General features: G+C 48.6%; 1 protein-coding gene across 1 annotated transcript; it reads left to right on the forward strand.

Annotated features, from left to right (window-relative positions):
• Positions 1-32109: 32109 nt before the first annotated feature.
• Positions 32110-112224, forward strand: LOC138246643 (cornifelin homolog A-like). Its single transcript, XM_069201372.1, has 4 exons — positions 32110-32260; positions 92507-92631; positions 98489-98625; positions 111566-112224. The coding sequence occupies exons 2-4, from the start codon at positions 92514-92516 to the stop codon at positions 111653-111655; spliced, it is 345 nt and encodes a 114-aa protein (XP_069057473.1). The 5' UTR covers positions 32110-32260; positions 92507-92513; the 3' UTR covers positions 111656-112224.
• Positions 112225-144179: the final 31955 nt, after the last annotated feature.

Below are 144179 nucleotides of genomic sequence, written 5' to 3' on the forward strand. Positions count from 1 at the left end.
GTGTGTGACCTATGTGTTTTGTCAGTATGCTTGACTGTGTCACTGAAGTTCTGCTACACAAACCTCTGGTGCCTATGCTCTCTCTACTTACCAAATTTGTCACTATAGTTTAGTGACTCCATATTCCAATTCCAATTGGCACATTGGACCCCCCCTTATAAGTCCCTAGTACATGGTACCTAGATAACCAGGGCATTGGGGTTCCAGGAGATCCGTATTGGCTGCAGCATTTACTTTGCCACCCATAAGGAGCTTATACAAACCTTTCATCAGGACTGCCACTGCAGCCTGAGTGAAATAGTGCCCACACTGTTTCACAGCCATTTTCCACTGCACTAAGTAACTTATAAATCACCTATATGTCTAACCTTCATTTACTGAAGGCTAGGTGCAAAGTTACTGTGTGTGAGGGCACCCTTCCACTAGCAAGGGTGCCTCCACGTTGTCCAGGGCCAAATCCCCGGACTTAGTGAGTGTAGGGACACCATTATAAGTGTGCACTACACATATGTCAATACATATATGTAGCTTCACAATGGTAACCCCGAATTTGGCCATGTGAGGTGTCTAAAATCATGGAATTGACCACCCATCCAAATCTGGTGTTGGGGGCACTCCCATGCACCCTGGGGGCTCCACCATGGACCCCTAGTGCTGCCAAACAAGCTCTCTGAGGTTTCCACTGCAGCCCCAGCTGCTGCCACCTCACAGACAGGTTTCTCCTGTGGATTACGCAGCTCAACACCAGGAAGGCAGAACAATGCATTTCCTTTAGGACAGGGGTGTTACACCCTCTCCCATTGGAAATAGGTGTTACAAGCAAGGGAGAGTTAGCCTCCCAGAGCCTCTGGAAATGCTTTGAAGGGCACAAACGGTGCCCTCCTTGCATAACCCAGTCTACACCGGTTCACGGACCCCCAGTCCCTGCTCTGGCACAAAACTGGGCAAAGGAAAGGGGAGTGACCACTCCCCTGTCCATCACCACCACAGCGGTGGTGCCCAGAGCTCCCCCATAGTGTCCCAGACGCAAGCCATCTTGGATTCCAAGGTGTGGTGACCCTCTGGAGACTTCTGAGTGGCCAGTGCCAGCAGGTGAGGTCAGAGACCCCTCCTGATAGGTACATACCTGGGTGGGTAGCCAAGCCCCCTCTCAGTGCTATTTAGGGTCTCTCCTCTGGCTGTTTCCTCAGATTCGGTTTGTAAGATGCAGGTCCCCTGCATCCTCTGCTTCAGCTTCTGACTGTCGGATGAACTGCAGACTGCTCCAGGGACTTTTGTAACTGCAACAAAGTATCCAGGACGACTCCTGTGACCTGCAACTTCAGCTCCAGCCAGCATTTGCAACAGTTTCCAAGGGGTGCATGCTCTGAGGACTACCTGTCTTCATCCTGCACCAGAAGAACCAAAGGAATCTCCTGTGGAGTGACAGAGTCACTTCCCTCTTTCCACAGGCACACTTCTGCAATGACAACCGGTACACTGGGACTCCTCTCCTGACGACGAGTGTGCTCTCTGGAACACAGGTGGTGGACCAAGGTGAACCCGACTGTCCAAGGTCCAGATGCCCAAATTTGGTGGCAGTGAGAGCTTGCCTCCTGTGCTGCAACAGTACCCCTGTGCACGGCGTCTTCTGCAGCTCCTTGGGCTTCTGTGCATTTCTTCCAAAAGTTCTTCATGCACAGCGTAGCCCAGGTCCCCAGCACTCCATCCTGCGATGCACATCTCTCTGAGTTCTCCGGTGGCGAGGGACCCTCCAGTATAGTGCTGCGATGACCGCACTTTGCATCTTCTTTGTCCCCGTGTTCTGGGACTCCTGTGGGTGCTGCCTGGTCTTCCGAGGGCTCTCTGAAGCGCTGAGAAGCTTCTCTGCCTCCTCAGTCTAAGTTGAGACCCCCAGGTCCCTCCTGGGTCCAGGCAGCTCTTCTTTGACCCAAACTGCGTATTTGCTTGAACCTAGGCTTGCTGGCGGAATCCAGCGATGCAAACAGCCTGCATCCAACAACTCGACGTGGGACATCCCTTGCAACAAGCAGGAACCCACAGCTATCTTCTTTGCTGCATTTCTGTACTCTTCTTCTAACCAGAGAATCCACTTTTGCACCTTCTTCCAGGTTGGCAGGGGCTTCTGTTCTTCCTGGACTCTTCTTCGCCTTCTGGACTTGGTCTCCTCTATTCACAGGTCTTCAGGTCCAGGAATCCATTGTTTGTTGCTTGCAGTCTTGTTGGTTCTTGCATAATTCTTCATAACGACTTGTAGTGTGTTCTGAGGAAGCGTGCTGTATTTTATACCTGCTTTCCTGGGCTCTGGGGTGGGGCACTTTACTTACCTTTGGTGTTTTCCTACACTTTCAGCCCCACACTACACTTGCCTAGGGGGTAATTCAACATTTGCATTCCACTATTTTATTTTAGTATATGGTTTGTGTTGCCCCTAGGCCCATTGCAATCTATTGTATTTTCTACTGTTTGCACCATTCTATGACAATTTACTTATCTGATTTTGGTTACTAGTGTATATATTGTGTATAATACTTACCTCCAGAAAGGGTATTGCCTTTAAGATATTTTTGGCCTTGTGTCACTAAAATAAAGTACCTTTATTTTTGGTAACACTGAGTATTGTCTTTACTTGTGTATAAGTACTGTGTAACTATAAGTGGCATTGCAGGAGCTTTGCTTGTCTCCTAGTTCAGCCTAAGCTGCTCTGCTACAGCTACCCCTAGACAGCCTAAGCTCCTAGAACACTGCCTACATTTGACTAATAAGGGATAACTGGACCTGGTATAAGGTGTAAGTACCTTGGGTACCCACTACAAACCAGGCCAGCCTCCTACATTGGTAGCAGCAGTGGGATAAGTACTTGCAATTGCTTTACCACTTTGTTACTGGTGCTTTTCACAAGAAAAGTGTACTCCAATACTTAAAGCTCTATTCAACTATACCTGACAGTAATGTTTTCACTTTTAAAAAGTTCTTTCAAACTTTCTAAAAGTTTTCAAAAGTTCTTAAAAGGTTTTCTTTTCATCTAAAAAGTTAGGTTATATAGTTTACTAACTTTTTACTGTTCTCTCTAACCATTTTTTTTCACTATGTATAAGACCACCTATGAAAGTCTCAATTTCAAAAGTCTGAGGGGTCTTTGCTTGGAAAGAAGCTTAGGGATTGGGAAGAAACTTAACAAGGAATTTCTCTTGAATCTCCTCTAGCAAGATTACTAGGAGCATCCTACTAGTCAGGTACAATCAGAAGGGGGGGTACAAGGAGATTTGTGGGAAAGTAGCCTCTTTGTAGCATGGTGGCCCCCCCTGTTTGTGAGTGTGTGTCAGTGTGTTTTTACTGTGCCACTGGGATACTGCTAGCCAGGGCCCCAGTGCTCATAGATAAAAACCTATATGTCAGGGATAGGGATCTCCTAAAAACCCCTGGGTACCTAGGTATCATATACTAGGGAATTATAAGGGTGTTCCAGAGTGCCAATTAGAATTGGCGAAAATGGTCACTAGCCTGCAGTAACAATTTTAAAAGCAGAGAGAGCATAAGCACTGAGGTTCTGGTTAGCAGAGCCTCAGTGATATAGTTAGGCACCCGACAGGGAACAAGGGACTCCTCTGAGTCTTGCTGGACCCCCACTTCCTCTACTTCCTGATCCTGGGATGGGCCAGACTGGTTCTGGTCACTTTCTAGAAGACGGATAAGGAGAAGATATTTTGTAGGATTCTTAACAATACTTAAACCTCTTTCAATGCAGAGACCCCTCAAACTTTTAAAGTTTAAACTACCATATGTTGCCTGGACAACTATGGGAGTGAGTTCTACTGCAGACATGATTGTTAGAAAGGGTTTAGGACAGAGAAAAAATAGTTTAGAAACTTTTAGAGAAAAGAGAAAACTTTTTTTAAAAATTGAAAACTTTTGAAAACTTTTCTAAAACGTTTTAGAAAGTTTAGAGAAAGAAAGTTAAACTGTTTAGGTTAACTGTGTATATTCTGAAGTATTTGGTATATGTTTTTCTTATGAAAAGCAAAAATGACAAAGTGGTAAAGCAGTTACAAGTACTTATCCCACCGCTGCACCACCAATGTAGGAGGCTGGCCTGGCTTATAGTGGGTACCTAGTGGTACTTACACCTTGTGCCAGGTCCAGTTATCCCTTATTAGTAGATTAGTATTGTTCTAGCAGCTTAGGCTGATAGAGGTAGCTATAGCAGAGCAGCTTAGGCTGAACTAGGAGACATGCAAAGCTCCTACTATACCACATATATCATATAGCACAATATCATAAGAAACACAATACTCAGACTTACTAAAAATAAAGGTACTTTATTTTAGTGACAATATGCCAAAAGTATTTCAGAGGATATACTCCTCTATATGCCAGAGGGTTCCTGCATGATGCAAAAGATGTCCAACAGCGTGAAGATCGTTCCAGACAAGATTTCGTGTTGGAAGGCACCAACAAGCCTTGGCTACGGCAAAAGTGTGTTTTTCATCAAAATGGTGCTGGATGGACCCAGGAGGGTCCTGGGGGCCGTCAACTCTCTGTGAGGAGGAAGAGGGGGCTCTCAGCACTTTAGAGAGCCCTCAGGATGCCAGCCAGCACCCCCAGAAGCCGCAGTATCCGGGTTCAAAGGAGGTGCAAAATGCGGTTGATGCAGCACAACACAAGAAGGTCCCACGCCGCCGGAGAACAACTCAGCAAGTTGAGCATCACAGAGTGGAGTGCTGGGGACCTGGGCCAGGCAGTGCATGAAGGAATTTTGCAAAGAGTGCACAGAGGCTTCAGGAGGCAAAGAAGACACAAAACACAGGGGTACCATCGTTCTCGGGGAAGGCAAGGTCTTACCTCCTCTAAATTGCATCAGCAGGAACTCAGGATAGTCCATGTCGATGATGTCCACCCTCTGTGTCCTTAGGAGCACACTCTTCGCTGTGAGAGGAGTCTCAGGGTACCGGTTGTAGCCTTGGAAGGTGCCTGCGTGGAGCAGGGAAGTGACTCTATCACTCCACAGGAGATTTCTTCTGTCGTCCTGGTGCAGGATGAAGACAGGGAGTCACCAGAGCATGCACACTTTGGAAACTGTTGCAGTTGCTGATTTGGAGCTGAGGATGCTGAATAAAAGTGTCTCTTGTAGACACTTTGTTGCAGTTACAGTGTTTCTTGGTGCAGACTGTGGTTGATCTGAGGACAGAGGATGCTGAAGTTGTTGCAGAGCATTCCCGAAGGAAACTTGCAAGCAGAATCTGAAGAGAACCCCCAGAAGAGACCCTAAATAGCCCATAGAAGGGGATTGGCTCCTTTATCAGGTATGGACCTATCAGGAGCAGTCTCTGACGTCACCTGCTGCCACTGGCCACTCAGAGCCCTCCATAGTGCCCCCACACCTTGCAAAGCAAGATGGCTGAAGTCTGTGACACACTAGAGGAGCTCTGGGCACCAACCTGGGGGTGGTGATGGACAGGGGAGTGGTCACTCCCCTTTCATTTGTCCAGTTTCCCAACAGAGCAGGGGAGAAGGAGTCCCTGAACAGGTGTAGACTGGTTTATGCAAGGAGGGCATCATCTGTGCCCTTCAAAGCATTTCCAGAGGCTGGGGGAGTCTACCCCTCCCCAGCCTGTAACACCTATTTCCAAAGGGAGAGGGTGTAACACCCTGCTCTTAGAGGAAATGCTTTGTTCTGTATTCCTGGGACTGGGTTACCCAGACCTCAGGAGGGCAGAACCCTGCCTGTGAGGTGGCAGAAGCAGTAGCTGCAGTGCAAACCTCAGAGAGCTGGTTTGGCAGTACTGGGGGTCCATGGTGGAACCCCCAGGATGCATGGAATTGGCTCCCCAATACCAGATTTGGAATGGGGGAACAATTCCATTATCTTTGACACCTTACATGACCATATTCGGAGTTACCATTGTGAAGCTACATATAGTTATTGACCTATATGTAGTGCACGTGTGCAATGGCGTCCTTGCACTCACAAAGTCCGGGGAAATGGCCCTGAACTATGTGGGGGCACCTTTGCTAGTGCAAGGGTGCCCTCACACTTAGTAACTTTGCACATAACCTTCAGCAAGTGAAGGTTGACATATGGGTGACTTATAAGTTACTTAAGTTATGAGAAAATGGCTGTGAAATAGTGCGTGCACTATTGTAGGAAGGTAGCGTCTTTCTACCCTTGTTACCCCCACCTTTGGCCTGTTTGTGAGTATATGTCAGTGTGTTTTTAATGTCTCAGTAGGATCCTGGTAGCCAGGAACCCAGTGCTCATAGTGAAAACCCTATTTGTCAGTGTGTTTGATATGTGTCACTGGGACCCTGCTAGCCAGGACCCCAGTGCTCTTAGGTTGTGGCCTATATGTGTTCCCTGTGTGGTGCCTAACTGTATCACTGAGGCTCTGCTAACCAGAACCTCAGTGTTTATGCTCTCTCTGCTTTTAAAATTGTCACTGCAGGCTAGTGACCGTTTTCACCAACTCTAATTGGCAATCTGGAACACCCTTATTATTCCCTAGTATATGGTACCTAGGTACCCAGGGTATTGGGGTTCCAGGAGATCCCTATGGGCTGCAGCATTTCTTTTCCCACCCATAGGGAGCTCAGACAATTCTTACACAGGCCTGCCACTGCAGCCTGAGTGAAATAACGTCCACGTTATTTCACAGGCATTTTACACTGCACTTAAGTAACTTATACGTCACCTATATGTCTAACCCTCACTTGGTGAAGGTTAGGTGCAAAGTTACTAATTGTGAAGGCACCCTGGCACTAGCCATGGTGCCCCCACATTGTTCAGGGCAATTTCCCCAGACTTTGTGAGTGCGGGACACCATTACACGTGTACCTATATGTAGCTTCACAATGGTAACTCCAAATATGGCCATGTAACATGTCTAAGATCATGCAATTGGCCCCCCATGCCAAATCTGGTATTGGGGTGCCAATCCCATGCATCCCCGGGGCTCCAGCATGGACCCCGGGTACTGCCAAACTAGCTCTCTGGGGTTTTCACGCAGCTACTGCTGCTGCCAACCCTCAGACAGGTTTCTGCCCTCCTGGGGTCTGGGCAACCCAGTCCCAGGAAGGCAGAACAAAGGATTTCCTCTGAGAGAGGGTGTTACACCCTCTCGCTTTGGAAATAGGTGTTAAGGGCCTGAGAGGCGTAGCCTCTCCTGGCCTCTAGGAATGCTTTGAAGGGCACAGATGGTGCCCTCCTTGCATAAAACGGTCTACACCGGTTCAGGGATCCCCCAGCCTCTGCTCCGGCCATCCTCACCCCAGGGGTGGTGCCCAGAGCTTCTCCAGTGTGTCCCAGAGCTCTGCCATCTTGAATGCAGAGGTGTGAGGGCACAATGGAGGCCCATCTGAGAGGCCAATGCCAGCAGGTGACGTCAGAGACCCCTCCTTAAATGATTAGGTAGCCAATCCTCCTCTGAGGGCTCTTTAGGATCTCTCCTGTGGGTTTTTCTTCAGATAACAAATGCAAGAGCTCACCAGAGTTCCTCTGCATCTCCTTCTTCGACTTCTGCCAAGGATCGACCGCTGACTGCTCCAGGACGCCTGCAAAACCGCAACAAAGTAGCAAGAAGACTACCAGCAACATTGTAGTGCCTAACCCTGCCGGCTTTCTCGACTGTTTCCTGGTGGTGCCTGCTCTGAGGGCTGTCTGCCTTCACACTGCACTGGAAGCCAAGAAGAAATCTCCTGTGGGTCGATGGAATCTTCCCCCTGCTAACGCAGGCACCAAGCTTCTGCATCACTGGTCCTCTGGTTCCCCTCTCATCTTGACGAGCGTGGTCCCTGGAACACAGGAGCTGGATCCAAGTGACCATGACAGTCCAGTGGTCCTTCTGTCCTAATTTGGTGGCGGTAAGTCCTTGCCTCCCCACGCCAGACAGTAATCCTGTGTACTACATGATCTGCAGCTGCTAGGGTTTCTGTGTACTTTTGCAAGGAATCCTTTGTGCACAGCACAGCCCAGGTCCCCAGCACTCCGTCCTGCATCGCTCAACTCGCTGAGTTGACCACCGACTTCGTGGGACCCTCTTTTGTTGTGTTGAGACGACTGCCATGCTCAGATTTCTTGAACGCGCATTTAAGTGCTTTTGCGGGTGCTGCCTGCTTCTGTGTGGGCTCTCTCTTTTGCTGAGCACCCCCTCTGTCTCCTCCTCCAAGGGGCGACCTCCTGGTCCTTCCTGGGCCCGGGCAGCACCTATTATCTTCAACCACAAATCTTGCAGCTAGCAAGGCTTGTTTGTGGTCTTTCTGCATGGAAACAACTCCGCATCCTCCAGCACGCCAAGTGAAATATTCTGACCAAAGAAGAAGTTCTTGGCACCTTCCGTTGTTGCAGAATCTTTGGCTTCTTCCACCCGGAGGCCGCCCTTTTGCACCTTCATCCGGGGTTTAGTGGGCTCCTGCCCGCCTGGACACTTGCGTGACTCTTGGACTTGGTCCCCTTTCTTTACAGGTCCTCAGGTCCAGGAATCCCTCTTCTGTGCTTTGCAGTCAGTTGTTGCCTTTGCAGAATCCCCTATCTCGACTTTACTGTGTTTCTGGGGTAGTAGGATAACTTTACTCTTACTTTTCAGGGTCTTGCGGTGGGGTATCTTGGACACCCTTAGTGTTTTCTTACACTCCCAGCGACCCTCTACACACTACACTAGGTCTGGAGTCCATTCGTGGTATATGGTTTGTGTTGCCCCTAGGCCTATTGTCTCCTGTTGCATCCTATTGTATTCTACAGTGTTTGCACAACTTTTCTAACTGTTTACTTACCTGATTTTGGTTTGTGTGTATATTTTGTGTATTTTACTTACCTCCTAAGGGAGTATATCTTCTGAGATATTTTTGGCACATTGTCACTAAAATAAAGTACCTTTATTTTCAGTAACTCTGAGTATTGTGACTCTTATGATATAGTGCTATATGATATAAGTGGTATAGTAGGAGCTCTGCATGTCTCCTAGTTCAGCCTAAGCTGCTCTGCTATAGCTACCTCTGTCAGCCTAAGCTGCTAGAACACTAATAATCTACTAATAAGGGATAACTGGACCTGGCACAAGGTGTAAGTACTATCAGGTACCCACTATAAGCCAGGCCAGCCTCCTACAGTCACCCAAATAAATACCTTTATTTTTGGTAACACTGAGTATTGTATTTACTTGTGTATAAGTGCTGTGTAACTATAAGTGGTATTGCAGGAGCTTTGCATGTCTCCTAGTTCAGTCTAAGCTTGTCTGCTATAGCCTTTATCAGCCTAAGCTGCTAGGACACTACTACAGTTCACTAATAAGAAATAATTGGACTTAGTATAAGGTGTAGGTACCCAAGGTACCCACTACAAACCAGGCCAGCCTCCAACATTGGTGGTGCAGCGGTGGGATAAGTACTTGCAATTGCTTTACCACTTAGTTACCTGTGCTTTTCACAAGAAAAGCTTGCTCCAATACTTAGAGCATATATAATATATACCTAGAAACAATATTCTAACTTTCTTAAAAGTTCTGTTTCACTTTGCAAAAGTTTTTCAAAGTTCTGAAAAGTTGTCTTCTTTTCTCTAAAAAGTTAGCTCTGTTATTCTACTAACTTTTTACTCACTTTCCCAAAACTTTTTTCTTTCAACATGTCTTCTGTAGATGCTACCCCTAGAGTTGTGCAAACAACATATGAGAATCTAAACTTTAAAAGTTTGAGGGGACTCTTTATTGAAAGAAGTTTAGGGATTGAGAAGAACCCCAATAAGGAGTTCCTCTTAAATCTTCTCCTCCAAGATAACCAGGGCCTCAGCACTGGTCCAGATCAAACAGGGGAAGAGGTAGAGGACAACTCCAACCAGGAAGGTTCAGAGAAGGCATGATGACAATCCTGGGGATGGTCCTTCCACAGACCTATCTGTCAACAAGACCCCTAGTATAACTGGTAGTGGGAAGGGATCACACACAAGTATGGCTCCCTTCACCCCTAGAGGCCAGGTCACTAGAGTGGCCCCTGTTAGAGATAGGTCTGCCTCTGCACACTCTCATCTTACCTCTGTTTCAGAGACTTCACATAATTCTAACCCCAAGGACCAGTCCTTAGATAGGGAACTCAGAAAGCTGAGGTTAGAGGAGTCCAGACTGAAGCTAATGCAGCAACAGTTGGCCTTAGACAGGGAATCCCTGACTGTGGAGAAAGAGAGGCAGGGTTCGGGGTTATTACCCCATGGTGGCAGCAGCAGTTTTAGAAATGCAAATGTTAGGGAACCTTCATTTGATTCTAGAAATCAGTACAAGTTGTCCCTCCTTATAAGGATGGTGATGACATCAACAAGTGGTTTGCTGCACTTGAGAGGGCCTGTAATGTTCAGAGGGTTCCTCAGGTACAGTGGGCTGCTATAAGACTCCTTACTGTTAGAAAAGATGACTCAGACAACTACAGTGTTCTGACAACTGGATGGATTTGGTTTAACCACTGAACAATAAAGAATCAAGGGCCAGATGTATCAAAGGGTTTTACCCATTCTGTGTCTATGGAAACATGTGTTCGTACATATGGCCCCAAGCTCAGAGAAACCAGAAAGGAGTCTTCACAGGATTGGATAGGTTTTGTAGACTGTTCAGTGAAGGCCTTAGAAGGTTGGTTGCATGGCAGCAAGGTGTCTGACTATGAAAGCTTATTCAATCTGATTTTGAGACAGCATATTCTTAACAATTGTGTGTCTGATTTGTTGCCCCAATACCTTGTGGACTCAGATCTGAACTCTCCCCAAGAACTGGGAAAGAAGGCAGACAAATGGGTCAGAACGAGGGTGAGCAGAAAAGCTCATACAGGAGGTGACATGGACAGCAAGAAGAAGGATGATAAGTTACATGACAAGGGGTGGGACAAAGATAAAAAGTCATCGGAGTCTTCATCAAGCCAACAAAAATCCTCTGGGGGTGGTGGGTCCAAATCCTCTTCTAATCATCTGAAAATGCCTTGGTGTTATTTGTGTAAGAACAAAGGCCATTGGGCAAGTGACCCCACTTGTTCCAAGAGAAACACCAAGCCTCCCACCACCACAACCCCTACTGCTTCTAATAGTGTCCCTAGTAATAGCAGTGGTGGTGGGGAAACTCTACAAATAGCCAAACAAAGGGTGTAGCTGGGCATGCTTTTGGTAATGTAGTGGGGGCTGGTCTAGTTAGGTAGACCACTGAGGCTGTTTTAGTCTCTGATGGTGGCATAGACATTGCCACCTTAGTTGCTTGTCCCCTTAATATGGATAAGTACAAGCAACTGCCCCTAATAAATGGTGTTCAGGTTGAGACCTACAGGGACACAGGTACCAGTGTCACTATGGTGATGGAGAAATTGTTTGTCCCTGAGCAACACCTACTTGCTCATCAGTACCAAGTTACAGACACCCATAAGGACATTGTTAGCCACCCTATGGCTGTTGTGAATCTCAACTGGGGGAGGAGGAGACTACTGGTCCTAAAAAGGTTGTGGTATCCACTGACTTACCTGTAGAGTGACTATTGGGAAATGATTTGGAAACTTTAGCTTGGGCTGAGGTGGAGTTGTAGGCCCATGCGGCCATGCTGGGAGTTCCAGAGCATATCTTTGCTTTTACCAGGGCTCAGGCCAAGAAGCAAAAAGGACAGTGGAACTTGGATCCTGGAACAATAGAGCAAGTGCTCCTAAAAACTAGGGGTAGACAGGGCAAACCCTCGTCCACTATCCCTCCCTCTCCAGAAGATTCCCTTTTTGAGGAAGAGGAGTCAACTCCCTGTGCAGAACCTACACCAGAGGAGCTTCAAGCTAACACATCTGAGCTCTTGGGTGCAGGGGGGCCTGCTAGGGAAGAGCTGAGTGTGGCACAGCAGACCTGTCCCACACTAGAGGGTTTGAGACAGCAAGCTGTCAAACAGCAAAATGGGAATATCAGTGACTCACACAGAGTTTACTGGGAGAACAATCTCCTTTATACTGAGGCAAGGAACCCTAAACCTGGTGCTACCAGGAGCCTGGTCATTCCCTTGCAGTATAGGGAATTACTGCTAACTCTGGCACATGATATTCCCTTGGCTGGACATCTGTGGCAAAGAAAAACATGGGACAGACGAACGAGTTTAGTCGCCCTTGTGTGACTTGCCAAGCCAGTGGCAAGACTGGTGGCACCCCAAAGGCCCCCTTAATCCCACTGCCAGTCGTTGGGGTGCCCTTTGAAAGGGTAGGGGTTGACATTGTTGGCACCCTTGACCCTCCAACTGCTTCTGGTAATAGGTTTATCTTGGTGGTAGTGGACCATGCCACAAGATATCCAGAAGCCATCCCCTTAAGGACCACTACAGCTCCTGCAGTTGCAAAGGCCCTCCTGAGAATATTTTCCAATGTGGGCTTTCCTAAGGAAGTAGTATCAGACAGAGGCAGTAACTTCATGGCTGCCTACTTAAAGGCTATGTGGAAGGAGTGTGGTGTAACCTACAAATTCACCAAACCCCATCATCCACAAATGGACTGGTTGACAGATTTAACAAAACTCTCAAAGGCATGATCATGGGACTCTCTGAAAACCTCAGAAGGAGATGGGATGTCCTCCTGCCATGCCTCCTTTTTGCCTACAGGGAGGTACCCCAAAAGGAGTGGGCTATAGCCCCTTTGAGCTCCTCTTTGGTCACCCTCTTAGGGGTCCCCTTGCTCTTGTGAAAGAGGGGTGGGAGCAACCATTGAAGCCCCCTAAACAAGACATTGTAGACTATGTACTTGGCCTAAGATCAAGGATGGCTGAGTAAATGAAAAAGGTCACCAAGAACCTTCAGGCCAGCCAAGAGCTTCAAAAGCAATGGCATGACCAGAAGGTTGTCCTGACTGAGTACCACCCAGGACAGAAGGTGTGGGTTTTGGAGCCTGTGTCACCAAGAGCACTCCAGGACAAATGGAGTGGACCCCATCTTATTGTGGAGAAAAAGGGTGAGGTCACCTAGTTGGTAGACCTTGGCACTGCCAGAAGTCCCCTTAGGGTACTTCCTGTCAACTGCCTTAAACCCTACTATGATAGGGCAGATTTTACCCTACTCATGGCCACAGATGAGAGGCAGGAGGAAGAGAGTGACCCTCTCCCTGGCCTCTTCTCCAACAATGAAGCTGATGGCTTAGTGGATGGAGTTGTATTTGCAGACAGCCTCGCAGCAGAGCAGAGGGAAGACTGTAAGAATTTACTAGGCCAGTTTCCTGAACTCTTTTCACTGACACCTGGTACCACTACTTGGTGTGAACATACCAAAGTGTTTTTTTACTAAAGCAACATACACATTTTATTTGTTTATTTATTTTAATATACCTTAACACAGCTTGTTTGTAGTGAGTCTGGAGCCAGGGCATGAAGGGTAGGACCTATGTGTACTTCAAAGGTCTGTCTTTGAAGTTTCCCCAGACTTCATGGGCCCAACTGGGTTTCTGACACCACCAACTCAGCACACTTCTGGACCTGTGAATACTCTGCCAGGAAGAAGGCACGCTGTGCTGCTGAAGCACTGCCAATCTGCTGGCCTGCTGCTCTACTGGACTCCTGCCTTGATGTGCTACCCTGCAACCTGCTGTTCCCCTTCCTGTGTGAAAAGGGCTGGACCTGCATCACACAACCCCAGAGTAAATCCAGGGGCTAGCTGGCCGACCTCCTGATCTGTAGTCTCAGGGACATATAAGACTTCCAACCACCCTGCTTCTACACCTAAAATGTGCCATCTGTGAGTCTGCCCTGTCAAGTGGTGCCATCCCAGTCCTGAACCCTTGGAAGTGAGTCTAAGGTGTTTGCTCCAGTAGAGCCGAAGCACCCTCTGCTGTAGGAGCAATATCACTGCACCGCCGCTGTTGCATGGACCAGAACCAGTGCATCACTGTAGGAGGCTGGACTGGCTTGTAGTGAGTACCAAGGGGTACTTGCACCTTGCACCAGGCCCAGTTATCCCTTATTAGTGTATAGGGTGTCTAGCAGCTTAGGCTGATAGATAATGGTAGCTTAGCAAAGCAGCTCAGGCTGAACTAGGAGACGTGTGAAGCTACTACAGTACCACCTAGTGTCATATGCACAATATCATAAGAAAACACAATACACAGTTATACTAAAAATAAAGGTACTTTATTTTTATGACAATATGCCAAAGTATCTTAGAGTGTACCCTCAGTGAGAGGATAGGAAATATACACAAGATATATATACACAATAGCAAAAATATGCAGTATAGTCTTAGAAAACAGTGCAAACAATGTATAGTTACAATAGGATGCAATGGGGAAACATAGGGATAGGGGCAACACAAACCATATACTCCAAAAGTGGAATGTGAACCACGAATGGACCCCAAACCTATGTGACCTTGTAGAGGGTCGCTGGGACTATCAGAAAATAGTGAGAGTTAGAAAAATAACCCTCCCCAAGACCCTGAAAAGTGAGTGCAAAGTGCACCAAAGTTCCCCTAAGGACAAAATAGTCGTGTTAGAGGGAAAATGCAAGGAAAACACAAATCAGCAATGCAACAACGATGGATTCCTGACTGAGGGTACCTGTGGAACAAGGGGACCAAGTCCAAAAGTCACAAGCAGCTCGGAGATGGGCAGATGCCCAAGAAATGCCAGCGGTTGGTGCAAAGAAGCTCTTACTAGGCTGAAGAACTGTGAATACTGCAGGAACGACAAGGGCTAGAGACTTCCCCTTTGGAGGATGGATCCCCCACGCCTTGGAGAGTCGTGCAGAAGTCTTTTCCCGCCGGATGGACGCCAACAAGCCTTGCTACACGCAAATCGTGCGTTTGGCGTTTTTGGACGCTGCTGGGGCCCAGGAGGGACCAGGAGGTCGCAAATTGGACCTGCAGAGAGAGGGGACGTCGAGCAAGACAAAGAGCCCTCACTGAAGCAGGTAGCACCCGGAGAAGTGCCAGAAATAGGCACTACGAGGATGCGTGAAACGGTGCTCGCCGAAGTTGCACAAAGGAGTCCCACGTCGCCGGAGACCAACTTAGAAAGTCGTGCAATGCAGGTTAGAGTGCCGTGGACCCAGGCTTGGCTGTGCACGAAGGATTTCCGCCGGAAGTGCACAGGGGCCGGAGTAGCTTGCAAAGTCGCGGTTCCCAGCAATGCAGCCCAGCGAGGTGAGGCAAGGACTTACCTCCACCAAACTCGGGCTGAAGAGTCACTGGACTGTGGGAGTCACTTGGACGGTGTCGCTGGATTCGAGGGACCTCGCTCGTCGTGCTGAGAGGAGACCCAAGGGACCGGAGATGCAGCTTTTTGGTGCCTGCGGTTGCAGGGGGAAGATTCCGTCGACCCACGGGAGATTTCTTCGGAGCTTCTGGTGCAGAGAGGAGGCAGACTACCCCCACAGCATGCACAAGCAGGAAAACAGTCGAGAAGGCGGCAGGATCAGCGTTACAGAGTTGCAGTAGTCGTCTTTGCTACTATGTTGCAGGTTTGCAGGCTTCCAGCGCGGTCAGCGGTCGATTCCTTATCAGAAGGTGAAGAGGGAGATGCAGAGGAACTCGGCTGAGCTCATGCATTCGTTATCTGAAGTTTCCCCAGAGACAGAGACCCTAAATAGCCAGAAAAGAGGGTTTGGCTACTTAGGAGAGAGGATAGGCTACTAACACCTGAAGGAGCCTATCAGCAGGAGTCTCTGACGTCACCTGGTGGCACTGGCCACTCAGAGCAGTCCAGTGTGCCAGCAGCACCTCTGTTTCCAAGATGGCAGAGGTCTGGAGCAAACTGGAGGAGCTCTGGACACCTCCCAGGGGAGGTGCAGGTCAGGGGAGTGGTCACTCCCCTTTCCTTTGTCCAGTTTCGCGCCAGAGCAGGGGCTAAGGGGTCCCTGAACCGGTGTAGACTGGCTTATGCAGAATTGGGCACCTCTGTGCCCAACAAAGCATTTCCAGAGGCTGGGGGAGGCTACTCCTCCCCTGCCTTCACACCATTTTCCAAAGGGAGAGGGTGTCACACCCTCTCTCAGAGGAAGTTCTTTGTTCTGCCATCCTGGGCCAGGCCTGGCTGGACCCCAGGAGGGCAGATGCCTGTCTGAGGGGTTGGCAGCAGCAGCAGCTGCAGTGAAACCCCAGGAAGGGCAGTTTGGCAGTACCAGGGTCTGTGCTACAGACCACTGGGATCATGGGATTGTGCCAACTATGCTAGGATGGCATAGAGGGGGCAATTCCATGATCATAGACATGTTACATGGCCATATTCGGAGTTACCATTGTGAAGCTACATATAGGTAGTGACCTATATGTAGTGCACGCGTGTAATGGTGTCCCCGCACTCACAAAGTTCAGTGAATTGGCTCTGAACAAGGTGAGGGCACCTTGGCTAGTGCCAGGGTGCCCACACACTAAGTAACTTTGCACCTAACCTTTACCAGGTAAAGGTTAGACATATAGGTGACTTATAAGTTACTTAAGTGCAGTGTAAAATGGCTGTGAAATAACGTGGACGTTATTTCACTCAGGCTGCAGTGGCAGGCCTGTGTAAGAATTGTCAGAGCTCCCTATGGGTGGCAAAAGAAATGCTGCAGCCCATAGGGATCTCCTGGAACCCCAATACCCTGGGTACCTCAGTACCATATACTAGGGAATTATAAGGGTGTTCCAGTAAGCCAATGTAAATTGGTAAAAATGGTCACTAGCCTGTTAGTGACAATTTGAAAGTAATGAGAGAGCATAACCACTGAGGTTCTGGTTAGCAGAGCCTCAGTGAGACAGTTAGGCACCACACAGGGAACACATACATGCACACCTATGAGCACTGGGGTCCTGTGTGACAGGGTCCCAGTGACACATACATATAGGCCACAACCTTATGAGCACTGGGGTCCTGACTAGCAGGATCCCAGTGACACATAACAAACATACTGAAAACATAGTGTTTTCACTATGAGCACTGAGGCCTGGCTATCAGGATCCCAGTGAGACAGTGAAAACAGTGACAAACACCCTGACATACACTCACAAACAGGCCAAAAGTGGGGGTAACAAGGCTAGAAAGAGGCTACCTTCTCACACAACCCCCCCCCCCAAACAAAGGACAATAAGGCTAACCTTGGCCAGTTGAGACTTTATTGTCTAAGTGGTGATAAGTAGAGAGGAGCTCTGCAATAGACTGGTTACTCCCTTTATCATCCACTATATGGTTACTTCCCTGTAGGGATGTAAACCACCCTGTTTGAAGTTTTTTAGCTAAGCAACAATGTGAAGATGTATTTTCAGAGTTTCTATCAGTAAGTTTTAGTTTAGAGCAGTGGGAATTGTCCACTGAACCTATTTGTAGTGATGGAAATGCCAGACAGGGATGCTGTCTCAGAAAAGCCATAGCTGGGCAAAAACTTTGTCCATCTGGCTGGAAGAGAGAACAGGGATGCTGTTTCTCTTGAGTTGGAGCAGGGCAGGGATGCTGTCCTATGAGCTCCATACTAGGGCAGGGATGCTGTCCTAAGTGTTGTGAGGTAGTGCAGGGTTTCTGCACTAAAGTTTCTCTGGGAGGGTTGGAGGGATGCTCCATGTTAACTAAAATGGTGCTGTTTTTCTCACCAATGTTAGTTATCCCACAGAGAGGTACTTCCACCTCAGGGAGTCCAGCTTTGCCAGCTGATGATTCCCTTGGAACAGGTGCCACCCCAGGAGAGGTTTCTCCCACCACAGGAATAGTATCCTGAATGGTAGGGTGGTTAGGGGATACTGTGATACCCTTTTTACCTGTTGATGGAGAGGGATCCTGAGTTTTCAGGCCTTCTCTCCTTTGCTTTTTCATTTCACTTGAAATGAGAGGGAACAATTCCTCAGGGATGCCCAGCATGGCTGCATGGGCATAAAACTCTACATCAGCCCAACCTGAGGCCTCTAGGTCATTACCTAAGAGACAGTCTACAGGTAAGCTAGGTGATACCACCACCTGCTTAGGGCCAGTAACTCCACCCCAACTAAACTGAATTATACCTAAGGGAAGAAACTTAGTGGAGTTATGGACATCAATAATCTTATACTGTTGTCCAATGATGTGTTGTTCAGGAGGCACTAGGTTTTCAGTCACCAAAGTGAAACTGGCACCTGTGTCCCTGTAGGCCAAGGCCTCAACACCATTTATTGAAACTGTCTGCCTGTACTTATCCATTGTAAGGGGACAAGCAGCCAGTGTGGCAAGGCCAATGCCACTAGGTGTGACAGAAACTGTCTTGGGACTGATTACATCAGTTTCCACTATGGACCCATAAGTGAACCCAACTACACCCTTTGCTTGACTGTTGCCAGCAGTCCCACCACTAGTACCACTACTGCTAGGGGCACTAGAGCTTGATGTATTAGTGGTGGTAGGCTCAGGGGGTTTACCTGGACAGGACTTATCCCCTGGCCTATGGCCTCTATTTTTACACACAAAGCACCAAGGCTTTTTAATGTGTGCAGGTTGGGAAGAAGAGGAAGAATTTGTTTTATCCCCACCCTCTGAAGAGTGTTTAAGATTTGAAGTGGGATCTTTGGTTTTACCCTTATCCCCATGCTTATCTTGAGATTTTTCACCATCTTTCTTCTTATTGCCATCTTTGTCACCCCCTGTATGAACTTTTCTGTTCACCCTTGTTCTGACCCATTTGTCTGCCTTCTTTCCCAATTCTTGGGGAGAGGTCAGATCAGAGTCTACCAGGTACTGGTGCAACAAATCAGACACACAATTATTAAGTATATGCTCTCTCAGGATTGTGTTATACAGGCTTTCATAATCAGTAACTTTACTGCCATGTAACCACCCCTCCAAGGCCTTCACTGAATGGTCAATGAAATCAACCCAGTCTTGTGAAGACTCCTTTTTGGTCTCTCTGAACTTTATCCTGTACTGTTCAGTGGTTAAGCCATAACCATCCAGGAGTGCATTCTTAAGAACTTGGAAATTATTAGCATCATTTTCTTTTACAGTAAGGAGCCTATCCCTACCTTTTCCACTAAATGATAGCCATAGGATAGCAGCCCACTGCTTTTGAGGGACATCCTGTACAGCACAGGCCCACTCAAGTGCAGCAAACCACTTGTTAATGTCATCCCCCTCCTTATAAGGGGGAACTATCTTGTGCAGATTCCTGGAATCATGCTCTTTTGCAGGATGACTATGGGGAATACTGCTGCTGCCACCATGGGTTTCTAAACCCAACTTCTGTCTTTCCCTCTCTACTTCTAAAGACTGTCTATCCAAATCCAGCTGTTGCTTCTTGAGCTTCAGTCTGGTTTGTTCCACTCTCAATCTATTGAGCTCCCTTTCTAACAATCTGTCATCAGGGTGGGCGGGAGGGACATTTCTAGATACAGAGGTATGATGGGAATGAACAGAAGGAGACCTGTCCCTTACAGAGGGCACCCTAACAGCTTGGCTACCAGTATAATGTGAGAGCACACCATTAGTATGGTGTGATTCAACCTCTGTACCAACTATGCTAGACTGTCTAGTAATGGGCAGGCTGAGAAGTTTCTTTCCTGAACCTTTTCCTGGGGGAGTCCCTGGATCAGATTGAGAACCATTAGCTACTTTTTCTACAGATTGGGCACTTATGGCCTTATCCTGTACTCTAAGCATATTAATTAACAGTTCTAAGGAAGGATTCTTCCCTACACTCAAACCTCTCTCTATGCAGAGACTCCTTGCTCCTTTCCAGCTAAGGTGATCATATGCAAGTTTGGACAGTTCAACATTTTTTCCTGTGCCAGACATTTTTTAGAGAGAGTTAAAGTGATAGAAAAAGAGAAAAAAAAAATTTTCAGAACTTTTTGGAAAGACAGAAAAAACTTTTTAACCTTTTAAGAACTTTTTGAAAGTTTTAGAAGTACTTTTCAGCACTTAGAAAAGAGTGAAAAGAGGAAATGCAAAACTTTTTGGCTATGTGTATATACACTGACCTTGTTTTGTATATTTTTCTCTTATGAAAAGTACAATGACAAGAGTGGTAAGTAGTCTCAAGCACTTATCCCACCACTGCACAACCAATGTAGGAGGCTGGACTGGCTTGTAGTGAGTACCAAGGGGTACTTGCACCTTGCACCAGGCCCAGTTATCCCTTATTAGTGTATAGGGTGTCTAGCAGCTTAGGCTGATAGATAATGGTAGCTTAGCAAAGCAGCTCAGGCTGAACTAGGAGACGTGTGAAGCTACTACAGTACCACCTAGTGTCATATGCACAATATCATAAGAAAACACAATACACAGTTATACTAAAAATAAAGGTACTTTATTTTTATGACAATATGCCAAAGTATCTTAGAGTGTACCCTCAGTGAGAGGATAGGAAATATACACAAGATATATATACACAATAGCAAAAATATGCAGTATAGTCTTAGAAAACAGTGCAAACAATGTATAGTTACAATAGGATGCAATGGGGAAACATAGGGATAGGGGCAACACAAACCATATACTCCAAAAGTGGAATGTGAACCACGAATGGACCCCAAACCTATGTGACCTTGTAGAGGGTCGCTGGGACTATCAGAAAATAGTGAGAGTTAGAAAAATAACCCTCCCCAAGACCCTGAAAAGTGAGTGCAAAGTGCACCAAAGTTCCCCTAAGGACAAAATAGTCGTGTTAGAGGGAAAATGCAAGGAAAACACAAATCAGCAATGCAACAACGATGGATTCCTGACTGAGGGTACCTGTGGAACAAGGGGACCAAGTCCAAAAGTCACAAGCAGCTCGGAGATGGGCAGATGCCCAAGAAATGCCAGCGGTTGGTGCAAAGAAGCTCTTACTAGGCTGAAGAACTGTGAATACTGCAGGAACGACAAGGGCTAGAGACTTCCCCTTTGGAGGATGGATCCCCCACGCCTTGGAGAGTCGTGCAGAAGTCTTTTCCCGCCGGATGGACGCCAACAAGCCTTGCTACACGCAAATCGTGCGTTTGGCGTTTTTGGACGCTGCTGGGGCCCAGGAGGGACCAGGAGGTCGCAAATTGGACCTGCAGAGAGAGGGGACGTCGAGCAAGACAAAGAGCCCTCACTGAAGCAGGTAGCACCCGGAGAAGTGCCAGAAACAGGCACTACGAGGATGCGTGAAATGGTGCTCGCCGAAGTTGCACAAAGGAGTCCCACGTCGCCGGAGACCAACTTAGAAAGTCGTGCAATGCAGGTTAGAGTGCCGTGGATCCAGGCTTGGCTGTGCACGAAGGATTTCCGCCGGAAGTGCACAGGGGCCGGAGTAGCTTGCAAAGTCGCGGTTCCCAGCAATGCAGCCCAGCGAGGTGAGGCAAGGACTTACCTCCACCAAACTCGGGCTGAAGAGTCACTGGACTGTGGGAGTCACTTGGACGGTGTCGCTGGATTCGAGGGACCTCGCTCGTCGTGCTGAGAGGAGACCCAAGGGACCGGAGATGCAGCTTTTTGGTGCCTGCGGTTGCAGGGGGAAGATTCCGTCGACCCACGGGAGATTTCTTCGGAGCTTCTGGTGCAGAGAGGAGGCAGACTACCCCCACAGCATGCACAAGCAGGAAAACAGTCGAGAAGGCGGCAGGATCAGCGTTACAGAGTTGCAGTAGTCGTCTTTGCTACTATGTTGCAGGTTTGCAGGCTTCCAGCGCGGTCAGCGGTCGATTCCTTATCAGAAGGTGAAGAGGGAGATGCAGAGGAACTCGGCTGAGCTCATGCATTCGTTATCTGAAGTTTCCCCAGAGACAGAGACCCTAAATAGCCAGAAAAGAGGGTTTGGCTACTTAGGAGAGAGGATAGGCTACTAACACCTGAAGGAGCCTATCAGCAGGAGTCTCTGACGTCACCTGGTGGCACTGGCCACTCAGAGCAGTCCAGTGTGCCAGCAGCACCTCTGTTTCCAAGATGGCAGAGGTCTGGAGCACACTGGAGGAGCTCTGGACACCTCCCAGGGGAGGTGCAGGTCAGGGGAGTGGTCACGCCCCTTTCCTTTGTCCAGTTTCGCGCCAGAGCAGGGGCTAAGGGGTCCCTGAACCGGTGTAGACTGGCTTATGCAGAATTGGGCACCTCTGTGCCCAACAAAGCATTTCCAGAGGCTGGGGGAGGCTACTCCTCCCCTGCCTTCACACCATTTTCCAAAGGGAGAGGAAGTTCTCTCTCAGAGGAAGTTCTTTGTTCTGCCATCCTGGGCCAGGCCTGGCTGGACCCCAGGAGGGCAGATGCCTGTCTGAGGGGTTGGCAGCAGCAGCAGCTGCAGTGAAACCCCAGGAAGGGCAGTTTGGCAGTACCAGGGTCTGTGCTACAGACCACTGGGATCATGGGATTGTGCCAACTATGCTAGGATGGCATAGAGGGGGCAATTCCATGATCATAGACATGTTACATGGCCATATTCGGAGTTACCATTGTGAAGCTACATATAGGTAGTGACCTATATGTAGTGCACGCGTGTAATGGTGTCCCCGCACTCACAAAGTTCAGTGAATTGGCTCTGAACAAGGTGGGGGCACCTTGGCTAGTGCCAGGGTGCCCACACACTAAGTAACTTTGCACCTAACCTTTACCAGGTAAAGGTTAGACATATAGGTGACTTATAAGTTACTTAAGTGCAGTGTAAAATGGCTGTGAAATAACGTGGACGTTATTTCACTCAGGCTGCAGTGGCAGGCCTGTGTAAGAATTGTCAGAGCTCCCTATGGGTGGCAAAAGAAATGCTGCAGCCCATAGGGATCTCCTGGAACCCCAATACCCTGGGTACCTCAGTACCATATACTAGGGAATTATAAGGGTGTTCCAGTAAGCCAATGTAAATTGGTAAAAATGGTCACTAGCCTGTTAGTGACAATTTGAAAGTAATGAGAGAGCATAACCACTGAGGTTCTGGTTAGCAGAGCCTCAGTGAGACAGTTAGGCACCACACAGGGAACACATACATGCACACCTATGAGCACTGGGGTCCTGTGTGACAGGGTCCCAGTGACACATACATATAGGCCACAACCTTATGAGCACTGGGGTCCTGACTAGCAGGATCCCAGTGACACATAACAAACATACTGAAAACATAGTGTTTTCACTATGAGCACTGAGGCCTGGCTATCAGGATCCCAGTGAGACAGTGAAAACAGTGACAAACACCCTGACATACACTCACAAACAGGCCAAAAGTGGGGGTAACAAGGCTAGAAAGAGGCTACCTTCTCACAATCACCTTTGGAACCGCCACTGAAACACATTTCCTGATGCAAGGTCCTTGTATTCCCGACGGCAGCCTTGATGCTGAAACTCTGAATTGCAGACTGTGCGCTCATCGGAACTGACGCTTTGCCCCAACTGCACAATGGATCTGATCTTCACATCACAGGCCCATACATTTGGAGTGTGAATGTCGAAGCAGCAGGAACCTGCACCCTAACTCCTTCGCATCTCGAAATCAATGCAACCTCTAATGCATGGTTCGAAACTGATGCAGCGCTCTGCACCTACGATTATGGTACTTTTATTTAACAGGCCTTACTGGGTCCCTGTAGCCGGTCTGCGCTCCACCGCGGTCAGTCTGACACACACACCAATCCGTCACTATGCAGCCACAGACACAAGTCTGCCACACCAAAGGTCAGTGATAAACTGGCGGTATCAAAACCCACACAGTTAGGCCAACAGAACTACGTCCATCACATTATGACCGAATGGTGGTAAACCATTGGCGGTACATACTGCTGCGATCAAAATACAAACACACATACAAAACAACACAACATTGGTCAATTTAAATAACACACATCTGACACCCATACACACACCACACCCACACACCCATACCACTATAAAACACAAACCCACATTACCTACAATCCCTTACGAATACAAACCATTGGCACAAGACTGACACCACAACTACAGACAAAACCAGAGCCACACACCCCCTACACCTCAACACCACCCACGCACCCATCACACACCCCAACACATCACCCTACCCACCCTCACCTACACAACTCACACAACGCCCATGGCACCACAAAGACACCCCAGATTCTCAGAGGAAGAGCTAAGGGCCATGGTGGAGGAAATCATCAGGGTAGAGCCTCAGCTATTTGGAGCACAGGTGCAGCAGATATTCATTGCTAGGAAGATGGAGCTATGGTGGAGGATTGTGGACAGGGTTAACACCATGGGACAGCACCCAAGAACAAGGGACAACATCAGGAAGAGGTGGAACGACCTACAGGGGAAGGTGCGTTCCATTGCAGCAAGACACCAACTTGCTGTACAGAGGACTGGTGGTGGACCCCCACCTCCTCCCCCACAACTAACAACATGGGAGGAGCAAGTCTTGGCAATCATGCATCCTGAGGGCCTGGCCGGAGTAGCAGGAGGACTGGACTCTGGTAAGTCAACTCTCTACTATGATCACCCCACTACCTGCATGCCATCACATACCACCACCCACAGGGTCCACTGCTGCCACATGGCCATCTCCAGCCTCCTCCTCCTCCTGCAGAAAAGGCACATGTCGTCTCAAGGCAAGGTTGTGAAACATGCAGCATGCCACTATTATCTGGCAGACCTTCTTGGGTGAGTAGCACAGGGATCCCCCAGTTAGATGGAGGCACCTGAACCTGGCCTTCAGGAGGCCAAAGGTACGTTTGATAATCCTTCTTGTTCGCCCATGTGCTTCATTGTAACGTTCTTCTGCCCTTATCCTGGGATTCCTCACAGTGGTCAGTAGCCATGATAGGTTTGGGTAACCAGAGTCACCTGCAAATATCGAGGGACAACATTTAGGCACACACTATCCTATATGGACCAAACCATACCCATACACCAGCATAGACTGGGTGGAAACCAGGGGTCACCTTTTAGCCACACCCGGTGCCTCTGTAGTTGTGCCATCACATTTGGGATGCTGCTATTCCTCAGGATAAAGGCATCATGCACCGACCCAGGATACTTAACATTGACACAGGAGATGTACTGGTCCACCAAGCACACCATCTGGACATTCATGGAGAGAAAATTCTTTCGATTTCTGAACACCTGTTCATTTTGCCGGGGGGGGGGCAAATGTAATATGTGTTCCATCAATTGCCCCAATGATGTTGGGGATATCTCCCATTACATAGAAGTCAGCCTTCACTGATGGCAAATTCTCCACCTGGGGGAAAACAATATAGCTGCACATGTGTTTGATCAGAGCAGACAACACTCTTGTCAGCACTATTGAGAACATTGGCTGTGACATTCCTGCTGCCAAGTCCACTGTCAATTGGAAAGAACCAGTTGCCAAGAAATGGAGCACAGATAGGACTTGCACAAGAGGGGGATCCCAGTGGTGTGACGGATATCAGATATCAGGTCAGGCTCCAGTTGAGCACACAGCTCTGTGATTGTGGCCCTGTCAAGTCTATAGGTGAGGATAATGTGCCTGTCCTCCATTGTTGCCAAGTCCACCAGGGAGCTGTACACAGAGGTGTGTCTCCATCTCCTATTCATCCGCAGCGGTTTCAGTCTAAGGGGCAAAAAAGTGAGGAGCCGGTCACAAACTGAACATTGTAGTCACAACAGTACAATGCATGATGTTAATTTGTAATGTATAAATGGTATTTGTCCTGTAGGTCCTATTTTGAACTGTGATGCAGTTATTATCCAGGGCCTGCCCCCCCCCCTGAAATGGCGTCCTCCTGTCCTGTGTGGAGGGACAGGTGGAAGTGATGTAATTCTGCTGACGTTGTGTGCCGTTGCGGGAGGCGGTTGGGAACTGCCGTGCAACTCCTCATTGGCTATTATAGGGCCCTATGGGGTACAGTGGCCAATGGTGATGTACGCCGGCAGTGACGGTATGCACCGCCATGGACGTGACCGCCATTTTCTATCTGATTCCTCACTTGTTTCCTGACCTTCAAGAGGAGAGGACCTACACTGCATGTGCTGCTGTGACCAGTGTCTGGAACCTACCATGATTCATGTGACTGGGGAAAGGGCCCCTGCCTTCACCTCGGCGGAGTTGGAGTGACTGGTAGATGGGGTCCTACCCCAGTACGGACTGCTGTATGGGCCTCCAGACCAACAGGTGAGTACACTATGAGCATGATGCATGTGGCATAAATGCATGGAATGTTGTGTGTGAAGGCCTCGTGTAGGGGAGGTGGGTGGATGTCCCCTCGGCAGCGTGCAGCTTGTGTGCTGTTCCCTGTGTGTGGAAATGGCAATGTGAAGGGGTATGGTGGGCCACAAGTGTAACAGGCAGGATGGTCTCACTGATACCATTTCCTGTGTGTATTTTTCTGCAGGTCAGCGCGCATCAAAAGAAGGATATATGGCATGCCATCGCCAAGGACGTGCAGACCCTGAGGGTCTACGGCAGGCGGAGTACCCACTGTGGGAAACAGTGGGAGGACCTGAGATGCTGGGCACGGAAGACCGCGGAGGCCCAGCTGGGGATGGCCTCCCAACGAGGAAGGGGTGCCTGTCGAACCCTGACCCCCCTGATGGCCCGCATACTGGCGGTGGCCTATCGGGAGCTGGATGGGCGCTTGAGGGAATCACAGCAACCACAAGGGGGTAAGTACAGTGCCCATCATTACAACTTACGCATGGTAGAGGGGTACCTGGGTGGGGGATGTGTGTCAGTGGGTGCCCCTAGGCCAGGCCTGACATTGCAGAGTAGGTCCCATATTGGGCAGGGTTCTGAAGTGATAATCCTGCTACCTAGCTTGTAGGCATCCACAACTGGTCAGGTTTTTGTGGGTCCCAGGTGTGGTGCATTTGGAGGTATGTGCCCCTATCCATGCCTTGGTGGCTATATTATACCTGGTAGTGCATTGAAAACTGCGACGGGCTGTTCCCTGTGTGTGACGGTGGTGTGTACACCAACGGTGGTGTTGGTGCAGCAATTGACCAAGTGTATCCTTTGTCTCCCCCCCTTTTTGTTTTGTCACCCTGTTCTTATGTGCATTAGCATAATCTGGTGGAGGAGTAGAGGCACCGGCGGCGAAGGGAGCTGCATTCCACAGGACCCAGAAGGCAGAGTCCACCGACTGTGAGGGCACCAGTGGGACAGAGGGCGAGGGGAGCACCACAGCGGAGACTGGAGGGGACAGTTCTGACACAGATACCTCTTCTGATGGAAGCTCCCTGGTGGTGGTGGACACTTCTGTGACCACCCCAGCTACAGGTACAGCTGCCACCCCACATACCAGCACCGCCCTCCCAGCAACCCCTCAGCGAGTTGCCTGTGCCCGCTCACCCAGGAGGGTGGGCATCTCCTTCGCCCCAGGCCCCTAAGGCCCTGCCCCAGTTAGCCCTGCTGCCCTGATTGAGGAGGCTATTGGCCTCCTGAGATCCATCTCTGTAGAGCAGTCAGCCATTGTGAAAATGCAACAGAGAAATGCATTCCTGGAGGGCATTCACACTGGCTTGGTGGCCCAACAGAGATCAATCCAAGCTCTGGCCTCCTTTCCGATGGCAGCCATTGTCCCTGTTCCCCCCTCCCCCTCCAACTTCCTCTTCCCAATCCCATTCCCCTCAACCCCAACCTATCCCAAGCACACAGGCAGATGAGCATGCACACAGGACAACACACAAGAGTGGCACAGGCAAACACAGGCATCACACATCATCCCACAGGCACTCACACAAACACCATTCAGATGCAGACATACCAACATCCACTGCCTCCACTGTGTCCCCCTCCTCCTCCTCCTCCACCTCCCTCCCAGTTCCATCTACACTCACACCTGCATGCACTACATCCTCATCCACTACCAGCATCACCACCACACCTAGCAGAACACACACCTCACTGGCAGATACCACCACAGCAGCCATGCACATGTCCCCTGTGTCCTCTCCAACTGTGTCTGTCCTCCCCTCCCAAGGTACACAAACACAAGCACTCGGACACCCAACAGCCATCCACCTCACAACAGCATCCAGCCCATGCACCTGCACCCAAACACAGCAGACAGACACCTCCCACATCCACTCCCTCTCCCTCCACTCCCAAACCTTCTCCCTCTTCCCGCCCCAATGTCCCTAAGAAGATTTTACTCTCTACCATTGACCTCTTCCCTACCCCTCCTCCCGTGTCCTTCATGTCTGGCCAGGGTGGCAAAAACCCAGGCAAGCACCTCAGCCATCCAGTCCATGGGCACAGTAGTCTCCACACCCACTCGTGGTGGGAAAGGATCCAGGGCACCAGTCAGCCTCAAGGAAAGGGTGCCTGCCCCAGCTGCTGCCCGGAAGGGCAAGGAGCCTGCCCCAAGTGCTGCCAGGAAGGGCAAGGAGCCTGCCCCAAGTGCTGCCAGGTAGGGCAAGGGGCCTGCACCAGCAGGCAGGAAGGACAAGGGGCCTGGTGCAGGGACTCAGGCGGAGCCTCCACCACCAACCATGGTTGTGCAGTCATCCGAGGCTGCAGGGGATGGGCTGGAGCTTCCCCCCACCACCACCAGCAGCACCAGCACCACCAGCAGTGGGCAGCCATCTGAGGCTGCAGGGGATGGGCTGGAGCCTCCCCCCACCAGCAGCAGAAGCACCACCACCACCACCACCAGCAGCAGTGGACAGCTGTCCGAGGCTGCAGGGGATGGGCTGGAGCTTCCCCCACCACCAGCAGCAGTAGCAGCAGCACTACCACCACCAGTGGGCAGCCGTCCAAGGCTGCAGGGGATGGGCTGGAGCTTCCACCCACCACCACCACCAGCAGCACCACCAGTGGGCAGCCGTCCTAGGCTACAGGGGATGGGCTGGAGTCTTCCTCCACCAGCGGATGCAGCAGCACCACCACCACTGAGCAGCCATCACCACCGGCAATGGTATGTAGTCCTACCTCCATGGGCTGCAGTGCAGCCTGCCTCCTGCAAATCCTGTGGGTATGACAACCAGCTGAGAGACTGTGACCTTGCACTCCCCAGGATCAAGAGCACAGGGCACGATGCCCCCTCCAGAACCAGTGGGTAAGCCACCCACCAACCCCAGCCTCCCCAGGATCAGAAGCACAGGGCACAATGCCCCCTCCAGAACCAGTGGGTAAGCCACCCACAAACCCCAGCCTTCCCAGGATCAGAAGCACAGGGCACGATGCCCCCTCCTGAACCAGTGTGTAAAACACCCACCAACCCCAGCCTCCCCAGGATCAGAAGAACAGGGCACGATGCCCCCCTCCAGAACCAGTGGGTAAGCCACCCACCAACCCCAGCCTCTCTAGGATCAGAAGCACAGGGCACGATGCCCCCTCCAGAACCAGTGGGCATGTCACCCACTTGAGAGACTGTGGCCTTGCACTCCCCAATACCAAGCACAGGGCACGTTGCCCCTTCCAGAGCATGTGGGCAAGTCACCCACTTGAAAGACGGTGGCTTTGCACTCCCCAGGACCAAGCACAGGTCATGTTGCCCCCTCCAGAACCAGTGGTGTTGCTCCATCTGCCGGCTGAGGTGCTCCCCATTCCCCGTTCCCCTAAGGTGCCTGCCTATTTTCCAACTGATGCCCCTGCAGTGTTCTCTCTGTGTTGGTGCAGGTGACAAGTGGGGCCTTGGACATTAGCCTGTGGCCCTGTGGCCCATGCACTATATGGACTGGGCAGTGACCCTTGAACTGTACATATGTATATACCATTGCATTGCATTTCGTATTTATACTGTGTTGTTATTTTTACACTCACTTTTGCACAATCCTGTTGTCCTTGCATTATTCCTCAGGTGTACGGGGTAAATATGTTTTATTACTGCAGTTGACTGTGTGTATGGTGTTGGTGGTGGGGGGGTGTTGTGCGTGTGTGTGTCACTCTCTTTTTCCTCCCTCCCTCCCCTGTGTGCTAGGCAGCTGTACTCACCGTGGTCGCATTTGTTGGTGTTCGTGGTGTAGCAGGACATAGAAAATCATCGGGAATATTTGAAGTTCAGGCTCCATAGTGGGTGGTTGTTCCCTGTGTCTCCAAAGGTGAGTCCTTTCTCTTCTGAGGTCTGTTTCCGCCAGGCTTTTGATGTTGTTGGTACCGCCCCGTAAAAGGTGGTAGTTTCCAGGGTCTTAATATGGTGGGCTGAACATTGACTTCCGTCTGGCTGCAGGCAGTTACCGCCGTGGTGGCTGTTGTACCCGTCCTGGCAGTCGGTGTGGTAAAGTGGCTGTCTATCTGAGATCTCACCGCTAAGGTCATAATTTGGCGGTAATTACCACCTGCATGTTGGCGGTATTACCGCCACTTTATCACTGACCGCCAGTGTTGTAATGAGGGCCTATATTACAGTTTAATTTTTAAAAATTCATAACTCAAGTTCTTCTTATTGGATCTTTGTCATTTTGGTTGTGTTTTATTAATTACATCTTACTCTGTTTTTCTAAACTGGTGTGGATTCATTTTGTGTGGTGTTTTCTCTGTTTTACTGTTAGAAGAGTTGCACAAATACTTTTACCCACTACCTTTACCTTTAAGTCAAGCCTTACTGCTCTGTGGCAAGCGACCCGGGGCTGAGTACAGGTTAATTTAGGGTTTGCCTGACACTTACCCTGATAGGACTGTGGTTGCTGCTTAACTGAGGCTTGAACGCCAGCCAACCAACAACCCAATTTCTAACACTTGTATCTTATCCTGCAAACAAATGTGGTTGTTTCTTGATCAGACTTCACCTCTTAGTCAACCAACAATCCAATTTTTTACAATCATGACTCACTTTCATGAATCTGCACCTCTCTCAGTCATGACACACTTCATTATCTATGCACCTCTATCAATCATGAGGCACTTCCATGTCTCTGCATCCCTCTCAATCACGACACACTTCCATGTCACTGCATCCCTCTCAACCATGACACTTTTATCCGTGCACTCCTCCCAATCATGACTCTCTTCATCTCTATGCACCTCTCACTCATGACACACTTCCATATCCCTGCACTCTTCTATATCACGACACACTTTACCTCAATGCACCGCCCTCACGTCCGTGTCCCCTCACGCCTCTCAGTCATGACACACATGCATGCCTCTGCCTCCACTACCCCGCTCAGTCGTGACACACTTCCATGTGACTGCACGCCTCTGAGTTATGACGCACTTCCTGTCTCTGCACCCTCCCCCCCATTCACTGCACATGTTCCTAAAGAGTCCCACGTTGTCCGTCCTCGAGGGCCCGTCAGATCCCCCTCCCCCTCTTTCTTTGAGGACACCACCCAGGCTCTCATTCACAGTCAGGGGTAGCGCCCCACTAACAGGCACTGGAGGCTCCCACCTTCGCCTTCCTCCTGGGAATAAATATCCCGCGCTGTAGCCACCCTAGTTCCAGGCACCAGAAGTAGGGCCTTGTCCGAGCCCCCCACCCTTGCATGCAGCAAGCCTTCGGTGCAATTCTCAGTCACCCCCGAAGCACAGATTACTGCAGATCACCGGGGGGCCCCACCCTCGCCTTCCTGGGATAAATATCCCACGCTGTAGCCACCCTAGTTCCAAGCAGCAGAAGCAGGGCCTTGTCCGAGCCCCTCACCCCTGCAAGCAGCAAGCCCTCAGTGCAATACTCAGTCACCCCTAAAGCACAGATCACTGCAGAGCGCCGGACGCACGCCCTGGCCAGGGTTGCAGGAGAAGCCCTCGCTCACATGCTGCGAGTACTCGTCCCTGGACTCTGGGACAATCTCCCCTTTAGTCTAAAGGCTTTAGATATCAGACACCCCCTGACCCCCCTCCTGCTCAGAGAGGGGCTGAAGGAGCTGCCAAGGTGCGACCCCCCATCGACCAGTCCCCTTCTAAGTGTCAGCACCAATGGGGCCTGGCTCAGGGCGTGACGGCCCCAACTCTTCCTCCTCTCAGTGCATGCTGAGCCCTGCCTCCATCTTTTGTCTTGCACGTGATTCATCACCAATGTCCTGCCAGTACTAGCACATAAAACTAAGTATTTTTGTAGTGGCATTGTCGGCTCTGTGTTTGCATTTATTTCAAAGGTGACTCTAACAGTGCCACAAAGCCTGTGTGCAGAGCCTGGCAGGTCTCCGGGTGAAGCCACCGTTAAGCGGGTGGGACTGGTTTGGTCCAGGGTGTGGCGCGTGCGTGATGCATTTGGTCACCTGTGGTTCCATGACTCCTGTAAACTTCTGCTTCTTTTGTTGGGGTGGAGGTACGTTTTTAAAGGCTAGGGTGTGTGGGCAAACACAAAAGACCACATCCCACGGCACACACACCGCTTCCTGAGCTGGCAGTGTTTGTCGAGCAACGATAGTTTTGTGAACGGTGATAGGCTGGGCTCTACCTGCCTTTAAAGCAGAGGCGGAGTCGCTCACGTACCAGCGTTGAGTGGATATCTAGAACTTCTCGAAAGCTGGTCCTTCATTTCAATTTCCCAGCTCTCCAGTGCAGGTCCAAGCAACACTACAGGTAAGAGGCAAAGGGCTATCTTGTGGGCACCAGAATCTATGTATCTCAGAAGTATGGTGGTACTTCGATGGGAGACCCCCTTGTCTCGCCACTGTGTCAAGTGATGCTGAAACTATATGGTGGGAGGGGGCTTGGTGGCTGCTGGTCTCCTGTATGCTTTAATGTAGATGACATATATAACCTGAAGCTCGGTACAAACCAACAAGGGTTCTACAAAGACCTGGGAATTATCGGGTCACCCTCAACCATTCCTGTCAGGGGCGTAGCTTGGTCAGTAATATTGGTGTGTGGGGTGAGTGAGCTTCAGATTTCTCAAAAATCACGCTGGCACATCATGGTAAAATACATTATCTGAGAAGCAGGACATGTGGGATGCTTAAGGGGCAGAGGAAAGGGCTGTGTGGGTTGTTACCGGTACTTAAAACTAAATATTTTGTCTAATAACCAGCATTTTACAAGAAATTCAGAGCAGAGTGGTGACTGTATGTGTGTGTGTGCGTCAGTCTATGTGTGCATGTAAAAATCCCAGATGAAATTCGACGGACACCTCACCATACCTGACTGAAAGCACCTCTTCCCAACTATCTTTTAAATAAAACATTTATTAAGAGGGGATGTAACACCCCAAACACTCCCCCTGAAGCAGCGACCCTGATTCCTGTAACGTTTCCTTGCCAGGACACCTTACCTAGAGCTAATTCAATGCATTCTCCGCTGTGGGTAGTATTAACCTCTCTCTCATCGTCACTCTGCCATCATGGCTGACCAAGCCTACCTGTCTACTTCACTTAGTGTGAAGATGTTCAAGCTGGTGTGTCCTTTCCTACTGCCCTCTACAGCTCCGGCTGGGAATTTTATCTCTAGCAGGCCAAAAGGCCCCCACTCCCAAGGTTTGTGCCATCCTTTGAGGTCAGACTCAAATATAGGTAATTATGTGAATACAACTGAAGACAATATCATGCTCTGTAGGGCGGGTGACCCATGACTTGGACCCAGTAGAGTTGCTTCCATTCATGGAGATCTGTAGGACAGGCGACCCATCACTTGGACCCAGTAGAGTTGCTTCCATTCAAGGAGGTCTGTAGGGGAGGTGACCCATGACTTGGACCTAGTAGAGCTCCTTCCACTCATGGAGATCTGTAGGACAGGTGACCCATGACTTGGACCCTGTAGAGTTGCTTTCACTCATGGAGATCTGTAGGACAGGTGACCCATGACTTGGACACAGTAGATATGCTTACACTTGTAGAGGTCTGTAGGAAAGGTGACCCATGAGTTGGACAGAGATGCTTCCACTAATGGGGGTTGGTAGAAAAAGTGACCCATGAGTGGTCTGTAGGTCAGGTGACCTGTGACGTGGACACAAAAGAGACATTTCCACAAATGGGGCTTCGGAGGACAGGTGACCCTTCACCTTGACACAGTAGATTTGCTTCCACTCATGGGGTCTGTAGCTGTGTCAATCAATCAACGAAGCAGGATTTGTAAAACGCGACAAATCACCCTTGAGGGTATCCAGGCGCTTGCAGGTCTCACCTCGTTATTCAGCTAGACAGGGCTTGAGGACTCTACGGAATTCTGGATGAGAGGTGATGGTCCGGAGATGCATGGGGAGCTGTTCCAGGTTTTTGCTGCTATGTGAGAAAAGGCACATCCTCCACTTCTGCTTCGGTGGATGCTTGGAGTGTGGGCAGGTGATAGCGAGGTGGAGCGTAGTCTTCTTGACGGCTGGTGAAAATTCAGGCGGTGGTTAATATAGGCAGGTCCTTGGTTGTGTAGAACTTTGTGTGTATGGGTCAGCAGCTTGAATACGCAACTCTTCTGCACGGGGGCCAGTGGAGTTGCCAAAGGTGTGGTGTGATGTGGGATCGTCGGGGAAGATCGAGGATAAGGTGGAGTTTGACTTGGACACAGTAGGGATGCTTTCACTCACAAATCTGAGGGCTGACATGTAGATCAGCCATTTTCTGGATAGCAGAGTACATGCCATGATTCGAAGTCTCTCTTCGCTGTTGGCGTCCCTCCCCATCAAACCTAGCTTTATAGTTAGATTTAAGATCCTGCCCTACAATGCCCCTTTCCTCCTGCCTCACGGACCCCTTTATGGTCACACTTGTCCTGTTTCCCTTCACATGTCTCCATGGAGCACTTGGGAGAGTCTATGTCAGGCTAGGGGTGGCATCAAGTCACCTCACCCTGTGCTTTTAACCACTTTGATTTTGCAGTTGATGCACAGAAACCTCTACGGGCACACTACACAGCACACTCACCATGAGGTCATTTAGGTGGTGAGTTGGGGTCATGTGAGCTTGATGTTAAGCCTTCACAGCAAGCAGCGCACTAAACAACCACTGCAAAGCGCAGACATAAATCCCGCCCACCGGCCCTGCTTTGTCCTACCTCATCCTAGAATCAATCAGAGATGTTTTAACCAGGGACAAAGCACCCTCTGGCCCAGGGCCCCAGCGTTTCAGGTGGCCCTGATAGAGCCAGATCTGTTCTGTTCTGTTTATTTTTCATATTGGGGATCTGTGGGACTCTGTTGCAGATATTTTGCAGATAAATGATATGTTATGTTTTTCAACACTGTGCAACATCCATAACAAAATGTATTTTAGGTCGAAACAGGACCTCGGAAATGAGAAATGGGAGGGGGTCACAGAGATTATTTGCAGTAATATTCATGAGCTCCTGCTTTATTGTGATATTGAGAACACGCCACTATCCCCGAGTATTAGACCAGTGCTTGAAATGGAAAAATAGAAGTGCGGGCACTCTGTGCCAGGGTACCTGCTTGTTTCTGAGAAGTGCCGGTACTCTCCAATGAAAAGTATTACGTTTTTCTTACAAAGTGCAGGTACTCTCCCTCTCAAAATAAAAAAGTGCCGGTGCCCAGTACCGGATAGTACCGGCCCATTTAAAGCACTGTATTAGACGTAAAAACATTTAGAATGTGGATGCGTGCGCCTCCGCACTGCCAGGGAACTGGCCAAAATGACAGGAAAGACCTGAAACTGGATTATAAATGCAACGCTGTTCCGGACAAGGGGCCCCAAAAGTACGTTTAGCACAGGGCCCCCAAAATCCTTAAGATGTCCCTGGAATCAATGTGCACAATATCACTGGCAGGGCCGGCCTTGGGCAATGGCGGGCGGGGCCCAGGCCCGTGGGCCAATATTCCGAGGGGCGCAGCGGGGTGCAGCCTGACAATGTCATGCCAACAGCCGCTCCTCCATGCCACCTGAGCTCAGTCGGGTCACCTTAAAGCAGCAATCTTCAAACTTTTTAACACCGCACCCCCCAGTGGACAAAAACATCTTTGGCCCCCCAGCTGTTTTAAAAATGCAATTGCAACATGATGGCAAACACACTGTTCTGGTCAGACAGGTCTTACTAAGGTGTAAAAGTATGCACAGTGTGATTATTTGGGAGGGGGGGTGTTGAAGAGTATTCGAGTCCCTTCCCTTTTGATACACACTCCCAGCTTGCAGATACATGACAAAACATGCCAGTGAGGGCCCTTTCCAGGGCGGTTACTGCTGCTCATTTTTTCAGAATAAAACAAAGTCCAGTTATTAGCATGTTTATTTTGGCCAGAGCCAGTCGCCCCCCCTGTGATCACTTGAGGCCTCCCAGCGGGGGCTCGGCCCCCAGTTTGAAGACCCCTGCGTTAAAGACTTCGTAATCAGCCCTTAATGTAGCTCAGCGCCCCATCAACCCCCTGCCGTCACAGCCCCCACAGCAAACACCAAATGTTCATTTCGCCCAGGGTGCGCTCCTGGTCACTCGGATATGGGGCCGGCGCTCACAGCGACAAGTGTCAGTGCTTGTTGGGCATCGTTGAGGGAGGTCAGTCGCGGTTATGGTCACACTGCTTGGTGACGGCCGCTAACAGGGACCTTACACGTCTGTCGGGAGATCGCTCCTGGGTCCCATGAGGTTGGACAACGATACATAATCGCAACACAAAATGTTTTGAATTCATACAATGTGGCCTGTCAGTGCCACTCGCTATATTCTACTCATTTTTTGTTTGCATATTTATCACTGAGTCAAGGCCTAAAAAAGCACAGAAAACTTTTAAACATGTTGTATTCTGCTGTTACAAGGGATGTAAAAGAGAGCGTAGGATCACGTACTTAGCGCGCGCGCGCACAACCTGCTAAAAGTAAAATGAGTTAAAGACGAAGGACGTGACCTGTGAAACATTAACCAGCTGAGAGGGCGACCCCTGGCTCTAGCTAAGAGTTGCCTTCTAGCCGCTGCGTGGGATGGAGCGCTGTGCCCGAGGGGTCATCTGACAGGTCATTCGGTTCTTGTAGGGCGCGGGGCAGGGCGCCACCCTGGCTGTGTACAGGTGCGGGGCGTGATGTCGTCGTGGGAACGGCATGATAGCGCTTAAACGCCATTAGACCGAGGGGAGCGGCCTCTTTGCCCTTCGGCCGCTTCGGCACCCACAGCAAGATCCAGAAATCTTCAAAGAAAGGACGGGGGGTAACATACTAACTAGAATTGGCTACTTTGCTGGTTTCCCCCTTGTTGGGGTGATGAGTATCTGGGTGCGGGTCTGGCTGGAGGGGGGTCTGACCAGCCAGCGGCCCTGGACCTTTCAGTCTTAGCCTGGATTATCTGGGACTGATCATTGATGGGAACTGTGCTCGGAGACTGGTCAGGCCAGAGGTGCCTTGGCAGGGACAGCGCGCCATGTGGTTCCCTGGTATTGTGTGCATTTCTATTAATTTGTATGTCAGTTTTCATCCCTCACCTAGTCAGGCGGAACTTGTGACTGTTGATGGCGTTACTTGCCTCTGTCTCTTGGTAGGGGGCAGAAAGTGTTGGCCCCAGGTGCTTGCCCCTGAGGGGGTTGTAAATACAAGATGCTCTTCTGTTCGCAATGCGACCATTGGTAGGATCCTGCACCTGGGGAGTTGATCCTCGTTATTGAACTGTGTACCACTGCAGTCATGGCAGGATGTATTTTGATTTTACATATTTTCAGTATCACTTCCTGTACAATCCGTTTGATGCACTAACATGCTTTCCATACCACGGAGATTCCATTCCTGGATTAAATTCCAATAGAACAGCCGGGTCGGGGTAGGACATACACCTCGGAGTCCGCCTCCTCTTTCCGGTTTTGGAATGGGGGGGATGGAGTTCCTGGCCGCAGCGTGGAGTTAGTGATTGGGACCTTGTGAGCTCACTTATGCCAGTGGGCATAGATGAGGGATGAATACGTTGAAACCGAGAAGGCCAATAGAAAGGATTGATGCTGTTCCTTTCAGGGAAGCCGCAGGCCCTGACTGCGTTCTCACCCTAGTCTACGAATCTTGTGAAGACACTAGAACTGATCTGCTGCAAACCTTACGTCATCACTGTGACATCACTCTGGAGATGCGGTTGGAGCTGCGGCCAACCCGCCACACTCATAATGTGGCGCTATACACCTCCAGCCTGTTGTTGGTGATACCGCCACATTAGCCCTCGTGGTCAAAAGATCGCCAGGGTTAAAATGAGGGCCATAGTGCCAAGAGCATCACTTGACAATGTCTGGTCATACATACATGATAATCCTGGTGTGTAGAACACTGGGCCAGATTAGGCTGTTATTAAAATGTACCCGGGCCACAAGAATTGCGCAGTAAGGATGACCAAATTATGCCTCAGGGTTCAGTAAATTATGTGGCAAGAAAAGGCACGTCATGCAGAGTTATCTGGCATAATTTAAAGCATTATTGCTTCACTCTTTTGTAATTTTTTACGCAAATTTACATTTTAAGAAGAATGGTTTCACCTCCTTAATATCTAAATACATCAGCCAGAAACTGAAAGGTGACCTACATCTGCGCAACAAAAAGCCTATCACTGCACAGCAACGCGCGTTGTAGCGTTTTCAGTAACTTTTGACCAAGTTGAGATGGAAACATTTTTTAGTTAAAATATGCAGAAAACGGTGGATTATGTGGCAAGTGCGGCAAATCCTTTATTTTGCAGAAGCTCCAAGGCCGCAGAATCGTATAATTCAAACTGCCCTAAAGATACTGCCCATGTGGGATTTGTACATCTCAAATGAGGCCAGTAGAGCAACAGGAATGAGGGTCAGCGACCGCAGGAAGTGAGCCAAGAAAGCCTAGGAAATGAAGCCTTAATCCCATCTGTTACCGGATGTGACGTCACATTCATATCAGTGGCATGAAGTGATACCCCAATCTTAGCAACATCAGGAAAAACTTGTCCCAATCAACTTTGTTGCTCCAGAGGTGATGACGGTCTCATTTACTGAAACAATTTCAGAACAATATAATAACTCATGTGTCAATTCAGTGAGGTTGTGTGAGAAGGGAGTCATGTCGAACAGGTGGTTTCATTTTCTTGTTCATCACCTGAATTGTGTAACCGTTCTCAAACCAACCAGCCAGGTTCATCCTGGTATAATCAGTTCAACGAATGAACCAAGGTTCACTCTGTCAGAGTGGCAGTGATATATCAGATGTTGTTAAAAGTGGACAGATGTTTCTCACTCTTAATACTCAGAGAAAGGGATGTGACCCTCGAATTAACCTAAGGAAATAATGTTAAAATAACGTCATTTAAGTAATGTCATGTCACACATACTGAAATGGCGCACCACTTGCAAGTCCAAGAGGTTGGTTGGACCCACATATATGTACGCAATGATTCTGCTGATGTCATAGTCTTCAGGAAATGATGTCACATGACTGGCAACTTAGGAAAGTAAAAGTAAATTATTGGATTCTGCCTGATGGCCTCGTACTGCGAGCTTGTTGACATCCACACTGCAATCCCCACGGTTAGGAAAACACCACTTTTATTTTTTGCTATGCAGCAATTGAGTTACACATTTTGAATAACTTTTCAGTAAACACGTTTGCACATTTTGTAGCTAATGCTTTTTTAAAATAGCGTTCAATTTACAATCATTAGCACAAATTGTTTCCCAAATCTATTGCATGAAACGCTACCAACCTATAACGTGAATGAGAACTATAGGAAAAGGTTCTCTTTGGTGAGTGAGACAGGGTGGAGCGTAGAAAGGGGGTGGACATCAATATTAGACAGGAGACACACAACAAACATGCACAAGGGCCGGGGTAAGTCAGTGTAAACCCACAGAATTCAAAAACACTTAATTAAATAGAACCTTTTATAAGAGTGCATATCATATTATACATTACCGAGCTCCCCACATTCCCACAATACTACATTTCATAATCAATTAATTTTCCACTTATCTAGCATCCGTTCCTCTAATAAACTTAGGGACAGATTTAAGAGCCCCTGGGGCCACCGGAGTGTCACTAAGGCCCTGATTTAAGCCAAAGTGGCACAGTGCGGTGCTGCGTCAAAAATAGAAGCGCTGCGCAACTTTTGAAACTCAGGGTTGTGCCGTATTTACAGGAATATGGCGCACCCCTGTGTTTCCCTCTGCACCGGCGCTGAATTAAGCTGCCTGCGCCAACGCAGGCATCCTTGCACCATAGTGCAAGGGTGTCTGCATTGAGGGTATAGATTGTTTATGTGCAGGAAGGTGTCCCTCCTGCACATAATCTATAATGGTGATTTGGTACTTCTATGTGTGCTGCAAAATGCAGCAGACATAGAAGTACCAAAGCGTCATTTTGGAATTATTGTTTATGTGCAGGAAGGGACACCTTCCTGCACATAAACAATCATCCATGGCATTTTGCTTCTTCAATGTGTGCTGCAGAATGCAGCACACATGAAGTAAGCAAAAAACAAGGAGGAATAAAAGTATTCCTCCTCGTTGTGCCATGCTAACTCCACCCCTAGGGCGGCGTTAGTTTTTGGCGCTGCCACAGATTTACGCCTTCTTGTAAATCTGGGGCAGCGTCAAAAGCAATGGATGTTGCAGTGGAGCGTCCACTGCAACACCCACTGCACGCCCCTCTAACACAGAAAACTGCGTTGGGGGAGCCCATATTTACAAGCATGTGTAATGTCACAAAAAGTGGCATTAAACTCCTTGTAAATATGGAGCAGTGGTTCGCGCCAACTCAGCGTCATGAAAAGTGATGCTCTGGTTGCCCCAGGGGCTCTCAAATCTGCCTCTAAGAGCTTTGCGCACCATCACTCTGTGCTGAAGCTCTGGCAGCCTTCTGCTCATGCGCACCCTCTTTCTTCATCTTGTCGGTTCTCTGGCAGTGAGACGGTGCTATTCTCATTTCCTGAATCAAGGAAGACCTTATCAACTCAGGAAGTGGTTTTAGATCAATGTTTACTCCAGGAAGTGATATCACAAAATTAGAGGCTTACATACATATAATTATAATTGTAATAGTCTATAAATAATGCATAAACACACAGCTAAGCTTTTGTGATCCTGAGAGTATGGTTAGCACAAGGAAGTGATGTCACACCCTGATGAATGCCAGTACGCAAGGGTACAACCTTATGATGTTGGTGAGTTGCACTTCAGTGATTCCGGTCATTGGTCTCAAACAGTACACAGCAGGCACAACTGGGTGCCATTTTCTCCGACAAAACCAACACGATTTCCAATGTCTCCCACGGATCAACAGTATTACCGTTTCTCTGTAAAGTCTAGTAACATCTCTATAGCATCTACAACATGGTCAACCTCAAACATAGACAATACATAAGATCCATCATTGAATATCTGAGGTTTGGGAGGGAACATTGGCCAAGTATAGTCAAAAACAACCAATGTAAATGTAACAGTGTTGTGTGAATCAGGCTTATGTCTGCTTCACTTCAACGTTGAGGTGGCATCCTCAGCGGCCAACGCAGGAGCCTTCAAGGAAGACTGTACCTAATACATTGGCACACCCAAGAGTCTGTGAGGCTGGTATCCAGTCATGAATCTTTAGGAAACAACCACAGTACATGTCATGGTGTCCTAAGAACCAATCTTATGTCCACTTCACTTCAACATTGAGGTGGCATCCTCAGCGGCCAACGCAGGAGCCTTCAAGGAAGATAATGCCCAATGCGTTGGCACACCCAAGAGTCTGTGATGCTGGTATTCAGTCATGAAAGCTTAGGAAACAACCACAGTACATGTCATGGTGTCCTAAGAACCAGTCTTATGTCTGCTTCACTTCAACGTTGAGGTGGCATCCTCAGCGGCCAACGCAGGAGCCTTCAAGTAAGGCTGTACAGAATGCATTGGCACACCCAAGAGTCTGTGAGGTTGGTATTCAGTCATGAATCTTCAGGAAACAACCACAGTAAATGTCATGGTGTCCTTAGAACCAGCCTTATGTCCATTTCACTTCAACACTGAGGTGGCATCCTCAGCGGCCAATGCAGGAGCCTTCAAGGAAGATAATGCCCAATGCGTTGGCACACCCAAGAGTCTGTGAGGCTGGTATTCAGTCATGAAAGTTTAGGAAGCAACCACAGTAAATGTCATGGTGTCCTTAGAACCAGCTTTATGTCCACTTCACTTCAACATTGAGGTGGCATGCTCAGTGGCCAATGCAGGGGCCTTCAAGGTAGACAATGCCCAATAAGTTGGCACACCCAAGAGTCTGTGAGGCTGGTATTTAGTCATTAAAGTTTAGGAAGCAACCACAGTAAATGTCATGGCGTCCTTAGAAACAGCCTTATGTCCACTTCACTTCAACATTGAGGTGGCATGCTCAGTGGCCAATGCAGGGGCCTTCAAGGAAGACAATGCCCAATGCGATGGCACACCCAAGAGTCTGTGAGGCTGGTATCCAGTCATGAATCTTTAGGAAACAACCACAGTAAATGCCATTGTGCCCTAAGGACCATCCGTATGGCTGTTTCTCCTCCACATCTCGCTGGAATCCTCAGTAGCCACGTCCTGAACGAAGATGTACGCAGACGATAACCAGGTACATGTGTTAAAAATTAAACATGACACGTGGGGAAGCCCAAGTCCACACAGCATTTAATACAAAGTAGCAGGCAGCAAAAATACCAAAGAAAATGAGAATTTAGCTGACCGGGGCTTCCACTAGAAAATGCTCAGTTGGAGCACTGCTCTAAAGTGTGCAGATGTTGGTCTAGTATACAAACAGTTGTGCCTAACACAAGATAATGTGGGAAGGACATGTGACAACCATGAATTACTTTCAGCAAAAACTTATCTAACATTCAGGTGTCTGGAACTTTTCTTCCGAAGATGCACTTGAATGACATTGGAAGGAATACAGCATTCATGTCCTCAAATACTGTTGTTGTCATAAAACACCACTTCCCTTGCCAGGTTTGAAAACGAGGTTCTGCTAGTTAAAATGTGCAATGTTCTTCACGAAACAAAATGGCTTCTGGCCTACCACGTCTCAGCAAAGTTGTCAGTGTGCTAACTTATTTTATGAATATACTGTATATAGGGCCTGATTACAACTTTCGCGGATGGGGTTAATCCGTCCCAAATGTGACGGATATCCCGCCCACCGTATTACGAGTTCCATAGGATATGATGGACTCATAATACGGCGGGCGGGATATCCTTCACATTTGGGACGGATTAACCCCCTCCGCCAAAGTTGTAATCAGGCCCATAGTCTTTTCATACATATATAGAGTATAATACTTCAGAATAAAACACATTTTACACGTTAGGATATCAGAGATTTAGGAGGCTACTGTTTACCATGAATCTTGACAACTTCCTCTATGTGGCGATTAAAGTGGCCACATAACCTAATAGCCGTAATGAAAGAGAGGGTGTAGGAAGTTTAACTGTGAGTACACTCTTCTTCCCGACTGTTGATCTCTCTGCAACCCTCTATTATTGTCTCTCACTGCCTACCGCAGGGAAAATCCTTTTGTTTGTAAAAGGACCCAGCCTGTAGGCTATACCAGTGGCATGCTTCATCACCGAGTCCTCACCCAGGTGCCTTCATGTATCACAGTGTGCTCAACCTTGATAGCTAAGGGAGCTCTTATGGTGTTTATGTGGAGTGATCTATATTTAAAATTGCCTAAAGTTATAAACAATACTACAATTTTTTCACAGGATCCTTTGGCAAGGTTAAAAGAAGAAGGGTGATGTCATTGCGTGTGCAATGTACTCAGACGTCACTCAGTCTACATGTTTCAGCCATGCAACTTTGCATTATGGTCAGGTGGCTTTCTTCAGGACCGCATTCTTCAAAGATCCCCTAACTTACCCCTATTTTAGGGTAGTTATAACCTCTAGCGCTGTTTATTTTATGCTCAGTTCTCCTCATTCATTAGAGTATGCCAGTCGTACGAACCATCCAGAGAACTTTCCTCGTCATGTATCCGTCAGTTCCTTTTCTGAAAGCACCACAGGGCATTAGAGGCGGACGGACCTCGTAGTCGCACTTTCTTCAGAGGTTCAGGCCTGCAGAACACCGGACCAGAATACCTCAACAGACGACTCTCTTTCTACACCCGACCCGGCATCTCCGCTCCTCTGACCTTGCAACTGTCACAATCGTCCGCAGAACTACAACCGGTGGCAGATCATTCTCGCACCTCGCCACCAAAACGTGGAACACTCTTCACACCCAAAGACCTCTGTACCTTCAGGAAACTTCTCAAGACCTGGCTGTTCGAGCAGTAGCAGCGCCCCCCCAACCCCCCTTCCCCCCTCAGCGCATTGAGACCCTCACGGGTGGGTAGTGCACTTTACAAACCCCTGATTGATTGATTGATTGATTGATTGCAGAGCACCTCTGTAGACTGTCTATGCTCTTCATCCTGAGAGTCCAGAACTTTAGTCACTTGTTGGATTTCTGAACAATGAATGTAAAAGACGTTTAGGTAATCCATGTGAGAGGGCGGGTGTGTGTGCGTTAATGTTTGTGTGTGTGAATATTCCTGGTGAAATCCAACAGACACCACCATAACCGACTGATAACATCTGCACCCAACTATTTATCACAAAATACATTTATTACAAGGGTGTAGCACCCCAAACTCCCCCTCCGAAGCTACGCCCCTGTTCCTGTGTAAATCCCACTACTCTTGGGCACATTGAAGCATCCGACTGGAAGCCTGAGCGCTACACAACTCACAAACAATGAAACTATTTGTATATCGGTCTCTACTAATGCAAAGCTCGGCCTTGTTTGCTCTCCCAGCACCTTAGTGTTTCCATGGTTCCGCAATGATTCCTCACCACTCCAAACAGTGTTATCTCTCCCACAGGTGGGGCCAGGAGCGACCAACCCTCGGCTTTTGTGGCGGTGTCACACTGAGTAATGAGTGATGACAAAAGAACCACCTCGGTTCAGCACCACAGCATGGGAGGGGGAGGCTTCATGGCTCTACAGCTCCCAATCCTGTTGTAGGGCTCGGCTCCTGCAGCACTGAGGGGCATGCACACAGCTCTGTTAGAGTACCTCTCACCTCCTGTGATGCGGCACTGACACAGACCCAGCCCTGCCACCCTGGCCTACAGCTCCCCTGATGTTCCAGGACCTGGAACCAGGCCCACAGCTCTGCCAATGTACCTCACGTCTGACCTGAAGCTCCCCCGATGTTCCAGGGCTGGGAACCAGGCCCACAGCTCTGCCAATGTACCTCACGTCTGACCTGAAGCTCCCCCAATGTTCCAGGGCTAGGGACCAGGCCCACAGCTCTGCCAATGTACCTCAAATCTGCCCTGCAGCTTCCCTGATGTTCCAGGGCTAGGGACCAGGCCCACAGCTCTGCCAATGTACCTCACGTCTGCCCTTCAGCTCCCCCGATGTTCCAGGGCTGGGAACCAGGCCCACAGCTCTGCTAATGTACCTCACGTCTGCCCTTCAGCTCCCCCGATGTTCCAGGGCTAGGGACCAGGCCCACAGCTCTGCCAATGTACTTCAATCTGCCCTGCAGCTCCCCTGATGTTCCAGGGCCGAGGACCAGGCCCACAGCTCTGTCAATGTACCTCAAATCTGCCCTGCAGCTTCCCTGATGTTCCAGGGCCGAGGACCAGGCCCACAGCTCTGCCAATGTACCTCATGTCTAACCAGAAGCTTCCCTGATGTTCCAGGGCCTGGAACCAGGACCACAGCTCTGCCAATGTACCTCACGTCTAACCTGAAGCTCCCCCGATGTTCCAGGGCTAGGGACCAGGCCCACAGCTCTGCCAATGTACCTTAAATCTGCCCTTCAGCTCCCCTGATGTTCCAGGGCCGAGGGCCAGGACCACAGCTCTGCTAATGTACCTCGCATCTAACCTGAAGCTCCCCTGATGTTCCAGGGCTGGGAACCAGGCCCACAGCTCTGCCAATGTACCTCAAATCTGCCCTGCAGCTCCCCTGATGTTCCAGGGCCGAGGACCAGGCCCACAGCTCTGCCAATGTACTTCAATCTGCCCTGCAGTTCCCCTGATGTTCCAGGGCTGGGAACCAGGCCAACAGCTCTGTCAATGTACCTCAAATCTGCTCTGCAGCTCCCCTGATGTTCAGTGGCTAGGAACCAGGCCCACAGCTCTGCCAATGTACCTCACGTCTGACCTGCAGCTCCCCTAATGTTCCAGGGCCGAGGGCCACGACCACAGCTCTGCCAATGCACCTCAAATCTGCCCTGCAGCTCCCCTGATGTTCCAGGCCCACAGCTCTGCCAGTGTGCCCAAGTCCACCCTGCAGAGCCCCGATGTTCCAGAGCCAAAAGCCAGGCACACAGCTATGCTAGTGCACCTCATACCTACCCAGCTCCGCAGCCCCTGGAGTATTGATCACCTGCTATTTCACCTTGCTGCGTTGCACTGTGTTTAAGTGCAGAAATGCGCCTTATTTACAATTACGGGTGCATTGTTGTCCTTTCCTAGAGCTGGTGCACTTTTGGCTGAATAGCACCAACACAGGCACTGGTGCAAGGGTGTCTATGTTGTAGGCAGAACGAGACACCTTCCTGCACAAAAACAATCCTGAGAGGCATTTTCATCTTTCTATGTGTGCTGCAGAATGCAGCACATGTAGCAAGAGAAAAAATTAGGAGAAATATAAACATTTCTCCTAGTTTTGCCGCACCTGGGAGGCGTATCATTTGACTCATTCCCAGGTCTACTACTAATGGTGAATCTTGGAGTGCACCAAAATCAATGGATAGAGTGTGGGAACACACACGCGCCACCCCGTGCTCCACCCATGGAAAGCGATTTTCTCTGCCTTGTGTTACTCTAGATTTACCTAGGTGGCCTTGCACGGCTTGATAAAGCTCACTTAGGTTTTGCATCACTCTTGTGCCCAGGTAAACAAGGGCAACGCAAAACCTAGATAATTATGGCCTATATCCCCAATCTCTTCAATAAGTACATCTCCCTTAGATTGCTACACTCAGCGTCTCTCACTTTGGTGGGGGTGCCCACATTTCATAAGGCAAGACTTGGCAGTCGCGACTTCTCAATGGTCACAGTTCGGGCTTGGAACAAACTCGCTACTAAGTTACCTTCTGAGACACATTTTCAAAAATTTGACAAAGCTTTAAAAACACACTGGTTCAATGAATCTAGGTACATTACATGTCCTACTTTCAGCCAAGCTCCAGGACACCTTCTGGTAATTGTGTGCCTCATAAAATATAAAGTGGTTCTGGTGTTTCTGATTTCTGTTGTGTGGGAGAAGGTGGGGAATACAGTGGGTGTTTTTGGTTCTGATATGCTTTGGGGGGTCCAATGGGTGGCTCTAATTCTGATTTCTAAGGGAGGAGGTTCCGGAGGGGTGATACTTTTTTCTCATGGAGGTTCTAGTGGGAACTACTGTATCAGATTGCCAAGGCTTGGGTGCCAGTAGGTGTTGGCCTAAGGGGGGATTTGGTGGGTGGTGGTGGTTTTGATTACTGGACGGGGTGCTTCAGTGGGTAATGGTGGTTGGTATAATCCATTGTCTGGCCTGGTGGCTGGTGCTGGCTCTGACATGCAAGCGCAAGGGTCTCCAGGATGGGGTGCTGGTTCTTGCTTTGGGATGGGGGATACCAGTAGGTGGAAGCTGCCCTGATTTCCAAGGGTGTGGGGGTTCCTATGGACATTGATGCCTCTGATTTCCAAGTGTCCTGTGGGTGGTGCTGGTCCTGATTTCAAGGTGGGGTGATTCAGTGGATTCTGATTTTTAAGGGGGGGCAAGAGGTTCCAGTGGGTGGAGGCACTGATTTCCAGGCAGTATTTTGAAGTCGGCAGAGGTGTTGGCTTTGATTTCCAATAAGTGGGGCCTCCACTGTTGGGGGACGGATCTGACGCTGCAGTGGGTACAGATACTGCTAGAAAGGATGGGGTACAGGAAGGAGCTATAGCAAGAAACGTTTTTGTAGGTGGCTGGCCTGGTATGTAGTGGGTAGCTTGGGTACTTACACCTTACACCAGGTCCAGTTATCCCTTGTTAGTGAATGTAGTAGTGTTCTAGCAGCTTAGGCTGATAGAGGTAGCTATAGCAGAGCAGCTTAGGGTGAACTGGGAGACAAGCAAAGCTCATCCAATACCACTTATAGTTACACAGTACTTATACACAAGTAAAGACAATACTCATTGTTACCAAAAATAAAGGTATTTATTTGGGTGACACAGTACCAAAAATATCTTAGAGACAATACTCCTTCTGGAGGTAAGTATTATACACAATATATACACAAGACACCAAAGACAAGTAAATAGTCATAAGAAAATGCAAACAGTAGGAAATCCTATAGAATGTAAAGGGAGAAAATAGGTCTGTGGGCAACACAAGCCATATACTAAAAAAGTGGAATGTGAATCACGATTTCCCCCCTAGACAAGTGTAGTGTGTGCAGAATTGCTGGAAAAGTAAGAATACAGTAAAGGTAAGTAAATTACCCCACCTCAGAGCCCAGAAAAGCAGGAGTAAAGTACTGCAAGTTTCCTTAGGACACACTACACCTCGTTTTGGGGATTTTGCAGCAGCCAACCAAGTCTGCAAAGAACAATTGCTGGATTATTGACTGAAGATCTGCAAAGGAAGGGGACCAAGCCCAGAAGTCTAAAGAAGTTCTAGGAAGGACAGGAGCCCCTGCCAACCCAGAAGAGGGTGCAAAAGAAGAGTCCCCAGTTAGTTGAAGACTGCAGAAATGCACCCTAGGAAGATGCCAGCGGGTTCCTGCATGATGCAAAAGATGTCCCACGGTGTGAAGATCGTTGCAGATGAGATTTTGTGTTGGAAGGCACCAACAAGCCTTGCCTACGGCAAAAGTGAATTTTTCATCAGAATGGCGCTGGATGGACCTAGGAGGGACCGGGGGGGCTCAACTCTGTGTGAGGTGGAAGAGGGGACTCTCAGAACTTTAGAGAGCCCTCGGGATGCCAGCCAGAACCCCCAGAAGCCGCAGGATCCTGGTTCAAAGGAGGTTCAAAAACGCAGTGGATGCAGCACAACTAAAGAAGGTCCCATGCTGCCGGAGAACAACTCAGCGAGTTGAGTATCACAGGGTGGAGTGCTGGGGCTCTGGGCCAGGCTGTGCACAAAGGAATTTTGCAAAGAGTGCACAGAGGCCTCAGGAGGTGAAGACAACACAATACACAGGGTACCGTTGTTCTCGGAGAAGGCAAGGTCTTACCTCCTCCAAATTGCATCAGCAGGACCTCAGGACAGTCTAAGTCAATGATGTCCATCCTCTGTGTTCTTAGGAGCACGCTCGTTGCCATGAGAGGAGTCCCAGGGTACAGGTCGCTGCCTTGGAAGGTGCCTGCTTGGAGCAGGGGAGTGACTCTGTTACTCTACGGGAGATTTCTTCTGTCCTTCTGGTGCAGGATGAAGACAGGGAGTCCCCAGAGCATGCACACCATGGAAACGGTTGCAGTTGCTGACTTGGAGCTGAGGTTGCTGAAGAAAAGTGTCTCTTGTAGACACTTTTTTGCAGTTACAGCGTTTCTTGGAGCAGGCTGCTGTTGATCCGGTGTCAGAAGAGTGTGAAGTTGCTGCAGAGGATTCCTGAAGGAAACTTGCAAGCAGAATCTGAAGAGAACCCACAGGAGAGACCCAAAATAGCCCTGAGAGGGGGATTAGCTACCGTATCAGGCATGGACCTATCAGGAGGGGTCGCTAACGTCACCTGTTGGCACTGGCCATTCAGAGCCCTCCAGAATGCACCCACACCTTGCAAACCAAGATGGCTGAAGTCTGGGACACACTGGAGGAGCTCTGGGCACCACCCCTGGGGTGGTGATGGACAGAGAAGTGGTCCCTTCCTTTTCCTTTCTCCAGTATCCCGCCAGAGCAGGCGAGAAGGGGTCCCTGAACCTGTGTAGATTAGTTTATGCAAGGAGGGCACCATCTGTGCTGTTCAAAGCATTTCCAGAGGCTGGGGGAGGCTACCTCTCCTGAGCCTGTAACACCTATTTCCATAGGGAGAGGGTGTAACACCCTGCTCTCAGAGGAAATGCTTTGTTCTGCCTTCCTGGGACTAGGCTGCCCAGACTCCAGGAAGGCAGAACCCTGTTTGTGAAGTGGCAGCAGCTGTAGCTGAAGTGCAAGCCTCAGAAAGCTGGTTTGGCAGTACTGGGGGTCCATGGTGGAGCCCCCAGGATGCATGGAAGTGGCTTCCCAATACCAGATTTGGAATGGGGGGAACAATTCCATGATCTTAGACATGTTACATGGCCATATTCGGAGTTACCATTGTGAAGCTACAGATAGATATTGACCTATATGTAGTGCACACGTGTAATGGCGTCCCTGCACTCACAAAATGGGAAATGGGAAATGGCCCTGAACTATGTGGGGGCACCTTTGCTACTCAAGGGTGCCCTCACACGTAGTAACTTTGCACCTAACCTTCAGCAAGTGAAGGTTAGACATATAGGTGACTTACAAGTTACTTAAGTGCAGTGAAAATGGCTGTGAAATAGTGTGTGCACTATTTCACGCAGCCTGCAATGGCAGTCCTGTGTAAAGGTTTGTCAGAGCTCCCTATGGGTGGCAAAAGAAATGCTGCAGCCCATATGGATCTCCTGGAACCCCAATGCCCTGGGTACCTAGGTACCATATACTACGGACTTATAAGGGTGGTCCAGTATGCCAATAGAAATTGGTAAATGAAGTCACTGGCCTACAGTGACAAATTAAAAAGCAGAGAGAGCATAAGCACTGAGGTTCTGGTTAGCAGAGCCTCAGTGACACAGTTAGGCACTACACAGGCATACACATTAGGCCACAAACTATGAGCACTGGGGTCCTGGCTAGCAGGATCCCAGCGAGACAGGCAAAACACACTGACATATAGGTTTTTATCTATGAGCACTGGGGTCCTGGCTAACAGAATCCCAGTGACACAGTAAAAACACACTGCCACACACTCACAAACAGGCCAAAAGTGGGGGTAACTATGCTAGAAAGAGGGTACTTTCTTATACAACCCCACCCCAAACGAAGGACAATAAGGCTAACCTTGGCCAGTTGAGACTTTATTGTCTAAGTGGTGATAAGTGGAGAGTAGCTCTGCAATAGAATGGTTACTCCCTTTATCATCCTGTAAAGAAATGGCTCCCTGTTGCAGTTACCCCCCACTTTTTGCCTGATACTGATGCTGACTTGACTGAGAAGTGTGCTGGGACCCTGCTAACCAGGCCCCAGCACCAGTGTTCTTCCACCTAAAATGTGCTTTTGATTCCACAATTGGCACACCCTGGCATCCAGGTAAGTCCCTTGTAACTGGTACCCCTGGTACCAAGGGCCCTGATGCCAGGGAAGGTCTCTAAGGGCTGCAGCATATCTTATGCCACCATGGGGACCCCTCACTCAGCACAGACACACTGCTTGCCAGCTTGTGTGTGCTGATGAGAACAAAACGAGTAAGTCGACATGGCACTCCCCTCAGGGTGCCATGCCAACCTCACACTACCTATGCAGTATAGATAAGTCACCCCTCTAGTAGGCCTTACAGCCCTAAGGCAGGGTGCACTATACCATAGGTGAGGGCACCAGTGCATGAGCACTATGCCCCTACAGTGTCTAAGCAAAACCTTAGACATTGTAAGTGCAGGGTAGCCATAAGAGTATATGGTCTGGGAGTCTGTCAAAAACGAACTCCACAGCTCCATAATGGCTACACTGAATACTGGGAAGTTTGGTATCAAACTTCTCAGAATAATAAACCTACACTGATGCCAGTGTTGGATTTATTAAAAAATGCACACAGAGGGCATCTTAGAGATACCCCCTGTATTTTACCCAATTGTTCAGTGCAGGACTGACTGGTCTGTGCCAGCCTGCTGCTGAGAGACGAGTGTCTGACCTCATGCGGTGAGAGCCTTTGTGCTCTCTGAGGACAGAAACAAAGCCTGCTCTGGGTGGAGGTGCTTCACACCTCCCCCCTGCAGGAACTGTAACACCTAGCAGTGAGCTTCAAAGGCTCAAGCTTCGTGTTACAATGCCCCAGGGCACTCCAGCTAGTGGAGATGCCCGCCCCCTGGACACAGCCCCCACTTTTGGCGGCAAGTCCAGGAGAAATAATGAGAATAACAAGGAGGAGTCACTGGCCAGTCAGGACAGCCCCTAAGGTGTCCTGAGCTGAGGTGACTCTAACTTTTAGAAATCCTCCATCTTGCAGATGGAGGATTCCCCCAATAGGATTAGGGATGTGACCCCCTCCCCTTGGGAGGAGGCACAAAGAGGGTGTACTCACCCTCAGGGCTAATAGCCATTGGCTACTAACCCCCCAGACCTAAACACGCCCTTAAATTTAGTATTTAAGGGCTTCCCTGAACCTAAATATTTAGATTCCTGCAACTACAAGAAGAAGGACTGCTGAGCTGACAAACCCCTGCAGAGGAAGACCAGAAGACACCAACTGCCTTGGCCCCAGACTTACCGGCCTGTCTCCTGCCTTCCAAAGAACCTGCTCCAGCGACGCTTTCCAAGGGACCAGCGACCTCTGAATCCTCTGAGGACTGCCCTGCTTCGAAAAAGACAAGAAACTCCCGAGGGCAGCGGCCCTGCTCCAAAAGAACTGCAACTTTGTTACAAGGAGCAGATTTAAAGACCCCTGCAACTCCCCGCAAGAAGCGTGAGACTTGCAACACTGCACCCGGCGACCCCGACTCGACTGGTGGAGAACAACCAACTCAGGGAGGACCCTCCGGCGACTCTACGACTGTGAGTAACCAAAGTTGTCCCCCCTGAGCCCCCACAGCGACGCCTGCAGAGGGAATCCCCAGGCTCCCCCTGACCGCGACTGTCTGAACTCCATTTCCCGACGGCTGGAAAAGACACTTCACCCGCAGCCCCCAGCCCCTAAAGAAACGGAACTTCTGTGCAGGAGTGACCCCCAGGAGGCCCTCTCCCTTGCCCAGGTGGTGGCTACCCCGAGGAGCCCCCCCCTTGCCTGCATCGCTGAAGAGACCCCTTGGTCTCCCATTGAAAACCGAAGGAAACCCGACGCTTGTTTGCACACTGCACCCGGCCGCCCCCGCGCTGCTGAGGGTGTACTTTCTGTGCTATCTTGTGTCCCCCCCAGTGCCCTACAAAACCCCCCTGGTCTGCCCTCCGAAGACGCGGGTACTTACCTGCTGGCAGACTGGAACCGGGGCACCCCCTTCTCTCCATTATAGCCTATGTGTTTTGGGCACCTCTTTGACCTTTGCACCTGACCGGCCCTGAGCTGCTGGTGTGATAACTTTGGGGTTGCTCTGAACCCCCAACGGTGGGCTACCTTGGACGAAAAACTCAAACCTGTAAGTGACTTACTTACCTGTGAAAACTAACAATAACTTACCTCCCCCAGGAACTGTGAAAATTGCACTGTGTCCACTTTTAAAACAGCTTATTGTGTTTTATGCAAAAAGTATACATGCTAAAGTAATGATTCAAAGTTCCTAGAGTACTTACCTGCAATGCCTTTCAAAAGAGCTATTACATGTAAAATTTGAACCTATGGTTCTTAAAATAAACTAAGAAAAGATATTTTTCTATAACAAAACCTATTGGCTGGATTTGTCTCTGAGTGTGTGTACCTCATTTATTGTCTGTGTGTATGTACAACAAATGCTTGACACTACTCCTTGGATAAGCCTACTGCTCGACCACACTACCACAAAATAGAGCATTAGTATTATCTCTTTTTACCACTATTTTACCTCTAAGGGGAACCCTTGGACTCTGTGCATGCTATTCCTTACTTTGAAATAGCACATACAGAGCCAACTTCCTACATTGGTGGATCAGCGGTGGGGTACAAGACTTTGCATTTGCTGGACTACTCAGCCAATACCTGATCACACGACAAATTCCAAAATTGTCATTAGAAATTGATTTTTGCAATTTGAAAAGTTTTCTAAATTCTTTAAAGTCCTGCTAGGGCCTTGTGTTAGTCCCTGTTAGCATTTCTTTTAGAGTTTAAAAGTTTGTAAAAGTTTGAATTAGATTCTAGAACTAGTTTTAGATTCTTAAAAGCATTCCAACTTTTAGAAGAATAATGTCTAGTACAGATTTGAATGTGGTGGAACTCGACACCACACCTTACCTCCATCTCCAGATGAAAGAGCTAAGGTCACTCTGTACAATAAGAAAAATAACAATGGGCTCCAGACCTTCCAAACTACAGCTCCAGGAGCTGTTGGCAGAGTATGATAGAGCCAACCCATCTGTAAGTGGCAACACAGATGATGATGATAGTGACTTGGAGGTTGATTCCCCACCACCAGTCCTATCTAGGGAGAACAGGGCCTCTCAAGCCCTGACTCCAAAAATAATAGTCAGAGATGCTGGCTCCCTCACAGGAGGGTCCAGCCTCTCTGAAATCACTGAGGATAACTCCAGTGAAGAGGACATCCAGTTAGCCAGGATGGCCAAAAGATTGGCTTTGGAAAAACAGATCCTAGCCATAGAAAGGGAAAGACAAGAGATGGGCCTAGGACCCATCAATGGTGGCAGCAACATAAATAGGGTCAGAGATTCTCCTGACATGTTGAAAATCCCCAAAGGGATTGTAACTAAATATGAAGATGGTGATGACATCACCAAATGGTTCACAGCTTTTGAGAGGGCTTGTGAAACCAGAAAAGTGAACAAATCTCACTGGGGTGCTCTCCTTTGGGAAATGTTCACAGGAAAGTGTAGGGATAGACTCCTCACACTCTCTAAAAAAGATGCAGAATCTTATGACCTCATGAAGGGTACCCTGATTGAGGGCTTTGGATTCTCCACTGAGGAGTATAGAATTAGATTCAGGGGGGCTCAAAAATCCTCGAGCCAGACCTGGGTTGATTATGTTGACTACTCAGTGAAAACACTGGATGGTTGGGTAACTGGAAATGAAGTGTATGACTATGTTGGGCTTTATAATTTGTTTATGAAAGAACACATTTTAAGTAACTGCTTCAATGAAAAGTTGCATCAGTATCTGGTAGACCTAGGTCCAATTTCACCCCAAGAATTGGGAAAGAAGGCAGACCACTGGGTCAAGACTAGGGTAACCAAAACTTCCACTGGGGGTGACCAAAAGAAAGGGGTTACAAAGCCTCCCCAGGAGAAAGTGGGTGACACTAGAAACAAAGAAAAAGAGTCCCCTGTAGGCCCCCAAAAACCAGACCAGGTGGGTGGGCCCAGAGACACAACCCAAAACAAAGGTGGGTACCAGGGTAAGAGCTGGGATGCCACTAAGGCATGGTGCCATAACTGTAAACAGACAGGGCACCACACCAAGGACACTTCTTGTCCCAAAAACAAACCCCCTAGCAAAATCCCAGGGGTGACCAGTGTAGCCATTGGGGATGACTCCTCAGATGAGGAGGTCTTCATAGCCTTCAACTGGAAAAAGGGCCCAACAGGTGAGTTGGAGATTCCAGAGGGAAGTAGACACTTCCACCACCTACTGGTGAATGAAATCCCAGCCACTGCCCTGAGAGACACTTGTGCCAGTCACACTATTGTGCATGACAGGCTGGTGTTCTCAAACCAGTACATCCCAGGTGAGATGGCCAGAGTAAGAGTTAGCCCAGACAGGGTCACTGATAGGCCTGTGGCTTTTGTGCCCATAGAAGTGGGTGGGACTTTTAGCTGGAGAAGGGTGGTAGTCAGTACAGACCTCCCCCTTGATTGTCTCCTTGGAAATGACTACCCAGAGGTTAGTCAGAGCCCAAGAAAGGAACTGGTCCAGTGCCAGTCCTCTCCAAAGGATTCTGGAGTGCCTGCCTCTGCAGTAAATGCAAGTAGGCCCCAGAAGAAAAAGAAAAGGAAACAGAGTAGGAAAGGTGGACAACCTTTAGCCAAGGTTCCAGCAAGCCAAGGAGATTCTGCTCCAGTAGGGGAGAACCCCAAAAGTGGCTCTGATAAAGTCCAACCTGACCCACAAGAAGTCCTGGCTAGTCAGGCAACTGTTAAGTCTGAGTGGGTGGCCCCTCAGCTAACAGAAGAAAGAGTGGAAGAAGGGTGTTTACTACAAGATGTGGTAACCCCCCACTCCAATACAGCAGACAGGCACCCTGAACCCAAAGAAGCCTGTAACTTAGCAGCCCCTTCCCTTGTAGGTGAAGAGCTAAAGGTGTGGTTCTGGGCACTGACAGCTGTCAGTGGCCTCTGCTGGGTGTTAGCCTTTATGGCTGCACTATCCTTGGCATGGTGGTCAGACCCCATGACAAATAGCAAGTTAGGCCCCCTGACCCTGTTGGTCATGGTGGGGTTACTCCAGCTCTGGGTAACCTCTTTGGGTAAGCTAGGGGTGACCCTGGCTAAGATAAGATTAGCAGAGGTGGATACCTCTAACCCCAAAATAGAGAGAATGGGTGAAGACATTAAAAGCACAGACAAGAGGCAGTTCAGATTAGGTCCTATCACTGTGGAAGTGGGTCAGTTCCCCAGAGGGAATGACCTGGACAGGAGGATGTACGGCAGAGTAGGCCCTGCAACAAACCAGCCTATTTCCTCTACTCTTCCTCGCCTGACAGACTAGGAAGACTCTCCCAGCTTTGGCTGAGTCTCCTGGCCTGTGGGCTGGGGGGGGCGTGTGTAAAGAAATGGCTCCCTGTTGCAGTTACCCCCCACTTTTTGCCTGATACTGATGCTGACTTGACTGAGAAGTGTGCTGGGACCCTGCTAACCAGGCCCCAGCACCAGTGTTCTTTCACCTAAAATGTGCTTTTGATTCCACAATTGGCACACCCTGGCATCCAGATAAGTCCCTTGTAACTGGTACCCCTGGTACCAAGGGCCCTGATGCCAGGGAAGGTCTCTAAGGGCTGCAGCATATCTTATGCCACCCTGGGGACCCCTCACTCAGCACAGACACACTGCTTGCCAGCTTGTGTGTGCTGATGAGAACAAAACGAGTAAGTCGACATGGCACTCCCCTCAGAGTGCCATGCCAACCTCACACTACCTATGCAGTATAGATAAGTCACCCCTCTAGTAGGCCTTACAGCCCTAAGGCAGGGTGCACTATACTATAGGTGAGGGCACCAGTGCATGAGCACTATGCCCCTACAGTGTCTAAGCAAAACCTTAGACATTGTAAGTGCAGGGTAGCCATAAGAGTATATGGTCTGGGAGTCTGTCAAAAACGAACTCCACAGCTCCATAATGGCTACACTGAATACTGGGAAGTTTGGTATCAAACTTCTCAGAATAATAAACCTACACTGATGCCAGTGTTGGATTTATTAAAAAATGCACACAGAGGGCATCTTAGAGATACCCCCTGTATTTTACCCAATTGTTCAGTGCAGGACTGACTGGTCTGTGCCAGCCTGCTGCTGAGAGACGAGTGTCTGACCTCATGCGGTGAGAGCCTTTGTGCTCTCTGAGGACAGAAACAAAGCCTGCTCTGGGTGGAGGTGCTTCACACCTCCCCCCTGCAGGAACTGTAACACCTAGCAGTGAGCTTCAAAGGCTCAAGCTTCGTGTTACAATGCCCCAGGGCACTCCAGCTAGTGGAGATGCCCGCCCCCTGGACACAGCCCCCACTTTTGGCGGCAAGTCCAGGAGAAATAATGAGAATAACAAGGAGGAGTCACTGGCCAGTCAGGACAGCCCCTAAGGTGTCCTGAGCTGAGGTGACTCTAACTTTTAGAAATCCTCCATCTTGCAGATGGAGGATTCCCCCAATAGGATTAGGGATGTGACCCCCTCCCCTTGGGAGGAGGCACAAAGAGGGTGTACTCACCCTCAGGGCTAGTAGCCATTGGCTACTAACCCCCCAGACCTAAACACGCCCTTAAATTTAGTATTTAAGGGCTTCCCTGAACCTAAATATTTACATTCCTGCAACTACAAGAAGAAGGACTGCCGAGCTGACAAACCCCTGCAGAGGAATACCAGAAGACACCAACTGCCTTGGCCCCAGACTTACCGGCCTGTCTCCTGCCTTCCAAAGAACCTGCTCCAGCGACGCTTTCCAAGGGACCAGCGACCTCTGAATCCTCTGAGGACTGCCCTGCTTCGAAAAAGACAAGAAACTCCCGAGGGCAGCGGCCCTGCTCCAAAAGAACTGCAACTTTGTTACAAGGAGCAGATTTAAAGACCCCTGCAACTCCCCGCAAGAAGCGTGAGACTTGCAACACTGCACCCGGCGACCCCGACTCGACTGGTGGAGAACAACCAACTCAGGGAGGACCCTCCGGCGACTCTACGACTGTGAGTAACCAAAGTTGTCCCCCCTGAGCCCCCACAGCGACGCCTGCAGAGGGAATCCCCAGGCTCCCCCTGACCGCGACTGTCTGAACTCCATTTCCCGACGGCTGGAAAAGACACTGCACCCGCAGCCCCCAGCCCCTAAAGAAACGGAACTTCTGTGCAGGAGTGACCCCCAGGAGGCCCTCTCCCTTGCCCAGGTGGTGGCTACCCCGAGGAGCCCCCCCCTTGCCTGCATCGCTGAAGAGACCCCTTGGTCTCCCATTGAAAACCGAAAGAAACCCGACGCTTGTTTGCACACTGCACCCGGCCGCCCCCGCGCTGCTGAGGGTGTACTTTCTGTGCTATCTTGTGTCCCCCCCGGTGCCCTACAAAACCCCCCTGGTCTGCCCTCCGAAGACGCGGGTACTTACCTGCTGGCAGACTGGAACCGGGGCACCCCCTTCTCTCCATTATAGCCTATGTGTTTTGGGCACCTCTTTGACCTTTGCACCTGACCGGCCCTGAGCTGCTGGTGTGATAACTTTGGGGTTGCTCTGAACCCCCAACGGTGGGCTACCTTGGACGAAAAACTCAAACCTGTAAGTGACTTACTTACCTGTGAAAACTAACAATAACTTACCTCCCCCAGGAACTGTGAAAATTGCACTGTGTCCACTTTTAAAACAGCTTATTGTGTTTTATGCAAAAAGTATACATGCTAAAGTAATGATTCAAAGTTCCTAGAGTACTTACCTGCAATACCTTTCAAAAGAGCTATTACATGTAAAATTTGAACCTATGGTTCTTAAAATAAACTAAGAAAATATATTTTTCTATAACAAAACCTATTGGCTGGATTTGTCTCTGAGTGTGTGTACCTCATTTATTGTCTGTGTGTATGTACAACAAATGCTTGACACTACTCCTTGGATAAGCCTACTGCTCGACCACACTACCACAAAATAGAGCATTAGTATTATCTCTTTTTACCACTATTTTACCTCTTAGGGGAACCCTTGGACTCTGTGCATGCTATTCCTTACTTTGAAATAGCACATACAGAGCCAACTTCCTACACATCCATTATATGGTTACTTCCCTGTGGGGATGTAAAGCACCCTGTTTGGAGATTTTTACACTAACCAACAGTGTGAGTGTAAATTCTCAGAGTTCCTATTAGTATGTTTTAATGTTGGGCAGTGGGATTGGTCGCCTGGGCCTATGTCAAATGCAGGAAATGCTAGACAGGGATGCTGTCTCAATAAAGCCATAGCTGGGCAAAACCTTTATCCATATGGCTGTAAGAGAGAACAGGGTTGCTGTTTCTCTTGAGTTGGAGCAGGGCAGGGCTGCTGCCCTATAAGCTCCACACCAGGATAGGGCTGCGCTCCTAAGTGTTTGGAGGCAGTGCAGGGCTGCTGCACTAAAGTTTCTCTGGGAGGGCTGGGGGGAATCTCCCTATTTACTAAAATGGTGCACTTTTGCACATCTGCTTTAGTAGTTCCCCAGAGAGGTACTTTCACCTCTGGGAGTCCAGCTGTGATAGCTAAGGGCTCCTTTGGTACAGGTTCCACCCCAGGAGAGGTTTCTCCCTCCCACCATAGGAATGGTATCTCCTTAGCGGCAGGGTGGGGAAGGGATACTTTGATACCCTTTTTACCTGTTGGTGGAGAGGGATCCTGAGATTTCAGGCTTTTTCTCTCCTTTGCTTTTTCATTTCAGCTGAAATGAGAGGAAGCAATTCCTCAGGGATACCCAGCATGGATGCATGGGTACTAAACTCTACCTCAGCCCAACCTGAGGCCTCTAGGTCATTGTCAATAGGGAGGATGACATACTGCTGTGGTTTAAAGGGTATGAGTCTGCTCTCCATATGAATTTTGTCCCTGAAGCTCATTGGCGGGCGGGTGTGTGAAGCACTTTGAGGTAGAGGGAAGAGATACTCTGACATCCTTAGGGGATCCCCAGGGGCTCACTTACCCTATCATGAAGGATGCCCTGATCACTAGGTATGGTCTCACCCCTGATCAGTATAAGGACAAGTTTAGGTCTTATAAGAAGAAGGAATCCCAAACATGGTTGGAATGTGTTGATTCATTCTGCAGGTCATTGGATGGTTGGGTGAAGGGCAGTAAGGTTACAATGTATGAGGGGCTTTACAATCTGATTGCTTGGGAGCACTTGCACAGTTTATGTTTTCCAGAGCTGCGCCAGCAACTGATTGACAGCAAGCTGACTGACCCCAGGAAGCTTGCGCAGGAAGCGGACCGCCGGGAGAGCACCAGGGTCCATAAGAGGTATGGGGACACCTAGCCAAGGGTGGACAGGGTCCCTCTCAGAGGAAAAGGGGAAAGGGGTAAGGGTAAACAGGGGGAGTTCTCTAAAGGGCCCCAATCTGATTCCCAGGGTAAGGATTCCCAGCCCCCCAGTGAGAAGAAGCTGTGGTTCTCCAAAGGGAAACCTGTGGCAGGGGGCTCCCAACGTAGGTGCTATGCATGTGACCAGGTGGGTCATGTAAGGGGGAACCCCAAATGCCCCAAGAGTACACCGGCACCCACTGGTGCAAAGTCCCAGTATTTGGCTAGTGTAGCGCCTGGGGAGGAATTGTTTCCAGGTGGGTGGGAGCTAGCTGAGATGACCCTTGTCTCACTAGGGAACAGTGAGATGGTCCAGAGAACCCTAGTGCCTGAGAACACTAGAAAGTACAGGCAATGGGTGACCATCAATGGACAGAGGGTGGAGGCTCTGAGAGACACAGGAGCCAGTGTGACTACAGTGAGAAGTCACCTTGTGTCTGAAGAGCAGATAGATCCCTGGGTACCTCACTAAGTAGTTGCAGTAGACAACTCAGAGCACCTGTGCAGAGTGGTGCAGGTTCCCTTTGAATGGGGGGGGTCTCATTATACTTGAAGGTAGCTGTGAGTCCAACCATGTCTGTAAATTGCGTGCTTGGCAATGACCTGGAGGATTCCCCTTGGATGGAGGTGAAACACAGGTCCCACTTGGAGTTGTTGGGTCTGCCTGGGTGGCTATGCGTATCCACCAGGTCTATGGCAGCCCGTCAGGGTGATCAGGAGACCCTGGAGCCTGAAAGAGTCGCCTAGGTATCTGCCAGAAGGAGGAAAGACAAGGGGTGTGGGAAACCAGCCCCAGAAGTCCCCACAGTCCAGGAGGAGGCTGAACCTGAGGGGGAGCCCCTGGAACTTACAGGGAAACAGGTGGCTGAACTGGGTGTGGTCCCTGAGTTGTCAAAGTGGCAGCAGGAAGGGGGCCCCACCAGGGAAGCATTCGGTGAGGCACAGAAGTCATTCCCTACTCTGGAGGGTTTGCGGCAGCAGGCTGCAGACCAGGCGTCTGGCAGGGAGCCTGGATCACATTTGATTTACTGGAAGGATAGCTTCCTATATAGCGAGCCTAAGGTTCCTGAGCCTCGGTCAGCCCGTGTGCTGGTGGTATCCCAGTGCTTCAGAGCCTTCCTACTGGGTCTGGCTCATGATGTGTCTTTAGCTGGTCATTTGGAGCAGGACAAGACCTTTGAGCGGCTTGTCACCCACTTCTATTGGTTCCAAATGTGCAGGCACTCTGATGCTCATTGCAGGTCTTGCCCAACTTGTCAGGCAAGTGGTAAGAGTGGGGGGAAATATAAGGCTCCCCTCCAACCTTTTCCTATTGTTAATACTCCCTTTGAAATGGTTGATATTGACATTGTAGGGCCTCTGGATCCCAAGGCAGCCATGGGCAACAGGTTTATCCTGGTCTTGGTGGACCATGCCACCCGGTACCCAGAAGCCATTCCTTTGAGATCAATCACTGCACCAGTGGTGGGCCGCGCCTTGATGGGGTTTTTTACCCGCATGGGGTTCCCCAAGGAAGTGGTATCTGATAGGGGTACCAACTTCATATCTACTTATATGAAGTCTCTGTGGAAGGTGTGTGGGGTAACGCATAAGTTCACCACACCTTACCACCCCCAAAGTATTGGTCTGGTTGAGAGATTCAACCGCACCTTGAAAGGCATGATTATGGGCCTGTCAGTGCCCTTGAGGCGGAAGTGGGATGTCCTCTTGCCATGCCTTCTGTTTGCTCACAGGGAGGTACCTCAAAAGGGACTTGGGTTTAGTCTCTTTGAGCTGATCTATGACCACCCTGTGAGGGGCCCTTTAAGTCTGGTCAAGGAGGCTTTGGAAAAGGCTCCTAGTAAACCCCCCCCAGGATGTATTTAGCTACATGCTGGCTCTGAGAAACCAGACTGCCGGCTTCAGGAGTCTCGCACAGGGGAACCTAGAAGCAAGCCAGGAGGATATGAAACAGTGGTATGACCAGAATGCCACTCTAGTTGAGTTTCAACCTGGACAAAAAGTGTGGGTGATGGCACCAGTGGAGCCTAGGGAGCTCCAGGACAAGTGGACTGGGCCATTTGAGGTGGTGGAGTGCAAGAGTGAAGTCACCTAACTGGTGAACTTGCAGACTCCGAGGAACCCTTTACAGGTCCTGCATGTTAACCCGCTCAAGCCACACTTTGAGCGGACAGAGTAGTCTATGCTCCTAGCGACAGATGACGGGGTGGAGGAGGAGAGTGAGCCTCTTCCTGACCTCCTGTCTGCAGGATAAAAAGAGGGGTCTGTGGAGGGAGTGAACCTCTCCCCCTCCCAGACTGCAGTGCAGCAGAGGGACTGTTGCCAGGTGTTGGGACAGATCACCTAACTGTTTTGCTTGATTCCAGGGGGTCACACACTTGTGCACACATGATGTGGACACTGGGGACAGTACACCCATTAAACAAAAGGTTTATAGGGTAACTGACAAGGTCAGGGCTAGCATCAAGGATGAGGTATCCAAGATGTTAACCCTAGGGGTTATTGAACATTTCAGCAGTCCTTGGGCCAGCCCTGTGGTTTTGGTCCCAAAGGCTGCTGCTCCTGGTGCCACCCCAGAACTTTGGTTCTGCGTGGACTACCGGGGTTTCAATGAGATCACTAAAACTGACACGCACCCCATCCCCCGAGTTTATGAGCTCATAGATCGGTTGGGAGCTGCCAAATACCTCAGTACATTTGATTTAACATCTGGGTATTAGCAGATTGCCCTAACTGAAGGGGCCATGGAGAGGTCTGCATTTTCTATCCCAGATGGGCAATTTCAGTTTAAGGTGATGCCATTTGGGATGAAATATGCCCCTGCCACCTTTCATCGGTTGGTCAACCAGGTTTTGGCTGGGCTGGATGAGTTCAGTGCCGCCTACCTGGATGACATTGCTGCCTTCAGTTCCACATGGGAGGAACACTTGCAACACCTCTGTAAAGTGTTGGTGGTCTGCAAAAGGCAGGCCTCACTATTAAGACAAGCAAGTGCCAAATAGGGCAGGGCTCTGTGGTGTACTTGGGACACCAGGTGGGGAGTGGCCATGTGGCACCCCTACAGCCAAAGATTGACATCATTCTGGCTTGGGAGCCTCCCAAGATCCGGAATGAAGTGAGAGCCTTTGTAGGTCTCACGGGATACTATAGGAGGTTTGTCAAGGTGTATGGCACAATTGTTGCTCACTTGAGAGAGTTAACCTCCAAAAATCAGCCCAGAAAGGTGATCGCTACTGAGTCTTGCCAGACGGCTTTTGATGCCCTGAAGGCTGCCATGTTCACAGCACCTGTGCTGAAGGAACCTGACTACTCCAAGGAGTTTGTTGTGCAAACAGACACCTCAATGAAGAGGGCCTAGATCAACCTGTAGCCTTCATTAGCAGGAGGTTACTTCCCAGGGAACGTAGGTGGAGTGCCATAGAACATGAAGCTTTTGCTGTGGTCTGGGTGCTGAAGAAGCCAAGAACCTACTTGTTTGGGAATCACTTCCTGGTTCAGACCAACCACAGGCCCGTCAGATGGTTAATGCAGATGAGGGGTGAGAATCCAAAACTGTTGCAGTGGTCCATTTCCCTACAGAGGATGGACTTTACGGTTGGACACCGCCTTGGTACAGAACACCCCAATACTGATGGTCTGTCCAGATTCTTCCGCCTTAGTGATGAGAACTCCCATGAGATTGGGTAGTTGACCCCACTTTCAGCTGGGGGGGGGGACACATGTTAGATTTTTCATCTTTGGAGTGGTCTCCCCTAACCTTTTGCCTCTGTTTCCCAGGTTGTTGATGCGTCCTGGACTCTGTTTTTTCTGTTTTTGTTACTCTGGGCACTTTACCTCTACTATTCAGTACAAGCGCTCCTGTATAAAAAATGTATGTAACTGGCTTTCCATGATTGATTTACTGGTAAGTCCCTAGTACAGTGCACTAGAGGTGGCCAGGGCCTGTAAATCAAATGCTACTAGTGGGCCTGCAGCACAGGTCGTGCCACCCACATTAGAAGCCCTATACACATGGCTCAGACCTGCCCTTGCAGTGTCTGTGAGTGTAGTTTTAAACTGCCAGTTCGACCGGGCAAGTGTACCCACTTGCCAGGCCTAAACCTTCCCTTTTCTTACATGTAAGACATAGTCCCTGGGTAGCTCCATGGGCAGGGTGCAGTGTATGTTTAAGGTAGGACATATACTAATGTGTTTTATATGTCCTGACAGTGAAATACTGCCAAATTCGGTTTTCACTGTTGCAAGGCCTATCTCTCTCATAGGTTAACATGGGGGCTGCCTTTAAAAATGATTAAAGCGTAGATTCTCTTTGGGAGCAGATAAACATATGGAGTTTGGGGTCTCTGAGATCACAATTTAAAAATACATCTTTTAGTAAAGTTAGTTTTAAGATTGTTGCCCTCATTACAACACTGGCGATTGGTGATAAAGCTGTGGTAATACTGCCAACAGGCCGGCAGTGTAGGAGGTTGGCCTGGCTTATAGTGGGTACCTGATGGTACTTACACCTTGTGCCAGGTCCAGTTATCCCTTATTAATAGATTAGAGGTGTTCTAGCAGCTTAGGCTGATAGAAGGTAGCTATAGCAGAGCAGCTTAGGCTGAACTAGGAAACATGCAAAGCTCCTACTACACCACTTATATCATATAGCACTATATCAAAAGAATCACAATACTCAGAGTTACTAAAAATAAAGGTACTTTATTTTAGTGACAAAGTGCCAAATATATCTCAGAGGATATACTCTCTTAGGAGGTAAGTAAAATACACAAAATATACACACAAACCAAAATCAGGTAAGTAAACAGTTAGAAAAGTAGTGCAAACACTGTAGAATACAATAGGATGCAATAGGCCTAGGGGCAACACAAACCATATACTCTGAAAGTGGAATGCGAAACACAAATGGACCCCAGGCCTAGTGTAGTGTATAGAGGGTCGCTGGGAGTGTAAGAAAACACTAAGGGTGTCCAAGATACCCCACCCTAAGACCCTGAAAAGCAGGAGTAAAGTTACCCTACTTCCCCAGAAACACACTAAAGTCGTGATAGGAGATTCTGCAAGGACAACAACTGACTGCAAAGCACTGCAATGGTCGCGGTTGAAGATGATGGGTGCAGCCCGGGCCCAGGAAGGACCAGGAGGTCGCCCACTGGAGGAGGAGACAGAGGGGGCGCTTAGCAACACAGAGAGCCCATGCAGAAGCAGGCAGCATCCGCAGAAGCACCTGAACAGGTGTTCAAGAAAACCGAGCACAGCAATTGTCTCAACACTACAAAGGAGGGTCCCACGAAGCCGGTGGTCAACTCAGCAAGATGAGCAATGCAGGACGGAGTGCTGGGGACCTGGGCCGTGCTGTGCACGAAGGATTCCTTGCAAAAGTGCACAGAAGCTCTAGCAGCTGCAGATCACGTAGTACACAGGATTACTGTCTGGCGTGGGGAGGCAAGGACTTACCTCCACCAAATTTGGACAGAAGAACCTCTGGACTGTTGGGGTCACTTGGATCCAGCTCCTGTGTTCCAGGGACCACGCTCGTCAAGATGAGAGGGGACCCAGAGGACCGGTGATGCAGAAGTTTTGTGCCTGCGTTAGCAGGGGTAAGATTCCGTCGACCCACAGGAGATTTCTTCTTGGCTTCCAGTGCAAGGTGAAGGCAGACAGCCCTCAGAGCATGCACCACCAGGAAACAGTCGAGACAGCCAGCAGGATCAGGCGCTACAATGTTGGTGGTAGTCGTCTTGCTACTTTGTTGCGATTTTGCAGGCATCCTGGAGCAGTCAGCGGTTGATCCTTGGCAGAAGTCAAAGAGAGCGATGCAGAGGAACTGTGGTGAGCTCTTGCATTCGCTATCTCAAGAGAAACCCAGAGGACAGACCCTAAATAGCCCTCAGAGGAGGATTGGCCACCTAACCAGGTAGGCACCTATCAGTAGGGGTCTCTGACGTCACCTGCTGGCACTGGCCACTCAGAGGCCTCCTTTTTTCCCTCACATCTCTGCATTCAAGATGGCAGAGGTCTGGGACACACTGGAGGAGCTCTGGGCACCACCCTTGGGGTGATGATGGACAGGGGAGAGTCCACTCCTCTTTCCTTTGTCCAGTTTCGCACCAGAGCAGGGGCTAGGGGATCCCTGAACTGGTGTAGGCTGGCTTATGCAAGGAGGGCACCATCTGTGCCCTTCAAAGCATTTCCAGAGGCTGGGGGAGGCTACTCCTCCCCAGCCCTTAACACCTATTTCCAAAGGGAGAGGATCTAACAACCTCTCTTTGGAGGAAATCCTTTGTTCTGCCTTCCTAGGACTGGGCTGCCCAGACCCCAAAAGGGCAGAAACCTGTCTGTTGGTTGGCTGCAGCGGTAGCTGCAGTGAAAACCCCAGAAAGCTAGTTTGGCAGTACCCGGGGTCCATGCTGGAGCCCCGGGGATGCATGGGATTGGCACCCCAATACCAGATTTGGCATGGGGGAACAATTCCATGATCTTAGACATGTTACATGGCCATGTTCGGAGTTACCATTGTGACGCTATACATATGTAGTGACCTATGTACAGTGCACGCGTGTAATGGTGTCCCCGCACTCACAAAGTTCGGGGAATTTGCCCTGAACAATGTGGGGGCACCTTGGCTAGTGCCAGTGTGGCCACACATTAAGTAACTTTGCACCTAACCTTCACCAAGTGAGGGTTAGACATATAGGTGACTTTTAAGTCACTTATATGCAGTGGAAAATGGCTGTGAAATAACGTGGACGTTATTTCACTCAGGCTGCAGTGGCAGTCCTGTGTAAGAATTGTCTGAGCTCCCTATGGGTGGCAAAAGAAATGCTGCAGCCCAAAAGGATCTCCTGGAACCCCAATACCCTGGGTACTTAGGTACCATATACTAGGGAATCATAAGGGTGTTCCAGTTTGCCAATCAGAATTGGTAAAAATGGTCACTAGCTTGCAGTGACAATTTTAAAGACAGAGAGAGCATAAGCACTGAGGTTCTGGTTAGCAGAGCCTCAGTGACACAGTTAGGCACCACACAGGGAATACATTTACGCCACAAAACTATGAGCACTGGGGTCCTGGCTAGCAGGATCCCAATGAGACAGGCAAAAACAAACTGACACACAAGTAAAAATGGGGGTAAAATGCCAGGCAAGATGGTACTTTCCTACACAACCCCCACCCCACCCCCCCACCAAACAAGGGACAATAAGGCTAACCTTGCACAGATGAGTCTTCATTGTCTAAGTGGAAATATCTGGAGAGTCCATCTGCATTGGAGTGGGTACTCCCAGATCTATGTTCCAATGTATAGTCCATTCCTTGTAGGGAGATGGACCCCCTCAACAATTTAGGGTTCTCACCTTTCATTTGTTTAAGCCATAATAGAGGTTTTTGTCTGTCTGAACAATAAAGTGAGTACCAAACAGGTATGGCCTCAACTTTTTCAGTGCCCCGACCACAGCAAAGGCCTCCCTCTCTATGGCAGACCAACACTTTTCTCTAGGGGTCAACCTCCTTCTAATAAAAGCAACAGGTTGATCCTGGCCCTCAGTGTTAAGCTGTGATAATACTGCCCTAACCCCTAATTCAGAAGCATCAGTCTGGACTATGAACTTCTTGGAGTAGCAAGGGCGTTTTATGACAGGTGCAGAGCACATGGCCTGTTTGAGCTCATCAAAAGCCTTTTGACAGCTAGCTGTCCACAATACCTTTTTAGGCATCTTCTGACTAGTGAGGTCATTAAGAGGGGCTGCAATGGAGCCATAATTCTTGATGAACTTCATATAGTAACCTGTGAGGCCTAAGAAGGCTCTCACTTGGGTTTGAGTTGTAGGGGGAGCCCATCCCATAATGGTCTGGATCTTTCCCTGCAATGGTGCAATCTATTCCCCACCTACCAGGTGGCCCAGATAAACCACTTTCTCCTGCCCTATCTGGCACTTTGAAGCCTTGATAGTGAGGCCTACCTTTTGCAGGGCCTCCAAAACTTTCCATAGGTGGACCAGGTGTTCATCCCAGGTGAACCTAAAGACAGCTATATCATCTAGATATGCTGCATTAAAAGCTTCCAAACCTTGCAGGACTGTGTTCATCAACCTCTGAAAAGTGGCAGGTGCATTTTTCAAACCAAAGGGCACCACAGTGAACTAATAGTGCCCTCCAATGGTGGAAAATGCAGTATTAGGTGGAGCATCTTCTGATAGCTTAATCTGACAATACCCTGCAGTTAAATCAAAAGTGCTTAGATACTTGGCAGAGGCCAGTGTATCTATGAGCTCATCTGCCCTGGGTATAGGGTGAGCATCAGTTTTGGTTACTTGATTGAGACCTCTGTAGTCAACACAAAACCTAATTTCTCTTTTACAATCCTTACTGTGAGGTTTTGGGACAAGCAACACTGGGCTAGCCCATGGGCTTTCTGAAGGCTCAATCACTCATACGTCCAGCATTTTCTGTACCTCTTGTTTAATGCAGTCCCTGACATGGTCAGGCTGCCTATAGATCTTACTTTTGACCGGTAAACTGTCTCCAGTGTTGATTGTGTGCTCACATCAGGTAGTGGTACCTGGTATCAGTGAGAAGAGTTCAGAAAATTGTCTTAGGAGACTTACACAGTTGTCCTTCTGCTCAGCAGTGAGACAATCTGCTGTCACCACTCCCTCCACTAAGCCATCAGCTTCGGTGGTGGAGAAGGAGCCAGGGAGAGGGTCACTCTCTTCTTCCTGTCCCTCATCTGTTGCCATGAGCAGGGTAAGATCAGCCCTGTCATAGCAGGGTTTTAGGCGATTGACATGGAGCACCCTAAGGGGACTCCTGGCAGTGCCCAGGTCAACCAAGTAGGTAACCTCACTATTCTTTTCAACAATGAGATGGTGTCCACTCCATTTGTCCTGGAGCGCTCTTGGGGCCACAGGCTCCAATACCCACACCTGTCATGGGTGGTACTGAGTCAGGACAGCCTTCTGGTCATGCCATTGCTTTTGGAGCTCTTGGCTGGCCTGAAGGTTTTTACTGGCCTTTTTCATGTACTCAGCCATTCTGGATTTTAGGCCAAGTACATAGTCCATAATGTCTTGCTTAGGAGTTTTTAAAGGTTATTCCCAACCCTCCTTCACAAGTGCAAGGGGACCTCTTACAGGGTGCCCAAAGAGGAGTTCAAAGTAGCTAACGCCCACTCCTTTTTGGGGTACTTCCCTGTAAGCAAAAAGGAGGCATGGCAACAGAACATCCCATCTCCTTCTGCGTTTTTCAGGGAGTCCCATAATCATACCTTTGAGAGTTTTATTAAACCTCTCAAACAGACCATTTGTCTGTGAATGATAAGGAGTAGTGAACTTGTAAATTACACCACACTCCTTCCACATAGCTTTGAGGTATGCAGACCTGAAGTTACTACCTCTGTCTGACACCACTTCCTTAGGGAAGCCCTGTGAGAAGGTAGCCTCTTTCTAGCCTTGTTACCCCCACTTTTGGCCTGTTTGTGAGTGTATGTCAGGGTGTTTTGTCACTGTTTTCACTGTCTCACTGGGATCCTGATAGCCAGGCCTCAGTGCTCATAGTGAAAACACCATGTTTTCAGTATGGTTGTTATGTGTCACTGGGATCCTGCTGGTCAGGACCCCAGTGCTCATAGGTTTGTGGCCTATATGTATGTGTCACTGGGACCCTGTCACACAGGGCCCCAGTGCTCATAGGTGTGCATGTATATGTTCCCTGTGTGGTGCCTAACTGTCTCACTGAGGCTCTGCTAACCAGAACCTCAGTGGTTATGCTCTCTCATTACTTTCAAATTGTCACTGACAGGCTAGTGACCATTTTTACCAATTTACATTGGCTTACTGGAACACCCTTATAATTCCCTAGTATATGGTACTGAGGTACCCAGGGTATTGGGGTTCCAGGAGATCCCTATGGGCTGCAGCATTTCTTTTGCCACCCATAGGGAGCTCTGACAATTCTTACACAGGCCTGCCACTGCAGCCTGAGTGAAATAACGTCCACGTTATTTCACAGCCATTTTACACTGCACTTAAGTAACTTATAAGTCACCTATATGTCTAACCTTTACCTGGTAAAGGTTAGGTGCAAAGTTACTTAGTGTGAGGGCACCCTGGCACTAGCCAAGGTGCCCCCACATTGTTCAGAGCCAATTCACTGAACTTTGTGAGTGCGGGGACACCATTATACGCGTGCACTACATATAGGTCACTACCTATATGTAGCTTCACCATGGTAACTCCGAATATGGCCATGTAACATGTCTATGATCATGGAATTGCCCCCTCTATGCCATCCTGGCATTGTTGGTACAATTCCATGATCCCAGTGGTCTGTAGCACAGACCCTGGTACTGCCAGACTGCCCTTCCTGGGGTTTCTCTGCAGCTGCTGCTGCTGCCAACCCCTCAGACAGGCAGCTGCCCTCCTGGGGTCCAGCCAGGCCTGGCCCAGGATGGCAGAACAAAGAACTTCCTCTGAGAGAGGGTGTGACACCCTCTCCCTTTGGAAAATGGTGTGAAGGCAGGGGAGGAGTAGCCTCCCCCAGCCTCTGGAAATGCTTTGTTGGGCACAGATGTGCCCAATTCTGCATAAGCCAGTCTACACCGGTTCAGGGACCCCTTAGCCCCTGCTCTGGCGCGAAACTGGACAAAGGAAAGGGGAGTGACCACTCCCCTGACCTGCACCTCCCCTGGGAGGTGTCCAGAGCTCCTCCAGTGTGCTCCAGACCTCTGCCATCTTGGAAACAGAGGTGCTGCTGGCACACTGGACTGCTCTGAGTGGCCAGTGCCACCAGGTGACGTCAGAGACTCCTGCTGATAGGCTCCTTCAGGTGTTAGTAGCCTTTCCTCTCTCCTAGGTAGCCAAACCCTCTTTTCTGGCTATTTAGGGTCTCTGTCTCTGGGGAAACTTCAGATAACGAATGCATGAGCTCAGCCGAGTTCCTCTGCATCTCCCTCTTCACCTTCTGATAAGGAATCGACCGCTGACCGCGCTGGAAGCCTGCAAACCTGCAACATAGTAGCAAAGACGACTACTGCAACTCTGTAACGCTGATCCTGCCGCCTTCTCGACTGTTTTCCTGCTTGTGCATGCTGTGGGGGTAGTCTGCCTCCTCTCTGCACCAGAAGCTCCGAAGAAATCTCCCGTGGGTCGACGGAATCTTCCCCCTGCAACCGCAGGCACCAAAAAGCTGCATTACCGGTCCCTTGGGTCTCCTCTCAGCACGACGAGCGAGGTCCCTCGAATCCAGCGACACCGTCCAAGTGACCCCCACAGTCCAGTGACTCTTCAGCCCAAGTTTGGTGGAGGTAAGTCCTTGCCTCACCTCGCTGGGCTGCATTGCTGGGATCCGCGACTTTGCAAGCTTCTCCGGCCCCTGTGCACTTCCGGCGGAAATCCTTCGTGCACAGCCAAGCCTGGGTCCACGGCACTCTAACCTGCATTGCACGACTTTCTAAGTTGGTCTCCGGCGACGTGGGACTCCTTTGTGCAACTTCGGCGAGCACCGTTTCACACATCCTCGTAGTGCCTGTTTCTGGCACTTCTCCGGGTGCTACCTGCTTCAGTGAGGGCTCTTTGTCTTGCTCGACGTCCCCTCTCTCTGCAGGTCCAATTTGCGACCTCCTGGTCCCTCCTGGGCCCCAGCAGCGTCCAAAAACGCCAAACGCACGATTTGCGTGTAGCAAGGCTTGTTAGCGTCCATTCGGCGGGAAAACACTTCTGCACGACTCTCCAAGGCGTGGGGGATCCATCCTCCAAAGGGGAAGTCTCTAGCCCTTGTCGTTCCTGCAGTATTCACAGTTCTTCAGCCTAGTAAGAGCTTCTGTGCACCAACCGCTGGCATTTCTTGGGCATCTGCCCATCTCCGAGCTGCTTGTGACTTTTGGACTTGGTCCCCTTGCTCCACAGGTCCCCTCAGTCAGGAATCCATCGTTGTTGCATTGCTGATTTGTGTTTTCTTTGCATTTTCCCTCTAACACGACTATTTTGTCCTTAGGGGAACTTTGGTGCACTTTGCACTCACTTTTCAGGGTCTTGGGGAGGGTTATTTTTCTAACTCTCACTATTTTCTAATAGTCCCAGCGACCCTCTACAAGGTCACATAGGTTTGGGGTCCATTCGTGGTTCGCATTCCACTTCTGGAGTATATGGTTTGTGTTGCCCCTATTCCTATGTTTCCCCATTGCATCCTATTGTAACTATACATTGTTTGCACTGTTTTCTAAGACTATACTGCATATTTTTGCTATTGTGTATATATATCTTGTGTATATTTCCTATCCTCTCACTGAGGGTACACTCTAAGATACTTTGGCATATTGTCATAAAAATAAAGTACCTTTATTTTTAGTATAACTGTGTATTGTGTTTTCTTATGATATTGTGCATATGACACTAAGTGGTACTGTAGTAGCTTCACACGTCTCCTAGTTCAGCCTAAGCTGCTCTGCTAAGCTACCATTATCTATCAGCCTAAGCTGCTAGACACCCTATACACTAATAAGGGATAACTGGGCCTGGTGCAAGGTGCAAGTACCCCTTGGTACTCACTACAAGCCAGTCCAGCCTCCTACATTGGTTGTGCAGCGGTGGGATAAGTGCTTGAGACTACTTACCACTCTTGTCATTGTACTTTTCATAAGAGAAAAATATACAAAACAAGGTCAGTGTATATACACATAGCCAAAAAGTTTTGCATTTCCTCTTTTCACTCTTTTCTAAGTGCTGAAAAGTACTTCTAAACTTTCAAAAAGTTCTTAAAAGTTTAAAAAGTTTTTTCTGTCTTTCCAAAAAGTTCTGAAAACTTTTTTTCTCTTTAGTCTATCACTTTAACTCTCTCTAAAAATGTCTGGCACAGGCCAAAAAGTTGAACTGTCCAAACTTGCATATGATCACCTTAGCTGGAAAGGAGCAAGGAGTCTCTGCATAGAGAGAGGTTTGAGTGTAGGGAAGAATCCTTCCTTAGAACTGTTAATTAATATGCTTAGAGTACAGGATAAGGCCATAAGTGCCCAATCTGTAGAAAAAGTAGCTAATGGTTCTCAATCTGATCCAGGGACTCCCCCAGGAAAAGGTTCAGGAAAGAAACTTCTCAGCCTGCCCATTACTAGACAGTCTAGCATAGTTGGTACAGAGGTTGAATCACATCATACTGATGATGTGCTCTCACATTATGCTGGTAGCCAAGCTGTTAGGGTGCCCCTTGTAAGGGACAGGTCTCCTTCTGTTCATTCCCATCATACCTCTGTATCTAGAAATGTCCCTCCCACCCACCCTGATGACAGATTGTTAGAAAGGGAGCTCAATAGATTGAGAGTGGAACAAACCAGACTGAAGCTCAAGAAGCAACAGCTGGATTTGGATAGACAGTCTTTAGAAATAGAGAGGGAAAGACAGAAGTTGGGTTTAGATACCCATGGTGGCAGCAGCAGTATTCCCCATAGTCATCCTGCAAAAGAGTATGATTCCAGGAATCTGCACAAGATAGTTCCCCCTTATAAGGAGGGGGATGACATTAACAAGTGGTTTGCTGCACTTGAGAGGGCCTGTGCTGTACAGGATGTCCCTCAAAAGCAGTGGGCTGCTATCCTATGGCTATCATTTAGTGGAAAGGGTAGGGATAGACTCCTTACTGTGAAAGAAAGTGATGCCAATAATTTTACAGTTCTTAAGAATGCACTCCTGGATGGTTATGGCTTAACCACTGAACAGTACAGGATAAAGTTCAGAGAGACCAAAAAGGAGTCTTCACAAGACTGGGTTGATTTCATTGACCAGGCAGTGAAGGCCTTGGAGGGGTGGTTACATGGCAGTAAAGTTACTGATTATGAAAGCCTGTATAACACAATCCTGAGAGAGCATATACTTAATAATTGTGTGTCTGATTTGTTGCACCAGTACCTGGTAGACTCTGATCTGACCTCTCCCCAAGAATTGGGAAAGAAGGCAGACAAATGGGTCAGAACAAGGGTGAACAGAAAAGTTCATACAGGGGGTGACAAAGATGGCAATAAGAAGAAAGATGGTGAAAAATCTCAAGATAAGCATGGGGATAAGGGTAAAACCAAAGATCCCACTTCAAATCTTAAACACTCTTCAGAGGGTGGGGATAAAACAAATTCTTCCTCTTCTTCCCAACCTGCACACATTAAAAAGCCTTGGTGCTTTGTGTGTAAAAACAGAGGCCATAGGCCAGGGGATAAGTCCTCTCCAGGTAAACCCCCTGAGCCTACCACCACTAATACATCAAGCTCTAGTGCCCCTAGCAGTAGTGGTACTAGTGGTGGGACTGCTGGCAACAGTCAAGCAAAGGGTGTAGTTGGGTTCACTTATGGGTCCATAGTGGAAACTGATGTAATCAGTCCCAAGACAGTTTCTGTCACACCTAGTGGCATTGGCCTTGCCACACTGGCTGCTTGTCCCCTTACAATGGATAAGTACAGGCAGACAGTTTCAATAAATGGTGTTGAGGCCTTGGCCTACAGGGACACAGGTGCCAGTTTCACTTTGGTGACTGAAAACCTAGTGCCTCCTGAACAACACATCATTGGACAACAGTATAAAATTATTGATGTCCATAACTCCACTAAGTTTCTTCCCTTAGCTATAATTCAGTTTAGTTGGGGTGGAGTTACTGGCCCTAAGCAGGTGGTGGTATCACCTAGCTTACCTGTAGACTGTCTCTTAGGTAATGACCTAGAGACCTCAGGTTGGGCTGATGTAGAGTTTTATGCCCATGCAGCCATGCTGGGCATCCCTGAGGAATTGTTCCCTCTCATTTCAAGTGAAATGAAAAAGCAAAGGAGAGAAGGCCTGAAAACTCAGGATCCCTCTCCATCAACAGGTAAAAAGGGTATCACAGTATCCCCTAACCACCCTACCATTCAGGATACTATTCCTGTGGTGGGAGAAACCTCTCCTGGGGTGGCACCTGTGCCAAGGGAATCATCAGCTGGCAAAGCTGGACTCCCTGAGGTGGAAGTACCTCTCTGTGGGATAACTAACATTGGTGAGAAAAACAGCACCAGTTTAGTTAACATGGAGCATCCCTCCAACCCTCCCAGAGAAACTTTAGTGCAGAAACCCTGCACTACCTCACAACACTTAGGACAGCATCCCTGCCCTAGTGTGGAGCTCATAGGACAGCATCCCTGCCCTGCTCCAACTCAAGAGAAACAGCATCCCTGTTCTCTCTTCCAGCCAGATGGACAAAGTTTTTGCCCAGCTATGGCTTTTCTGAGACAGCATCCCTGTCTGGCATTTCCATCACTACAAATAGGTTCAGTGGACAATTCCCACTGCTCTAAACTAAAACTTACTGATAGAAACTCTGAAAATACATCTTCACATTGTTGCTTAGCTAAAAAACTTCAAACAGGGTGGTTTACATCCCCACAGGGAAGTAACCATATAGTGGATGATAAAGGGAGTAACCAGTCTATTGCAGAGCTACTCTCTACTTATCACCACTTAGACAATAAAGTCTCAACTGGCCAAGGTTAGCCTTATTGTCCTTCGTTTGGGGGGGGGTTGTGTGAGAAGGTAGCCTCTTTCTAGCCTTGTTACCCCCACTTTTGGCCTGTTTGTGAGTGTATGTCAGGGTGTTTTGTCACTGTTTTCACTGTCTCACTGGGATCCTGATAGCCAGGCCTCAGTGCTCATAGTGAAAACACCATGTTTTCAGTATGGTTGTTATGTGTCACTGGGATCCTGCTGGTCAGGACCCCAGTGCTCATAGGTTTGTGGCCTATATGTATGTGTCACTGGGACCCTGTCACACAGGGCCCCAGTGCTCATAGGTGTGCATGTATATGTTCCCTGTGTGGTGCCTAACTGTCTCACTGAGGCTCTGCTAACCAGAACCTCAGTGGTTATGCTCTCTCATTACTTTCAAATTGTCACTGACAGGCTAGTGACCATTTTTACCAATTTACATTGGCTTACTGGAACACCCTTATAATTCCCTAGTATATGGTACTGAGGTACCCAGGGTATTGGGGTTCCAGGAGATCCCTATGGGCTGCAGCATTTCTTTTGCCACCCATAGGGAGCTCTGACAATTCTTACACAGGCCTGCCACTGCAGCCTGAGTGAAATAACGTCCACGTTATTTCACAGCCATTTTACACTGCACTTAAGTAACTTATAAGTCACCTATATGTCTAACCTTTACCTGGTAAAGGTTAGGTGCAAAGTTACTTAGTGTGAGGGCACCCTGGCACTAGCCAAGGTGCCCCCACATTGTTCAGAGCCAATTCACTGAACTTTGTGAGTGCGGGGACACCATTATACGCGTGCACTACATATAGGTCACTACCTATATGTAGCTTCACCATGGTAACTCCGAATATGGCCATGTAACATGTCTATGATCATGGAATTGCCCCCTCTATGCCATCCTGGCATTGTTGGTACAATTCCATGATCCCAGTGGTCTGTAGCACAGACCCTGGTACTGCCAGACTGCCCTTCCTGGGGTTTCTCTGCAGCTGCTGCTGCTGCCAACCCCTCAGACAGGCAGCTGCCCTCCTGGGGTCCAGCCAGGCCTGGCCCAGGATGGCAGAACAAAGAACTTCCTCTGAGAGAGGGTGTGACACCCTCTCCCTTTGGAAAATGGTGTGAAGGCAGGGGAGGAGTAGCCTCCCCCAGCCTCTGGAAATGCTTTGTTGGGCACAGATGTGCCCAATTCTGCATAAGCCAGTCTACACCGGTTCAGGGACCCCTTAGCCCCTGCTCTGGCGCGAAACTGGACAAAGGAAAGGGGAGTGACCACTCCCCTGACCTGCACCTCCCCTGGGAGGTGTCCAGAGCTCCTCCAGTGTGCTCCAGACCTCTGCCATCTTGGAAACAGAGGTGCTGCTGGCACACTGGACTGCTCTGAGTGGCCAGTGCCACCAGGTGACGTCAGAGACTCCTGCTGATAGGCTCCTTCAGGTGTTAGTAGCCTTTCCTCTCTCCTAGGTAGCCAAACCCTCTTTTCTGGCTATTTAGGGTCTCTGTCTCTGGGGAAACTTCAGATAACGAATGCATGAGCTCAGCCGAGTTCCTCTGCATCTCCCTCTTCACCTTCTGATAAGGAATCGACCGCTGACCGCGCTGGAAGCCTGCAAACCTGCAACATAGTAGCAAAGACGACTACTGCAACTCTGTAACGCTGATCCTGCCGCCTTCTCGACTGTTTTCCTGCTTGTGCATGCTGTGGGGGTAGTCTGCCTCCTCTCTGCACCAGAAGCTCCGAAGAAATCTCCCGTGGGTCGACGGAATCTTCCCCCTGCAACCGCAGGCACCAAAAAGCTGCATTACCGGTCCCTTGGGTCTCCTCTCAGCACGACGAGCGAGGTCCCTCGAATCCAGCGACACCGTCCAAGTGACCCCCACAGTCCAGTGACTCTTCAGCCCAAGTTTGGTGGAGGTAAGTCCTTGCCTCACCTCGCTGGGCTGCATTGCTGGGATCCGCGACTTTGCAAGCTTCTCCGGCCCCTGTGCACTTCCGGCGGAAATCCTTCGTGCACAGCCAAGCCTGGGTCCACGGCACTCTAACCTGCATTGCACGACTTTCTAAGTTGGTCTCCGGCGACGTGGGACTCCTTTGTGCAACTTCGGCGAGCACCGTTTCACGCATCCTCGTAGTGCCTGTTTCTGGCACTTCTCCGGGTGCTACCTGCTTCAGTGAGGGCTCTTTTTCTTGCTCGACGTCCCCTCTCTCTGCAGGTCCAATTTGCGACCTCCTGGTCCCTCCTGGGCCCCAGCAGCGTCCAAAAACGCCAAACGCACGATTTGCGTGTAGCAAGGCTTGTTAGCGTCCATTCGGCGGGAAAACACTTCTGCACGACTCTCCAAGGCGTGGGGGATCCATCCTCCAAAGGGGAAGTCTCTAGCCCTTGTCGTTCCTGCAGTATTCACAGTTCTTCAGCCTAGTAAGAGCTTCTGTGCACCAACCGCTGGCATTTCTTGGGCATCTGCCCATCTCCGAGCTGCTTGTGACTTTTGGACTTGGTCCCCTTGCTCCACAGGTCCCCTCAGTCAGGAATCCATCGTTGTTGCATTGCTGATTTGTGTTTTCTTTGCATTTTCCCTCTAACACGACTATTTTGTCCTTAGGGGAACTTTGGTGCACTTTGCACTCACTTTTCAGGGTCTTGGGGAGGGTTATTTTTCTAACTCTCACTATTTTCTAATAGTCCCAGCGACCCTCTACAAGGTCACATAGGTTTGGGGTCCATTCGTGGTTCGCATTCCACTTCTGGAGTATATGGTTTGTGTTGCCCCTATTCCTATGTTTCCCCATTGCATCCTATTGTAACTATACATTGTTTGCACTGTTTTCTAAGACTATACTGCATATTTTTGCTATTGTGTATATATATCTTGTGTATATTTCCTATCCTCTCACTGAGGGTACACTCTAAGATACTTTGGCATATTGTCATAAAAATAAAGTACCTTTATTTTTAGTATAACTGTGTATTGTGTTTTCTTATGATATTGTGCATATGACACTAAGTGGTACTGTAGTAGCTTCACACGTCTCCTAGTTCAGCCTAAGCTGCTCTGCTAAGCTACCATTATCTATCAGCCTAAGCTGCTAGACACCCTATACACTAATAAGGGATAACTGGGCCTGGTGCAAGGTGCAAGTACCCCTTGGTACTCACTACAAGCCAGTCCAGCCTCCTACAAGCCCACTCTGGAAAAGATTCCCAGGAGGGCCTTTGCCACTGCAGGAGCTGTAGTGGTCCTTAAGGGAATTGCTTCAGGATGCCTAGTGGCATGGTCCACTACCACAAGGATAAACCTATTGCCTGAAGCTGTTGGAGGGCCAAGGGGGCCAACTATGTCAACTCCTACCCTTTCAAAGGGCACCCCAACCACAAGAAGTGGAATTAAAGGGGCCTTAGGTGTGCCACCAGTCTTGCCACTGGCTTGGCAGGTCAAACAAGAGTGACATAACTCTTTAGTGTCCTCTGACATGTGAGGCCAGTGAAACAATGGAACAAGCCTGTCCCAAGTTTTACTCTGGCCCAAATGCCCAGCCAAAGGAATGCCATGTGCCAAGGTTATAAGAAACTTGCTATACTGCAAAGGGATGACCAATCTCCTGGAAGCTCCAGGTTTAGGGTCCCTTGACTCAGTATACAGGTTGTCTTCCCAAAACACCTTATGGCTATCATTGACATCCCCATTCTGCTGCTTGACAGCTTGTTGTCTTACACCCTCTAGTGTGGGACAGGTCTGCTGTGCCACACTCATCTCTTCCCTAGCAGGCCCCCCTGCACCCAAAAGCTCAGCAGTGTCTGCTGCCAGCTCCTCTGGTGTAGGTTCTGCACAGGGAGAGGATTCCTCTTCCTCAAAAGGGGAATCTTCTGGAGAGGGAGGGATAGTGGGCAAGGATTTACCCTTACTACCCCTAGCTTTTGGGAGCACTTGGTCCATTGTTCCAGGATCCACATTTCCCTGACCTTTTTGCTTTTTGGTCTGAGCCCTTGTCAAAACAAAAATATGCCCATGAATGCCAAGCATTGCTGCATGAGCCTCCAACTCCACTTCAACCCAAGCTGATGTCTCCAAAGCATTGCCTAGTAATCAATCTACAGGTAATTCAGTGGCTAGCACAACTTTCTTCGGACCAGTAACACTCCCCCCCCCCCCACAGTTGAGATTCACAACAGCCATGGGGTGGCTAAGTGTGTTATTGTGAGCATCAGTCACTTGGTACTGCTCACCAAGTAGGTGTTGATCAGGGTGAACCGGTTTCTCTATCACCATAGTTACACTGGCTCCTGTGTCCCTGTAGGCCTCAATCTCAACACCATTTATTAGGGGAAGTTGCTTGTACTTACCCATATTAAGGGGACAAGCAAACAAGGTGGCAAAGTCAATACCACCATCAGAGACTAAAACAGCCTCTGTGGTCTCCCTAACAAGACCAACCCCAACTACACTACCAATGTTGAGTGCAGCTACACCCTTAGATTGGCTATTTGTAGTAGACTTCTCACCACCACTGCTATTACTAGAGGCACTAGAAGTTGCAGTTGGGGTTGGGGTTGTGGTAGTGGGAGCCTTGGTGTTTTTCTTTGGACAAGTGGAATCACTTGCCCAACGGCCTTTTACTTTACATAAATAACACCATGGCTTTTTCTGATTGTGAGAAGAGGATTTGGACCCACCACCCCCAGAGGATTTCTGTGGGCCTGATGAAGACTCAGAATGTTTTTTATCTTTGTCCACACCCTTGTCAGAAGACTTACCATCCTTCTTCTTGCCACCCTTGTCACCCCCTGTATGAACTTTTCTGTTCACTCTTCTTCTGACCCATTTGTCTGCCTTCTTTCCCAATTCTTGGGGAGAGGTCAGATCTGAGTCTACCAAGTACTGGTGCAACAAATCAGACACACAATTGTTCAAAATATGCTCTCTCACTATTAGATTATACAGGCTTTCATAGTCAGTCACCTTACTGCCATGTAACCAACCCTCCAAGGCCTTCACTGAACAGTCTACAAAGTCTGCCCAGTCTTGAGAGGACTCTTGCTGGTGTCTCTGAACTTCATACTGTATTGTTCAGTGGTTAAGCCAAATCCATCCAAGAGTGCATCCTTCAAAACTTTGTAATTATTAGCATCACTTTCTCTGACAGTAAGGAGCCTATCCCTACCCCTACCAGTGGAAGATAGCCACAAGATAGCAGCCCACTGCCTTTGAGGGACCAACTGTACCACACAAGCACACCCTCTCAAGTGCAGCAAACCACTTGTTAATGTCATCCTTTCCTTGTAAGGGGGGAATATCTTATGCAGGTTTCTGGAATCTTGTTCTCTCACAGGATTGCTAACAAAAACACTGCTGCTGCCACCATGGGGAATTAACCCCAGCCTCTGCCTTTCCCTCTCTACATCTAGAGATTCCCTGTCTAAGGCCAGTTGCTGCTGTCTTAGCTTCAGCCTGGCCTCTTCCAACCTCAGCTTTCTGAGTTCCCTTTCTATAGTGTTATCCTCAGGGTGGGAGGCTTGGGAATTCTGAGACACAGAAGAAATGTGGGAACTGGCAGAGTGTGACCTGTCTCTAACTGACTGAACTCTAGTAACCTGGCCTTTACGAGTGAAAGGTGCCCTACTAATGTGTGACCCCCTCTCACTACCATTGTCACTAGGTGGCCTGTAAGCTGGCAGGTCTTTGGATGAACCCTCCCCAGCATCTTCAGGGGACTCCTCTGAGTCTTGCTGGGTACCCCCCATCCTCTACCTCCTGATACTGGGATGGGCCAGACTGGTTCTGGTCACTTTCTAGGAGAAGGCTAAGGAGAAGATCTTTTGTAGGGTACTTTCCAATGCTTAAACCTTTCTATGCAGAGACCCCTCAAACTTTTAAAGTTTAAACTACCATAGGTTGCCTGGACAACTGTGGGAGTTAGTTCTACTGCAGACATGATTGTTAGAAAGGGTTTAGGACAGAGAGAAAAAAGTTTAGAAACGTTTAGAGAAAAGAGGAAAACTTTTTTAAACTTTTCAAAACTTTTGAAATCTTTTCTGAAACGTTTTAGAAAGTTTAAGGAAAGAACGTTAAACGGTTTAGGTTAACTGTGTATATTCTGAAGTATTTGGTATATGTTTTTCTTATAAAAAGCACCAATGACAAAGTGGTAAAGCAGTTACAAGTACTTATCCCACCGCTGCACCACCAATGTAGGAGACTGGCCTGGCTTCTATTGGGCACCTTGTGCCAGGACCAGTTATCCCTTATTAGTAGATTAGTAGTGTTCTAGCAGCTTAGGCTGATTGAGGTGGCTATAGCAGGGCAGCTTAGGCTGAACTAGGAGCCATGCAAAGCTCCTACTATACCACTTATATCATATAGCAATATATCATAAGAAACACAATACTCAGAGTTACTAAAAATAAAGGTACTTTCTTTTAGTGACAATGTGCCAAAAATATGTCAGAGGATATACTCCCTTAGGCGGAAAATAAAATATGCAAAATATACACACAAACCAATATCAGGTAAGTAAACAGTTAGAAAAGTAGTGCAAACACTGTAGAATACAATAGGATGCAATAGGCCTAGGGGCAACACAAACCATATACTAAGAAAGTGGAATGCAAACCACTTAGGCACCCCAGGCCTAGTGTAGTGTGTAAAGGGTCACTGGGAGTGTAAGAAAACACTAAGGGTGTCCAAGATACCCCAACCCAAGACCCTGAAAAGTACGAGTAAGGTTACCCTACTTCCCCAGAAACACACTAAAGTCGTGATAGGAGATTCTGCAAAGACAACAACTGATTGCTAAGCACTGAAGACCGATTCCTGGACCCAATGACCTGTAAAGGAAGGGACCAGGTCCAAGAGTCACAAAAGTGTCCAGGGGAGGCAAGAGCCCACCAAATCCTGGATGAAGGTGCAAAATGTCTGCCTCTGGTTGGAAGAAGCTGAAGATTCTGCAACAACGGAAGATGCCAGGAACTTTTTCTTTGCTCAGAAGATGTCCCACAGTGTGCTGGAGGATGCAGAGTTGTTTCCACGCAGAAAGACTGCAAACAAGCCTTACTAGCTGCAAAGGTCGCAGTTGAAGAAAATGGGTGCTGCCCGGGCCCAGGAAGGACCAGGAGGTCGCCCCTTGAAGGAGGAGACAGAGGGGGCCCTCAGCAATACAGAAAGCCCACACAAAAGCAGGCAGCCCCCGCAGAAGTCCTTGAACAGGGGTTCAAGAAATCTGAGCATGGCGGTCGTCGCAACACTACAAAGGAGGGTCCCACGAAGCCGGTGGCCAACTCAGCGAGTTGAGCAATGCAGGACGGAGTGCTGGGGACCTGGGCTATGCTGTGCATGAAGGATTCCTTGCAAAAGTGCACAGAAGCCCTAGCAGCTGCAGTTCACGCAGTACACAGGATTACTGTCTGGTGTGGGGAGGCAAGGACTTACCTCCACCAAATTTGGACAGAAGGACCACTGGACTGTCGGGGTCACTTGGATTCAACTCCTGTGTTCCAGGGACCACGCTCGTCAAGATGAGAGGGGACCCAGAGGACCGGTGAGTTTGGTGCCTGCGTTAGCAGGGGAAGATTCTGTTGACCCACTGGAGATTTCTTCTTGGCTTCCAGTGCAGGGTGAAGGCAGACATCCCTAAGAGCATGCACCCCCAGGAAACAGTCAAGAAAGCCAGCAGGATGAAGCGCTACAATGTAGTTGGTAGTCGTCTTGCTACTTTGTTGTGGTTTTGCAGGCGTCCTGGAGCAGTCAGCGGTCGATCCTTGGCAGAAGTCGAAGAGAGAGATGCAGAGGAACTCTGGTGAGCTCTTGCATTCGTTATGTGACGAGAAACCCACAGGAGAGACCCTAAATAGCCCTCAGAGGAGGATTGGCCACCTAACCAGGTAAGCATCTATCAGGAGGGGTCTCTGACATCACCTGCTGGCACTGGCCACTCAGGCCTCCATTGTGCCCTCACACCTTTGCAATCAAGATGGCAGAGGTCTGGGACACACTGGAGGAGCTCTGGGCACCACCCCTGGGGTGGTGATGGACAGGGGAGTGGTGACTCCCATTTCCTTTGTCCAGTTTTACACCAGAGCAGGGGCTGGGGGATCCCTGAACCAGTGTAGACTGGTTTATGCAAGGAGGGCACCATCTGTGCCCTTGAAAGCATTCCTAGAGGCCAGGAGAGGCTACTCCTCCCGGCCCTTAACACCTATTTCCAAAGGGAGAGGGTGTAACACCCTCTCTCAGAGGAAATCCTTTGTACTGCCTTCCTGGGACTGGGCTGCTAGAAGCCAGTCTGAGGGTTGGCAGCAGCGGTAGCTGCAGTGAAAACCCCAGAGAGATAGTTTGGCAGTACCCGGGGTCCATGCTGGAGCCCCGGGGATGCATGGGATTGGCACCCAATACCAGATTTGGCATGTGGGACAATTCCATGATCTTAGACATGTTACATGGCCATATTCGGAGTTACCATTGTGAAGCTACATATAGGTATTGATCTATATGAAGTGCAAGCGTGTAATGGTGTCCCCGCACTCACAAAGTCCGAGGAAATTGACCTGAGCAATGTGGGGGCACCTTGGCTAGTGCCAGGGTGCCCTCACACTTAGTAACTTTGCACCTAACCTTTACTAGGTGAGGGTTAAACATATAGGTGACTTCTATGTTACTTAAGTGCAGTGTAAAATGGCTGTGAAATAACATGGACGTTATTTCACTCAGGCTGCAGTCCTTTGTAATATTGGTCTGAGCTCCCTATGGATGGCCAAAGAAATGCTGCAGCCCATAGGGATCTCCTGGAACCCCAATACCCTGGGTACCTAAGTACCATATACTAGGGAATTATAAGGGTGTACCAGTGTGCCAATCAGAATTGGTAAAAATGGTCACTAGCCTGCAGTGACAATTTTAAAAGCAGAGAGAGCTAAGCACTGAGGTACTGGTTAGCAGAGCCTCAGTGACACAGTTAGGCACCACACAGGGAACACATTCAGGCCACAACCTATGAGCACTGGGGTCTTGGCTAGCAGGGTCCCAGTGAGACAGTGAAAACACCCTGACATATACTCACAAACAGGCCAGCAGCGGGGGTAACAAGGCTAGACAGAGGCTACCTTCCTACACCGACCATGGGGGTTTGGGGTTTTTACTCCTGATGGCCCCGGGCCCGACCTACTATAGGCCTGAGTAAGTGGCCCAAGTACTGCTCCACCAGCACTTGACTCTCAGTGGTAGAACCACTCAGTGGTAGTGGAGTACGGGGTCAAAGGGACAGTCTGCCACAGCGGGATCATCTGCGATTTAGATTGATCCATCACACAGACCCAGGGAGTAACCGAGGATCACACGTGGCTGTCAGCCACCACTGAAATATGCCTGAAAAAGGTTCAGTGCCAGAATCCCTCCCTTCTGTTATGATTCCCTGGTCCTAAGGTGCCAACCTTATCAGACCCACCATCTCGCATGACAATGAGCCCAAGCCCCACGGACTAGTATCTCTTTATTGAGTCAGAGAGGCCTTCGGTGTGCACAGAGGACAGCCTGCTTCCCTCCTCGAGTGTGTGGCTCCCACCCCAGCCTTCAGGAATGTCCGCAATCCAGGCTCCTCCCCTGAGAAGTTGTAGAAGTCGCCTCCAATCAGCCTTTCCAAGCCCTGGGTTTCCAAAATGGAACCCACAGCCCTCCATGTCATGCACCGTCCATGGGCACCAATAGTGCAATGAAACTTGAGGGGCCCCCTGCAAAGTACACGGTGCTTCTCATCCCTGCCCCCCACCAGATTTAGACTGAAGCTCTCAGGCCAGGGCCCCGCTACACAGTGCTGGCTGTGCTGAGGGGACCCCCTAATGTTACACCGCTGACAGCACGCACATGCAAGCATCACAGGCCGCATGGCATTGTATGTAAACATAGTGTACTCCAAGGGTGAGGTATGTACACAGCTGCAGAACTTTACATGAGTAGGTTGGTGGGGAGTACTGCTGTGACACAGGTAACAAGACCTGTTCACACGACTGATTACTATGAAACACAAAACAGGTCTGCTGCCACCACCACACACGTGTCACTCAACCCTTGGCAAGGGCACAAGTCTTTTACCGCTAGGAGGGTGGCACCTCCCTGATCTAGCAGGTCTGTAGTACCATGAGACAGGCCTAGGTCATGGCGCACACACATGATCCTTTGTTTGTCCATGACCATAAATCAGCACCAGGGGTCCAGGTACCCATGGAGCTGGGACACTCAGGGAAGGGGGCACACCCATCAGGTGCAGGGCACTTCTCCATCCAAACAACAACTTACCATGTCCATAGCGAAGGGAATATATCATTTTTATCAACATGGCCTAATATTTTCTGATCAGAAGTAAGCAGGTATGTAAGAACGATGTACACACAGGCTGAGGCACTAATACTGTTTTCACAGCGCCTAGAAGCTGCTACGTTCATGGTCTGAGCTGTAACCACTTACACCTCTGCTGCTGTGAAAGTGCGTCTTTCTACCCTGACATGTCTCCCTTCCTGCCGCACCCCTCCCTCGCCCTATCACCGATCCCCACCCCCCAGCAGAAAGGGCTGGGGCCTGTGCGCACCCACATCCTTCTTCATCCTGGTGTAATCTCAGGGCTGGGCTCACCCCTGACCCGTCGCTTTGTGAAAGGCAGCGCTGGAATGTGGCCTAGTTTCGGTGACTCCGAAGAGGGATTGTAAGGCCCCCGCCCCTTCGCTCTCACCAAGCCCTGGCCGAGGAGGTAGTGCTTAATTTGAGCCGGTGGCTGCATGTGGTGAGCACACACACTCACTGCTGGGGAGTGCAGCGTATGTTCAACATCAGAGTGTGACCCAGAGCAAAAGGCGAGGGGGGAGAGAGAAAATGAGGGAAGGGAGGGGGAGAGAGAGAAAGGGAAAAAGAAAAAGAAAGTGAAGGGAAAGGAGGGTGGAGGAGGGAGAGAGTCGGAAGGAGGACAAGAAAGAGGGGGAAGGAGGGAAGGGAAAGAGAGGGAGGGACAGAGAGAGAGGGAAGGTAGAAAAGAAAGAGAGGGAAGAAGAGAAGTGGAGGGACAGAGAGGGAAGGAGAAAGAGAGAGAGAAGGAGGAATGGAAAGGGAGAGGGAAGAAGGAAGAGGAGGGGAAGAAGGGAAGGGAAAGAGAGCGAGGGACACAGAGAGAGGGAAGGAGGAAGAGAAGGAGAGGGACAGCGGAAGAGAGAGGGAGGGAGGGAAGGGAAAGTGACGGCAGGTGGGAAGAGAAAGTGAGAGGGAAAGAGGGACGAGAAAGAGGGAGGGAAGGAGAGAGGGAAGGAGGAAGAGAGAGGGGAAGAGGGAGAAGGGAACAAAAAAAGAGAGGAAAGGAGGGGAGAGAGAGAGAAGAGAGAAGAGAGCAGGAAGACAAAGTGGGAGGGAAGGAGGAAGGGAGAGGGGGAAGGAGGTACAAGAAAGATAGAGGGAAGGAGGAAGAGAGAGGGAGGGAGGGAAGGAAAAGAGACGATAGGTGGGAAGAGAAAGTGAGAGGGAGAGAGGGATGAGAAACAGGGTAAAGGAGGGGGAGAGAGAAGGGGATGAGAGGGAGAGAAAGTGAGAGGGAAGGGAAAGTGAGAGGGAAGAAGGAAGGGAGAAAGAGAGCGAAGGAGAACGAGAGAGGGAAGGAGGGACGAGAGAGGGAAGGAAGGACGAGAGAGAGATAGGGAAGTAGGAAGAGAAAGAAATGACGAGGGAGGAAGAGAGAAAGAGAATGAGGGAAGAGAAAGTGAGAGGGAAAGAGGGACAAGAAAGAGGGAGGGAAGGAGAGAGGGAAGGAGGAAGAAAGAGGGGAAAGAGGGAGAAGGGAAAGGAAAAGAGAGAGGAAAGGAGGGGAGGAAGAGAGAAGGGGGAAGAGAGCGGGAAGACAAAGTGGGAGGGAAGGAGGAAGGAGAAAGAGAGAGGAAAGGATAGTGAGAGCAGGGGGAAGAGAATGAAGACAAAGTGGGAGGGAAGGAAGAAGAGAGAGGGGGAAGGAGGTACAAGAAAGATAGATGGAAGGAGGAAGAAAGAGGGAGGGAAGTAGGAAGAGAAAAGAGAGGAAAGAAGAGACAAATAATATAGAGTGAAGGAAGAAACAGAGCGCTAGAGAATCGGTGACAAAGAGAGAAAGCAGGAAGTTAAAGAGCCTCCAGAGTGAGATGAGTAGGTAGTGTGGGGCATGAGGTGGAATCAAGACTACGCAGCTGTGGTACTGGGCAGCGGCCCACCTGGAAGCGCCACCAGGGGGCCCCTCAGAAAAACTCTGCACTTGCAAAGAGGGAAAAATGAGGAGAAATACAGCTATGTCTCCTTGTTATGCCTCTCCTGCGGAGGCGTAAGCGTTCCCAGGTTTACCTGTTCTTGTAAATCTGGGAATTGATCAAAATCCATGGATGTTGAGTGGGAACACCCACACATTATCTTCCAGCATGGTAAACAGTAGGCTGGTGGCATACCTAGGTTAACTGAGATCTGTGTGTGACGTGCAGGGCATACGTTAAAAGCATGGTAGGGCTGGCTCAAGCATTCATACTTCCAAGGTTCAGTAACACTTATTGATAAAACCAAGATGAAATAATTAGCTAATCACTTAGTAATGTTATGGCATTCAGGGGCATAGCTTGTGCAGTAAGACTGGGGGGTAGGGCTGAGCTGTAGATTTTCAAATAATCACACATATATTGTTAAAATACATTATAGAACAAGAAGGGTGTATGAAAGGGTCCTAAGGGGCAGTGGAAAAGGAGGGGAATGCAGAATGGTAGAAGTTCGAAGTGAGAGAAAGCACAATATTTCGTAAAATAACCAACATTTTTGAAGAATACGAAATAGGGAGAGAGTGTGTGTGTTTTTGTCTGTGTGTGTAAAATTACCCTGTGAAATCTGACAGAAACAGCATCATACCCAGCTGAACCCCACCTGTACCCAACTATCCATCAGAAAATACATTAATTAGGGGGTGTTACACACCAAACACCCCCTGAAGGTACGCCCCTGATTGAATTTATAGATATATTTTATAGAAAAATTTACAAATGCAAGTCTTTGTAACATACCTTTAAACTGTGATTGTTTCTAAACATAAATCGATGTAACAACGAACACCGACCTCTGGATGATTGTACATTCAAAGTTCCCCGGATGTCAGATATTTGTCTAGTGCAGGTTCTTTCAAGGCCACCGCCTGTTCCACCAAGGCCTGGGTTTATTTCCTTCTCTCATGGTGGTGACCTGGGGAGAGGATGTTTCGTTACGGTCAGAGCTGATGACTTTGGAACTGGGGAACCAGTTTTGAGTCTCGACGCCAGCTAAATATCGTGAGATTCTGGGCAAATCACTTAGGGCCGGAATTAGATCTTGACGGACGGGGTTACTCTGTCACAAACGTGACGGAAAGCACATCCGCTGTACTGCGATCCTGTTATTGCCTGTGGTGATCGTAAGATGATGGACAGGATATCCATCACATTTGTGCCTCAGTAACCCCTCCACCAAACTCTAAATAAGGCCCTCTCGGCCTAATTTAGTTCTTGGAGGAGGGGAATACTCCGTCACAAACTTGACGGACATTCTGTCTGACGTATTACGAACCTATTATATTCCATGGGGATCGTAATAGGGTGGACGGGATATCCGTCACGCTTGTGATGTGGTATTCCATCTGCCGAGACCTAAATCAGGCCCTTCATCTCCCTGCGTTTACAAAAACATGAATGTGTCCTTGTGTAATGTAACTGGTATTATTGTAAAGCACTCCAATACCTCCGGGTCGTGTCCGCGCTCTATAAAAACTACAAAATAAATAAATAAATAATAATAAAAATATAGCATACACATCTAGGCTATCTGTCCTTCCACCATGTCAGGCAGAGCTCCCGCCGTGACAACTCACTAAACAAAGCGTGGAAAGCACGTCTCTTGTCCGTAAAATGCTGGGGTCCACCCCACCCCCAATCAAGAGAGACAAGCTAGGGTGACTCTAGCAACATACCTTTACTTTGGGGTCAGATTTCCAATGTCAACAATTATTTCCTCACTAAAAAGCACCAGTGAATTTTGTTTTTGCAAGAGATCACCCCTCCAAAGTGTCTCTTCTCATCGTAGAGACAGCCACTGAAGTTCATGGAACTTACACAGGCAAAGGGTCATACTTTACTGACAGACGAAAAATCCACTGCCTATATTCAAGATCAGTCCATTTGTCAATTAGAAAAACCTGAACAAAAATTACTACTGTTGAGAAGCCACCACAAACATCATTACAGTGCAACACTTTTAAAGAGAAACTGCTATAAAGAAAAGTTGTTACAGACAAATAATGTTACAATGACGCTACTATAGAGAAAGGGCCATATGTACAAACACTTTTTCCCACAGACACAGAATGGGTAAAAACATTTGCTACACCTGGCCCAAAATGTGTTACAGATTAACTAATACAGAGAAACATTGCTACAGAGAAATAATTTAACAAAGAAACTACTAGAGAGGAAGGTCATTACAAAAGAAACACATTTCAAGTTGACACCATACCTGAGTAGAAATATTACAAAAAGTATTTATTTTGGGGTTAGTAAAGAAACATTACATTAAATAAATTAAGGATGCTACAAAGGGATAGGTTGAGGATGAGTACAGGAGATGTAGTTAGTGTCAATGGAAGTGTATGGAGCAGGGTTAAAGTGGGGTTGGGGGGGATCAGGGTGAGGGAAGTGCTTCAATTTACTGCTGGACTGAGATGAAGGGATGGTGTTATTGAGAGGGCTGAGGTATATTTAGGGGAACATTTGTGAAAAACATTTTCACTGAGAAAAAGTTATGGTTGCATCAATTGTTGTTTAGGATTCGTTCCAGTGTATGTCAAAAGTCTTTTTTGAGTTACTCTCTAGCGCTCTTGCTATAAAAACGTTTCCTAGTAAAGGTATTCTAGATATAGGCCCTCATTACGAGCCTGGCGGTCTGTGACCGCCAGGCTCGCGGTTGGCGGGAGCACCGCCGACAGCCTGGCGGTGCCCCTTAGGGCATTCTGACCGCGGCGCTTTGGCCGCGGTCAGTGCAGGAAAACCGGCGGTCTCCCGCCGGTTTTCCGCTGCCCGTCAGAATCCTCCAAGGCGGCGCAGCATGCTGCGCCGCCTTGGGGATTCTGACACCCCCTACCGCCATCCTGTTCCTGGCGGTTCGCCCGCCAGGAACAGGATGGCGGTAGGGGGTGTCGCGGGGCCCCTGGGGGCCCCTGCAGTGCCCATGCCAATGGCATGGGCACTGCAGGGGCCCCCGTAAGAGGGCCCCGCTTGTATTTCACTGTCTGCATAGCAGACAGTGAAATACGCGACGGGTGCAGTAGCACCCGTCGCACCTTCCCACTCCGCCGGCTCGATTCCGAGCCGGCGTCCTCGTGGGAAGGTTGTTTCCCGCTGGGCTGGCGGGCGGCCTTAAGGCGGCCGCCCGCCTGCCCAGCGGGAAACTCAGAATGCCGGCCGCGGTCTTCAGACCGCGGTGCGGTATTCCTGCGGCGCAACTTTGGCGGGCGGCCTCCGCCGCCCGTCAAAGTTGTAATGAGGGCCATAATGTCTTATACATCCCATATATATACTGTGTGCATTTCACTAGAAGCAGCCAACGACACAGGCACTTTGAATGGAGGTTCCTCTCCTCAGGGTCTCTCTGGAGCCCTTGAGTGGTGCCTCCTCTCCTGAGTGTCTCTCTGGGGCCCCTGGGTGGAGCCTCCTCTCCTCAGTGTCTCTCTGGGGTCCCTGGGTGGAGTCTCCTCCCCTGAGTGACTCTCGGGAGCACTAGGGGGTTGTTCCTCTCCTGCATGTCTCTCTGGTGCCCTTGGGTGGATTCCCCTCTCCTGAGTTCCTAAGTGTCTATCTGGAGCTCTTGGGTGGTGCCTCCTCTCCTGAGTCACTCTCTCGAGCACGGGGGGGGGGCCTCTCCTGCGTGTCTCTCTGGTGCCCTTGTGTGAATTCTCCACTCCTGTGTGTCTATCTGGAGCTCTTGGGTAGTGCCTCCTCTCCTGAGTGACTCTCTGGTGCCTTGGGTGGATTCTCCTCTCCTGAGTGTCTATCTGGAGCTCTCAGGTGGTGTCTCCTCTCCTGAGTGTCTCTCTGGAGCTCTTGGGTGGTGCTTCTTCTCCTAAGTGTTTCTCTGGGGCCCAAGGGTGGAGCATCCTCGCCTGAGTGTCTTCCTGGAGCTCTTGGGTGGATTCTCCTCTCCTGAGTGTCTATCTGGAACTCTTGGGTGGTGCCTCCTCTCCTGAGTGGCTCCCGGGAGCATTAGGGGGTAGTCCCTCTCCTGAGTGTCTCTCTGGAGCCCTTGGGTGGAGCCTCTTCCCCTGAATGTCTCTTGGGAGCCTTGGAGGGAGCCTCCTCTCCTGAGTGTCTCCCTGGTGCCCTTGGGTGGATTCTCTCCTGAGTGTCTATCTGAAGCTTTTGGGTAGTGCCTCTTCTCCTGAGAGTCTCTATGGAGCTCTTGGGTGGAGCCTTCTCTCCTGAGTCTCTCTATTGAGCCCTTGGGTGATGCCTCCTCTCCCAAGTGTCTCTCTGGAGCCCATGGTGGAGCCTCCTCTCCCGACTGTCTCTTGGGAGCCCTTGGATGGAGGCTCTCTGAAGCCCCTTGGGTGGAGTCTCCTCTCCTATGTGTCTCTCAAGAGCTCTTAAGTAGAGCCTTCTCTCCTGAGTGTTTCTCTGAAGCCCTTGGGTGGAGCCTCTCTCCTAAGTGTCTCTGGTGCCCTCGGGTGGTGTCTCCTCTCCTGAGTGTCTCCCTGGAGCTCTTGGGTGGAGCTTCCTTTCCTGAGTGTCTCTCAAGAGCCCTTGGATGTGGCCTTCTCTCCTGAGTGTCTCTGGGGCTCTTGGGTGGTATCTCCTCTCCTGGCATCTGGAAACCTTCAAAGCTAATCAGTGCTGCCATAACCCAGCTTCTCTTCTCCACCCACAGGTGAATCATGGCATACCAGGAGACCATCGTTTCTCAGCCCCAGATCACTGTCACCAGTTACTCCGTGTCCAACCAGACCAGCTGGGGCACCGACCTCTGTGACTGCTGCGGAGACATGGAAGTGTGTAAGTGGTCGAGGTGGAACCTCTTCTTTGTCTATGGCTGGGACCCTTCTTGACAATCTATCTGCTCCTTAACCTAGTAACACCTGCCTCCAAGGACACTTCAACAATCACAAAATCAGAGGTGGAGCTGAAAAGGGCTGACTGTTTGACAAGTTCCTTTAACTTTAGACTATCCAGGCGGGTTCAGTATACTGCAATGGACCGACCAATCAAAATGTGCTTTTTTTTCAGAATATATGTGAAATAGTTCATGAAGATGCAGATGTTTCTACGGTAGGAAATTTGCAGGAAAACATCCATATATCACTGAATTTATTTATTTAGCTAAATAATTACACCCTGATGAAAATTTAAATGTTTCTTTAACCATGCTCTCAAATTAAACCTTGCCCTACCTTTATTAAAAATTAGCTCCATTCTAAGTCACAAATATTCCTAAAACTTTAAAATGCCAGTTAAAACAAATTAATACAACTACACAATTAAAAACTCTACACATCGTTTTAGTACATGGCATTGTATTATGTTGTATGGGAAATATGCCTGTTTTTTAGCATTTAACTTTTATAGAAAGAAGCCTGCTAACTCTTTGTTTGGAAAAGATTTCCATCAAATTGGAGTTAGTATTAGGATTAGTTTAACACATGGAGTAAAACACAAATGTTTTGTTCACAATGGAATTTCATGATGATAGTGCCAATAATTCCATTATATTTCAAGTCAAGGGTGCCCAAATGTCTAATCATGGGACATTTGAAGATGAGCTCAAGCACCTGAAAGTCCAGGGAACGGGGATGGACTCAGTCACATGTCAGGTCAGTGCCTTTGCAAGGCCAAAGAGCTGGGCTGGGAAGAGTTACATGCCAGGCCAAGGAAGATACAGCTGGACAAGAATCATTACCTCCATGTCCATCTTCCTCACCACAGCTCTAGCAATCTGAGGCTGCTGCCTCCCGCTGAGAACTAGTTTAAAAGTTTGATAAGACGAAGTTAAACTTAAAGCAATAGCACCACCTTGCAGGGTCACAGGAAAGACCACCCCATAAAAGGCGCAAACCCATAAACGTATTTCCTGTTGTTCTTTTTCTTCATGCTTGCTTCACCACCACCTGAAGGTAAGGAAACCTGCGTCTGTCCAAATTACTTCAACAGCCTAGGATGAGATCATAAGAAGCAATACAGTCAAACTTAAAACCCAAGACTCATTAAACACTGAACAGCCTAAACCATCCACCTACCCCCTCCCCCTACAAAGCTTAAACATGACCTTGTAGGACAATAAAACTCATCACTCCACACCTACATTTATTCAGACATTACCATGTATAGTCCAACTTGTTACCTTCCTCTTGACTAACCCATTGTCCCCCTCCACCCCCAACTTTCAATCTGGGTCTCTATAAACCGACTTTCCCTAAAATCATGTCATCCAGTCCAAAAACACCACCACCAGAACAGCCTTTTCTGTAAGCCATCTCACCTCCATTTTGACAGACTCCAGCTGCGCCCCAGGAAAGTCAATAACTACCTCGCTTGGCACTACCATATTACCTGAGACCAAAGGCGCCCCAAGATCGTGCATTAGCGCCGTAAACCTGCCTAACAAATTTGCATCCTGGGCTGAAAATGAGGGCCATATAATAAAGAATTTGTCCAAGTAATGGGTCATGCAGTAGGTTCCTGTAACAAATTTAAACAAGCTCTGCAAAAAAGTGCTAAAAGTCTCAAGCAGGGCACAGAAAATTGAGCATCTAATAGGAAATGTCTTAATACAAAAAAGTAACATCCAAATTTAATTCCCAACAACTCAAAATCTCCGGAATATACTGGCAATAGTCTGAATGCAGACTTGATATTGCATTTTGCTGTACGTGCCCCTGACCCAAATTGGTTTATCATTCCAATAACTGTATCCACAGTATGAGAGTGTATTCTGCTCAAATCCTCAGGCATGTAGTCATTTATGGATTGTCCCTCTAGCCAAGATAAATGTTGTCTCCGTCTGAATTCTCCATGCTCATCCTCAGGCACTACCCCAATAAGTGAAACAATCAAGTTCTTGAAAGGCCAATCCAAAAAAGATCATTCATCTTCCCTTCTTGTGCCTCCAGCATCAATTTTGGCACCCTCACCGAATGGAGATTCTCCACCCATCACCATTCCCTTGAGCTGTCATGTCCCAGATTGAAACCATACTCAAAATCTTGAATTAACAGTGCACTCATTCTAATATTCTTACAAATTAAAGCCCAATAACACAGCCTTTCCAACTTAACTGGCTTACAAGCCTTTTCCTAAGGCGTCCTGGGCTCTTCGGCCCTTTCCCCTGTGATGGCTCAGCTGCCAGTTGCCCTCTTGACTTCCCTGCATCCCCAAGGGGTAACGGGCTGCAGTCCACTCTGCATAACTGTCTGCTTCCCACTGCATTTGGAGCATTCATGTCCAAACCAACAGAACTCCCCTCTGCGATTTGTTTGTTGTACGACCAACAGGGCTGTCGCTCCCCCTTGCCTCGTCCAACTGCAACCAACCCTCCCTGGGCGGGACACCCCTGAAACAGCTTATAAATCAAGGGCCAGTCGCTGGCTGTGTACATTTCTGGTGCCATTCGTGCCAGTGTCATCATCTGCAAAACAAATTGTTGTCCAATTGACCCCACATCCTGCCTGCATCCTATGCCAACCATGCCCTGAACTCCTCATCATATCTCCCCATGCCCAGCCACCAAATGTCACGTGAGCCTTAAGCACCACAACAATGTATTTAAATAACGCTATGCAGTGTTCAGGACATTTCTTACAGTAAATGCTGTAGTAGATCAAGGATGCAGCCAACCAGTGTTGAATTGTAACCAGCATCCTAGGCCTCTTGGAGAGCTCCTACCCTTCCTCCTTTGAACCTTCTCTGGCCCTCATGTCCTTTAAAAACTTCTACATACTCGCCGTTCCAGATCTGCTCCTTGGACGACGCCATCAAATGAGCCCCAAGGGCTTGGTGATCCCCATAAATGGTCACTATTTTGCGTTTGACTTCCCGTCTCTCCTTGGCCTCCTCCCCTTCGTCACATCCATTTTTCCATCTACCCTCGCTGTAGCATCCTTTATAGAGACCTTTCTCCTCTTTTGTGTCACCCATCTTTGCATCATCATCCATACACATCCCTTGGTTCTGTACATGCCTTTCAATAGCCTCAGGTCCTCACCTTCTGTTCATTATCAACATCAGTCCAACAAACCCAACCAACATTTTTCCACCCAACTTTTCAGAAAATTTCAGAAACTACCTTCATGCCCTTAACCTAGCTTGAAGGTTGGAGCTTGCCCTCCTGGTGCTGCTTCCGGAAACACACCAGGATCCACGCCGTTATTAGCCATCCCACGTCCATGAGACACATCACAAGACATGGTTGCTCTCTGTCTGTAACATTACATATTTCTCCTTTCTCCAGGGCCCCCTCCTCCTCATCATCATCATCTAACATTGCATTCTCTCTGCTTATGCTCACTGACTCTTGCGACCAACCTGCACTTCTTCTTGGTGTCTCACCATCACCTGCACCACCATCACCAAACCCAGCCTCATCCTACTGTATGCGTTCATCAGCTGTAAGGAGGCCACGTGTAGCCTTCCTCCCTGCGGGTCGATGGTGACCTATGGCCTTCGGGCTGCCTTCTGCCCACATCTGAACTGCCCCCTAGTCTGTCCTCCCCCCACTCCCGCTGTGTGCCCCCTACTCCCTCTCCTGACACCCCTCGATCACAACAGGCACCCGATTCGGATCTTTGGGTATAGAGGGGTCTGTGCGCCTTCCGAGCCACCCTGGTACCTTCATAAGCCTCGCTAAGCCTCCTTACCTCCTCCAGATTCTGGGACGGCCTCGCCATCTCTGCGTGCCCCTTCCGTGCCACCCTCACAGGAGAGCAGTGTCCGTTCATCTGTCTCTTAAGGCCGCCCCCGCAGCCCCCTCTCTGTTTCCGCACCAGGCCTCCCACTCGCCAGAGACAGTTCCAGCAGCAGTGCCTCCCCTGCTCACCCCCTCCCTATGGGCCGCCCCCCTCATCCCGCACTCCCCTGAGCCCCCTACCTGGCCAGGCCTAGACACACCGCAGAGTCACCCCCCCGGTTTAAGTTTCCTCTTCTGTATCACCAGCACTGCCAACCAGTGGGGTCTCTCAGTCCTGGAGGGCGCCCCCATGGACCTCATTTAGGGGTCTCATCTGCGACCCCTGCTTGCCCCCTTGTGACCAATGGCACAGTATGTGCGACCTCTGGCTTGACCCTTGTGACCCCTGGCACTGCCTCTGTGACTCCTGGCCTCAGATGTGGCAAAATCAGTGCCAGCAACACAGGGGCAGCTCGTCATTGTGGACATCTCCTTGTATTCATGCATAGTTTTTATGTACTAATAGTGAATACGAATATTCACTATTAGTGTAATAAAAACTGAGTACAATTAGCCGGAATATGAGTCTCGCTGGCAGCCAACATAAGTAACAAACACTTTGGCCCTCATTCCGACCCTGGCGGTTTGAAACCGCCAGGGTGGAGGGCAACGGAAGCACCGCCAACAGGCTGGAGGTGCTTCCCGGGCCATTCTGACCGCGGCGGTAAAGCCGCGGTCAGAAAAGGGGAACCAGCGGTTTCCCGCCGGTTTTCCCCTGGCCCAGGGAATCCTCCATGGCGGCGCTGCTTGCAGCGCCGCCATGGTGATTCCGACCCCCTTCCCGCCAGCCTGTTTCTGGCGATTTTCACCGCCAGAACCAGGATGGCGGGAACGGGTGTCGTGGGGCCCCTGGGGGCCCCTGCACTGCCCATGCCACTGCCCATGCCACTGGCATGGGCAGTGCAGGGGCCCCCTTACAGGGCCCCACAAAGATTTTCACTGTCTGCTTAGCAGACAGTGAAAATCGTGACGGGTGCCACTGCACCCGTCGCACCCCTGCAACTCCGCCGGCTCCATTCGGAGCCGGCTTCCTCGTTGCAGGGGCTTTCCCACTGGGCCGGCGGGCGGCCTTTTGGCGGTCGCCCGCCGGCCCAGCGGGAAAGTTGGAATGGCCGCCGCGGTCTTTTGACCGCGGGGCGGTCATTCGGCGGTAACCGCATGGCAGGCGGCGACTGCCGCCCGCCGCGGTCAGAATGACCGCCTTTATGCCGTGTGCGTGCGTGCAGGTGTGTGTTCATGCGTGACTGCGTATATATGTGGGCGTGACTGAACGCAAAGACCAAGGCCTCTCACGCCTACCACTGTTTCTTTAAACTTTGTTCTTTTTGGGAGAGCGTGCAAGAACTGCAGCCGCTACTCCCCGAGCCCACCCCCCCCCTTGGGACCCAAGCCTGGTTCAACCTGCCAGGCTTAATCAAATCAGCCCATTCCGCCTCCTCCAAAACAAAAAGTAATCTATACCCGCCTATGCACACTGGCCACTATGCCGCCCGTCCTCTTACAATAAAACACATCTAACCACCAAACCCCCCTTAACCAAAACACCCAAACTCCCTACAACTCTCACAGGACCAAACAATATAACCAGCCTGTTGGGTGATGTGCTGCACTCCAACAGAACAAAGGAGGGGGACACCTCTAACTGCCCCACCCCTCTCACCTTCCCACCAATGACATCCCCTATAGTCACTGGACCACGCCACTTGCCTGAAAAGTACGGGGGTGTAGGGCTCACATTCGCCCACTGCTCCCAAACCCCATTGGGGGATCACTTTGTGCAGTTGTCAGTGGATAGGCTCCCAGAGCAGGGAGTGGGGACCAGCAGCTGGTTTCAGTTTCCCTGGGCCACTGTTGTTTTTCTTCAGGAGCTTGTCTTATTTGTTGGGTCTTTGACTCCTTTCCTCTCTGTTCCAGGCCTCTGTGGCACGTTCTGCCCCTGCATCCTGGCCTGCAGGGTGGCTGAGGACTTTGGTGAATGCTGCTGCCTGCCCTACCTGCCCGGGACGCTGCTGGCCTTACGCACTGGTATCCGCGAGCGCTACCACATTGAGGTTTGAAACTGCTTTAATGTGGGGTACTGAGGTTGACTGGGGCTTGTGGGGGACCAAAAGGTGATTTGTTGATCAGTTTTTATTTGTCCGCTGTGCAGGGGTGCAGTGGCACACCAAATCAGGCTTGAGATGCCCCCTGTGTTCCATTGCGGCCGCTGAGGAGTAAAACATTTTCTAACTATTAAGTGAAGACTTTTCAATTCTATTAAGGACACAGAAGCAAGGATTATTTTCCTGTTTCTTTTAATACACCATGACAGCAGCCAATCAAAACAGTTTAAAACAAAAATGACATCTCCCATGATAAACGAACATGTGATGTGTCATATTTCAGTCCGCCAATCACCATGAAACCAACCAACAGGGGCGGCTCCTCCAAAAGGGTGGAGGAGCAACCGCTGCAAATCCTTTCACAAGGAAGGGATAATAAACTTTGTTTATTATCCCTTCCTTGTGAAAGGGGCAACACATTGGGGGTGACGAGCAGAGGGGAGTACACTCCCCTCTGAGCGCATGTGTGTTTGGTCGGCCGTCTGGGGCCAGCCAAACACACATGCGCACAGGACTTCAGTTGCTGGGCTGGAGAGAGCCTGCACAGGCTTCCAGTCTGCCTGGGAGAAGCCTGGCTGGGAGCTCCCAGCCAATCCTGACACTGCTTTGAGCAACGTCAGGATTGGCCGAAGGGCAGGCTGCCTGCAGCATCCGGCGACAAAGGAGAGGAGTGGCGCTGCGCGGGACCAAAGGTACGTTTTTTTTTTTTTTTAAATTATTTTGTTATTCCCCCCCATGCTCCCCGCATGCCGCCCCGCCCCCAGGAATCTCTGCGAGCTGCAACTGCCAACCAACCCAGACAGACACCATCTTGCAGCCTCATTCTTTGCAAATCCTCAATCCTTCAGTCAAAATAATATAACTTCAGCTGTCTGAACAAAAACATATCTCTGGACTCTATGCTGGCTCTGCTTACTTTCTCAGGTGACAACCATGTTTCTGTCCAAAAACAAATTTAGTCTGTAGATCTAATGCTCATTCTGTTTCAGTCCCATCTTCTGGGTACTTTGAGCTTCAGGCATCTTTGAAAGGCGGCCTCCATTTTCAGCTTTGGTTCTGTTCCTTTCTGTTTCACCACATCAAATAAGGGGCATTCAAGACAGAAATTGAATGAAAAAATGCAGATGTAAATAGGTCATTTACACTTTGACCATAAACAACGGGTGAGACAATCCTCGCCTCCAGCTCCTTAATAGAACTGAACATTCTTGAAGTGATAGCTGGAATTTGTTTTATTCTGTATTACGACTGTTTCTTTTAATACACTATGTATTACGACGATTATTATGTTTGTTCAGAGCTTACACACTACAGCAGAAGCAATATGTTTACAGTAAACATTTAAACAGTTGAATCAGAAGCCCATCCACCGGTCTTCAAAATGTCTTCAAACCTAGCGCCTAACATATAAGCTTTCAAGGCCGTAGCAACTCCCTCTAAATGTGATCCAAATTTAGTGACATAGACACCAGCTTTTGACATAAGCCATTTTACCCATCTGGCTAGGATTGACGTCACTGGTCTATAAGGTTTCTGAGGTGTACGATGTAACTAGAGTCTTGTGTGAATTCCCTGGTACATTCCTCATATGCTTTTAAACAGTGAACCACACACAATTTAGGAATACCGGGATTTACCTTTCACTGGAACATGGCCTACTGAGATAGCTGATCAGAAATTGTTTACTGGTCTATAAGCAAGACCATTAACAGCCAACTGCAGGAGGCTGGCCTGGCTTGTAGTGGGTACCTGATGGTACTTACACCTTGTGTCAGGTCCAGTTATCCCTTATTAGTGAAGTAGTAGTGTTCTAGCAGTTTAGGCTGATAGAGGTAGCAGTAGCAGAGCAGCTTAGGCTGAACTAAGAGACATGCAAAGCTCATCCAATACCACTTATAGTTACACAGAACTTATACACACGCAAAGACAATACTCATTGTTACCAAACATAAAGGTATTTATTTGGGTGATACAGTACCAAACATATCTTAGAGACAATACTCCTTCTGTAGGTAAGTAGTATACACAATATATACACTAGACACCAAAATTAAATGTAAATAGTCACAGAACAATGCAAACAGTAGGAAATCCTATAGAATGCAATGGGAGAAAATAGGGGCAACACAAACCATATAATAAAAAAGTGGAATGTGAATCACAAATTCCCCCCTAGACAAGTGTAGTGTGTGCACAATCGCTGGGAGAGTAAGAATACAGTAAAGGTAAGTAAATTACCCCACCTCAGAGCCCAGAAAAGCAGGAGTAAATTACTGCAAGTTTCCTTAGGACACACTACACCTCGTTTTTGGGATTTTGCAGCAGCCAACCAAGTCTGCAAAGAACAACTGCTGGATTATTGGACCTGAAGACCTGCAAAGGAAGGGGACCAAGTTCAGAAGTCGAAAGAAGTTCCAGGAAGGACAGGAGCCCCTGCCAACCCAGAAGAGGGTGCAAAAGAAGAGTCCCTGGTTAGTTGAAGACTGCAGAAATGCACCCTAGGAAGATGCCAGTGGGTTCCTGCATGATGCAAAAGATGTCCCATGGCGTGAAGATCGCTGCAGTTGAGATTTTGCTATGTAAGGCGCCAACAAGCCTTGGCTACCACAAAAGTGCATTTTTCATCAAAATGGCACTTGATGGACCAAGGAGGGACCTGGGGGGCTCAACTCTGTGTGAGGAGGAAGAGGGGGCTCTTGGCACTTCAGAAAGCCCTCAGTATGCCAGCCAGCACCCCATCCGGGTTCATAGAAGGTGCAAAATGTGGTTGATGCAGCACAACAAAAGAAGGTCCCACGCCTCCGGAGAACAACTCAGTGAGTTGAGTGTTGCAGGGTGGAGTGCTGGGGACCTGGGCCAGGCTGTGCATGAAGGAATTTTGCAAAGAGTGCACAGAGGCCTCAGGAGGTGAAGAAGACACAGTACACTAGGGTACTGTCGTTGTCAGGGAAGGCAAGGTCTTACCTCCTCCAAATTGCGTCAGCAGGACCCCAGGACAGTCTATGTCGATGATGTCCACCCTCTGTGTCCTTAGGAACATGCTCGTCGTTGTTAGAGGAGTCCCAGAGTACCAGTCGTCATCTTGGAAGGTGCCTGCTTGGAGCAGGGGAGTGACTCTGTCACTCCACTGGAGATTTCTTCAGTTCTTCTGGTGCAGGATGAAGACAGGGAGTCCCCAGAGCGTGCACACCATGGAAACTGTTGCAGTTGCTGCCTCGGAGCTTAGGTTGCTGAAGAAATGCAGTTACAGTATTTCTTGGAGCAGGCTGCGGTTGATCCGAGGTCAGAAGAGTCTGAAGTTGTTGCAGAGGATCCCTGAAGGAAACTTGCAAGCAGAATCTGAAGAGAACCCACAGGAGAGACCCTAAATGGCCCTGAGAGGGGAATTGGCTACCTTATCAGGTATGGACCTATCAGGAGGGGTCTCTGACATCACCTGTTGGCAAGAGCCCTCCAGAGAGCCCCCACACCTTGCAAAGCAAGATGGCTGAAGTCTGGGACACACTGGAGGAGCTCTGGGCACCACTCCTGGGGTGGTGATGGACAGGGGAGTGGTCACTTCCCTTTGTCCAGTTTCCCACCAGAGCAGGGGAGAAGGGGTCCCTGAACCGGTGTAGACTTGTTCATGCAAGGAGGGCACCATCTGTGCCCTTCAAAGCATTTCCAGAGGCCGGGGGAGGCTACCCCACCCCAGCCTGTAACATCTATTTTCAAAGGGAGAGGGTGTAACACCCTGCTCTCCAAGGAAATGCTTTGTTCTGCCTTCCTGGGACTGGGCTGCCCAGACTCCAGGAGGGCAGAACCCTGTCTGTGAGGTGGCAGCAGCTGTAGCTGCAGAACAAGCCTCAGGGAGCTGGTTTGGCAGTACTGGTGGTCCATAGTGGAGCCCCCAGGATGCATGGAATTGGCTCCCCAATACCAGTTTTGGCATGGGGGGGACAATTCCATGATCTTAGAGAGGTTACATGGCCAGATTCGGAGTTACCATTGTGAAGCTACATATAGGTATTGACCTAATGGCGTCCCCGCACTCACAAAGTCCGGGGAAATGGCCCTGAACTATGTTGGGGCACCTTTGCTAGTGCAAGGGTGCCCTCACACTTAGTAACTTTGAACCTAACCTTAAGCAAGTGAAGGTTAGACATATAGGTGACTTATAAGTTACTTAAGTGCAGTGAAAATGGCTGTGAAATAGTGTGTGCACTATTTCACTCAGGCTGCAATGGCAGTCCTGCATAAGGGTTTGTCGGAGCTCCCTATGGGTGGCAAAAGAAATGCTGGAGCCCAAATGGATCTCCTGGAACCCCAATACCCTGGGTACCTAGGTACCATATACTAGGGACTTATAAGGGGGGTCCAGTATACCAATTGAAATTGGTAAATTAAGTCCCTGGCCTACAGTGACAAATTTAAAAGCATAGAGAGCATAAGCACTGAGGTTCTGGTTAGCAGAGCCTCAGTGACACAGTCAAGCACTACTGACAACACACACATTAGGCCACAAACTATGAGCACTGGGGTCCTGGCTAGCAGGATCCCAGGGAGACAGGCAAAACATACTGACATATAGGTTTTTATCTATGAGCACTGGGGTCCTGGATAGCAGGATCCCAGTGACACAGTAAAAACACACTGACACACACTCACAAACAGGCCAAAAGTGGGAAGAATCAAGCTAGAAAGAGGCCACTTTCTCACACGAACTCAGGCAAACAGTTTACTATCATATGAAAGTTTGCCTCCAAGTGATCTACACTGTGTTTGTTGCACCAACACACCCACCTTTTCCAGAATGCAGAATACAGCTTATGGGTGTTACTGGACTATGCCTGTTGAATGTAGAACACCGTTGCGAAAGTCCAGGCATCTGCCAATGGCTACGGAAACCTTCCAGGCCATGAGCCTCACATGGCCTATCAGTATAAAAAGGATGTGCTTGACCTCCTTGGTCCTGCAGAAGCCCCGGAAAGGCAGCCAATTTGATTGGGAGATCCCATGACTTTTCTAGAAGGACCAAAAATCAAGGATTTGCCCTCCAAATCAGGGTCACCAGAATCAAACCTGCGTCCTGCCTCTTTGGGCTGCCATTTTTGGAATAAGCATGAATGGGAGAAGAGATCGTATGGTCCTGATCCACTTCTGAAAGAATACATCAGTTACTTTCGCCACTGGATCCGGTCTCTAGCTGAAGAAACCCTCCACCCGTCTGTTCAACCAGGATGTGAACAGATCCACAGAACCTGGGCCCCATGTCTGATTCAGAAAATGAAACACCTAAGGGTGCAACATCCAATTGTTGGCCTTCTTCAGGTGTTTGCGATTCCAGTCTGCTACTGCATTCTGTTGGCCGAGAACATATTTCACCATCACTGATATCTGGTGTTGTTGGCACAAGAATGCCAGAAAGCCTTGGCTATCTCTGCCAACATTCTTGGCTTTGCCCCTTCTAACCTGTTTACATACTGAACTGCAGATATATTGTCCATCCACAACAGTATGGTACAATTCACCTTCTATGGGGAAAGATTCTTGACGGCAAATGAACCTGCTAGAAGCTCCAAGTAACTGATATGGAGTGACAACTCTGCCTCTGACCAGCATCCACCTGTGGAGGCAGAATCACATCTTGCTCACCGCCACATGGCCCTGCTGTTCCAGCCCTCCATGTATATTGACCTGATCCTCATATGAGAGACCCTTATAAAGATGTTGTATCTTCAGTCTCTGCAGGGCTCTATAATGTAGTTGTCCCAGAAAAATTGCCAGGACCCATGATGCCAAATGACCTACAATTCGAGCTAACAGCCCTATTGGCCAAATACACTTTTGACGATCTGTTCAGTTCCTTGGAATGAGGCCACTAACTTAACCTGGCTTTCGCCTTTGCCGGTTAATTTTTTAAACCAGTCTGGGATATTGAGGAGGGGTGGGCTCTTCACCTTTTTGGTGCTGTACGAAGCACTTTAAGTGTTGTGTGAAGGACTTGAGAGTCACAGCCTAGGCCCCGTTAGCTGATTGTTGGACCATGGACCAAATTATCAACGGCCTTCGACGGCCCATCTTCTAAAACATACTCCGAAGGGTCTTCCTCACAATACTCCTCATATTCATCGAGGCTGAATGGTTCGGAAGTTGATACTGCTTACAAAGGCAGACAGTGTAACTGCCCAAAAAATAGGTAAATGGAGGAAGCTGTCGATATAAATGATATCGCAGTCTCAAAGGTATGAGGCGGAGGGAGTCTGCCTTTGTTCCTCAGGACAAACCTCTGAATTCACTGTTGCAACCCAGCAGATTCTTTTCTTACTTGTCGTAACTGGATAGATTAGATGCTAAAATTCAATTCAATAAGTTTGCAGCTTTGTTTTGGGGAGGGATCACTCTGAATTGTTCCAACCGTGAGCAAAGCAGCGTTTTGGCCCCGTGGGTTTTAACTTTCGTTGGTCGGCTGAGTGTGTAGTCGACACCCATGGTTACAGACACAGAAAAGGGACTACACTTGTCGGCTTCAAGACCAATGAGGAGAGTCCTCTCCCTAAACTCCCACTCTATGCAACAATTACTGCTAACAAGGTCATGTTAATAAACAAGCATTTGCAATGCAATGGGTCGCGCATATTTGGAATAAGTTAATTGTCATCTTTTGACAACAGCGCCATGAGCAAAAAAAAAAAAAAAAAAAACATAAGTGAAAATTGAGAAAAGACGACTTAACCAAATAAAATAAACTTAGCGCTTTAAAAAATAAAACTTTGCAATTTTGTGCCTGCTGGGCACATTTTTGCCGATCACAACCCTTCTGTTTGCGGGGCACTCAAAGTTGGAACAAAATAGTAACTCGATCACTTCAGGAGCAGCGGATGGGCAATAATTAAGTTGAAATCAATTAGTGCTTGAACCCTGCTCCACACTGAGGAACGGAAATGATGCCAGACATGCCTTGACGAATTACGAGGCTGTAAAGAAGAGTGCCACGCAAACCAACAAATGGTGAGCGACAGGCGGACTCCAAGCTCTTTACTGATCACAATAGCGTTTCGCATATGAGATGAATGCGCAAGTGCATGCACTCGCAGGCTTGACCCTAAAAAGTAGTTTCACAAGCACGCCACCATGAGCAGATTGACATCTGAACTCTGTAGAAGCTGATGGTCCGTGGAGACCGTGCAAGCCAACACAATACCAGCAATACACTACAAGCTAGCAATGAAATAAACCTTAATAGACCACAAACAAATGACATGTATATAAAACAGCAAATAATGTAATCGAGACAGATGGGAGACACATATATTGACTGCTGTGCAGCAAAGAAAGAGGTAGCAAGATGGCGTTTGTCTCATTTAGTTGGTTGGGTCCATAATGTTTGGAGGACTGCACTATGAGGTATGTGGGTTCATCATGGGAGATGTAGTTTTTGTTTTAGAGTGTTTTGATTGGTTGCTGGGATGTTTTAGTAAAAAAAAAAAGAGAAGCGTAATCTAAGCCTTCAGTCCTGCCACAGAACTGCCTGAAGATGTCTGCTATTAAGGGCTACATGTACGTAGCATTTTGCGCATCGCAAACAGTGAATCGGGCCATTTGCGATGTGCAAAATGCACTTTGGCATGGTCCAACCCATTTGTGTGATCCGGTAAACTATTTACCGAATCGCAAAAAGGGATTGCAAGTCGCAATTAGGAAGGGGTGTTCCCTTCCTAATTGCAACTCGCAGTCCGATGTATGATTGTTTTGTGACCGCGAATGCGGTCGCAAAACAATCACAGTTAGCACCACTGTCACACTGATGCTAACCCATTCGCAAATGGGAAGTGGTCCCCATGGGACCCCTTTCCCTTTGTAAATGCCAGTAAAAACATTTTTTCCGAGCAGGTAGTGGTCCTATGGACCACTGCCTGCTCTGAAAAAATGAAACAAAAAACAGCTTTATTTAAAAGCAGCCTGTGTTGCATATAAAACTTCAACAATAGGCATACTGTTGTAATTAAAGATCGCATCTTGGTAAGAAGGAGTCAGATAGCCAGTTCATGTAGGATAAAAGGTTGTAAGTTTAAGGAAGAGGTTGCAGGTTACATAGTAGAGTACCCACCGAATGCTGCGCACCTGGCCCTGCCCTCTTTAGCTGCTGCTGCTGCTGGTAAAGAAGAGGCAATTATGAATGTGTAGGGCCATGCGGGACAGGGTGATGGTTCCCTTTTGGTCCTTGTCGCCAGAAAAACCTGTAGTGTCTGGTGAGAAGGTGGCACAAAAAGCTTTTTAATCAAAGTATTAATTGAAAATACTCTGTAGAGCGAGCCATCCAAGTGCACTTGGGCGAGGACCCCCTGTAACTGTGTACCAAACCCAGTGCTTAATTTGTGCTTGTTGTTTTTGAGGGCCAGCGCTTATTCTTCTGCCTCAAGCATCTACTGCGAGCAAAAGACACATATGGGAAAGACGGAGGAAGGGAAAAACGAAAAAGTGTCACAAAGGGAGAAAGTAGAAAGCTGCAAGAGTGAGCTGAAGGGCAGGGAGTGGCTGTGAATGGATTAATGAGGCCCGAGATGGCTTCAGGATTACGCCGCCTCAGTATTCTGTGTTCACACATTTAAATGTAGCAGCTGCGTGTTTAAGAGGAGGGCTATGGGCACCGGCACCTAGTGTAAGAAAGACCAGAAGGAAAGCCCGCTAATACAAACATATGCTGCTTACACAATATAGTACTTACAACATTTTATCATGTGAGACCAGGAGCCAATGCAGATCTGGAGACTGAGGAAAGTTTCATCATGTGAGACCAGGAGCCAACGCAGATCTGGAGGCTAAGGAAAGTTTCATCATGTAAGACCAGGAACCAAGGCTGAGCTGGAGACTAAGGAAAGTTTCATCATGTGAGACTAGGAGCCAAGGCATATCTGGGGACTAAGGAAAGTTTCATCATGTGAAGCTGAAGCCAACACAGAGCTGGAGACTAAGGAATGTTTTATCATGTGAGACCAGGAGCCAAGGCAGAGCTGGAGACTAAGGAAAGTTTCATCATGTACCGAATACAGGGACCAGGTTAGTCCCGCTGAACAAATTACCTTCTCAAAGTCAGGTGCAGAGATTTCAAAACTTCAGGATTTCACAGGAGGAGTTCACTGATGTCAGCCAGGGGTCCAGGACCTGGTGAGGCACCTCTTGGGGATCAGGGACACACTCCAGCAGAGAACTGCAGGGCCATCCTTAATCCATGCTACCTTTAAATTTGAAATACTGTTCCATTTTAGAGAGTGCATTGTTCATGGCTTTCCTCTGCCTTCACAGACTTTTTTCAGAGCAGGGAAGAGCCTGCCATCATATGGTCAGGGAATGTGGCTGGGGCTGTGTCTCATAAGGAAATAGACCCCTCGGACATGGCTTCTCTGTCACTGCACCGTATCCAGCCCCAACAAGGGCCAAGGATCCAGGGCACTTGCTGGTGGCCAGGTGTGCTGGGTCTGGCGAGAAATGGTGGTTCGTCTGCTATGAGACATCAAAGGTGTCTAAGGATCAGATCCCCATGGGCAGCGGCATACAGGAAGTCACATGTTCAGTAATGACAAAGACAACCAGAAGGGACACCTCAATCACTCAATCAGTCAAACAATCAGGATTTGTCAAGTGCAGCTAATCACCAACAGGGTATCCAGGTGCTTGCAGGTCCCAGAGCTAGGTCTTCAGGGCCTGTGGAAGGAGAAGGCACTCAAAAATGGGGGGAAAAAGCAAGGGAAGCCAGGAGCAAGAGCCATGCAGCAGCACGGGCAGAGCTGGGTCTGGGCCCCTTATTCTGCACAAGAACTCACTATGTCCTCTGCAGGACACTGTGGGGGTCATTCTGACTTTGGCGGGCGGCGGAGGCCGCCCGCCAAAGTTCCGCCGTCAGAATACCGCTGCGCAGTGAAAAGACCGCCGCTGTAATTCTGAGTTTCCCGCTGGGCGGGCGGGCGACCGCCAGAAGGCCGCCCGCCCGCCCAGCGGGAAACCCCCTTCCACGAGGATGCCAGCTCCGAATGGAGCCGGCGGAGTGGAAAGGGTGCGACGGGTGCAGTTGCACCCATCGCGATTTTCAGTGTCTGCTATGCAGACACTGAAAATCTTGGTGGGGACCTGTTAGGGGGCCCCTGCAGTGCCCATGCCATTGGCATGGGCACTGCAGGGGGCCCCAGGGGCCCCACGACACCCGTTACCGCCAGCCAGGTTCTGGCGGTCAAAACCGCCAGAACCAGGCTGGCGGTAAGGGGGTCGGAATCCCCATGGCGGCGCTGCCTGCAGCGCCGCCATGGTGGATTCCCTAGGGCAGCGGGAAACCGGCGGGACAGCGCCGGTTTTCCGTTTCTGACTGCTGCGAATGCCCCTGAAGCACCACCAGTCTGTTGGCGGTGCTTCCTCCGTCCCCGGCCCTGGCGGTCCATGGCCGCCAGGGTCAGAATGACCCCCTGTTTGTCCTGCACATGTCCTCCCAGTCATAAAACCCATGTGCAAAATGCCACCCAGCACACAGCACACACCTCAATAATCTGTTATGGAGGACTGTAGGGATTTAACAGGGGGTGACAAGACATCTTCTAGATTTGTATATGAAGTCGTGTAAATATATGTATTTGAATGTATGTAGCTGGAAAGCCTCAAAACACTGCATGTTACAGAAGACAGTCCCAAGTTAACACAATCTAAGGGTGTAATTCTGTTTGAGTGCTCTCCAAAGGTGGGCTCCAGCTGGCCGTCCCTCCTCCAGGATTACAGGTAAAAATACAAGTGCCTGAAATCTAACCAGAGGCCACCTAGTTTGCAGTCCTTACAGAGGTTGGTATGAGGGGCAGGAGCCCGCGCATACTGGTGATGAGGGTGCACATTGGGTTCTGACTATAAGGCAATCCCAGCATGATGGCTTTGAGGTTCTATGATAAAGATCACTCACCACTTGCGGTCATTAGGGTTTGTTATCTGAAGTCTAGAGAGTTTGTAGCTAGTCCACGCCTGGTGGCACAAGGGTTCCATGTGTGACATTTAGTCAATTCCTGCTGTAACCAGAGGTTGTTGTATGAAACATAGTCCAATCCAGTGGCTCCGGAGTTTAATGTGTGATATCTATAACCAGAGTTTGATGTGTGAAGTCTACCCAAGTCAGTGGCACTGGTGTTTCATTTGTATAATATAGTTCAAAAGAAGCTGCAATGGAGTTTGATGTAGGACGTTGATTGAGTTTTATGTGTGAAGTTTAATTCATGCCTGGTGGCACAAGAGTTTAAATTCTGAAGTGATTTCCAAGCCTGATTGCACCTGAGTTTGGTGTGTGAAGTCAGTTTTGTTCTGGTGGCACCAGTATTTGATGTGTGAAGTTCAGTCTTGTTCTTGTGGCACCAGAGAGTGATGTGTGAAGTCCAGTCTTGTTCCGGTGGCACCAGAGAATGAGTTGTGAAGTCCAGCTTTGTTCTGGTGGCACCACAGAATGAGTTTTGAAGTCCAATCGTATTCTAATGGCACCTTAGAATGAGTTGTGAAGTCCAGCCTTCTCTGGTCGCACCAGAGAATGGATTGTGAAGTCCATTCTTGATCTGGTGGCACCAGAGTTTGATGTGTGACGTCCTGTCTTGTTAGGTGACACCAGAGAATGAGCTGTGAAGTCCAGCCTTGTTCTGGTGGTGCCTGAGTTTGATGTGTGAAGTCTAGTCTTGTGCTGGTGGCACCAGAGTTTGATGTGTGAAGTCCAGTCTTGTTTTGGTGGCACGAAAGAATGAGTTGTGATGTCCAGTCTTGTTCTGGTGGCACGAGAGAATGAATTGTGAAGTCCAGTCTTGTTCTGGTGGCATCAGAGAACAAGTTGTGAATTTCAATTTTGTTCTAGGGGCACCAGAGTTTGATGTGTGAAGTCCAGTCATTGTCCGGTGGCACCAGAGTTTGATGTGTAAAGTCCAGTCTGAGTCTGGTGCAACTGGAGTTTAATGTGTACAATGTATTCCATGCCTGGTGGCACCAGAGTTTGATATTTGAAGTGAATTCTAAGGCTGGCGATACCAGAGTATGATGTGCGAAGTTTAATCCAAACCTTGTGGCACTGGAGTATGATGTGTAAAGTTTAGTCCAAGCCTGGTGGCACCAGAGTAAGATGTGTGAATTTTATTCCAAGCCTGGTGGCACCAAGAGTATGATGTGTGAACTTTAGTCCAAGGCTGGCGACACCAGAGTATGATGTGTGAAGTGTAGTCAAAGCCTGGTGGCACCGGAGAAGCTTAGTCCAAGCCTGGTGGCACCAGAGTTTGAAGTGTAAAGTGTATTCCAAGCCTGGTGGCACCAGAGTATGATGTGTGAAGTGTAGTCCAAACCAGGTGGCACCAAAGTATGATGTATGACGTGTAGTCCAAGCCTGGTGGTACCAGAGTAAGATGTGTGAAATTTAGCCCAAGCCTGGTGGCACCAGAGTATGATGTGTGAAGTGTAGTCCAAGCCTGGTGGCACCAGAGTATGATGTATGAAGTGTAGTCTAAGCTTGGTGGCACCAGAGCATGATGGGTGAAGTTTAGTCCAAGCCTGGTGGCTCCAGAGTATGATGTGTGAAGTGTAGTCCAAGCCTGGTGGCACCAGAATAAGATGTGTGAAGTTTAGTCCAAGCCTTGTGGCACCAGAGTAAGATGTGTGAAGTTTAGTCCAAGGCTGGTGACACCAGAGTATGATGTGTGAAGCCCTGTCTTGGTCTGATGCCACCAGAGCATGAAGTACATTCTCAGTCTGGTCACAATGTGTGTTCTATGTGTGAAGTTCAGTCCCAGCCAGATGGTGGTGGGTTTTGTTTGACCTGCAGTTTCACAATGGGTGGGCAGTGCTTAATGTAAGAGGTTTGAAGTTCCACATGTTTCTGCTTCTTGTTCACTACATTTCCTCCTCTTTCCAGGGCTCCATCTGCTGTGATTGGGTGGCCATGGCCTGCGTGCCACTCTGTGGACTGTGCCAGATGGCCCGCGAGCTGAAGACCAGACGCTGAAGAAGTCGAATTGAAATCGGTCCAGGCAGAGAAGCGGCCTTCCCTTTAACTTGTGTGCTTGTTTATGCTTTGTCTTTTTTCTTTGCTTGCTGTAGATTCAGATTCCCATTACTGGCCTCAGCTAATGCATCAGGGGAGGGACAATTTAATGGACTGCTGTGTGCAGTGTGAACCGCGCTGCTCCTTCTAGAGCAAATATTAGCCATGGTTGTGACCACTGGAGAAAGATGTCTTTACACAAATTCTGCTGTTTTCCAAATGTGGGGTTGAGGCGGAGAAAACCTCTTGCAGTAGTTGTAGACCAGGCATTGGGGTTCCATTGTTATTTGTTGTGAGGCTTAGGAACTCTCTACACCTGGCTCAGTATCAGCTGAACCAGAAAAAGAATAGGATAAGACCAGAGGAAACATGGCTGCCAGTATTAGGGAGAGACCTGGTGGCTGCTTGTGCCTCTCAAACAGAGACAGGGAATGAAGGTTGTCTGCTCTCCACACACTAACGCTGATTGGCTACGGCATCACTGATACCTTTCAAATGTCAAAATAAACATATACAATCCTTAAGAATAATTCTTGTGTGGGATTCTATTCTGGAAGTTTCCATTGCTGTACAACTATTATACTTCGGAAATACACACACATTCTGTGGATCCTGCAGCCTAGCTGGATTATTCTGCACCTTAGAGGGGGATACCACAGTTCCCAGGGATGCTTGGTCAATCTAGAGTTTTCTTCCTGATCATGAGTTACACAGGGCGAGCAGGGACCTACTCATGTATGTCACTAATGCGACCATCATTACTGTGTATTACAACTATCTAGACTTTCCCTTTGCCCCGGCTCATTATATGGATCTTCATCTCATATCCTTTGTCCCCATTTGTCCATGGCATGCATGCGTCATGCCTCCTCTGCTATTTAGCCCTCCCTCAGAGAAAGGACCAAGTACTTGTGTCCATCCACTGCTCCCGTTTTAGGAGCTATTGTTTTCTTTCTGGTTGAGCACTTCACACAAGTGCTTGTGTTTTTTTGCTCTGTCACAGAGCTCTCTCCCTGAGGCTTCCAGACTGTCTGCCTATTGTGCCCTTCCTGCCTGACCTCCTTTCATTTCCTTTTCCTCCCCTGGTGTCTGGCAGACCATCGTCTTAATGCTGTTCGAGAAGTATGATCTGTGCTCAAAGCAGGTGTGCAATGCCCATTAGGCTAAAAGGCCTTTAGCACTCCCCTTTCCCCCCACCCCACTGGTCATGTGTCTCAGCCAGGGAGGTTGAAGCTTCAAGGACACACACACAGTCCCTGAGCTGCTGAGGGTTCAGCTGGGCAGTATCTGGCATCTTATCTCAGCCTCACCCCAGTATTTCACAGGTCTTTAAAAGACCATTTACATGCCTTTGGAACTGGTGAAGGAGGTTTTGTGAAACATTTGGTGAACACCTGCAGCCGTGGTTCATCTTTTACAGAAGCTCAAGCCTTTTAAAATTATACTGCTTTCAGTTCAGGTTACCTATCAGCTAGGCTGGTGTGTGTGTGTGTGTGTGTGTGTGTGTGTGGGAGGGTGGGGTTGGGGGTGCACCCTAGTGGCCAGGCAGGGGTGCAGCTGTGGGAGATGGGGTTAAGCTGTTGCTGCTCTGGTACTTTAGTTTCAGTCAATCAATCAATATTTATAAAGGGCAGCAAATCACCTGTGAGGGTCTCAAGGTGCTGGTTTCAATTTCTGTCATTACTGCTCCACTGAGAGCCAAATACAGGCCTATCAGATGTCACTGGCAGGAAACCTGACACACTTTGAAACATGCATACAAACTGTACTTTTTTGCAGTATCACATGGTTGCTGAAAACAATGGCAGGATTTGTTTATTTTTTATCTTCCTTTGTATCCTGTCACTTTTAGCCTCCACAGGCTTTGCATCAAGGCACACTCACAATTGGGCTAGATGTTTTCCAGTTGTGCGAGGAAATATTGATTTTTGCGGGTTGCCAAATACTGGGATATTTTTTAAATTACTCTGTTCCATTTTTAGGTTGAGTGCGCAAGCTCTTTTTGACTTGTAATCTATTCTGTGGGCTGCAACCATGCCCACATCAGGCCCATCACATTAACTTGTTCCTGGGCTTGCCTTTCAAAAATACCTTGATGTCATTGGTAAATGCTTTACGTTTGTCCCACTTTGAGACTGGTTTGTTACCACCATGCAGACTTACCCTGTTACATGGATAATTGCACGATTGACAATATACTTTGGTGTAGGTGAACTACTTTTTGTTTTTGTTCTCCCCTTCACGCTCCATGGCAGCCGTGACATCCACAGCAGCAGTATTGGAGCGCTCGTCACATTGTTTTCTTTTGTCTCACCCCTTTGCGCTCCATGGCAGCCATGGCACTCACAGCACTAACTCAGCTTGTGGTGGTCGTGGGCAATGGACCACCTTCAAAACATTTACAATGATGTGCTCTTTCTGTCTACGTCATCTCTGGGTCCTCACACTAGGTTAGTGGGGACCCCAAAATATTAACCCCACCTACCATTCAGTACCTTTTTAAGGGGTCTCATGGCTGGAACTTTTGTTTTATAGCTGGGAATAGTTAGTATTTTAAGGGCCTTATTTGCAATATTATTGCAGTAGGTTTACTAGTCCTGAAAAAGTGTAATATATTACATCCTTTAGTGACTAAATAAATGGTTACACTGCATTACTTTTGGTCATTTTCTTTACATGCGGTTATGTTCTCTAGGGACTAACTATTTGGTTACATGCCCATGTTTCTTACAAATATAAATTTTATTATGGTGCTCCCTAGGGCTGTTCTGAGCATTACAGTTAATATACTAAAATATTTGCGGAACAAAAACCCGCCCCATAATGCTTCAATTTAGTCCCTCCCCTTCACGCTTGGCGGTTATGGTGCTTTGAAGTTTTATACAGCGCAAACTCGATCAGTGGTATTGGAGCACTTTGTAGTATTGTGTGATCTGTTTACAGCTTTCATTCTGTGTTTTGGAGCTGTCGGCAGTCATATTATGAAGCACACTGCCCCGCGCACACCTACAGCCACACACCCCAATGCCTCTCTAAGCCACCAGGGAGACACGGGTGGGCTGCCTTACATGTCACATACCTCTCTCCTACATCACAGTGTTACAGATTCTACATTCAAGGCTTGTGTGATACCAGTGCTGTGTGCATTCTGTGCACTCTCAGTGATGCTTACCTATTCAGTCTGCACTGCTGGTGGTAAGTGTATGAAAAACACGGTGGCATATGATACGCAGAGATTTACCTAGTATTCCGATACTATATGACAACATTGCATATTCTGAATACAGAAGTAAAGCACTTCTAGGCCTTGTCAGGAGTAGTAAGCGCTATATAAATACAATTACAAAAGAGTTACTTAAGTTTATCATGTTCCTCTTACATGTATGCGCTCCTCTGTTATCTGTGGTGAGGCTCGCCCCCTACTGGCCGGAAGAGGCACTGCTTCTAAGGAAGCTATTCAACAACCTTGGAATGCCCGGCACTACACACACTGTTGTACTTCTTACGTGTGTGAATATCTACAAAATGTCCATTCTTAGAAAGATAACAAAAATGGCAGTTACTATTTTTGGACAAACGGCTGAGAGGCTGGTCAAGTTGATAATAAGAGAGAGCCTACGGCAAAGGAGTCAGGGAATCACAGTAAAGGAAGGCATCATCCTAGTATCAAGGTCCAAGCTCCGATTCTTACCCTGAGTTGGGCATCTTAGGGAACAGACAGGGCACATCAGTAGCAGGGGCAACTTAGGTCTATGCATACAGGTTCCATACAACCTCTGGCCAAATGGCATTGGTAGCAAGCCTGAAAAAACAGATTTATGGTGGCCTAGCGCCATTCCAATGCCGCATTAGTGTCATTTTTTTACGCTAATGTGGCTTTGGAAGGGAAAAAACGCTGCGCCATATGTACAAAGAGGCGCAATGCTTGCATTGCCCCACTTTGTAACCCCTTGTGCCACATTATGCCTGCGCCAGGCGTAATGTGTGCAAGGGGGGCGTTCGGGCACTCGGGCCGTAAAAATGGTGCAAAGGAATCTATGAGATTCCTTTACAAAATTTGTATCTGCATTTTTCAACGCCTGCTAAGTGCAGACATTACAAAGAGGCTCCCATTGTGTTCCATAGGCCTCTGAGTGCTTTGCAGGATTAGCGTAATAATTTGTGACGCTAGTCCTGCAAAGCACCGGACTAGCGTAAAATAAATTATGATGCTAGTCCACCTGACTACCGCCATGGTAGTTTTAAATACAGCGCACACATGGTGGCGTTAGGGGAACACTAACAGGTGCAAGAAAAGCTTTTTTTCATAAATCTGGGCCTTAATGCACATAGAATTAATGCTGCCCCACATGTCTTTGTGGTAACTTAAGTACATGGACGGTGAATGCTCCATAAGCTGCCTTCTCTCTCCTGGAGCACCGTCAGCCCTGTGGATGGAGCCCACCTCTCTCTCTACCTCTCCCTCTACATCTCTCTACCTCTCTCTACCTTTACCTCTACAACTCCCTCTACCTCTGCCTCTCTACCTCTACACCTCTACCTCTACACTTGTACTTCTCTACACGTCTACCCTCCCTCTCTCTGTCCCTCCCTTTCTCTTTCTCTCTTCCCCCTCTCTCTCTACACCTCCCTCTCTCTCCCTACCCCACCTCTCTCCCTCTCCCTCTCTACACCTCTACCCCTCCCTCTCTCTCTCACTCCCCCTCCCTCTCTCGCTACCTCTACCCCTCTCTCTCTACTTCTACACCTCTACCTCTACACCGCTCTACACCTCTCTACACCTCTCTACACCTCTACACCGCTCTACACTGCTCTACACCTCTCTACACTTCTACACTATTGTTGTGTATGCACCTCCTTTACTGCTTTGGTTATATCCAGGGCCACTGTGGCAGAGAGGACCAAAATATGCAGCAGGGTTGACCAATTTATGTGGCCAGAAAAGTCCAGTTATGCATTTACAATGCCAATAGCTCTAACTCAAGCAAATGCGAGACCTATTGCATTGCAGATGCTTGTCAGGGTATTGGGCTAGACATCTGTGCTGGTAACAGGCTCAGTCAGTGAGGAGCCACCCTGTAAAGTGTGACTGAAGCAGTTAAAAGAGAAGCTTTTTCACACAAATTTCCACACTAACCTGCCTCTGTTGTTCACCTGAATTTGCTGACGTTTCTACTCAATCTAAGTTTAATGATAAACTGTTCACACAGAGCGTGACACATTTTAAAATCCTCAACTTTGTGGGCACTGGAACCCATGATTTGTTATGCATGACGGTGTTGCTGGTTGAAGTCATTGGGCATCCATCAGTATGTGAAATTGCAGTCACAATTATCCGGTTTGCTTGAAATACACATAGTTTAAAATGGCAGATACTGGGAGTCTGGCTCCAAGCTACTTGAAAGTCTTGATAGGCAATCCATGTGCCATAACCAGTGCCTCCAAATGCACCCAATGCTACTGTTACTCATGTTTTGCAAGTTTTAAAACTGAAGGTGTAGCAGAATTTCCTGCAATGAGTGACAGCCGGTTGCCCACCTGATGGTGACTAAGAACCTGATTTGGAGTTTCGCGGATGGTGTTATTCCGTCACAAACGTGACGGAAATTCCCGTCTGCCATATTACAATCCCATTATATCCTTTGGGAATCGTAAAACGCCCGACGGGATATCTGTCACGTTTGTGACGAGTAATCTGTCTGTCAACCTCTAAATCAGGCCCTAAGGCATGTGGATAGGAAAGGGGGCACTGTCAAGGTCGTAGCTAGTATGGATGCAGAGATACAGTGGTACCAAGACCCAATGCCCTGAAGGCCCCATTGATACCTGATAATTGCTGTATTGTACTACGCCAATAGTCAAACGGGCAATTTCCTTTGCTTACACCATGGAAGCCTTGGTATGCTGCTGAGAACTGCACCATTGTTCGTCCTCCATGCGAGGACTCACTAGAAAACAAGCAGGTAACAAGACAGACATTCTGCGCACCACCACCTCTGTAAGATGGCCCAGCCCCAAATCTTCGATTACTGTCTGTATGACGTGTCCAAGCCCCTCATTCCTTACACCAGCAATATACTGGGCTACATTTGGGCTACTTTGTGGTTGAGTTTGGGCTAGAGAGTGCTTTAACTGCTTGGGTGACTAGGACGAGCTGGTCTCGCCCTCGGCCACGGTTCACATGTGCTGAGGACAACAACAGCTCGTCCTGCACCCGGCCCATGGGGGGGGGCACTAGCACTCCCCTGTGGGCCTCCCATCCCCTCCCCTGGGCAGGGATGGAAGGGGAATAGCTTCCCCTTACACCCCCGCCTCCCCCCAGTGATGTCTGATGACGTCAGCGCGCAATCACACGCTGATCTCATCAGAGGCCGTCCCCATTGTGCTGGAGTTTTTTTTTTTAAATTGTCCAAGGGGTCGATCCCCTAGTGGACATTATTTTATTAGGCCTTTTCTGCCTCCCCAGGGGCAGATCGGCCAATTTTAATTAGGCCAATCTGCCCCCAGGGGGGTGGCAGAAGCCGCTAGGCACCGGGGATAATTATGTTTTTCTTTTTTACACGTGGGGAGCAACCCCTTAGGCAAGGGTCACTCCCCTGGGGGGCAAATTGTTTTTAGGCCATTTCTGCCGGGCTATTTTTATTAGGTCAATGTGACCCCAAGGAGGGCAGAAGCCACTAGACACCAGGGATTTTGTTGTCTTCTATAATTTTTAAGGGGGGCGACCCCTTAGGCAAGTGTCACTCCCCTGGAGGGCAAATTTATTTTAGGCCAGATCGGCCTGTTTCTATTAAGCCGATCTGCCCCCGGGGGGCAGAAACCACTTAGGCATCAGGGATTGGGGTGTGTGTGTGTTTTGTTTGGGGGGGAAGTCCCTTGGGCAAGGGTCGCTCCCCATGGGGCCACATTACTGTTGGTCATTTCTGCCCCCCTTGGGGGCAGATCGCCCTATTTTCATAAGGCCCATCTGCACCCATGGGGGGCAGAAAGCCCACCAGAAACCAGGGAAGATTTCCCCCCACCCCAAATAAATGGGGACAAAGTTGTTCTGGCCACCGGTGGGCAGATGGGGCAATTACCCCCGATGCACCCCTCAGGGGGGGCAGAAAGCCTACTAGATGCCAGGGAATTAAAACATATATAAAAAATAGTGGGGTGTTGGCTTCCAACCAGTAGGGGCATGGTTAGGCCCCCACCCCAACTGAAGGGGGTAACAGTCTTTCAGATCTCTCCCTGCACACTAAAACATCTTATCCCACGGCAAGCAAAAGGACATTTGATTATTTGGGGTTTTAGTTGTACATTTGGGCCATGAGAGCTTGTCTAACTCTCAAAATCGCCCCACTTGGAATGGTGAGAGCTGCACTTTTTGGACTTTGGGACACTGCCATGTAGAAAAATCTACGAGACCTAGACACATCTGAAAATGAAACATCTGGGTGATTCCAGGGTGGTGTGCTTCACATGCACCCGCACCATTTTCTTACTTGCAATGCCCTGCAAACCTTCAACTTTGCTTGAAATTATACATTTTTCCCACATTTTTGTGATAGAACCTTCTGGAATTTGCAGAAACCCACAAAATTCCTCCCACCCAGCATTGTCGCATCTATACCGATAAACATTCTGCCCCACATGTCAGCCTAAAAACGTTTTTTTCCAACATGTTTTTGGCTCCTCCCTGTCACAGGCACTTGACTAACCTACACAAATGCAGAATGATTTTTATCGGGAGACCAGGGGGAATGCTGGGTGGTAGGAAATTTGTGCCAGTGCAGTAACCTCACAGAGAAATGTGGGGAAAATGTGATATTTCTTCCTAAATTTGAGGTTTGTTGAGGATTCTGGGTAAGAAAACACTGGGGAATCCACGCAAGTCACACCTCCCTGGACTCCCTCGACTGTCTAGTTTTCAGAAAGGTCTGGGTGTGGTAGGTTTTCCTAGATGGCTGCTGAGCCCAGGACCAAAAATAGGTAGTTTTGTATTTGATCATTTTGATGTGTCCATGTAGTGTTTTGGGGCATTTCCTGTTGCGGGCCCTAGGCCTACCCACACAAGTGAGGTACAAATTTTATTGGGAGATGGGGGTCAATGCTGGTTTGAAGAAAATGTGTGGCTCCTCTCAAATTCCAGAACTTTCTATCACCGAAATTAGAGGAAAAAGTGTTTTTTGCCAAATTTTGAGGTTTGCAAAGGATTCTGGGTAACAGAACCTGGTGAGAGCACCACAAGTTACCCCATCCTGGGTTTCTCTAGGTGTCTAGTTTTAAAAAACACACAGGTTTGGTAGGTTTTCCTAGGTGCTGACTGAGCTAGAGACCAAAATCCACAGCTAGGCACTTTCCAAAAAACACTTCAGTTGTCAATGTAAAAATTTGATGTGTCCATGTTGCGTTTTGGGGTGTTTCGTGTCAGGGGCACTAGTCCTACCAACACAAGTGAGGTACCATTTTTATCGGGAGACTTGGGGGAATCCTGGGTGGAAGGAACTTGTGGCTCCTCCTAGATTCCAGGACTTTATCATCGAAATGTAAGGGAAAAGTGTTTTTTTTGCCAAATGTTGACGTTTGCAAGGGATTCTGTGTAACAAACCTGGTGAGAGCCCCACAAGTCACCCAGCTCTGAATTTCCCTAAGTGTACCAATGGTACTTACACCTTATGCCAGGTCCAGTTATCCCTTATTAGTAGAGTGTAGTAGTGTTCGAGTAGATTAGGCTGATAGAGGTAGCTATAGCAGAGCAGCAAAGGCTGAACTAGGAGACATGAAGAGCTCATTCAATACCACTTATATCATATAGCACTATATCATAAGAAAGACAATACTCATAGTTACTAAAAATTAAGGTACTCCATTTTAGTGACAATGTGCCAAAAATATCTCAGAGGATATACTCCCTTAGGAGGTAAGTAACATACACAAAATATACACAACTAACCAAATCAGGTAAGTAAAACAGTCAGAAAATAGTGCATACACTGTAGAATACAATAGGATGCAATAGGCCTAGGGGCAACACAAACCATATACTAAAAAAGTGGAATGTGAACCACGGCTGGACCCCTAGGCTAGTGTAGTGTGTAGAGGGTCACTGGGAGTGTAAGAAAACACTAAGGGTGTAAAGGAGACCCCACCCCAAGACCCTGGAAAGTAGGAGTAAAGTACTACTATTTTCCCAGAAACACACTAAAGCCTTGATAGAGGATTCTGCAAAGGCAACAACTGACTGCAAAGCACTGAAGATGGATTCCTGGACCTGAAGACCTGCAAAGGAAGGGGACCAAGTGCAAGAGTCGCTAAAGTGTCCGGGTGGGCAGGAGCCCAAATAAACCCCGGATGAAGGTGCAAAATGGCTGCCTCCGGTTGGAAGAAGCTGCAGGTTTTGCAACAACAAAAGGAGGTAGGAAGTTCTTCTTTGTGCAGAAGATGTCCCACGGCGTGCTGGTGGATGCAGAGTTGTTTCCTTGCCAAAATACTGCAAACAAGCCTTGCTAGCTGCAAGAGTTGCAGTTGGAGAAAAAGGGTGCTGCCCGGGCCCAGGAAAGACCAGGATGTTGCCACTTGAGAAAGGAGACAGAAGGGGCAACGTAGAGAGCCCTCGGACAGGAAAGAAGCACCTGCAGAAGTCCTTGAACATGGGTTCAAGAAGACAAAACACAGCGGTCTGCTCAACACTGCAAAGAGAGGTCCCACGACACCAGAGATCAACTCAGGGAGCTGAGCATCGCAGGACGGAGTGCTGGGGACCTAGGCGCAGCTGTGCATGCAGGATTTATTGGAAATGTGCACAGAAGCCCTTGTAGCTGCAGATCACGCATGCACAGGATTACTGCCTGGGGAGGGGAGGCAAGGACTTACCTCCTCCAAATTCAGACAGTTGGACCACTGGACAGTCTGGGTCACTTTGGTCCACCGCCTGTGTTCCAGGGGCCACCCTCGTCAGGATGAGAGGGGACCCAGAGTACCGGTGGAGCTGAAGTTTGGTGCCTGCTGGAGCAGGGGGAAGATTCCGTTGACCCACTGGAGATTTCTTTGTGGCTTCCAGTGCAGGGTGAGGGCAGGCAGCCCCAAGAGGATGCACCACCAGGAAACAGTCGAGAAAGCCGGCAGGATTAGGTGCTACAATGTCGCTGGTAGTCTTCTGGCTACTTTGTTGCAGTCTTGCAGGCGTCCTGGAGCAGTCAGCGGTCTATCCTTGGCAGAATTCGAAGAGAGAAGTGCAGAGGAACTCTGGGGAATTCTTGCAAGTCGTAATCTGAGGAAAAGCCCACTGGAGAGACCCTAAATAGCCCTCAGAGGAGGATTGGCCACCTAGTCAGGTATGCACCTATCAGGAGGGGTTTCTGACATCACCTGCTGGCACTGGCCACTCAGAGGCCTCCAGAGTGCCACCACACCTCTGGAAACAAGAAGGCAGAGGTCTTAGACATACTGGAGGAGCTCTGAGCACCACCCCTGGGGTGGTGATGGACAGGGGAGTGGTCACTCCCCTTTCCTTTGTCCAGTTTCACGCCAGAGCAGGGACTGGGGGTTCCCTAAACCGGTGTAGACTGGCTTATGCAAGGAGGGCATCATCTGTGCCCTTCAAAGCATTTCCAGAGGCTGTGAGAGGCTACCCTTCCCAAGCCTTTAACACCTATTTCCAAAGAGAGAGGGTGTAACATCCTGCTCTCAGAGGAAATGCTTTGTTCTGCCTTCCTGGGACTGGGCAGCCCAGACCCCAGGAGGGCAGAACCCCGTCTGTGGGGTGGCAGCAACTGTAGTTGCATAGAAAACCCCAGAGAGCTGGTTTGCCAGTACCCGGGGTCCATGGTGGAGCCCCCAGGATGCCTGGAATCGGCTCCCTAATACCAGATTTGGAATGGGGGACAATTCCATGATCTTAGACATGTTGCATGGCCCTATTCGGAGTTACCATTGTGAAGCTACATATAGGTAATGACCTATATGTAGTGCACACGTGTAATGGTGTCCCCGCACTCACAAAGTCCGGGGAAATGGCCCTGAACTATGTGGGTGCACCTTTGCTAGTGCAAGGGTGCCCTCACACTTAGTAACTTTGCACCTAACCTTCAGCAAGTGAAGGTTATACATATAGTTGACTTATAAGTTATTTAAGTGCAGTGAAAATGGCTGTGAAATAACGTGTGCGATATTTCACTCAGGCTGCAGTGGCAGTCCTGTGTGAGGGTTTGTCTGAGCTCCCTATGGGTGTCAAAAGAAATGATGCAGCCCATATGGATCTCTTGGAACCCCAATGCCCTGGGTACCTAGGTACCATATACTATGGACTTATAAGGGTGTTCCAGTGTGCCAATTGAAATTGGTAAATGTGGTCACAAGCATATAGTGACAAATTTAAAGGCAGAGAAAGCATGAGCACTGAGGTTCTGATTAGCAGACCCTCAGTGACACAGTTAGGCACTACACAGGCATACACATTCACACCACAAACTATGAGCACTGGAGTCCTGGCTAGCAGGATCCCAGGGAGACAGGCAAAAACATACTGACATAGATGTAACATTGGGGTAACATGCCAAGAAAGATGGTACTTTCCTACACTAGGTGGAAGAAAATGTGTAGCTCCTCTCAGATTCCAGAATTTACTAGCACTGAAATGTGAGGAAAAAGTGTTTGTTTGCCACATTGTGAGGTCTGCAAAGGATTCTGGGTAACAGAACCTGGTGAGAGCCCCACAAGTCTCCCCATCCTGGATTGTCCTAGGTGAATAGTTTTTAAAAATGCACAGGTTTGGTAGGTTTACTTAGGTGCCGGCTGAGCTTGAGCCCAAAATCCACAGCTAGGCACCTTCCAAAAAACACGTCAGATTTCAATGTAAAAATGTGATACGTCGCGTTTCCTGTGGCGGGCATTAGGCCAACCCATGCAAGTGAGGTACCACTTTCATCGGAAGACTTGGGGGAACACAGAGTAGAAGAACAAGTGTTATTGCCCCTTGTCTTTCTCTACATTTTGTCCTTCCAAATGTAAAACAGTGTAAAAAAGACGTCTATTTGAGAAATGTCCTGTAATTCACATGCTAGTACCCGGAATTCAGAGATGTGCAAATAACCACTGCTTCTCAACATCTTATCTTGTGCCCATTTTGGAAATGCAAAGGTTTCCTTGATACCTATTTTTCACTATTTATATTTCACCAAATGAATTGCTGTATACCCGGTTTACAATGAAAACCCATTGCAAGGTGCAGCTCATTTATTGGCTCTGGGTACCTAGGGTTCTTGTGGAACCTACAAGCCCTATATATCCCCACAACCAGAAGAGTCCAGCAGACATAACGGTATATTGCTTTAAAAGATCTGCCATAGCTGGAAAAAGTTATAGAAGAAAACGTGGACAGAAATGGCTCTTTTTCTCTCCTCAATTTCAATATTTTTTTATTTTAGCTGTTATTTTCGGTAGGAAAACCTTGAAGGATCTACACAAATGACCCCTTGCTGAATTCAGAATTTGGTCTACTTTTCGGAAATGTTTAGCTGCCAGGGATCCAGCATTGTTTTCACACCCATTTCTGTCACTAACTGGAAGGAGACGGCTGAAAGCTCAAAAAATAGTAAAAATGGGGTATGTCCGAGTAAAATACCAAAATTGTTTTTGAAAAATGTGGTTTTCTGATTCAAGTCTGCCTGATCTAAAAGCTGGGAAGATGGTGATTGTAGCACCGCAAACCCTTTGTTGAGGCGTTTTTCAGGGAAAAAACAAGCCTTCTTCTGCAGCACCTTTTCCCCAACATTTTAGCTGTATTTTGGTTAATTTATTGGTTTCCTCCAGGGGAACCCACAAACTCTGGGTACCTATAGAATCCCTAGGATGTTGGAAAAAAAGGACGCAAATTTGGCGTGGGTAGCTTATGTGGACAAAAAGTTATGAGGGCCTAAGCGCGAACTGCCCCAAATAGCCAAAAAAAGGCTCGGCACAGGAGGGGGAAAAGGCCTGGCAGCGAAGGGGTTAAGCATCTGGCAACACTGGGTACACTTTCCTTAAATAAGATATAGACTTTAGTAAATCCACCTAAATGTTTTTAGCTAAAAATACACAGGCATTTGTTTGTTAAATTAGGTCGATAATTGTTTCCTTAGTCTCACTCTGCCTGAAATGTTTCAGTTTTTCCTTGTTTTAACTTTTTATTTTCTCAATAATGGTAAAACATATCCACATTGGCAATGCCAATAGCTCAGGCATTGCAGAGACCGACTGGCTTTGCCAATGCTTGGTTCTTGCTGGTATTTTGTGACTTACACTTTTGCCCCAAACAAGCAAACTTTATTCAGCTTTTCTATGTTTTAATGTTGTTGTCAAACTTTACTTGATTTTTTAAATGTCTACCTTGCGTGCCTGCCCCTTCTCCTAATTGCCCCCTCTCCAGTTTGTGTAGAAACCAACAACAGACTTCCACTTTACATGGTCATTTGTGGATAGGATATTAAAAGATGAAATCCTGACGACACAGTTACAAAGGCATGTTGGTGTGTTAGCCACAATTTATTGGGGTCACACCCAGTACGTCCCCTAATCCCCAAACAGTAAATACAACCATGTTGCTGAAAAGAGGACTGCCAAGTGTCTCTAACCTTGCTCCCACAAAAACAGACTCCAGTAGAAGGGGGTGCTGATTGTCAGACAAACCTGCCAGGGAATCTTCAGTCCACAGGGAGTATTAACAGAGCTAGGCTCTGTACCTCAAAATCAGTAGTCAAAGACAATGACTGGTACTTTAACACATGATTATTTATTATAGACTAGTTGTCTACAAATCAGGTGCAGTAGAATGACTCTGAGCATTATGAACTGTCCAAGATTAATTTAAAAAATGGGGAAAGTTTAAAAATGGCCGCATCATAGTCCATCACGCATCTCATTCCAATGGATTTGATCTAAGTTGTACCCAGCTGTCTTGCAGCATGGGTGAGTAAATTCTAGAAGATATGCCAGTCATGTAATGCCCCTGTGTCCACCCTTCTGTGCCTTCGGGCCTGACATCAGAGCTCCATGTGCATCATCCCCTCCAACATCCCTGATGCAGGAGTTACAACTTCTTAAGCTTGGTGTCCAAGGACTGTAGAGGAGAGGGACATGTGCTTGGCTCCTCGTTCATTGGAAATGAGAGATGAACAATACTTCTCGTTCAAAACATTTATGCAGAAGCTTACTACTGCTACACATGCAACTTCCTACAGGATGGAATATACAAGGTCCTCCCCCTCCTGGCAGGCTTTCGGGTACCACTTGTACATAAACTGTTAACCTACAATCAGGGCTGTCTTGTGTGCAACAAGTGCCGGTGTGCTTACACTGTGGCCTGAGGTGGTCTAAAAGGGATGTCACTGTCACAAAAGAAGGACTACCACGAATTCAGGCTGCCCGAGCGCAATGTGTGCCCCCCCGAAACCCTGTGAGGGCATTCGGTACCTATGAGAAGAAAGCAGAAACTGACAAAGCCAGCAGGCCTGTGCATTGCAAGTGTGAGATTCTAGCAGTACCGCAAGATGACATTTATAAAAAGTTAAAGACAAAAAAAAAAAATCTCTCGGCCTGATTTAGAGTTTCGCGGCGGGGTTACTCCATCACAACGGGGACGGATATCCCATCCACTGTATAATAAATTGTATTATATCCTATCTCTATTAAATCCTATAATATCCTATGGGATTTATATTTCGTCGGACAGGATATCTGTCGCTGTTGTGACAAAGTAACCCCTCCGTTATACTCTAAACCAGACCCTCGGTGCTAAACAGGAAGCACATGAGGATAGCAGAGGAACAACACAGAACAGGAAGAGGACAAGATGGCTGTCGCAAGCAATGATATGGACTTGGTTGTTGTTGGTTGGGTGCATCGTACCATCTGGTTTGTTTTATCCTGACCATTCCTAGTTACTGTCGTTTTTTCTATCGTTCTTTGGTATCAAGTTGCTGATTAAAAGTAACGGAAATTGAATGCATAACCCTCGCCTTCGGTCCTGTCTAAGAATCAGAGCTGGCACTCAGGTTCATGGAGATCCTGCTAAGTTTAGACTGAAGGCTTGCTTTGCTTACTGGAAAAGTTAATGGCCCAAGGGTTGGGTTTGAACAGATGCAATAGCCCAGCATTGGTTCCAGATGCTATAACGAAGCCAGAGAGTCCAAGGTCATCACAGGCCCCCCAGCAATTTATGGTGTGTGCTGTTCAAGTGTGAATCTTCCACTGCAGCCAGAAGGCCAGGGGTTACTGCAGGTGTTGCACTGATCTATTGGTTGCTGCTGCCCAGATCAGATGTTGGGGGTCTGAGCATTGATTCTCAGTATGCTGGAGTCCGAGGGGCTGGGGCTGCAGGTGCCCAGAGCTGTGGACAAGCACATAACTCTGTATTTCAGACCTTCCACTGTTGTACGACCAAAGCATCCACCTGGGTGGCTTGTGAGCATCAGTCTAGCTCCTCATGCAGACCGCCCAGGGTCACCTCATCAGTGAGTGGGGACACTGGATGAAGGTAGTGATCAGTGAGCCAGTGGGGGCCACTGGTACTCATTTTTGGGGACCGGCACTTATTTTTCTTCATCAGACTTTTACTGAGAGCAAGGGATTGAAAAAGAGATCAGAAAGAGAGACAGAGAGAGATGGAAAAAACTTCATAAAAGGAGAAAGCAGGCACCTGCTAGAGGGAGATAAAGTGGCCGGGAGCATCTGGTAGTGGACTGAAGTGACTTTGGTACTGGGCACCAACATGTAACTGTCCCAGCCATGGGCACTGAGCAGGGTTTTGGGCACCGGCACTCATTCTTTTACAAATTAAGCACTGGAGGGTGGAATGAATCCCACAGGCAGGGTGGGCATGCAGGGTCCTACAAAAGCTGCATGACAGTGACACAGCCAAACCTAAGGTGGATCGGGGATGGTATGAACCCCAAAAACTAGGAGACAGCGTACCCCTAGGGACAAGATTCAACCCGCATTTTAAAATTTAGTCAATAAAAAGCAGTGGCTAAAAAAGAGAGTTTGAGATAATGAATTAGAAAACCATGAAGGTTTATTGCAGAATGCAAAGGCACAATCCTGAAATCATAAATGCAAATGCAGCAGTAATCTCATTGAATTAGACAGTAGTCATTCACCATGAAGTATAATGTAATAGTGGACAAAAGACTCAGAGAAATGCTAAGTCCCAAGTGTGCAGCAAAATCAGTAAGAAATTGGGCAGCATCCCAGATAGGGCCCAAAAGGATCTTGCCCACCCGCACATTCAAAGGTGTATATATAATTGTCTTGGATAGAATATCACAGGAACTGCAGGGCCAGCATGGTATGATCATTGCTCCAACAAATCACGTTTTCGCATTTTAAAACATTACGTAACCCTCTAACTTTAGCACTGAACCAGTACATGAATATTGAGTTGCCTCTTCTGACCTTGCATCGTCTGGTGGTGTTAGAACAAACTAGTTACCTAAACAACAGTGGCCCACTGTGAATGAATGCAATGTATTGTGTAAGCAGGAACAACCTCGAAGAATGTAGCAGAGGCCTCCTCTAGCAAGCTCTAGAAGGACAGTGCCATACCCAAATAACAATCCACATCTTGCAGCACTGAGTATCAGGCAAGAACTATACTCATAGAATGAACTTCATGATACCCCATGCACCTTGACCAAGATGGCGTTGAGGCCTAACTCAGACCTAGTTAGCCAGAAAAACACACGTTAACACATCGTAATAATTTAGCTTCGATTGTGTAGCTCAATGGCAGTGTGCACATGAGAATTAAGGCGCAAAGCAACTGATACTAGTGCACAGTTTAATTCAAATGCACAAAAGCTCCCCCAGTATAGCCAATAAACTCTTGAATGAAAAATGACTGTGAAGCTGGGCACTGAAGAGGGCAATGACAGTAGCTGAAAAGGGAATAAACACATAAAGAGAATGTGAAACCCACTGAATGTAGGTGAGTTGAAGGTGTGCGAAGGAAGGCATAATCAGTCGGAGAGGTCTTGGGGTCTGAGGTCCTGGAGTCTGACACACAGAAAGCAAGTCGGAGCGTCTTCTGTTGGAGCGGTGGAGGCCTGCCAGGCTGCACAGCGACACTCTCTGCCCTCTGCTTCTTGGGCGGTGCCAGGCAGCTCATCCAGGTCTTTATGCATCTGCCAGACCCTGACCCTACTCAGGGGGTACAGAGGCCATACCACTACACCCAATTACAAGTCCCTTAATCCGTCTGTCAACCAGGAATGCCCATGTTTACGGGTTGTGACAGCCCTCAGAGGTGCCACCAGACCAGTATTGCACCCGCATGATTGGTATTTCATGTTTCATGCCAACACTGGCAAAAATATCAGCAAGATCATGTAACAGGGGACAGTGAAATCAACAAATACAACATGAAAACACATCACGATATGTTATCGAAACAATTCCTAATTGATTTTAAAGCAAAGAGTGTAATATTTCATTATGATAACTGTGTGAATATAGGTTGATAAAGTACTAGTGGCCCTTAAGGCCATTTGCTGTGTTCCCCTATGGAACCTCTATCTTGGCATGATTCTAGGAATTGTGGTGAGTAGAAGAGTTGGAAGCTGACTGCGAGCAGCCTGGGTTGACTGTCGACATCTGCGTAAGGAAATTAATACAAAAACTATTGTTCATTTGCTGGATCACTTCCACTTACCACAAAGAGGCAGAACCATTGTCTATAAGCAGAGTAGGGAGGGTTTTACGGTATCAGCTCTTGGACCTCTCAGAACCCCAATACATGGACAAATGGCGGGCATGTTTCTCCGAGGAAGGTGACATCCATACACCTGCACATGCGCCCTTGCTCTTAAACTGATGACGTGACTAGATTCATCAGTACTGGTGGTACTATGTCAGCTGTGGGGGTGGGCCAGACCCCTCCAGCAAAGTCCACAAAAAGTATGGTTCTGAAGGTGTACCTCCCTGTCATTGAGACACTCTTGGATGTCTATGGTAAGCGTCTTAAGGAATTCTAATCAACAGCAAAAGGTCACTGATAAATTGACACCATTAATGCAACTTTTGTTTCCACCCTTTACTATTCCATGCGGTTTTGGAATATTTCTGAATTGCCTGTCTTTAGGTTTGACTCAATGCCACGTGTGGACGTCCTCCATGCTAAGCCATCTTGAGAAAGGTTGACAGTGCTCTATGTGTACAGTTTATCATTCAGTGGCCGAGAGAGCAATGACAGTGTCACTCTTCAAGAATGGAGTTTAGCTACTGCACCTTGTCAATGTGGCACCTGCTACTTTTTTTGGTGGTGAGCTTAAAACCTTAAGCCTTAGTGTTGTGAGGCCAACCAGGCTATGGAGAAGTCTCCGACTGCAGCTTCTCCAGCATGGGCGACATTTTCAGTGAGGCTTACCATCTGTGCGGTAAGGCTAGGAAGAGGTGCTCCAGTTGGAGACCCTTGGAGTCCTCCTTGGTCCCCAGAATGAGGTGATGAAGGTGCCTCTTCCCTTCAGCTGAGGAAGAAACAAGATGACTGTGCACATTTTCAGTTGCCTTGGATACCAGCGGCGCTGAGGCAGTGATTGCGCTGACGCGAGTAGAAGACTTTAAAGGACATGCCAGGGTGTATTGCTGCTGGCATGTGTTCTTCTACTGCTGAAGAAGACTATGGTTGAGAAAGGAAGAGGGAAAGATTGTCCTTGAGGAGGAAGATGGGTCTAGGAAGTGCTATGGTACTGCCTTGGTGGTCTGGATGGGGTTCCTCCGCTGGGGACCCTTGCCTGGAGACTTCAGTGGGTGAAGGACCCTCATTGGGGTAACCATCTGTCCCTCTGGTGCAGCACCAAGTCTCTGCAGCAACAGTCTCTGATGTCAGAGGTCCTTTGATATGTCCCCAACAGAAAATGAAGGCAAAGAGAGAAACAAAGACACCTTTCACCACAGACCCACAGACAAAGGGATGGATGGCAAGGCGAGACACAGGGGTGAGGATGTGCAAAAGGGGGTGCTCTTGCGTGGCAAATCCCCATTAATTGCTGCCATTGGGGAGCTGCAAGATACCTCAGGTAACATTAACGCCAAAGTGACAGCCATGCAGCTATGGATAGAAGTGCTCTGTATTAGGCTGAAGAATGAGAATAAGCAATTACAGATCTCACTAAAATGTTGACCAAGATTGTGGGATATTATGAAAACTCTAATAAGTGACAGGCAGCACCTGAAGGTCTTTCAGACCTGTGCTTCCAAAGCCATTGCACATGTGGAGGCTAAAGTGGAGAGGCTGCAGAACAATGTGTTGATAACAAACTTGGGTGTCCTGGGATTTCCTGTGACTAAAAATGAGAATATGCACGGTCAAATACAGAACCTTCTGAAAGCGAATGTTTTGTCGGAGGGTGAAGAAGTTGAGGTTGAGGCGCGCAGAGTATATTGGCTCCCCATTGGAGACCCCATGGTGTGTCCTGTGATATTGGTGCAGTAATTGCAGAACTGGTCTCCTGGAGGAGAGAGATGTCACCCTTTTGGCTTGATCCATAGAAAACTGTTAATCGTTGTAGTACCAGAGCATATATGTTTCCTGGCTTGAATAGCACAACTCAGTCAGGGTGTTTAGAAAGGAGACCTGTTTGATTTTTCTATATTGTTCAACAACAGAGAACTAGACTCTCTTGAATAAGACATTTATTGTGTGGAGCAGGAAGGATGCAGCAGGTGAATTCTTGAACAATAACAGTGGCCAAGCTGCCTCTCCTGCCCGTCCCCTGCATCCTGTGTCCTATCCTTCCGAGAAACAAGATTCCAGCAACGGCACCTAATCAGGCAGAAGTTGTCTAGATGCCTGTACACAAGCACAGTTTTTTCAGGGCCTGGTTGCAATGGAGCTGTGACACCTTGACCTGCTTCCTCTAACACTAGACTGACAACTCTGAGAATGAGTGGTCATTTTGCTGGTGGCCAGCTGTCGCTGTGCTGATGCTGGGTTCACTTTTTACTTGGAAGAGCTCTACATGGAGGATGGATAGGACCAGAGGAAGAATCTATGACTGCCCCACTGGAGGGGATGAAAATAAAGCCCACAAAAAGACTTAAAGATGCTGCATCCCAAAGGAAAACTAAGAGGTATACCACCTGGTGGTGGAGATTCAGCCTCACTCAGACCAGAGCTAATTTCCAGCACTTCTGGGCACTGCCGAGACAAGACACGCTGCCCAGCATGGCTGCAGACAGCAACGGCAAGCAGCGATAAAGAGATGCAAACCCACTGACTCCCAACACCTCCCTCTGTACCCATCTCACCATCTGGTTCTGCAGCAAGAGTTGACTCTCCAAGAGTAGGACCAAAGTAGGCACAAAAGAATCGAACCAGCCAGGTAGTCAAGGGTCCAACATCACAGATCACTCTTGACTAAACAGACCCTTAAACTCAACCCTCTTCTCTACAGCAAGCCAGGGCAGGTTCCTTGGACCTGTAACACAATTGAACTTCTGGAGGTGAAAGATCAAATGAACGGCCAGGTGCTGGGCCCCCTGCCCTTTCACAAGGACACATCCTGGTACAAACCATTTCAGTGGAAACCACCTGGTCTATAGGCAGGGCTTCTGGTTTTATGGTATTAACTTTTTTGACATTTCCGTCTGTATCCTTATTTATTTTGTACTTAGTGTAAAAAAAATGATGCTGTCATGGGCATATTTCCACATGTATTTAACCGAGAAATGTTCACTCAAATTTGAATGTCCAATGGGTTACAGCCTTTTACAGTTTTCATTCACTTAATTGAAACCATCTGCATTGTTGAACAGCTTAGACAGCTACACTGCTGCAGTTACTTCAGCTTCATTAGAAAATATGTTTCATTTTATAGCTTCCAGACAGTCAGTCTGCACAGCTATTGACCCAGTACTCATGACTGACAGCAGTGAACATCGTCCAAAAGAAAACCTATTTTCTGTATTTAGAAATAAATACAGCCCGAAAAATAAATGTTTTTTTGTCTGTATTTATCTGTAAAAATCAGTAAAAATTGAAAAATGGGAGCCTGAATTATAGGCAGCAATGATGGCATGGAACTCCTAGGGCAGACATGATAGGGCACTCCTGGGAGACGCAAGAGATCGAAAGAGGAGCTAGAAACATCATTCAACTGTGCATTCAGAGAGGTCTTGAAGTAAAGACTCAGAGACTTTTCTTTGGGCAGAGGTGCTGGAGCCTCTTCTGGCTTGGTGCTCAGAAGGCCCCACCAGAGAGATGTGTTTTATTGTCAAATAGAGGGAGCTCTGTGTTATTAGCTTTACGTAGACTCATGAGAGACTCAGGTAAACGACTGACTAAACAAATGGTTAGTTAGGCAAGATCCATATATGACAAAACTCTGCTTCTGCGAAACCTGACCATGAAAGAATTGGGTGATTCATATATATAAAACTCATATATTAAACTGTTGGCCATGGGTGCCATGGTGAACAGTTTTGAATGGACCAGAGAGGTTCTGTCTCCCATGGCTCCATTCATCCAGGGCAAACCTTACATCCTCTGCTCCCATTAGCAGAGCAATTTGTGCCACTGCGCGGGGAAGGTAACCATGCTGCCAGGCACCAGGGGCTGTTTACTTTTCTAAAGAAGACAACAATTGCTTGGCAATACATGTCACAGCTCAGGAGGTATGAGGACCCCCAAGCCTCCTTTGGTGCTTTGCATCAGTTGATACTTCAGTGTTTCTGACATCTGTACAGGAGGGCCCTTGTCCTTTCTGTTCTCAAAGGAGAGCCATCTAAGAGCATTTGGGCCTGTGTGCTTTCATCAGCACTGCAGCACTAGAGATCCCACTGCCAGCACCATGATTCCTTACAGGAGGCCTATGCACCTCTGTCCCTGACCATGGTGGTTGTGACCCCTCTTTTCAATTGGGAACAGCCTTGACTTCAGCAGAAGACCCACTGCCTGGCTGCTGGCCCTTTTCTGTCCATGTAACATAGTTACCTTTACACCCCCAAGCCCGTGGAGGAAGATTTGCAGGGCCTTTATTTGATTCAGAGTCTGGGTAGCTTAGTTCTCAGGTACCATCACCAAGGAGCCCACCAAGCTATGAAGCTATGGGGCTGTACTTTACAGAGCCCAATGCTGGACTTGGCTGGAGCCTTACCTACAGATGTGCAACCATAACCCCTTTGTTGCTTGCACACAGTTCTTCAGAAGAAACAGATCTGGGTTACCGAATAAGGACAATATTGATTTAAGATTGAAAAGCCTGCTGCTTGACTGGAGTAGCCCATAACCACGATGTTTTCCTGCTCATGCCAATTATGCTTGCCAGATGGGCCTACCTCCAAAGAGAGGCAAGACATGCTTGGCACTCACAGATTTTGCAAACCAGCTTATCAGTCAAATATGCTTACATTATTGCTAATTGTGAAGGCCATCTACCTGCTCCCAGGAGTTCAGCTATGCACCTGGTTGTATTCTTGGCAAAAATGTATGGGCAGATTTAAGTGCCCCTAGCGCCTCCTTGAGCCACATTAGCGTTACTTTTTTTTTTACGCTAATGTGACCCAATGAGGCCAAAATCCCTACACCATATTTCAAAGTGATGCAATGCATGCATTGCACCACTTTGTAAGCCTTTGCGATACATCATGCTTGCATCAGGCATAATGGATGCAAAAGGAGCGTTCAAAGAGATTTTTGCGTCATTTTTTTCTGTACTTTTAACGCCTGCTCAGAAAAGGCGTTAAATGGAGGCACACCATTGATTACAATGGGCCTCTATGAGCTTGCAGTATTAGCGTCAAAAGTTTTGACGCTAATTCTGCAAAGCTCTGGAATTGTGTCAAAAATTCTGATGCTAGTCCCCTAACTACAGCCATGGTGCACCATATTTTAAACACGGCGCACACATGGCGGCGTTAGGGGGGATGCTAAGGGGTGCAAGAAAGGTGGAGCTGCACTGTGTGCAGCGTCACTTTTCTGAAATATGCCTCTTAGTTGTGTGGTCGATACAAGAAACAGTCGGGGACATAGTATAAACTTGCATGACGCCATTGCTCATGGAGCTCGTATTCAATGGTCTAGATTTGTTTTTGCATCTCCGACATGTTCCCTGTAAAGCTCTCACCTGCTCTAGGGCTAGGTCTGCACTCTATAAATACCTAAAATAAATAGGCATATTTCTTTAATGAAATTAAAGTCCCATTTCTCTTACAAAACGAATAACACTCATTGGACAATATATTTATAATAAGAGATGTTATTTATTCTACCCCACACCACCTTCCAAGCGAAAGCCATGACCATTCAACCTCATCCTCCACATCCCCCAAAAAAACATGAAGGCTCAAAGAAGATAGACTTCACGGATCAGTACTAGCAGTAGTATGTGGCCTCTTGGGATGCAAGGACTACAGGCAGCTCTCGTTACAAAGATTACTTAATTGTCCTGGAGTTACACAGGCCACAGACACTGAGGGTGGCATGGTGAGCGAAAGAACGATGGATTCAACCCAGATCTGTGACTGGGGGTGAGTGTTTGACAATGTTCAGCATTCCGTCCATCACTTGTTGTTTTTGCTTTGTCGCCCTAAGTGGGAAGGGTATGCCCAGACGTGGGTCCCGTGCTTCCCATGCCACTGGATTCAAGCTAGCCTGGCTGATGAGGGGTGAAACCCCGAAACCGGTCCCAGGATGCTTGTGTCCGGTCCAGTGAGGACCTGGCTTGGCAGTTCGGGCTTGACTGTTCCCATAAGGAATAGGGTCAAGACTGATTTGCATATGGCTGGGTCCAAACTGGGGTGGCATGGTGAGCAAAAGAATGATGGATTCAACCCAGATCTGTGACTGGGGGTGAGTGTTTGACAATGTTCAGCATTCCGTCCATCACTTGTTGTTTTTGCACAGACACTCAGGGCCTTGTTTAGATCCCAGCGGATGGAACAATCCGTCACAAACATGAGGGATATCCCGTCCACTGTATTATGATCTCCATAGGGTATAATGGGATTGTGATATGTGGGATGAGATATCCGTCACCTTGGTGACAGAGTATTCCATCCACCGAGATCTAAATCGGGCCCTTAGTCTGACAACTGGGGCCAAGCCTGAGCAGATGGTAACTCTTGTCAGACACTAAAAGGATGATAACTATGGGATCTTGCTGTAAATAGTCACAGAACACGTTCAGCCAGAAACACTGGTAGCCCCTCAACAGACTTGGAAGATCCAACCAATATATTAACCCAGTGTGAAAATTAGGGTTATTAGTAGCAAAGGAGATGAGTGCTTCACTCGTAATAAGTTGACAATTTTTGTTTTGGGAACCAAGTACCCCATTGTAGTGCTAGCCTCTGTCACGGTGCCGAATCGGATCAGTCCAAGGCCTACTCAAGCGGCATGGTGTGGGCTGGTAACCTCAGCTCACTGGTATTCAATAACAACTCTCAATAAATCATTGTTCAGTCACTACAAAAAGGAAAAGTACTTATATTACACATACCACTAAATACTGTACATCAGTAAAAACAGCCACATGCTAGGGTTCAACATTGTATCCCAAAGAAATCAGTTACTATAATATTCATAATCATTTTAATTCAAATGATAAACATTGCATTGCCAACTCAATATTGTCAATAAAGCATTCACGATCAAACACATGCATACCAGAGACTTGCCAGCGTGTTCCTATTACTATTACCTACACTTCAGTCATAGGACCAAACTCAAGGGGTTCCACCACTCCACAGCCCAATGTTTAAAATCAAACTAAGCTTCTCCTGGGGGAGGGTTGGGCTGAATATGTCCTATGGGGGGGGGGCCTGCAGTACTTCTGCAGCCCCCCAAGCACTTTTAGGAAGTTGTTGGTGATGCACTTGCACTTCAGGGGGCACAACAGAAGAAGCAGAATATGCAAATTAGGCCCCTTGCAGGGCATCATGAGGAGCTCCAGCCTGATGCTGTGAATATCTTACTAGCAGCCTCACAAGGTAAGGTGGCTATACACTGCATTTTCATTTTTGTAACACGGGTTCCCCAGGTCCACCTGGGGCACCCAAAGGCACTGTTTCACTTGTTGGGGACAGCAGGGGGAGTGCCAAGGACCTCACTGCTCTATTCAGCTAACTGCTCGCACGTCCTGGGAAGTTTGCAGTAGCCAACATCTTTGTATATGCTCCTGCTGTGGTGGGATCAAGCTTTCTTTAGAATCCTAACCCACAGACAGCAGTTGTACACTCTCCCCTACGCACATTCCTCGCAGGCAGGGGGACAAAAAGTTGGCACAACCCACTTTCTCAGATAGGGGCACAAGATGTGGGCAATGCACCAGTCAAGCTTTTCTTATAGGCTTTTCTTTGTTCCAGCGGAAGGGGTTACAGGGACATTTTGTGTTGCATTGGGCCTTGGTGGATAAGGTCCCTGGGAATGAAAGATAGCTTTGGAAAGGGGCCCCAAACTGACCCTTGCCCAGGGAAATTAAAAAAGGAATGTCGAGCTGACTCTCAGGCCCTGGCCCGTAGCAGGGTTAATTTTAGGAGATATGGTAGAGCAGTATGAGCTCGGGTTCTTGTACTTTTCCTCTCATGGGGGCCAAACTTCATAGGGCTGTTGATGTTAGGCTTGTTTTGCTCCTAGTGGCCATCCCTGGCCACCAGAAAAACTTTTGTCCGGCCTCCTGGTCCCTAAATACAGTGCTTTTCATGTTGGATTGGGAAGTTGGATTATCTGGCTTCCTGCGCCAGGCATGTCCTATGCCTGGCTCCTAGTGCTCTTCCACTGATGAGGCATCTTGTTCTTTCTCTCTGCAGCCAGCTAGCAAATCACCTTCCCTGCTGCACTCCCCATGCCCAAGAGCCTCCTGTTTTTTGAAGGGCATCCGTGGGTTAGCAGAGTCAAGGGCCTGTACACAGAAGGTCCAGGAAAACCACCTAGGGTCCACAAGCAAGCTCATTCTTCCAACAGTTCCTCAAGGTGCATAAGTGGGCCAGCACCACTCCTAGTCCTTCCGGGTCACCTGGAGTCAGAGTCACCCCCAGGTACAACGTCTTCTCATTTGTCACTCCCTTGTGCAGGGGCTTTTAAATGAGGATGCAAAGTTTTAGGAGCCAGGCACCCCTGGGCAATCCTAGGATGGCACGTCATCATTCCACCCCTGTCCCAACCCTCCAGCACAGCATTTTGGGATAAATGTATGCCGACTTCAAATTGTCTGTGGAAAGAGCTCCCCTGAGAGTATCAAATCCCCCTTGATGACACTGCCGCCTGATCCCCTCGCACCAAAATTTCACAGACGCACCCCCCCCCCCCCACCCCCCCCCCCCGGGGCTGGCCACAGAGGTCTGGCTCTCCTTTGTTCCAGTGGGCCTGGGAGTTCCAGCCCAGGTGAATTGTGACAAGCTAACTATAAGATGCAGATTTCCTCCCCCTCTCTGCCTTCCCAGGAACTGAGTCCAGCACTGTTAATAGCTCTGTTGTGTGGGGAGGCCTTTGAACGCTCTGCTGGGGAGCTGAATAATTAACGCTGTCCAGTAGGGGGACACAATCTTAGAATCTGATTATGGGCAGAGCCAGGAAAATATGACAAGTCTCAAAGTACAATAAGGTGTTTATGTGGAATGTTGGAACTGTAAACTCACAACCAGGTGCACGTTTATCCCCAGATTGGTCCCTTGCTAGACCCTGTAGGCCTAAGTGGCACAAAAGGGCACTTTAGGCCAGATTTTGCCTATCATATGTGCACAGCCCAAAGCATCCACAGATTTTCAGTAAACATTGCAGACCTACATCGTGAATGCCCACTCACATTATAAAGACTACCTCCAGTCAACACCAATATCTGAAGAGTCCCTTCAGCGACAGGCTACCTCTGTGCAGATCCCAGGCTGCACAAGATGGTAGTATTACATGTGCAGCTGGCACACATGGTCACATAACTGTGAACACGTGTTTATATGTAACCGGCCCAGAGCCTCTTATCCTAGCTGTGAAGCAGCGGCTTTATCTTAAAAGGCGGACACAGGTGGTTAACATGCTCAGTTTAATTACTATGTATTAACCGTGAGTGAGACTCAGGTTATGAGACTCACAAGCAGTAAAAGTCGAAAAACTGGTAGTCAAAAGCAAAAAAATCTTGGGGTCTTAACAGGGGGAAACGATTTGCTGCAACCTGTTTCAGTATAAATTAATTTTGCTGACATGATCCTGTAATCCATTTCTATTGAAAGTTTAAGTCAGACCAGTGTCTTAATGACAGAACTGCCTTGTTAAAGCCTTTGACAACTACCCATCTCCAAACAAAATACTCCTGACGTTGCTCATACTGGGATTGGTGTCCTTTGACCAATAAACGATGAGAAACAATCTTTGCTGACAGTCACCTAAGAAGATGAGTGGGACCTGCTCCGTTCTCTGGCCCGAGTCAGGCTGTCCTGACCCATTGTCTGTTCTGTAATGCATTTGTTCCACCGTTGTTTGGCTAGGCTCACACTATACTAATACAATATAAATACACACATAAATATACATACATACTTATGTTCAATGCCAGCACAGTCTGGATGGCAGATAAAAGAACCATTTTATCTCCTTGTTAACTTGCACTGGAGGGAGCTACATTTTAGGCAGAAAAAGTTAAATAAAGTTTACTAGGGGTAATCTTCTTGCCTGCGGCTCAGCGTCCGCCTGGTGGACTTGGGCTCTAAAGTGACCGCAAGGTGATTCACTGGAGCTTGAAAACTACAAATTAAACAATGAAATGAGCAGGGGATTCCCACTGCTGAGAGAGTGGCATAGAGGACCAATTTACCTTCTCACTGCCTTCCTACTTGACAGCGTCCCTATTGTAGTAACTGCCTACTGGCTGTACGAAAGTAGCATCTTTCTGACATAGTTACCCACATTTTTTACCTGGTGTCAGAGTGTTTAGACTGGAGTACACTGGGAGCCTGCTAATCAGGACCCCAGTGACTGTGCTCTCTCCACTAAATGTGGTTGCTGGTAAACTTTTTACACCCACAATTGGCATACTGGCGTACCCATGTGAGTCCTTAGTATATGGTACGTAGCTACCCAGGGCATTGTTATACCAGGGGTCTCCTATGGTCTGCAGCATGTATTATGCCAGCCATGGGAGCCCATGCAAACTGTGTCTGCAGGCCTGCCATTGCAACCTGCGTGAAATGGTGCATGCGCATTTCACTTCAGATATGAGGCTTGCTTTTCATGGCCGTCACTGCACTTGAACACTGTAAGTCACCCCACTGATAGGCCCTTCAGCCCAAGGGCAGAGTGCATGTACCTACGAGTGAGGGTACTCCTGCATGAGCAGGGTACCGCTACAAACCCCAGACTCCATTCCCTGGGCTTTGTAAGTGTGGATAAGCCATCTTAAGGTAGGTAGTGGACACTGGTCAACTCAAGTGGTCCAACTACATAATAGCTTCTCCGAACCAAGGCATGTTTGGTATCAAACTTGTTAGAATCATGCAACTACACCCATTCCTGTGCTAGTTGCATGATCCCATGTATTCTGGGGATTCCTTAGAGGATCCCCCAGTCATGCCTGTGCAGCTTTACGGGGTCTGGCTGCCAGCCCACGCTGCTGCTGACCCCAGACACTGTTCTGCTCTCCTGCTGATGAGCCTAACTCAAACAGGGGAAGGCATAACAAAGGATTTCCTGCAAGGGAGAGGTGTGACCACCTCCCCCTTTGAAATAGGTGTCTCTGGGCTGGGATGGGGTGGCCTCTGAGTGCCAACAGACTGCTTTGAAGGGCACATTTGGTGCCTACCTTGCATACTCCGGTGCGCACCAGTTCAGGAACCCACAGTTTCCGCTCTGGCACGAAACCACACAAAGGACAGGGGAGTGACCACCACCCTGTCCAGCTCCTCCCCAAGGGAGGTGCACAGAGCTCTGCCAGGTGGCCACTTGACTCTGCCATCTGGAATATAAGATGTGCAGGGGCCCCTGGAAGCATCTGACTGGTTAGCCAGGTAAATGACGTCCCTGACCTCCCTCCAATAGGTGGGTCACTTCACAGAGTGACCAACCCCCTTTTTGGGTTACTTAATGGATTCCCCTGAGGGTGGATCCTCAGATTCCTCTAGCAATACTCTACAAGGAACCCTCTGCATGGCATTTTCTGCTCCTGGCCTCCGGAACCATTGCTGGTCTGCTTTTGGAACTGAAACGACTGTATCCAGTTGGGAGGGCTCCCACTTCGACATTGTTTCTCCAGCCCCTGCAAGATTTCTGCAACATCTGTGGCTGTGCATCCTCCAGGGTCACAAGGACTCTGCCTGCATCCAAGAAGCAAGAAGGAATCTCCCTTGGAGTGAAGGAGGCACTCCCCTGCATCTTCAGGCACCTCAAAACGATGACAACCGGTTGGTGGAATCTGCTGTCCCACGGACAACATAAAGGCTCTGCTCACAGGTGGTAGTTCAGTGGTCTTCTCCTGGTCCAACTTGTCTTCTGACCAACTTGGGAGATGGTGGGCCGTTGCTGCAGCCACTGGAATGGACTCCCTGTGCACTGCGACTGTTGCTCTTGCTGAGGCCTGTTGGGTCTTCTTCCATGAGATCTTCGAGCTCCTAGAAGCCCCATCCTCCAGCACTCTGCAACTCCAGATTCAGCTTCCACTCTGCAGCTCCTGCGATGTGGGACTTCTGTCTTGTTGTGCTGCTGAGGCCTCCCTGCAACTCCCTGTGCCTGCTGCCAATGAGTCTCTCATGGGGCTCCTCTGACTCAGACTGGATTTCCTCGCTGCTGAAGGCCTGCCCTGACTCCCCTCCAAGGGTTGAGTCACTAGGACCTTGCTGGTCCTCCAAAACCTGCAATCTTCCTTTCATCAGTTCTCTGCATTTGCCAATGCTTGTTGGTGGTCCTGCTGGCCACTGACCCTCCTGCAATCCGGTGACCAACGTGGGACAGCTTGTTGATGACTATGGATCTACTGCATCCCCCTGGACTCTGCAGCTGGACTCCTTCATTCACTGTCCTGCAGGAACTTCACCTCCAACAGGGTGGGGATTGCCTACCTACACCACCTAGACATCTCCGAGTGGTCTGGACACTGTCCCCTTCTTTTTCAGGCTCTCCACATCTGGAATCCACCTCGTGGTTCCACCGGCCTGGTCCACAGGTCGTGACAGCAGCTGGACAACCAAGGCTTCCATTGACTTTATCAAGGGTTTCCGATGACAATTCACCCCTATGCATCTGTGCTCCCTGGTGTAGGTACTCCGTTCTTCAGGGTACCCACAGGTGGGGACACTCTCCAACCTTCTTTGTGCCAACTGGTTTCCTCTGGGTCCACTGGGATGGGTCCTGAATTCATAAAAATCCAACTGCAACGGTCCTGTGTTTGCCTGTGGGACACTCGGCTCGATAACAGCTCTGCACCACGGCACCTGTGGGATTCCTAGTACTCACCTCTGGTAATTTCCTACTCACCAGCCCCTGGGATCCTAACACACTTACCTTGGTTGGGGACCTCCACTCTTATACCACTTTCTTAGTATATGGTTCCCCCTTCCCTCCCGTTGGCCCCATATATTTTATGCTTTTCCTGATTATTACTAAGTGTATATTTTTGTGTGTTATCTCCAGGTGGAGATATACCAATGTTAGAGTAACTTTAGTGTTGCAATAAAGAAACCTTTAGTTTTGCACCACTTGCGTGGTTTTGTCTTGAGAGTGAGTTACTGTCTGACTATTGTGGTATTGCAAGTGCTTTACACTCCTCCTAGATAAGCTTCAGCTGCTCGCCACAGCTACCCCTAGAGATCTTTGGTTATCTGGACACCACCTAAACCTATCACTAATGGTTGCCTGGGCTCAGAATAGGGTGCCATACCATAGGTGTACACCATAATCTGACCAAGCCTCCTACACTGACCTTCTCATTTTCTTGCCTGGTTTGTTGACAGATTTACTCCTGCTTTCCCAGAGCTATTCTGACACATACAAACTCCTAACAGAGCATTACTGAACAGACATCCCACGTGACACTGATGTGCCATATAGATGGTATCACAGCAGTGCACACCTCTAACACACACCATTTACACAACATCCCATGATACACATTAGATAATTACTATATACTATGGTGTTGTGCGTCAACAGACTTAGAACAGCATCCTCATCCACACCACATGGTGCGCAATCATATAACAGGGCACAAGAAGACAGAACTCCTGACATACATATAGAACTTTAGGTTTGCAATTTATTAGCTAATACAGCACTCAGTAACACAGGCTGCCAAGCATTTCTTCTGCCAGGTGATGCCAACCACCCTACAAGATACAAAAGTGATTGTCCTCCTGTCTCACCAACCAAACACATGGAACACTGACCAGCAACTGTTGGTGCTGACAGACCCATTCCCTCTCCTGGCAAAACATCTACGCAAGCCAAGCCAGACTACACACTGCAATGGGAGACCTTCTAAAGTCACCCCTGGACTAGGAGAAATCCTGGCATGCCACACCAGTGGCAGACTGTGCACTATACAAATGTGGCTAACATAACCAGGCCTGCCACCCCACACTGTGCAACCAGGTGTTACACTGCATCAGCACACGTCACAGGGGCAGCCTGTGCAGAGAATGTATCCCATGATGAACTATATAGGCTAGGGCCTTACACAGAGTAGGATTCCAGTTCATGCGTGATGGTTGTGCACTCAGAGCCCTCCAAGTGTCACGCATTTCGGGTTATACTAACGCATGTTAGGAATTTTCTCGCATCCGGCAAAGACCCGAGATTGTCACGCATTGTGGCACCTGACAGGGCTGAACAGGACAATGAAATTAATTTAATCATAGAGCCTATCCTGTCTGCTCCGTTGTTCTCTTCTCTAGCAGAAGGGATGCTGGGTGAGGTAATAGTCCAATTACAGTCCGTGGAGAGAATCTGGAGGAAGGCCAGTCCACCCTCTGACCAAAGCAATTGCAGTCAGTGAGGGCTGAGTGCTCGCCCCTCAGCCTAGCTGTTTGACTGACGGTAGCCCTGCCCACGTTAGCTGCAAAGCCCGCCTACCCTTAGCAGACTTCTGATTCAAAGGTGAGTTTCATCTGACAGAGGATGAGAGCAGAGTTCATGGAACAAGAAACCAGCAGCGCAAGGTGTGCGATGGATCACCAGCTCTAAGTACCACATCTCAGCCTGAAAAAGATGAATCCTATCAGACAATCAAAGCGCTCAGCTTGGCCACCTTGCAACCGTGTTATTCTGGAGGCTGCAGAAAAGTGTGACCTGGCAATGCAGCTGGTGATATATGACCAGTGTTGGAAAATGGGTTATTGGTAAGGGCAGGTAGGTACCTATACTTAGCAATAGGCCACTAACCTCCACTAAGGTCAAGTTAGGTCTCAGTAAATTAACCCCAGCTCAACCCTTGGTAGCTTGGCAGCGAGCGTCAAGGCTTAACTTAGGAGACAGAGTGTAAAGCATTCAAATATCACAAAACAGTAATTAAATAAAACACAGGAAGCAGTTTAAAAATCCAAAACCAATTCA

The sequence above is a fragment of the Pleurodeles waltl genome, chromosome 7 (genome assembly GCF_031143425.1).
Source record: "Pleurodeles waltl isolate 20211129_DDA chromosome 7, aPleWal1.hap1.20221129, whole genome shotgun sequence".
Taxonomy (NCBI): Eukaryota; Metazoa; Chordata; class Amphibia; order Caudata; family Salamandridae; genus Pleurodeles; species Pleurodeles waltl.

Bases quoted from the DNA above. Each gene is read 5' to 3' on its own strand.
- LOC138246643 (XM_069201372.1), top strand. From the start codon at position 92,514: ATGGCATACCAGGAGACCATCGTTTCTCAGCCCCAGATCACTGTCACC. The intron at 92,632-98,488 runs GTAAGTGGTCGA...TCTCTGTTCCAG, and splicing joins CTGCGGAGACATGGAAGTGT to GCCTCTGTGGCACGTTCTGC. The intron at 98,626-111,565 runs GTTTGAAACTGC...TCCTCTTTCCAG, and splicing joins GCGAGCGCTACCACATTGAG to GGCTCCATCTGCTGTGATTG.